This window comes from Danaus plexippus, chromosome 5, assembly GCF_018135715.1.
Source record: "Danaus plexippus chromosome 5, MEX_DaPlex, whole genome shotgun sequence".
NCBI lineage: Eukaryota > Metazoa > Arthropoda > Insecta > Lepidoptera > Nymphalidae > Danaus > Danaus plexippus.
In genome coordinates this window covers 7,870,929-7,991,676 of record NC_083539.1, presented here as the reverse complement: position 1 = coordinate 7,991,676, position 120,748 = coordinate 7,870,929, and the positions used below count along the sequence as shown (strand labels likewise).

Genomic DNA, 120,748 nt, shown 5'->3' with positions numbered 1-120,748 from the left:
AGACGATATACTTAAATTATATCCGATTTAAAGCGTGGTGGAATGTGGATATGACAGTAGTAGTTATTTTCTAGTGTAAAATTTCTATTATATGATAAATAATTAACTATTTTGCTCCGTGAATGACAAAGTTGAAAATTCTTAATAAACGCTACGTTTTAACACATTTCTCTTGTTCAAAAATCAAATTCCATGTAATAGAGGGCAGAAACACCTTGGTCCATGTGTCAGTTGTAGCATCTTAATTCTTTTTAGAGTGTATTACTACATAAAATGCTATCTAATATATGTTTAAGATAGATTAGTTTAAAACATATCTTTTGGTAATTATTCATTAAGATTTTGAACATTTTACTTATTTATATATATTTAATAAAGGTTACGTTCTATTTTATATGGTATTTGTATTTTATTGTAAGGATTTCTATTTTATATGGTAGCTAAATAATTATAAATATGAAAAAACAATCACATTGCTGAAATAAATAATGATTATGTAATATTTTTGAGACAAAAAGATTATTAGTCACGTGACAACGAACGCCAATGACGACGTGAGACGTACCTAATAGTTTTTCTAACTTGTGTTATCTTCTTCGCTCACTTGTAAATCTGAAAAATATTAAGTACTTGTTATATGTAAAAGAAACCTGGTCTTATAATTTCAAATTATAAGATTGAAATCGCCAACCCGTCTTGAGCAAGCGTGGTGATTAATGCTCTAACCTTCTCCATGTGATAAAGAGGCCTTTGCTCAGCAGTGGGCTAGTATAGGCTGATGATCATAACATCTTAATCATAACCCGCCAATAAAAGTTAACTTAAAAGATATATGGGTCTAAATTGATAAAGTTCCCATATTACAAAGGTATAAATAATCTAAATCCAATAACAATAATAATAATAATAATCGAGTCCGAAGCTTCTTTTTACGTCCCGTCTTGCAAGTTTGTGTATTTGTTCCTCTGGAGGCACATGTGCAAATGGTTTTTTTTTGTGTTTTAATTCTTGAACTTTCACACTGAGCTACTATACAATATTTAAAAAACTTATGTTCCATTTTAATGAATAATTTGTAATAACTTGTTAACCACTCCACTAAACAGCTCTTTGTTTTGCAACCTGTGACGTAACACGAATCGCCATAATAGTTTGACACGTTCTGAAGCCACAATGTCAAATAGTTCGTAAAAACAATAAAATATATTTTACTGAAATATTAATATTTTGACCAAATTAGGCCATAAGGCACACAATGATTTTTCTTTATCTGTCAACTAACCTATTAAATGAAATGATTTAAAAGAAAAGAATTGACAATGAGATTAAATCAATAAAGAAAAACGAGTTAATGAATTCGAGAAGATAAAAATATGCCTGGTCTGGACGCCGACGTGCAAATATCTTCTGAGATTTCATATTGTTTCTCATACGTATCCATCATTATGTTCCAATCCGAAGCCACTTTAATGTTAGAGTCAGGCTTGACGTCTGATCTTGTAGCCCTAGTGCCTTCTCTCACAAAACCTATTGATCGCTAGATTGTGGTTATTTCCTTTTGCGCTCTGGCTACCAAAAGACTTCACGTATCTGGCTACGAAACTGCTTCACGTAAGATTTCTAAAACCCTGTTGTGACAACGCGAACATTGACCGCTATGCATGAGTGCCCTACATCCCACCAGCAAATGCTCAGCATTTCCAACTGCCTCCACGCAGATGTAGGAAGTTTTTTCGGTACCTTTACCGCATCCTATTAAATTACTCTGATCTGGGAGAGTGATCTAGAAGGCATTGAGATAAAATTTTAGCAGTGCTGGCGACCAATCATGAATTAAAGTGCGCCATTTTAGTGCTACTGGGATGCAAAAATCAAAATGCATTTCTAAGCTCATTGCATGGATACTTTGTGCTCCTATCATAAACTGTTAATGGATCTGAAGTCTTGATTCTAGCTCTAGGGCAACTTTGTCTTTTAGGAGTGGTGTAACGGCGTCATCATGGGATTTCCCTAGTATATGTCTCTTGGAAACTTAGGTTTTTATAAAGCTCCGATGGCCTTTTTAGATTCATCCCAAAATGATTGCAAACCCTGAATAACGCTGACGAATCAGCCGACGGCGCGAGCCTGAGCCACTATTTCAACACGTTTATGACGCTTGCATCTAATTTTGGCAAAAGGGTTTTATAAAAATCATAGACTAGGAAAGGCCAATACAAACGTGATACTGGATAATTATCGTAGATCCATGCTTTTTTGACGTTACTTATCGTTTATTTACCGGCCTTGTTAAGATCGTTCAAAAAGCTATCTACTATTCGTTCTAGGGATGGAGTACGACCTATATTATCTATTTTACTACAGAGAAATTTAAAAGAAGCATTTTCCGTAGCCGCAGAAACGCATTGAGCGCCTAACGATAATCCCGCATCGTATGAGGGGTATCTTGTATTCCGCCTACCGAGAAACAGACAGTGACATTTACTTGATTTTGTCCTCAATCCATCAGTCCACTCACAGAATTTATCCTCTTCATCCAAAAGTAAGCCCTTGACAGTGTTTGGGGTTACGTGTCAGTATTGCAAGATCGTCAGCGATGGCTAAAATGATAACCCCATTTTTTCTCGTTACTTATTAGTCTATCTTAGCCTGTCCAAAAAGAAGAAATTAGAAAAGAATTTATATTGTTACATACAAGTGGCGGTCTTATTGAAAATCTTTTCCAGACAACTTGTGAAAGTAATGAAAATGATGACGTGGAATCTAAATGCTGGCTGTGGTTTTAAAATAAACATATGCATTTGAAAAGAGTGACATCAGCATAACTGACGTCACCGATGCTTATATACTTGAATGTTGTCAGGATCTCGGACTCTTGAAGGTAGCCTCGTTGACGGTTTGACGAACCCCTTACTTCGAAGACGTCCGATCCCTGCAACGGTTCGAGAGAGACTCCCTGTGATCTGTACTCTCGCCTCTATTTATACCAACTGACACTCATTGTTGTCACTTCACTTGCACAGGTGGCTATGGCATGGTGACTATGCAGGTGACACCTGTTAATTTCAACTATCCTCAATTATTAGTTATTCAAATAATAAGAATTGCGCCAATATATGCATATCTGGCTCAGATCACGAACAAGGTTGATTCTTCCTCAATAATTAATTAAAAACATTTCATCAACAAAGCTAAACTTCTGTGTTCTTTTTTTAAATCTGTAAGTGATAACGAAGGGCCAAGTTTTATGACTAAGCTCACAGCAACCTTCTAAAAACCACTGGTTTTTAAACCATATTCAAGTAATTCAAATATTCTTGTGTTTATTTACTTATTTTTACGTAATATATATTTTTTAACAATTATAATTTTTCATACACAGTACTAGTATTTGTAATGTCCACTCAAGGTAGATAGTGTTTTATTTGTTTTTTAATTTTATATATTTTTCGATTATATATAAGCGACCTTCTTTATTAGAGACAGAGCTGTTGTATTTGACATTATTTGATACGTATATAAACATGTAGGTACACTAAATGAATTTCTCGAAAGCAACATGATGTAAGATCTTAACCTGTCGAAAAGTTAGAATTGAGAAAAAAAAGAATTCCTTAAAATTTCATGCAAATATACTATATATGGGTTTGAAATGTTTTACTACATGAAATCATGAATTATTTATTGGTTTATGTTTATGTATATAGAAATTTAATTTTATATTATTATATGAATCATGAATGAGATGAAAACAGGTAGATGTATTGATTAAATCATCATTTAAGTGTTACGTAGTGCGATGTAAGCTACACGTTAACTATGGTAGTCTGTAGTGTTGTGTTATGTGTGTGTAGTACGAGTGTGTCAGTAGTGCGCATGGGTAGTGCGTAGTGTTGGCGTCCGTGAGTCGCGAGGATGCTGGGCCTCGAGCTCCGAGCTCCTTATATTGTAAACAACAAAATTTTCGATTGGCGACGAAACGCGCAGGCGCTAACACGCCACGCTTGTTAGGACGTACGATAGGAATATTAAAATATTATTTTTGTTTGTAATAATATCGTTATGGAAAAAATCTGATGAATTACAATAGATAGTTGCTTTACAAGAATATTGTATGTATATAACTGTTTCCTTATAATTTATATTACATTGACTTTTTTTATAATTTTATGAAATAAAACAATATTATTACTAATTGTAAGACACATCAATAACGTTTATGAAAATAATCACTTTCAATGTCATCTCTTCCTAAAGTCCTAAAACACAGCAATGATTATATTGATTTTAGTATTGTTGCTTTCTTTACATTTATATATAATAAGTCGTTTTAAAAAATTATTCAATATTGAAAATACGTTTATCATAGTTAATACAGTTTATTTCCGATCCTTTGTACTAATGTTAGTTTGTGTATGTGATATAAAGGAATCGATCGCCGGAATCGGGACGACAGGACAAGGTGAGCGCGTGTGCGTCTGGCCGGGGTGTGAGCGGAGCATGAGGGGGTGTGCGGGGCGCGGGGGTGCGGGCGCGTGCGCGGGGCGGGGTGGGCGCGGGCGGCAGACGCGCCGCGATGGTGGGCCGCGACAGCCGCTCGGAGAGCGCGGCGCGCCCCTGGGCGCCGCGGCATGAGTAGCGCGCCAGCCCGGCCCGGCCCGCGCGCCCGCCATGGCGCAGGCCGCGCCCGCGCCCCAACGCACCCACTCCTTCGCCAAGAAGACCTTCCACAAGCCCACTTACTGCCACCACTGCTCCGACCTGCTGTGGGGGCTCATCGGCCAGGGCTACGGCTGCGAAGGTACGCGTCGCGCATGCGCCCCGAGCGCGTCGATACCGCCCGCGCGCTCAGCGCTCAGCACGACCAGCGTTATGCAACTCACCCGGGCGTGTCCGACCCCTCCCGTCCTTGGAGCCGAAGGGCTGCTGTTCTCCATCTTCTCTTCCCGCACCGCCTTGTCCTAAGTCCTGTCGTCATCCTTCCAGCCGATGCTCGCCGGCTCCCGTCTTCTGTCCCCGACCTTCACCCTTTCCGCTCCTCTCCTCATCGTAATCCTCCGACGGTAGCAGATCCTATCTCCTACTGTTTTCATTTCGTCCAGGTGTAAGCCGAAAGGTATCTAGAGTAACATATTCTTCTAGAAGCGAGCCGTGTCGTAGTACAGTGATTGTTGTTATCGATCGAGCTGTTTTGTATGAGGTTTTTTGGTAGCTGCGCGGGGCGGGGCGGGGCGCAGCACCCCTCCCGGCGAGCTGATCTCGATCCACTAGATAGTACCGCTGTTTTGGTAAGTGACGATCCCTTTAGGGCTTCGACGTTCAATTACACGGAATACGCTTTTAGGAAAAACACCAAACATGGGCGTAGCGCCGGCGTACGAGATCCTTATAAAACTGTTATATTGGCACATGTCTTATACAAGTATATAATATAAATGTATTGCTAACGTTAAACTCGTAACACGTAATTAAGTATAAAACTATAATATTCCTCCCAAATGTTCAGGTGTTTGTTAATAATTGATAAATGTACGTAAATGTTGTAATAACTTTGCTGGACAAACTATATTAAAAGTAATGCTATTAAATAATATTCTCCTCAATAACGATTAAAATCGGATCTCATACCGCGTATTGATTACGCACTCCGAGGCGAGAGGAACGCGGCTGTTAGCCTTCCTTTCTGAACCATAGTAATCTTTAACATTTATCTTTTTGTTCATCGTATCTTAAAAGATATGACATATTAATCTAGAGTCTAGGCCGTTAACAATTCAACTTCTATAATCATATTCTTAATTAAATTATAATGTATTTTTTTCAGTGCGCATATTTTATAATGCGCGTTGCTTTTTACCAGATCATATTATGTCTCATATATTTTATACAATTTAATCTTATTTATCTCCAACCGTTAAGCAATGAGAAATTTTCCGTTAATCACAGAGTTGTGCCGTCCAGCCTTCGAACCATAGACAAGCAAACCTCGTTCTAAACATTTCATAATACTCTATGGCGACACTGGCTCGTTCAATTACAATATATTATATTTTATTTCATATACTTTATGTTACTGGCAGCCTAAAAATACGTTAACCGATAAACATTTAAAAAGAAAATTATATCAAAATAGAAGTAAGATTTAAATTTCATATACATTTAAATTTTTACTCTATATTAATTCACTTAACGAATGTCCTTAATTATTTAATTCAGATAACTAGAAAATAATTTCGTTTACAAAGTTCTTTTTTCCTATTTTAATGTTTTTATTATTTAAGAATATGTATATAAAATCTATATTTATAATTAAAGACAATCGTCGTCTTATTCAGAGTGTAGTAAAATGTAAATTTTCTGTAAAAACTCAAAACATAACATAACAGATAAAAATGTTGCCATTGGCAAAATATTCCACGGTTCCAGTGCGAATGAAGCCATAGAATAAAAAAAAAAAAACAAAATATAACTATAGATTAAACTCATAAGTGAGTTGTATCTGTGTGACTTTTGAAAATACTTCCAATGTTATGTCACATTCATACATACGACACTATAGTTACGGATTTTTTCCATGAAAATCTAGATTATTGACGGTATAATCTACATTCTCCTCTGTGAACTATTCAAATCGCTTTGTCGAGTACATTCCGAGTCTAACTCATTCTTATCTCACATTAATCAGTTGTTCAGTAACTTGGTTACTAGGGACTGTGGTAATACTGAATTCATCATTTTCACCTTAAAATTTCCACAGATTTTTGTTCTAATGTTATAGAAAATTTAAATTGATTTTATTCGTTTCTCATTTTAAACATCTTGGTAGTCTCGTTCCTAACTTATCATATTGTGCTTAAGAAGATAAATCAAAAGTACACGTAAAAGAAAGACAAAATTATACTATGTTAAATTATAACATAATTATAAAACGAAAGTGATAAATTATTTCTCTAACTCCTTATGCAAAAAGAAAGGGTGTTGTAATTTTGATATCTGTGTGTGTTTGTGTGTGACATCGTAGCTCTCAAATGGACCGACAGATTTCAATGCGATTTTTCCATTTGAAAATCAGTTTCCTTGCGGTGTTTCTTGGCTATATTTGGACATCGGTCCAGTAGTCTAAGAGTATCAGTTCTTTTCCAAAATATACTTCACTTTCTGTGTATGATAATCACTTATGTACTTCACGCGTGTCAGTATAAACTTTTAATTAATATTAAAACATAAGGGTTTTATTTAGTTATCTTTCATTAGAATGAAAAAATGACTTGAAATCCCCGACTAAGAATTTATTAATTGTAAAAACAGCGTTCAGTCTTACACAGTTAGTGTATTATTTCATAATATTCTTTTGTTATATGAATTTATGAACGGCATTTCATTTTGTATTTGGGTATAAGGCTTCTGAGACTCTATTTAAGAATTAGGCTCATGTTATTATTTATTAATAACAAAATAAAATACATTTAGAATTAGATTATTGAAATAAATCTATTCTAAAATTTTTGCTGCTTAACTATCTAAGATTTAAAAAAAACTTCCCGAGACCAATTTTTTATTAATCGATATATTCAGGAAGAAAGCATTACAATCCAAATAAGCAATATATGACCGAATTCACTGAAATTAAAAAATAAAGTCACAGCTCAATTATACTAAATACTCCATACACAGACATTGGCATAATGAGCGCCTCCTTGCTATGTGAAGGTGTTTACTGCAAAAAATTCTTTATATGCTAGGAAACTTTTTTCTCTTTGATTCAGGATTTATCTTTTATAGATTTAGAAAAAAAATATGTTATTCTGAAGCCTGTAATTGTCGGATCTCAATACCAGTGTAGTAGAATAAAAAAGTAGTACTTCCTAAAATGTGTAAGCAACGGTATATAGTCATTCAGATTGTGTCGCCTGAAATATGGCAACACTGTCGGAAATCATACCAGACAACAGACAATAATTTCTATTACCCTAACCAAATAATATCCACTTCTTAGAATTATTTTGAACGTGAAAATTTAAATAAATTCTTTTTAAAATACATCTCGATGCATCGATTAATTAATCATAAGTTTACAACAAGATAGATGACAATATATTTATATTTTTCATTATTAAGTACATATGTACAAATATTATGAAACGTAATATACTATTTTAAGACTCGTATATGCACAAAAAGTAATATAATTATCTGTGTAATTTTTATTTTATTTTAATATAATAACAATATCGATTTTAGAATTAATTTTTATATCATGTTAAAAATTATATTATTATGAACAACATCAATCAATAATTTTGACACAGATAATAAAAATATTATATAAAAAGTTTAAAATGAAAATAACTTAGTTATCCACAATGGTTGAACCGTCACCAGTTTCATCGTAGCATATCGTAGCCCGTAGACGGTCTACGCCGTTATAAACTTGTCTACACAATAGGCATTGTTTCCGTATAATGTTTTATCAAACATGTTAACAATATAAAAACTGACAAAGCCTTCACATACATCAGATGAATGGAGCTTCCTTGACAGGCGTTCAGAGCTAACAAAGACCACTGAACAATACAGACGTGGGTGAGACTTGTATACAAATGCAATTCAATGCAATTATGAATTACAATGTAATTCAAAGACAACACACAAAGAACATAGATAACTTTTTTAATCAACTTCATTTATTTAAGCATAAGTTTATACAAATGAGGTTAAGTTTTTTTATATTAGGGTTGATGGTAACAGTCGTTATTAATTATTTTATATCGGTTTACCTAAATGATGAAATTGTTTTATTAAAAAAAATTTACATACACCCGCGGGAAATTACATGCTTTTAGCTGTGCGTGTATCAATTCGCTAATGGAGGTTATATTTTGAATAAATTCTTTTCTCTTTATTGCTTGATAGTTTTACCTCATTTAATAAACATATTTCATAATTTAGAAGCCTTTTGGGAATGTTATAATAATATTAATTTCGTGTTTCACAACCGAACGAAAAAGGATCATTATTTATAACCTTTTTTATTAGTCACTTGGTGTGGATCTAACATAAAAAAAATAATAATAAAAACTTCAAACAAAATTATGATATTATACTAAGAATACCAACTTTCAGATAGGAAAACGCATTTTTACACTGCTCTAGATAACAGTAATAGTAATTATTTTTAGATTTCATAAACACTGAAAACATAAATGAATTAAAAATTAATAATTAATAATTAGTTGTTATGAAAAAAAAATAATTCAAACACTACCTGTCAATAATTGAAAAATATTTAATATGAGGAAATGTCACATTCACTTTAAAATTATAATGAATTTATTGAGATGAGGCCCTAAAAGAAATTTTTTTGCTACAACTTATGTTTCATATGCCCCCGTTTGGTCTATTTGATATTTTTCCAAAATATACTTCCAATTTACTCCGCCATATTGTAATGACAATGATTCAACAAACTTGCAATGACAGTTAAAGCTGTGTATTCTGAAAATCAGTCATAAAATTCGTCCAACAAATAAAAACGTCGATATTTGCAGATATTCCGCGATTCCAGTGTGAATGAAGCCTTAGAATTAATAAAAAAATCAATCTGAAATATATAGTACTACATATATACATAAAGTTTATTATATAACTTTGAAATATGACATGGACCCCAAGAAGCGTGTACAAAAGGCTGTGTTTCGCCAAAAAGTGTTCTCTTCGACCAACCCAATAAGAATTTAATGTTATTTTTAATATGTACAAATAGAGTTCAACTGTCTATCAAAATACAATAATACAAACATATTTTTATTTAAATTTTTATAAATAGTGATAGTTTATTCTGAATTTTATAGCGTAGTATACGTGCAAAAAAATTAAGGAAAATACACATTCGTTAAGATATAATTACTTAATATAGTGATTTTAAATTAAAATAACTGTGATAAAATACAAATTTATGACTTTATTTTATACTTATGTAGAAAAAAAACTTAATATTGACTTGTTTTACTCAGATTTTTTTTTGCATTGATACTCTAATTATAGACAGTTATAAATCAAAATTAGGGAGATAATATAATGTGGCAAAGTTAGCCATAGTCGCTATTGCTTTTGGAGCATTTAATAAAAAAATACTCTTACAAGGGAACTTGAGATGAGCTTAGACTACCACAAAAAAATAAGTTATTTTGGACACGAAACTCCTTATCAAGTGATACTTGAACATTTATTATATGAGACAGAATTTTATCAAATAAAAAAAAAAAACAAAAAAAAAATATCTTTAGATTACAAAAATGCATCGAAATAGTAATAGGGAGGGAATTTAAAGCACATCACTATAAGCCCAGTTTGGCAAAAGTAATTTCAAAATAAATATACGAGTAATAACTCTGAAAAGGAATGAGAGCAGAATTTATGTTGAATTTGAACGGAATGTCATCGCTTCTACCGAACGAGCCGACTTCCTATAATAATTGATTGGCCTCTACTGCGACTGAGATGCGAACGGTATCTGAACGAGAATACGCTACTTATCAACATTTACCTCCTGAAGTTATCTGTTTGATAATGTTGATGATATTGCAAGTAATTAGCTCGAGTATGTTAGCAAAAAAATATAATTATAAATATTAAGTTTTTTTTCTACATAAGTATAAAAATATATAAAAAAAACGGTAACAATAATAAAAGCTTCTGCAAATCGATGACTAAATTACCAGCAGTTAGAGATTTTTCATTCAATTTCTTATAAATTTAAGACGAATCATTCTATGTACAAGATATTTATATAGAGGAGAGCCGCAGATAATGAGTGCTATTAAAGGTGTGATAATCTATGGGTGCCTTTATATGTTCTGCAAGGTACGTAACAAATACATACATACATACATACATACATTATAATACATTTTGTTACTTGTAGTGACATCGTTGTGAGGTGACTTTTTCCAGAACAAATATCCTTAGTCCAAGTTAGAATACTCACACTCCATACGGATCGTTAATAAATCTTCTCGCATTATAGCATTACTTCGTTCGTCAATTAAAAAACAGGAAACCTTTATGTAGTGACGACACAAACTTGTACTAAGCATACTGATTGCAACTTACTAAGCGATACGATTATGTATATCGACAAGATTATGATGAAAAAGTGACATTGTTTAACATCTCATAAGAGTTATAAGATGATAATTAATCTGTGAAGTGGTTTTTACCTTATACCCTTAACCACTGGATCTATACAGCTGTATCTTTGCTTCTTTGTAAGTTATTGATAATATTTTATTCTTCTCTAAATCTGTTTACAAATGAAACTAACAAACGATTCTTTCTGAATTTTTTTTTCATCAAAAAAAAAATTCCAAATGTCATCTCACTTATGTTTTAATTTTCATAAAACATATAATTTGTTTGATTTATCAATAATTCTGTATTAGGAAACTATTTTAAATTTCAATCCGTGATATCTAAATAGGTTTTGGAATAAAACGTTTTAATGTCAGGGGCTCTAAGTGAGAGTAAATATATTTGGTATTATTATTTGAAAGCGCAAGACGAACACAAAATGACATCTCCACTAAACAATTTCGATCCGTGGTTCATACTTATTCTTGAACCTCTCTATTACTCGGTTATTTCGTTGGCTAGAATAACAAATAAAATTGAAGTTGTCACGAAATATTTCCATTGAAACGACTTGCTTGACAGTGTTTGGTTGTGCTTGCTGGGACCCGCCCGCGGTATGTAGGCCACTGGTGACGTCACTCGCTGACCCAGTTCCGACGCCATTGAGATACGCACGTCAATGGTATCCGCTTCCCCACACCATGGGATACGTGGATTATAAAAAATGTTCACGAATCCACCACAGAGCAGGCTATAACCTCACAGAGTTCATGAACTGCTCTGAACTGAACAAATATATTGGATTTCATTCTAACCGAAACTAAACTTAGAAATTTGTGTTAGAAAATCAAAATAATGATTAAATATATGTATAGTGACTATAAGTGTCCACGTAACAAACTCCATAGAAGCGTCTTTGGAATGGAGAGTTGTTTTTGAAATGCCTGTTACTTGTTTGCGTCTATCACAGCTCGTGAGCTGAACAGGCCGGTGTAGTGCAAGTTTCTTTTGTTTGAAGCGTTCAATGCACAGCCAACAGTGACTCACAACGACTGCATTCATAAAACTACAAAGACTAACTTGAATTACGAATGTCTCTCCGGATAATGATGCTGGCGTGTCAAATACGGCCTCATTTTACTCACCTCAACAAGTCCCAGCGGTGCGCACAATGGCTACAGATTAAACATTCCATTCATTACGAACCGTCAAAGAAGAAGTCATAATTACGTCGTATATAAATTATAAAATTGAAAATTCTAAACTAAATTGCCGTTTATATAGGTCAAAACTCACAATACATCTATTTATAACATGTAAAGCTAAAATAACATCTTATATTTCTGTACGCACGTACGGAAATAGATTACGCGTGTCCAACATTGGTTATTGCTTCTATTCTACACAAGATTATAGGATTTTATTACAGTCCAGATTGACATACATTTGACAGATGTCACGTGACTTGATCGTATCGTGTATTATTTTTTTTTTCAAATAATTGTTTTAGAGTCCTAAAAATTTGGATATTTGAATGAAAAAAAGACAAATATGTTAATTGAATATTCACATATTAATAATTATTTTGGTGATGAACTGATAATGTATTTGTTTCAAGGGATATTTATTCTTGGTCCATAGCTTTAAACTCTGCTGAAGTTAATTAAAAACAATTCAAGTTCTCTGGAGGTCTATTTGTAACCATCTGTTTTTGGACACCGGTCACTAGTAGTCCCTCTGAAACACAATTTTCAACTATTTCTTTTTATTTTCATTCAAGTACTAAAAGCAAAGATGTTTTCATTTTTTTTCTCTTAAAGTCATTTTTTACAAAGGATATCATAACAAAACTTTCATTCTAAGAAATAGCATGTTCCGATCGTAGCACGCCGTAGCGAGGTCCTCGTAGAGATTCCGTAGACCTCAGAAGAATCTTAAAAACCATCGATAAAAACCGGCATTATAGAGGGCGGTGCCTTCATATTTATCTATAGTATATAGTAAATTTATATAACTTTGTTGATTGAATTCATCGTATCTGGTTGCGCAACCGGTAACTGTGTCACCCGTGACGTCAGTAGCTGGATTTCAGTTACGGGATTACGAGCTTTAGGTAAAATATATGCTATTTAAAAAGCTGTATGTGTTATAATTCCACTGGTTTTATTAGTACAATATATAGTCGTTGTAGCAATTTGACATACATACTACTTGAATGAACACCTCACAGAGCAATTTATATTATTTAAAATCCTTATTGCATTATGTTATTGCAATTTTTCATATGAAATAGAAAGGATTTACTAAATTTTTTGTCAATTACATATAGGCTTGTGCTTTTCTAAATACCTTACATTGGAGTTCAACCCTCATAATACGGAAGAATCTCATTACTAGGTAGTAAAAAACAAACCTTTAAGCTGAAAATCCAAGCTGGTCACAGCCTTCATGGACTACTTGCTCCTAATCTATTGTTTCTACTATAATTAAAACGAGAGAATTGGTAGGACTAATCGTCTTGTGACCTCCAACAGTCCTTTTCTCTTATGAACGCCTCGTCAGTGGCCGTAAGTGTTTTATGTCGTGTGTAAGGATTTCCTATACTAACCTATTTAATTTATTATTGCATGCTCCTCGATAGATCCTCATTCTCGAGACACCTGTGTGTTTTGCTATACACAGTGCTCTGGATGTTTAAAACAGTCAGAATCCAATTCGGAAGTACATAATGAATCGGTTTCCAAAGCTTTCATTGCATTTACTTAGTTGGCGTCCATGAAGCCGAAAATCAACTATTCTTTAGGACTAGCAAATTAATTTGTTTGTATAGAAAATCTTTAATATATTTAACTATTTCAGAATGAGTTCAATCAATACTTAAAGCAGAGTTCCAACTTGTGAAGTGATTTTGGGACTATTATAACATGAAATCATTTAAATAACCATGATCTTCTTCTAGAGTTTTCAATTCTTCTCCTCACCTCTCTATAAATATTCTAAATTACATCTTTTTTTTCTTATATGATCCCCAATCCCTAATTAGACCATTGTAGGTGCTTATTAGGTATAATAACTCAGATAAACCTGAGAAAATTCTTTCCAAAGATGTCACTACATCCTATATACAATTTGGAGCATTTTTGAAAACTACTGTGACAAATGAAGCTCAAAAAACTCAAGAAAGAGACACACCCCTATCAATTTCCACCAATAAGTGTTTATGTCTTATGATGCAATGTACAGAAAAGTCCCCTATTTATTTTGCTCTATATAGTCTGTTGAATTTAACTGAATATTAAGATAGGACACACTTTCTTACTTTATTATCTGTGGCTACATATAGAACACTTTCTAATGGATTAATTACGTGTGAGATTTGACATAAATTTATGATGACAGATCAAGTTAAAAATACACTAAAAAATTATCAACATGTCGAGAATCTTCTTGACATAAAGAAATGTATAATGGTATCCTATACAAATTAATTGATAGACATAAATTCTAGTAACTAGACTGATACGTAATGATTATCCTCAAATCACTCCCGAATTATATCGAAATTATTGAACATATTTTATAATGAGGAGCGATGAAGACGAAACGGTAAATTATATTTTTACTTAAAATAACAAAAAAACATAAGAAGGTATTAAAGAACAGGGTGCCGTAAATAACATTACATACCGAAACAGAAGTAAGTCTTTGAAAATGTTTGTACTTAAAATAAAAAATTTCACGCACTCCACAAATTAAAGACGAACCGGTTTTATACTTAAAATTATATCTCAATCTACATTAAGCGTTAAGAAATATAAACAATAAACGAGAAGCATATCTTCATAATATAACTATTAATTACCATGGTGTATAAAGTTGAGCAAAGCTCCCAAATGGGGAAAGAGCATCTCGTGGTTAAGTCAAACTCCGTGCCGCCATTGGTCGGGCCCGGTGACGTCAATGCCGGCCTCCCGCCGCCGCCCGGGCCCCGCGAGCCCCCGCAGGCGCCCCCGCCAGCGCCCGGAGACCTCTGAAGGCCGCACGCCTCTGAAAAATATACGCGCCTTTCGGACGAGACTAGTTTTTGTAAGAATAAAGGGTCTTTAAGACTGTTTATATTGTTAACAATATCTCTACGCCGATACCCTAGTGAAATAACTATAACGACTTTTGACGGATTTATGATTAACACTATTTAACTATTTTTAAAATGAAACATGGTTCTGATAAAAATAGACATGCATATATTACAAAATAGATTTCGACAAAGTTTATACCCGTTCTATACAGCTTAGGGATTAATATTCAAAAATTATAAAAATTAAAAAGTAGAAACGTCGTTCAGAAACAGGCTGCAGTTAAATCCCAACGCACTCGACGTTAACATAATGACGTATTAAATTAATTAAAAAACCGTTCCTACATAATAAAACGAGGTCGAGTTTTGAAACGAACCCGAGTTTGGATACTTTAGAAAAACTAAATTATTTTTATTCTTACGCTCCGCTAATCCCCGAAGATGAATGATGATAGATCATTGCATTATTAAAAGTTTATAAAATTATCTTGATTTTGTAGGCTGTAAGATTCATGTACAAAATGGAGGATGATTTATCAAATTGTGTCTTGAAAATTGTCAGCACATATGTTATGTTGTAAATTAATATTATAACTATTTGCCTTCCATTTAATTTAAATAGTACGTAAGCACAGCTAAACACATCATAATATAATAATAGCATGTGTAGGTGTGGTATACATATTTTTTAATTTATTATTTCTGTTCTTCAATAATAAACCTCCTTGATGTAATTTTGATAGTTTAAAATATAAAGACTCCTTTATACAGTTGTGATTAGTGATCTCAAATATATATTATATTTAATTGTTTTTAAATATTCCTAACCTCCATTTAGGGCGAGAAATAACGAACCTGTTCATAAATGTTGTTCACGACAATCAAAAACCTATTTAAAACATAAATCTTTACTTTCAAAATTTATAATAGTATTGTTTATCATTGTTGTAGGTACAGGCTCCAGACGATTTCTCATATGAAATCTACAATTTTAAATTTATTCTTAATGTCTCTACACTTCAGTATCAAAAAACTATCTTAACGTTTTTGAGATTCCGTCAAAATAAAACCAACAATATTTTATTTTTAACATTTTTTAGGATTTTTAACAAATTTTAAAACGATTTTGAGGGCATATTATTATGTACATATAAAATGTAGATGAATAATTTTTGACAGTTATGTTCGTAAAGACAATTTAAATGATTTCCACCCAGCATCTTACGGTGTGAGTATTAACGGTATAGTGGGCTCGTTCCCGTGCGAGACGGGAGCGCGACTCCTGCGCAGGTGTCCCCCTCCCCTGGGAGCTGCGCCCTCCCCCCGGCGCCACTCACCCCCCACCCCTCACCCCGCACGCTGCAGTTACACAGCGTGGTTTGTTTTGAGTGCACGTGCGCGACACTCGACCGCCGGTAAAATCCCAAACAAATAGCGAACCGTCATCCTCGTAGTCATCACAGACGAGAGCTCCGCCGGCAACATTGAACTTCGGCGATAGGTTAACGCCCTGAGCTATTCCTAATTGTTGACTTTGGCTCATATACGGCTATAAAACCTTCGTGCTGTCACCGATGGTCAGAGGAAGTTTGGGAGTGTAGGGAACACGGTCGATCTGTGACGGGACGCGGGAGGTGGTGCCGCGCGGGCTGCGAGTTCTATTCCCGCTCGGCCCCGCCCCGAGGTTATTTAAATATAACCTGACGTGTTATCGTCAGAACACTAATACGTTTCCTCGACCGGCGCCCTTCCGACACGGACTATTGACAGACGCGGCGCGGTATCGCCTCTGTGGAAGTCGCCGAGATATTGGGACATGTTGAGAGAACTCTGCGACGCCGACTGCTTCGTGAACGACTGAACATGTGTGATGATATCGTTCATCACATGACCAGTATACTGAGCACGGCCTTGAGGAAGGGCGGCAGTATACTTAGTTACCCTCAAAGGAGTGAGTGTTATTACGACATTAACCTTAGGATAACATTCTAATGTCACGGAGCTTCGCCCGATACGTATCTAAGATTGAAAAGGAACAAAATATATAAAAATTCTTCCTCTATATTTAATTTAATACATATACAAAAACAAGACGACTTGTATCATTTAACCAAAATATATTCGGTAGTATTAGCGTGAATATGCAACACACAGAATATTTAACAACGGTAAAACACAAATATAAATTAATTTCAGTATTCTATAGACAATATATTATATGAAATTTAGTAAGGAAAGTTCTGAGGAAAGAAAGGAAACAGCATTATGTTATATTATAAGATTCTAAACGTTAACTCAACACTTTAAAAAGTCTAATAGCTATTTTAAAACAACAAAAGTGCTGAGTCCATAGCTTATAAATGTATTGTTTCTATTTACAGTTATTATAATCTGTGCATACAAATGACGTCGTGATTTTCATTATAAACACCGTGCCTGTGTTGTTTCGTTTTATATTTTTTGCGTACGGACATGACAATATCATTCTAAATCAAAGTTACATATATTAAATTTACTTTTATGTTTACACTTTTGTAAAATAACTAAATTAGGTTTTACTTACGAACCAGTAGACAAAGATAAATTTATTTGAAATTTCACAAACAACGTCAGGTAAATAAACAAAACACAGGATAGTCCCATTAAAACAATTTCAAAACGATTTTATTTTTAAAATATTGCTAATTAAGTTTATTTATTTATATAATTTTAATTTGCAATTTAGTTTTTATAAGTTTTAAGTGATAACAATTCTAAATAAATGTTTCAATTTAGATAAATGAAAATACAACTTACTTCTTTTTAAATTAGTATTAAGAATATAGATAATATAGAAAACAGAATATCTGTCAATAAATTAAAAAAAAATGCTCGGTAAGTCACATTCCAACATAAAAAAAAGAATACCTATAACACGTTGTTATAACTATAATTAAAAATATGGTTGTTTCTTAAGTGCTCATTTAATTATTTACATATTTTACTCATTTTCTTGGATTTTATTAATAAAGACATATTATTAAAATCGATTGTTCGCGCTGTTCAAATAAATATACATATATCTTAACACCCGATGTAATTAAAAAAAAAGCTATGTACGTAACGGTTTATCTTGTATTTGTTCCATTTTTGAATTTGTTTTTACTTTTATTATTTATATTGCCTTTTAATTAAATCAAATCGTGACCTTTTTAGATATTTGCTAACGAAAGCCACCCATTATTATGGTTGAACCGACTACAAACAAATTATATATTTCTAGCGTTATTCTAATTCAGGTTTAAAACAAACCGTAACTTATTGCTAAACGGTTAACTAAATGTTAAAATACAATGTCTTTATATATGTACATATATATATTTTCGTAAAAAAAAAACTGGTGAACATATAGTTCAATATAAATGAAAGGTTCATTAGTTCAGAGTGAGGGTTTAAATTTAAGTTAAATAATCCACTACAACGACAGAACTAGTTACTCTGAACCTGTAGTAAAATCGAGAATCCTTGAAATGCTAGTTAGAATGAAATACGTTAACCGAGTACATGACCATACATCGGCCAGCTAGGATGAGAGCATGCGCGGAGGTATCGATCGCTGGGATGCCGCCTCTCTGCACCATCATTGAAAACCGAAGATGTTTGTTTCTTTCTATTATTTATAAACGATTCTATCCAACTAAACGTATTTATATATTAAAGATGACTTGCACGAGTCATTTTAAATGTAGTCAATAAAAAATAATGATGAATCAAATTCAAATTCTCTTTTCGAATTATATAGCAAATAAATTATATTTTGGCAAACACTATATGATAGATTTGAACGATTCTTTTGGTATCAGTAATATAGTGTGGTGACGTCACCGGTGAACTTGAATGTTGTCGCGTGCTTCGTAATGATCGCCCTTAGTACACTCCGCGTAAATTGTCGTACAATATGTAACAGGGCTCCGACTAAATCAACAGGTCGCTTGAAAAATTAATTACTTGACCTATTGTTGTACAAGGCGCGCCTTTTAACTCGTAAATATATCGATAGCTCATTCTATCTTTACCTTTAAAGATAGACCAATCCGAGTATCCGACTACTTTGTTTATTATTTTGCAATAAAGATGTTTACAATCACTTTATTTCCAGCAATCAAAGCCGGATTTTTCCTCAAAACACCAAAAATTCTGGAATGTCTTCGTGGAAGTGATGCATTCCGTTTTAAGGAATTTTATAAACATCGTATTTTAATGATATAACCGACACGAGAAAAATCTTCGTATAAAACAGATTTACAATTATTTCAAATTACAATTACGTACGTCTAACAAAACTAATAAAGCATATTTTTATATTCCGATTGTAAAAAAAAAATGTTCAAAAAACTCGTCCCTTTATGACACTGCCGTTACTTTTATCAGTTTCTTATTAATATAATGTTTGATATATTCCAGTGTGCAACTTCATTGTGCACGAGCGATGCGTGGGGCAGGTGGTGACGCCGTGCTGCGGGGTGGCGCCGAGCCTTATCAAGGTAATTGTTTCTTCGACCATTACGTTACAAGATTCTAGAACTCCTAGCAGATAAATAACCTTGAAAACTAGTCAGAATCCGTAGATTGTGCGTTCAAACCCTTATCAAGCCACAAGAATGCTTCAATTCAGTAATATCATGATTATTTTGATGCTCCAGTTGTTTTTTGGAGCACAACAAAAATGCCTTTCATCGACATATAAAAAAAATAAAAATATTTTTGCCTTGTCTTTGGATCCAAAAAGTAAGTTTATACTTTCTGTCTGGTATAAATTTAAGCGATGCGTATGAAAGTCCTTTCTCACATGGAGAGAGAGCTGATAAAATATGATAAAATAAGCAGAGAAACGTCGTTTCTGAGACATAAGGGTTATCTATAGTTTGAGCTCATGGAACCATCAACCATATAAACCTTCCAACAAGAATACAACGGAACAAGCTGTAACTGCGGGCCACCGGGTCATAGTTGAGAACAATACTCCATCTGACATGGCACAGGCGACATTGAAATATTGTCTAATTTTATTTGGCACCCTCAGGTTTTTCACTGAATTAAGATTTAGTTCCCTTTATCAATCTTAAAAATTACAATGCGATCAGTTTTATATCCGATATTCTAAAATAAAGGAACTACATTAGATAGGGAACTTATTTTTGTGGTAAACATACAAGATTAATATAAGATTAATAGATCTATTAGTTACGAGGACCAGAAGAGTTCGTATTCAAAAACCAAGATTAAGTTTAGATGGCTATTTTATTAAGGAATAAACGAGAATAAACGAGTGGTAAGGACCAAACGAAAAGGTATATTTGTGAATTGCGGTATTTTTTAAGTTGTAAAAAAATATTATTCAAAAAATCCCTGTAATTGAACTCATGTGACGACACCTAAATTATAAGTGATCAAATACTATCCTAAAGAAGAGTATCATGCCTAATGAATGTAATGCCTAATATATTAGTATTTATGAACAGAATCCCGTGGCTCATTGTTGGTCGGAACCAACACACCACAAACGGAAGTTCTGCACGGTGTGCAGAAAACGGCTTGATGAACTGCCAGCTTTACATTGTATGAGTGAGTATCGCATTTGAATTACTCTTCTACTTTTAGTGTTGATGTATTAATTATGAATAATTTGAATATTGCCACAGGTTCGAGAGCGGTTTGGAAGATAATTACGTACGCATGTATTCTAAAATGTATTTTTATCGTAGGCTCTGTGTCCAGGTAGAATAAATGGCCTCTGTAAGCTACATCAGACACGTTGAAGAGTAATGCTCGTTCTGTTTACAAGTCCTTCTAGACAAACATCTCGTTTTTTAGGCTAGTTTGCATCAGAAACTACAACTGACGACATTCTTGTCACAATTTTTGGTAATGTGCACAGTATGCGAGTACTACGTCCACGGCGAGTGCGTGGACTTCGCGGCGGCAGACTGCAAGGAGAACGCAACCTATTGCGCTGGCAGCGAGCCGCGGCACGTGCATCACTGGCGGGAGGGAAACCTGCCCGCCAACAGCAAATGTGCTGCATGCCGCCGCGCTTGCTGGTCCACAGAATGCCTTACAGGCTACCGCTGCGAGTGGTGCGGCAGCACGGTTAGCGACACCTTTTTTACGAAGTTACTGGTAGATTGGGGTATTTTGTATGAGAGGAGGTGGCATTTAAAGTTACCAATTAAACGCATTAAAATATCAAGCTAATGCTACTTTGCCCCTCAACATCATTTTCATAATAAATTAGTTTAACTGAATTGGTTCTCGTGGTTGCCAGTGTCACGCCGGCTGCCGCGCTCTGATTCCGGAGGAATGTAACTTCGGGGCGCTGCAGCCGATTTTCCTGCCGCCCTCCGCAGTGTCCATTCCTCGCACGGAGGTCCCCATGGAAGCCATCATCGGCGTGCACGTGCGGCCGCCACCATCGCAGCGCGACTTCGGATGCCGTAAGTACCTCCACAGCGGGTCGGCACCGCACGTGTGCCCCGGCCGGGACTTGTCGCGGACTCGCTCGTGGCACACGTGCGGGGCCAGGGGCGGCTCGAGCTGGTGTGAGCGGTGTCTTTGGGCAGCGCGGCGGCGCGGTGGCTGGGCGCCGGCGCGGCTCGTGACGCTGGCGCGCCGTCTGCTTCCGGCCGCCTGCAGCCCGCATGGCGGCGCTTCGCCCCCCTACTCCAGAGGTACCGCTGTGGTCGAGCTTCCTTCCATCAAAATACGCCTTTCATATGTTTAAATACGTTTTAAAACAGTTCGTGTTCCATAACCAAAGCAATAATTCCGATGATGCTGTACGAGGTGTATTTTGGATGAAAGAAATGCATTAGTTTAGCAGCTTTCTTCATACTATAACTTCCTTTGACAGGAATCTACTTCTGTACACATTTTTGATTTAAAAAAATTTTTAGAGACTACACAATGGAAAAGAAAGGCTGCTTGAGTCAGAAAACCTATAACAATCCAAGTATAGTCTCTAATAATCGCATGCACTATACGATTTGACTGCTGCTTCCCCGACTCACACGTTCACTCACATATAAGCACATCTCTGAAAGTCCTCGGCGTGCAACTTTAACCAATAATCGTTTGTCTGGTTTCCTTCACATCTTACAACTTTCTTTGGACGCTTTCAAATAACTCGATTTCCATAACTTTGGACACGCAAAACAGAAATCCGCTTTCGTCTGTTCCTCCTTATATATTTCAAGAAATCACATCATTCGTTTCCTTATTTCCGGAGTCACAGCTATTCACCTTCAGTCTTTAGTAGACTATATCTTGAGCTAGTATCATTTCTCGGGCGACTCCAGGATACTCGTGGTGCAGTATTCCATCGGTACAGGTAACATGCACATGACACAGTGTTGCTATTTATGTAAATAGTCTATATATGCTCCCCTTAATAAGTTTCAATACGATTAAAAGCATCTCAACCACGCCTCGTGTGGAAAGAATGATGAAAGATACTGTGACGGCATATTCAGACTATAGACTACGGTTACCCTGAACCTGAATTGTTGATGTTTTGGGTAGATGAAATAAATGTGTGTAGAGTTTAATGTTAAATTGTATGACTTAGAAATGTGCTTCATTAAAATCGAATTAATAAATTTTAGGCCATACTAAAAACGTACTTTAATAACTATAATATAACAAACAATAAATAATCCTGTAATAATTTAAATATGCATACACGATGTCCGTTTTGGAATTCATTAATGCAACTTACAAGCGATATACCTCCGTTATGAATTTTCTCAATGACGTTGATGTATATCTAGTCGCATTTATGAACAATGTGTGTATTGTTTGGTATTTGTGAAGAAAACGAAAATTTAGACAACAATCTAATACATTGAAGTTCCGATAAACTATCGCAAGATTAAATATTTAAAAAATACTATTTTAAATTCCGCAAAACTTAACTGATTTCTAAAGCTGAAGTTATAAAATCGTGTGAATGTTAAAATAAGCGGTAGGGTATGTGTGCGACTCGGCTGTTCTGATGCAGCTCGCAGCGTGAGCGAGGAGTTCAGTTCGGGCTGCGAAGGCCGCTCGGGCTCCGGGGGCGGCTCCACCGGCGCTCCCGCCGACCAGGACCATCGCCCGGACCACAAACAGCATCGCGACCGTACACCTGACGACAGAGATGAAGGTATTATGAAGGGAACTGTATGACTTACTTGTGCAGATGAAATGTCTATGATCGTCTCTCTTCCTAACATAGATTCTCACACCGATTCAATATACATGTCTCATATCGATTCATATATCGTATCAATATAAAACAAGACAAAAAAAAATCATACCGGACGTATCTCTCCCGTCAGAGGTGGTCAAAGTGTACGACGGCGAAGCTGCGTGGTCTCGGAGATTGTACCGGCCGGTGGTAGTGGGGCGGAACTTCAGCGAACGTGAGTTAGTAGCAGCTGCTCTCCGCGCCTTCCACGTGGCTCGCGACCCCGAGCAGTTCGAACTGACGGACGCTCTCGCGGGAGACGAGCCGCCGCTCAAGGACCCGACCCCACTGGCCAGGGTCACACGTCTGCCGAACAAAAGACCCGCTCTCTTCCTGCGATTCAAGTGAGAAGTTTTTTATCATGCGGTTAAACAGATTCTAGATGCACTCGTCCAGCATTACCTGCGCTGTTTCGAATTTACACATCAAAGATTGTTTAAGTGAAAATATGACGAAGATCTCGACAGTCAATTAAACTTCATGGTATCAATTTTTTTTTTTTACAACCGCCTTCTCGTGTCAGGGAGGGTGAGTCGGGTGGAGGCACAGTGAGAGTGTACCCGGGGCGCGTAGCGGGCGCGGGAGATGCCTTCGTGACGGTGCCGTGTAACGGAGACCACGCGGTGGCTGACCTTATGGCCGCAGCGTTGGAGCGTTTCGGATTAGATCCCGGCAACGCCACGCTGGACTACCGCTGCTCAGAGATACTATTGGATCGAGGAGGTGAATATGAGAAGAAACACAATACTTCACGATAAAAGTGTCTCTTTATTAATACATATATACATTCCTTAGTTAATCTTGTAAGCCCTAAGCCTAAGTCGAGTAGTACATGGTATGATTGACATCTTCAGTATCTGAGCGTGTGTTGGACGAGTCGGAGCGTCCTTGGCGTATAGTGGTCCGCTTGGCCCGAGAGTCTGTGCGTCGTATGGAACTGGCGCGGTTCTACCTCCAGCCCCGCGCGGACCCTCACGGGCCAACGCTCGCGCTGTTCGTAGCCTCACTGCCGCCTGGCCTCTCCGAGAGGAACTACGAGAACATCTTAGTGGAGTTCCTCGGAGCCGGTGAGTCCATGGACACGGGAAATTACTTCGTTCATTTAAAAATAACGAATACCATAAATAGATTTTTGTTTCCAGAACATATACATTCAGGTATATTTTCTCATCAATCACCAAAACTAAAGCTTCGTTATGTTCGCTTTAATGTTTCCATTACTACACTTTAGTCGACTAAAATCTCAAAAAGTTCACGATATTCAAAGTTATGATACCCTTTTTAAAAATGTATGTAACAAAGATGTCTGAATCCCATAACGCCACTAACAGAGAACAAGTTCACATCAATCGGTCCCATCTACTACGAGTACGGGTCTATGGTGATCACATACGAGGACGCCAGCAAGGCGGTGCGCGCCCTGTACGCGCTGAGAGAGGCGCGTTATGAAGATAAGCATTTACTGGGTACGGATGGCGTTACGTTACATACACTTAGAGGACGATAGGACTTCAACAAGACATTTAAAATATATATACATATTTACTTGTATCTAACAAAATAAACTTCTTCAGAACACACATCGAATTACAAAAAAAAAAAAAATATAAACATGACAACATAAATCTTTTCTCGACTGGTCTTATATTTAACGAGTTTAAAAAATTATGGCTGTTTTGAAAATTACACAGGCAAAAATTTTTTTTTAAATCCTAATTATCAAAACGTTCGTATTCTATCAGTCATGTTGTTACCGAGCATCGAGCCATCAATGGTCCCGGCGGGGGTGAAGCCGCTGTTAGTTTTCGTAAACGTGAAGTCCGGAGGCTGTCAGGGCCTCGAGCTCATATCCTCCTTCCGCAAACTCCTCAACCCCTACCAGGTCTTCGATCTGGAGAACGGCGGCCCTCTTCCTGGGTGAGACTTCAATATAACTATCAAACTTTCCCTCTTTACGTATGAATCATCGTATCATTGAATCACATGAAGCTATTAGCAATCGATAAAGGATCTGGCCCCGCCCAGGTTGTACGTGTTCCGTCACATCCCCAACTATAAGATCCTGGTCTGCGGCGGCGACGGCACCATCGGCTGGGTGCTTCAGTGTCTCGACAACGTGGGCCAGGACTCGCAGTGCTCCAACCCTCCGTGTGCCATCGTACCTCTGGGCACAGGTAACTGCTCTTTCCTGATTTAACCCCAACAGATTCAAATGATATTAATTATGCAGTAAAAGTTAGTAGAAATATTTCACCCCTTTGCAATATCACGGGGATATGCCAATACGCGACTCAATAACCACTCTTGTTCTGTATAAGCTTCATCGTACAGTTTCCGTTCTCCAAAATGTGCATAATCTCGTAAATTTAAAATATGGTACCTATGATAAGTACCTTTCAAAACCTCGCTGCCCCCTTTAAAAACATATAATATGGCCGCAGGCAACGACCTGGCGCGTGTTCTGCGCTGGGGCTCAGGGTACGCGGGTTGCGAGGATCCCCAGTCGCTGCTGCGTGACGTCATCGACGCCGAGGAGATCCGCCTCGATCGCTGGACCGTGGTGTTCCACCCCGAAGACAAGCAGGACGAACCCAAAGAACTCTCCAAACAACTGCCCGGTACGATACTTTACAATAAGTCCGTTTACATATACAAGTATTTTAATATTTCAAATGAACTCGCTCTGTCTTAAGTTGGATTGCTCATTGGTACTTCTAAATCATATATTCTGAACGTCAGGCTCGCAGAGCGAAGACAACTCTCAGATCCTCGTCATGAACAACTACTTCGGCATCGGCATCGACGCCGACCTCTGTCTCGATTTCCATAACGCACGCGAGGAGAATCCTAACAAATTCAACAGCAGGTATCGTCGCTTGACGTCCGCGCATCCTGTATCGCGCATCGCCTCGACTCTCCGCTTAACAAATATAATTATAATTTAATTCCAATGTCCAGGCTCCGCAACAAGGGTGTGTACGTTAAGATGGGTCTCCGTAAGATGGTTGGCCGCAAGATGTGCAAGGACCTGCACAAGGCCGTGAAGCTGGAGGTGGACGGCAAGCCGGTCGACCTGCCCGCTGTAGAGGGCATCATAATTTTAAATATACTTAGGTCATTATTATAAGGATATCAACTTTAGCTACTTGTAATTCGCTTCCAACTTGTCGACTTATTGACCGTATCCTGTTGATTTAAAGCTGGGGTTCCGGCGCTAACCCGTGGGGTCCGGAGAAGGACGACCAGTTCAACAAGCCCAACCACTGGGACGGTATGCTGGAGGTGGTGGGCGTCACCGGCGTCGTCCACCTCGGACAGATACAGTCCGGACTGCGGGGCGCCATGCGAATAGCACAGGTCACTCACCAATGACTATTCAGAGGATCTTTAGCGACGTTGTGGGATAGTGTACTGTCGACGTGAATTAATCTAAAACCCTTCCTTGAGGAGCCATCATTAAAAATCACGAATGAGATATGATTTCTTTATGTATAAAGTTATGATGTTTGTATGTCTCAGGGGGGTCACATTAAGATTAATCTGAAAAGCGAGATTCCGGTGCAAGTAGACGGCGAGCCGTGGGTTGCAGCCCCGAGTGAGGTCGTCGTGCTCAAGTCAGCGCTCAAGGTATGTGACACTACAGGGTCGACGGGGGGCCTTATGATACATCCCAAGGGCCTTTACATCACGCATAAACTGCAGTCACCAGAAGCGGGGGGCCTCAGACTCCCGTTAAGTGTTTTGATAGTTGTGGTGTGTAAATGTGTACGTATTAGTTGCACCATCTGATATTTTTGTATAAAAGCATGTGTTGAAGCTTCTCTGCGTAGTTTGCGCGTTTTTCGGATGATGCAACATTTATTTATGTATCATATCCAGTCATAGAGCATGAATTCCAAATTACACAAAATTCACATGCTTAAAAAAACCTCGTTAGATATCCGATGATTTGAACCTCTGTGACCAGAAGGTGGGAATACCTGTCCTCGTTATGGGAAGGTGTTATAGTTAAGTTCATTTTATTTCCTTTATCGCTGACGTCGGCTACTTTCTTTTCGTTGCTATCGCTAATATGCACCCGCTACGCTCGCGTCTTCACCGCCCGAGACAGCGCCGGACCTCTGACAAGATCACCCTGTTATTTCCATTTCAATCCAATGTTACTGAACTGATATTCCACAGCCCGCACCTCTCGTACCTCAGCACTTTGTTGACGGATCCCTGTGCCTCTCTGTTCCGAGTGGATCAGTTTCAGTAACATTAACCAAAGAATACATTTAGCACACCACGGCGCAACACACGCGGCCCTTCCACCTGATGTCTTGGCCTAGTCACCGATCACTCTTCGTCCGATTCGGCCGCGAGGGTTCCCCGCCTCCTCTGTAGTCGTCAGTCGTGTGTCTGTCGGTTCGTTCGCTCGTCTACTCGGTCCAGCCGGTCACAGCCCCGGCGCTGCTCGGTCTTTTCGCTTTGTTCGTGCGTCCGTGTACTGAATTGAAAAAGCGGTGTGTGCCCGATTACTGTCAATGTCACTGGCACCGTCAATGTTCTTTAATTCAAAATCTAAAAAATGGGTTACACTATACACCGAAGCGCGGGATTTTACATTTTCCTTGGAAATTGACAAATTATGATTTGTAAATCTGATCTCATGTATTGTTGTGAAGCTGCTAAGAGTACATAGATTCCTTAAATCGGAGGAAAGGTTGCGATTAGGAAGCATTGTCTGTGTAAGGACTATGTAAGATCCCGGTGCGAGAAGCGGGCGACTGTGAGCGGGTGTTTGTGACCGGCAGGCGACCATGCTGAAGAAAACCAAGCGCGGGTCGGGCGCGGGCCCCGCGGCGGGCCCGTGATGCCGGCCCGGCTCAGTGGCGCGCTGCCCGCAGGCCACCATGCTGAAGAAACGCGGAAAGGTGAGGCGCCGCAGCACGGAGCCCTCGCTGGCGGCCCCGGGGCCCCCGGCGACTCCACTGCCGGCCCCTGCGCCGCCGCCCGCTCCCCCAGACTCCTGAATCTGGCTCAGCGAGCGCCTCATCTGACGCCTCGGGCTCAAGGCCGTACAGCGGGCGCTCGCCGGGATGAGATTCCCGATTGTAGTTGTAGATCGTTTGAAATGTACCGTGCGTATGTAAATAAATATAACAAAAAAATAATAATTATATAAATAATAATTAAAAAAAAAATAAATTTATAGTCATTAGACGTTGTTTCATTTCTAGTCGAGTACGTTTTGAGAATGTGTATAAAATAAAGAAGTAAAATGTGTATGTATGTCTTTCATTTTATTGTTGTTTTATTTATAACTAAGTGACTATTGCGAGTAGATACTATTGAAACTTATTATTAAACGTTATAATGGTATCGGTTGTTTAAATTTTCAATTCTTTAATATAATTGTAGATTAGTTACTCATAAATCCCTCACACACCCTCTCACCAAGCCTGAATGTTACAAAGAGACTTTCCAAACATGGACCATTAAAGACACGACTATGCAAACAAAAATTCCTAAGAAAATATCTTTTTCACAAGTATCGATAGTATATTTTTTTTTTTAAATAAAATTGCAGTAAAGCAGAAGAACACTTCATTAAAACATTGGCAATAATTGAAGAACATAAAAATAGAGAGGACACATTGTATGAGATATGACGAAAAATCTCAAAATTAATATTAAATTATTATGCGCCGTCAATGTGTCTGGTCCGTGTCGCTAAAGCCTCTTTATTGAATAACAACATTCTTACACAGTAACTTGTCATATTTCTAACCCTAAAGTCAGAGCAAAGCTATTTAAATTATAATTACCATAATCATTATCAAACCTCATCTATATTATAATAAGTTAAATATATATGCATTATGTAAAAATATTTAAAATCAATTACACAAAAAATATGTACACGCGTTAGAAGTTATACTTCTTTGGCGTACGGAAAAAAAATAACTAAAATGCAGTAGTGATTAACGATAAATATTAAAATTAATCAAAAAGATTTTATTTCAATAAAAAAAGTTTTGTCAACGTAAAAATATGACAACACAGTAAAAATATACAATCATTTATCATTAAGGCAATGAATCAAATATATTAATAAATAATTTAATTTGAATTAACTAATTAAATAAAACTATATTATCTCATTATTTATAATTGTAACTGTTATATTCCAATTATTTAAATTTTTACCTGTGGTAATAAAAAATAATCGAAATTGCAATAAATCAAATTTTAACAAATAGTTAAAATCAAAGATAGAATAAACACTCAGCATTCAAGGTTAATATAAACAAGTATTGAAAAATTTATTAATTTTTTTTATTTATACATAAAATTTGTTAATATATCAGAAATAAAACAAAACGAAAAAAATAATAAAAACACCAAAATAATATTTATTTATTCATAAATAAATGTCTAATTGTACTGTTATGAAACACGTGTTCTCAATATGAAAATACTAGAACATACAACTTGAACATAGTTATCAATTTTCATACCACCTAGAACTAACTTCACGATGTAGAATTTATCTGTCGGTGTGCGCGCGCATCGTAAAAATTCACTCTCATCATTTTTCTCCAACGCGCCAAAAGAAGTATAACTTCAAAAAATCTGTTTGACGTGAAGTCCGGTTAGAAATGCCATATTTATTGTAACGGCAACATTGAAACACAACGATAAATTTAAAAGTTCTTTATTTAAATCTCAATGTCTTATAATATGGACATGACGACCCGAAGGAACGAAGACACCACTTTATAAAGAACAAAGTGAATAAAAAATGGCTAAAAAATAACCGCTTATATACAATAAGTTGATAGATATTTTTACAATATAGTTCATACAAACTTTCGGCCAAGCACTGTACAGAGTGAAACGAAAGATAAAACATCACGTAGCGTCGTATAATATGTACAGATATATAGAAAAGCATTTTCTTTGATAAATATTTTCACAGTAAACATGTTTGCACGCATCGAAACAATAAAAGCATATTGAAACTTACTTTTTGTACTTTGTCATTTACCAGCTAAGTATGAAAACAATGTCACGGAAAATTTTTGAAAATCCAAATTTTACCTTTTTTGCTTCAAGGCAGAAGTCACATATAAATTAACAACCTCATTTGAGTACATCGAAAAACTATTTACCTTTGCTTAAGAATTAATATTTATTTATTTTTTTAAAAGGCATTTATAGTACAAACAAGAAACAACTCTTACATGTACGCTAACGTTAATACAAAATGTAATCAAGCATCGTTGAGACCGTCACAGAAATCTGTAAACAGAAACGATGTTTACCTTAAGTGAGATACAGTATACATGATAAGCCTTATGTTATATACGTGGGAGCGTGATACCTAGCGTGCTGTGTCTGTGTGTGTGTGGATACACTCATCAACGTGTACATGTATGCGAGTGTGTTTGATACCTAGCGTGCTGTGTCTGTGTGTGTGTGGATACACTCAACAACGTGTACATGTATGCGAGTGTGTTTGATACCTAGCGTGCTGTGTCTGTGTGTGTGTGGATACACTCAACAACGTGTACATGTATGCGAGTGTGTTTGATACCTAGCGTGCTGTGTCTGTGTGTGTGTGGATACACTCAACAACGTGTACATGTATGCGAGTGTGTTTGATACCTAGCGTGCTGTGTCTGTGTGTGTGTGGATACACTCAACAACGTGTACATGTATGCGAGTGTGTTTGATACCTAGCGTGCTGTGTCTGTGTGTGTGTGGATACACTCAACAACGTGTACATGTATGCGAGTGTGTTTGATACCTAGTGTGCTGTGTCTGTGTGTGTGTGGATACACTCAACAACGTGTACATGTATGCGAGTGTGTTTGATACCTAGCGTGCTGTGTCTGCGTGTGTGTGGATACACTCAACAACGTGTACATGTATGCGAGTGTGTTTGATACCTAGCGTGCTGTGTCTGTGTGTGTGTGGATACACTCAACAACGTGTACATGTATGCGAGTGTGTTTGATACTTAGTGTGCTGTGTCTGTGTGTGTGTGGATACACTCAACAACGTGTACATGTATGCGAGTGTGTTTGATACCTAGCGTGCTGTGTCTGTGTGTGTGTGGATACACTCAACAACGTGTACATGTATGCGAGTGTGTTTGATACCTAGTGTGCTGTGTCTGTGTGTGTGTGGATACACTCAACAACGTGTACATGTATGCGAGTGTGTTTGATACCTAGCGTGCTGTGTCTATGTGTGTGTGGATACACTCAACAACGTGTACATGTATGCGAGTGTGTTTGATAGCTAGCGTGCTGTGTCTGTGTGTGTGTGGATACACTCAACAACGTGTACATGTATGCGAGTGTGTTTGATACTTAGTGTGCTGTGTCTGTGTGTGTGTGGATACACTCAACAACGTGTACATGTATGCGAGTGTGTTTGATACCTAGCGCGCTGTGTCTGCGTGTGTGTGGATACACTCAACAACGTGTACATGTATGCGAGTGTGTTTGATACTTAGTGTGTATTATATAAGAATCATTTACATATATCGATATCAATAGATACATTTACGCGACTTTGTTTGTCTCTTGTGTGAAGTGTCTATTTGTTCATACAACTATGTATGTATGTATATGTGTACAAACATATTTGTTTCGAGTGAATATGTCTCACCTAAGTGGTCCCCATAAGCGGCGCGGCGGTATCAGCAGTGAAGGCCCTCACTCTGCTGAATGTGAAGGGCGGGAACTTGTTGGGGAGGAGGTCGAAAGAGGTCCAGTGGTCGCGTCCCGTTGTCGCTAAGTAACGACGCCAAACCAGCTTACTGTTGCGACGCGAACGGACGCTTCCCAGCTCCAGGTCCTGGGGCCGCCCGGCATGAGGGAAGCGGATGTTATACATAAAATATCATTTATTCACACTTCATCACAGCTGAAGCAAGATTTTATGAAAATGTTGACTTTTTTTATAAAAATTAAAATCAATGAATAAAATTATTGGTAAGTCTTCCGTCTTTCAACCTCCATATGAACATGAATTGTTACTAAGTCACGATACAGTTAAATGAGTGTTCGAAAATGTTTTTAATTAATACCTATACATTAAAAAAATATTACATTTTTTCAGTCTCTATTTTGATGTATTTAAGAAAACCACATTAATTTCACCTCTACAGTAAAGAATACATTTTTTTAATATCCGTATAAGTTCTGAAATAGAACCGGAATAGCTGTAAGGGATAAAAATCACTGATTCAAAAGACATTAGTGTCTAAGCAAATTATATATAAGTATGAAATACAATCAATTAATGGATGAATTGAAAGCATCATAAATCATCATCATCATCACATCATCAGGAACCAAACAGTTATATCATACCAGGTGGAAGATCTGTTCCTGTTGTTCGACCACCTCCTTCCGCCTGGACCTGTACCTGGTGGAGGCCTGCGACACTCGCTTCTCACACGCCTTCTTTATAACGATCGCCACCTGATGATAGACAAGTTACAGAAACAAAGTGACGGTCACTCCGACAGTTCCTCTGCAGATTATATATTCCAACCAAAACAAATAACCACAAACAGAATGTACATGGTTTTAAACACATATCTCAGCATCAGTAACATGTGGCAAACTAGAACTCAGTGTTATATGAATTTTATAAAGCAATATAATTTTTGTTTTAAAGTAAATATGTATATAAAATCCTTCAGCTCTGACGTCATATCAGTTCCTTATCAAAACTTAGTTATACAAAAATAATACAGTCTATATTATTTGTAATGAAAGTTACAACGTATGTACCGTGTCTCCCACCAGGCGGTAGTGTCCGGACAGTATCCCCAGACTGTTCTTGATGTCCCGGTGTCTGAGGTGTCCGACACATGAAGCCGGCTCGTCAGCTGTGGTCCACATCAGGACCAGGCCCTCGGGGAAGAACCTGGTACAAATATATTGATATTGAAAAAAGAATTAACTACATAGATTACTGTCATACATTATTAAAGAATTAATATATATTTAAATAAAAGTATCCTATATTACTCCATACTACATCACCTATCTGCCAGTTAAGGACTCTTCAAAATCGGTCCAGCCATTTCTAATATTAGGCGTAACAAACAGACTGTCAAAAATTTTAACCCAATATCTGGTATATTATCCATGTATTATAAAGAAATAGAAAACTAATTTTTATATAATATAATTTAGAATCCAATATATAATATAATATAACTGAATCACCTCAGATATCTGTAGTAGTCCACCAGGTACCAGGGTCTGTAGAACTGGTCCTGGAAGTTGTTCTCTCCGTGTCTCACGTACGTGGTCTTGCTGATGTACACTCCGTTGAGGTTCAGTCTCGCACGTTCTATGTACATCTGCCTCCACGTGGGGTACCCGTGCACACGTGGCGTCCCGCATTCTATACCCCATGTTCTAGAACATTCATTCAAGCTGACATGTACTGCATATGCATGAATATAGACATAAATAAATTCTGTACCCCATGCACGTCTTGCATGCTCTATGATAGCAAAAGTTAGGAGCTATTCACTAGGTGATCAGACAACCAACAGTACTAGCAACGGACTTAATACCAAATATGGTAATTATAAGATATGTTTAGCAGATGTTATGGCTTAAAACTATGTGCTTTTCATACACAAATACAGAAGAAGTTAGAGACAAGTTCTATACTATTACTTTCTCTTTAGAATTAAAGCTACTTTCATTCAATACTCTAATGTGTCTATACTTTGTACCCCCACCACTAGGTCCCTGTACCCCCACCACTAGGTCCTTGTACCCCCACCACTAGGTCCCTGTACCCCCACCACCAGTTCAGTCACATTGGTCATAATACATCAATGACTTTGTTAGGTACAGTCCGCGAGACTTAAGCTGAGCTTTGCATTTGTGTGAGTGAAAGTCAAAGTAGAGTTAGTCAAAAATCTTTTAGAATTAAATTTTATTATATTTCAAATACATAGCATGAGTGCGAGAGCTATTCCAGACTAAAAATAAAACAAGCAGAACTTGTAAAAGGCCAGATGTAAATATTATCAATGTTATGGAAAAAAATACTATTAATTAATAAACATTTTGAAAAAACTATAGAAATTCTTCTTCACTACGCATTGCATTATCAACATTTTCATTGTAATAATAAATTGTTCCGTTATATCACCAACAGCGGCTCGTGACCTCACACTTCTTTCCTTCTCTCTTGGCAGGGTCACACACATTATTCCGTTCTTGGATAGACATAGTAACGACTTTTTCTAAATATTGCGGTCAGTACAAAAGGTGAAGTGCGGAAGGTGCGGGGCGGATCACAAGCAGTGTAAACCGGTTTAAAACTAGAAAAGCACGCGGCACACGCAAATTTTACATCACACCTACACTATCGCAAATTTTACACGCACACACACGTGGAACATGTAAACAAGACACTAACTTGACACAGAGACACCGCCAAATGTCGGGCTCCCGGGCTGCCACGTACAGCCCCCGACAGACGGCCGCCACACGCTCCAGCGAGGCGCCGTCGAGCTCCGCCCCCACCACCCAGCGGAGCACCAACTGGATCACTTCATACGGCAACCAGGAGATGTGACCACCCTGACAAATAATACATCATTTGTTCGCTCTGTACACACTACATACATATATAGGATCATTGTTCTTAAATTTTCCACTGTCTTTGTATGTTTTACAGAAACCATTATAATGTTATAAGGTCACCGCTAGTTTAATATAAACTGAGGGAAATAGATAAATCAATACAGTGAAGGAGTTGGTGAGCATGTTAGTGAAAATATTGGTATTTTAATCTCATTACAGACAAAGTTAATTAATCATTCTAATTGATCCGTAGCTCTTGTTCGGATTCTAATCATTTTTATAATCAATAACATACCAAGAAGGTAATATATATATATATACAAGGATAAAGATCCTTTTTTCGTGTTGTAATATTTTTTTTTATTAATAATGGAAGGCCATTGCACCATAGAGATATTATAAAAAAATATATAACCTTAGCAGGGTGTGCCATTTCTACGAGGTATCCCTTCTTAGCCATGATCCTCTGTAGTCGAGACAGTAGGTCCTCTCCCTCTATGACGTCTTCATCGTCAGTGTCCTCATTGTTCTCAACACGACTCACCTCCTCCATCTCAGACTCCGCTGAAATTTAAATTACATTAAGATGCAACAAATTTAATGCTATTGTGAAATAAATAAAGTAAATGAAATGATTTTTATAGGAGTATCATTTAAAGCATGCTAAGACTTGCTCAATAGAATATTCATATAAAGAAGCCATCTATTGGCAATTTTTTTATCAATTTTATGAATTAAATGCATGTTTTATCATCTATAGTGGGCAAGAGAGTGATTTTGATACTGTAAGTGGCTTGCAGCGGGCAGGATTATAATGTCAGGGAATTAAATCAACATAATATTAATTTTGTTTCTTACTAACACCCACCTTCCGGAGGGTCAGGTCTGCCATCTGTTTCCTCATATAACCTGCTCTCAACATCGGGTAGGATCTGTATAGCTCGTTTGTAATGCTGGATGGCTTCATATAGTTTCCCGTTTCTTTCAAATTCGACACCCAGGAGAAATAATTTTTTTGCCTGAAATCATTTAAAATGTGGAAAATGAGATCTATACATATTTGTTATGCAATAATTTTGATTTAAAAGGTCGGTGAGCCACAGTTCACACAATAGTAGTAGAAAAGTAAAAGCTTGTTTACCTGTTCCTCGTCAGTGAGAGGCTCTTTGCGAATCTGTTCCGATTTCACCAAAGACTGACCTCCCTTGTACGGTGAGGACTCGAGTTCTCTCTGCCATTGCTGTCGGAATACTTCTAGCTCATCCTCAATATTATTTTTCTGGAAGAAAATTTGAAACAAGTCTTTTCAAACTTTTAAAAAGTATGAGAAAAAAACTTCAAGAAAACTTTTTAAATATGGTTCAATGGTGTAACAACAATCCTATTAAAAGAATAGGTTTGTTCATAATCACAAAATCCTTCTAATATCATTATTAGTACCCCATCATCCAGGTTCACCCGTTCCAACAGAAGTTTGGTTTCCGACACTGTCTGTTTAGATGAGGAAGGGTCTTCCTGTTCGTCTCCATCGCAGTCGCTGCCGCTGCCGCTGCCTGCGCCACCCCCCGTGTTTGATACAGATGCCTAGCAAAGTTTATTATATAAAATATATTCATTAGTAAAATATACATTCATCATTATATATTCATATTAAACAATTGACTATGTCATATATATTTCCATATGTTATTTAAATCTGAATTAAAATACTGACTATTATGAATCGAACTTCATACTAATGAATTTATGCAATTCTGTAAGGAAGTAAAAAATTAAATTAAAAAAATATGTTTTAATAACTGGTTAGGTGCAGTTAATATCACATAATTATTAATTATAAATACATTTTTTAATAACAATAATTTTTTTACCATCGTTCACAGAGAGAAGATATAATTTTAATAGCGGTAGCTATATCAGTTGTCCAGTACTGATTATGCAGCAATTTTTAGATAATATAGATTGTTTTACTTTCTATATTTATGTACTTTTAGTGTATACTGATGACAAATTTCGTATATATTTTGGAGGTCGGGTGCTAGGTTTTGCAATTGAATGTAGACTACTACGTCAAATATCAAAATATGTCAAACGAAACAGATAAAACACCGTTTTTTGATAAATGTAATATTTCAAATTAACAGAAATAATAATATATTATTCAGTTCAAGTAAAAAAAGTTTAATGATTAAAGCTAGACTTTAAAGTTTATGAAAGGTTCTTTTAATGAGATTAAAAAAATATATGTCTTTCTTTAGCTATTTATGGGCCATGTTACTTTTCAATTAAATGTATACGCTGTGATGTATGATCTGTCATTTTGTTTTATGGAGTTATAGGTCGTGGAAACATTGGTTTTATAACTGAAACCAATGTATTATTATAGATTATAAGTTCCATATAAGTAAATATTTATGTAAGCTAGAAATTTTTATAACTTATTCATTTTCAGTTTCAAAAGGTTCAAAGACTTCATTTTGTAGTTAAAAAAGTTGAAAGTACATTATAGTGATATCCAAAATGGTAGGTTTCCAAGAAATTTTCTTTTTATTGACATAAACTATATAAAGGTTATATAAACGTATTAGTAATAATATTTCTAAGTTAAAAGGTTATTCTATATTTCTGCTACATATCATTTACAGATGCAATTTATGTTGCTATTCAGCAGACAAGGCAAACTAAGACTTCAGAAATGGTATGTGGCACATCCAGACAAATTAAAAAAGAAAATAACAAGAGAGCTCATAACAACTGTCCTAGCAAGAAAACCGAAAATGTGCTCCTTCTTAGAATGGAAAGATGTCAAAGTGGTTTATAAAAGGTAAAATTAAAGACAGTCAAGGACTGGATGGAATATAACTATTAATCACACATAAATTTCATTTATAGTCTTAAATGATCCTTGAAACTATCTACCATTATATTGAGGATACAATTAAAACTATTTTATGAGATTGACATTACAATAACAATAGAATTAATGTATTAACTTTGTTCAATCATGTCAATATTTTATTTGGAACTATAAAATTTCCTATTTATTAATGACTAGCAAGTTTACTTACAAACCTTTAGTTTACTAAGTAAACTAACGGTTTGTAAGTATTCCATCCTAATTCAGATGCAAACAAACAGTTATTAATCATTACATTACCCATGTCTTTAAATAAAACTATGTTAAAATGTGTATTCTTTATATTCTAGATATGCATCCCTGTACTTCTGCTGTGCCATGGAGCAAGAGGATAACGAACTTCTAACATTGGAACTCATACACAGATATGTGGAACTGCTCGACAAATATTTTGGAAGTGTATGTGTTATACTCGATTGTTGTATTATTATACTTTATATATATGCTTTATCTCTAAACAATTTAAATTTATTTCTTAGTTTATAGCGTAACAGATAATCAAATAGTCCATCTTATACTGAGATAACAAACAATGCCTTTTGTAGCTTTTTTTTTATTTATTGCTTTTTTATTTTTTTAATAATTTTGTAGCTTTTTTATTATTTATTGCCATTTCTATTTTATATTGATTATGATATTCCAACATTTACAACACAACACCAAACATATGATATTCACACATAATTTTTTAATTATTTTAAGTGCAATTGTTGAATAAAAATGTCATTGTTTAAAATTTACTGTCATTAAAGACATTGAAGAATATATAGTAATTGACATTTTGTGTGTGTATCAAGAGTGTGATAGTTGTATTAAATTTTTTGATTATGAGATCTAAGACTTTTGCGAGTTTTATTCATTTAAATGAAACTAATATCTTTCGGATATACTACGCGTGCTTTGTTTTTTGTTAAAACTACATACTCCCGACGTTTCCGTTACTTTTCAGCAAGCATGATCACGGGCTGACGAGATGTGAATGTCTGTAGTTTTAACAAAAAAAATAAAGCATGCGTAGTATATCCGAAAAATATTAGTTTCATTTAAATTTATTATATTTCAATTATTAATAAATAGCTTTATACATCTTTTAAAACATGAAAGTAAACTTTTATGTTAAAATAATTGCAATGTTATGATCTGTTACCATCATTCCAGGTGTGCGAATTGGATATAATCTTCAACTTCGAGAAGGCTTACTTCATTCTGGACGAGTTGGTGCTGGGCGGGGAGTTGCAGGAGACAAGCAAGAAGAATGTGCTCAAAGCAATCGCCGCCCAGGACTTACTGCAGGAGGTCAGTAGCCAGGATAATGAGCTTGTGTAACATATATAAACCTTTGATAAAACATATTTAAATTCATAATTAGGAAATTTTTATGTATTTTGACTCTTTATTTTCACATTCTTACGTTCTCATCCATGTTATAAAACCTCGTTTGTGAGTATTTGTTTACATCTGAACGTTTCCGAGTCAGAAAACATAAATTTTAATTTTTCATAAATGTTCATCATAGGTTCCGATCAACTTAACTTAGGTGTTCATAAGCTAGTTTATATAGTTGTGTGTTATTCAGTCTTATACAGTTTGGGGTTTGAACTTTGCTGTGTAGATGTGTAAGTGAATTTTCAATCTATCTATTAAAATAATATAATAGATTGTATAATTTTTATAACGAGAACATTTCAATTAAATTTGAAGACAATAAAATATTACTCAACTGAACAAAACAATTGAAATATACAAAAACTATATGCTTTTTCCATGGCAATGATTTAAAAAAATATATCCTCAATATCATAAGTGCTAATAGCATGGAAATGAAATTTAATAAATCCAGGTTATATATGAAGAAAATATATATAAAAGTAATAATTTTAAAATTGCTCATATTATATCTGGTGATGGTTAGAGTAACTTATTTCTATGATTTATAGTAGGTATAATTTTATTTAATATATTATGTATTCTGTTAGAGATGACATGTAAGCTCTAGTCAATACCTACTGTCTGGACTTGCCTTTAAATGGACTTTGTATTAGGGTTTATAGTAAAGAGGACCAGTGAAGGCAGTGGCCTGTGTAGTGCCTTTGATTTGTAATGTCTATAGACATTTTTTTATTAGCACTGCCTTTTATACATATTATTAAACATGAAGCACATGTTTTGAACATATCCTTATGTTAAGTAGAATAATATTAGATAAAACTTGCCCAAAAAAAAAAAAGTCCCTAATTATATTATATACATATATGTTTAGTGATGCCTATAACTGAAACAATTCTATATAACTCACGTATAACAAAACTTACCGACATGAATCTAAGACCCTTAGCTTCCTTGTGGCACCGCACACTGCTAATATTTCCTATTTTGGTGTGAATATGCATGCTCTGGTGGCGATCAGGATTTGAACGATGGACTGTTGCACTGATGATCTACTTTACAACAGTATTGTATAAAAAAAAACTCTTTTACACATTGATTTAGTATGAGTCATGAAAATAAGACATTTATTACATAAAAATATAATCACATAGCACTGGAATTATTCATATTGGGGAATAAACTTTAACTTTTTTTTTTTTATGTACATCATGTGTAAAGGGGTTTAAAGTTATATATATATTTATACATACATTATTTGTCAGTGTAACTTTTAGTCATTGCTTATGCTTCATATAATTTTACTGCATGCATATTTATTTTTATCTGTTGTTATATCTTATTTTCATACATTATTTTGCATACAAATTCATATACCTCGAGTCACCGACACTGACACATTTTAATTAAAAAATATATATTTATATAAGCATTCCTGTACAAGTAGTTTATATATGATATTAAAAGTGATTAATTCATCAAAGTCCATTGTGTAATGTTTACATTTAAATATATAATTTTAATGATCCATTTGATATTTTATTTCAATCATATCGAATATATAAGCAGAATATCGAGCTTAATAGTGGAATCTCTTTATCATTGCTATCTGTGGCCCGTCATCCGCCGTGGCTGGTTGGGATTTATCACCTTGGTGGTTACATCATGGGAATGTTGCGAACAGCCCGTGGATAACTGACCATGGATCTTTTGTGTATTATAATATATAGTTTATATGATGTGGGCTAAAGTGATCAGATGCTTAATCTACGTAGCTTAGAATTTGACATGATTGTTAAACATACACTGCTTTATTGATGATATTTCATTGAGACTATTAATAGCAATATTAGATTAAATAAGACAGTGTCATGTGTGAGTTGGCCCGGTCGTGCGTTTATGTACTGGTATGTCTAAATACATTGATTTTTAACTAAAACATGTTTTCTTGCATGGTATAACTCCTTAACCTACACCGTAGCATGAATTTGTATATTATTGATTTTCTATCTCTCTGAAAATATAATATTTTTATAATGAAAATTCATGCTATGCTCCTTTCATATGAAATTGGTGGAAGTTTTGCAAACGGGTATGCTTTAATGTCTGGGCTGGCATACGACTAACTCTAAGCATGCATATATTCTAATTTATCGCTTGAAACAATAACTTATACAAACAACGACTTAAAATAATGCCTAATAGATTGAAATCAATTACATTGGTGGTTCTATCAGTGCCCACTGTCCACACAGACGGGATGGGTAGTTTTTGTTATATCTATGTAAAGGTGATTGTGGTCGGTTTATAACACCACTGGTGGGTATGTGCGATAGGATGAAGCGGTGGACGGAGCCCTGCGGGAGGTGGGTCTGCTCTGAAACCAGCCGGCGAGCCTTTTGATAGTGATGTGAATCATCTGCGCTCCATATATCTAAGGACGTTTAATTTAATATATTTCTAAAGAATTTACGTTGACGAATTTATACAACATATACTTTAATGTTTATTAACTTGTATTGGTTACCTCTGTATATTCTCTTCTTTAATATTTATTTTATTATTTGAAATGTAGATAAGAATGTATTAACAAATCTATAAATACAGATTCCAATAACATTTTTATTTATATATAATATTTGACGTGATAAAACGAGAAATAATTATATTATTTACTTTTATATAACATATACATGTATGATCATAAGCCGTGTTACGTACAGACATTTCACAGCAAAATAGTCAAGTTATTCGTTTATTTCGTTTTCCTGTTTAATTGTCTTGATATATTACAATAATAATTTGTATTTCGCCTTAATGTGCAATACTATAAGATTATCTCGTATATTAGATGATTTAAATTGAAAAGGACCAAATTTTTATAATAATATAAGTAACCGCAATCAAATACTAATAATTAAGTTTGTTTTACAACAGACTACTTCAGCTTCCCTAGGAATTCTCTTTCTATTAACGCTAGTCTTATTTATTTAGAGAAAAGATATATTATTTTTACTGTAAAGTTTATAAATACTTGACTGCTTGTTCTTTTATTTAAAATATTTTAAACTAAAGAATTTATTTTTATTTATTACAGATGTAGTTATTTAGTTATTAATAAGAAATAACTTCGTTGAGATTTTTGATGTCTTTATATAAATATATTTTTATTTTAATGATTACAAGTATTACAAATCTGTTCTGCCAAAAATAATATACTTAAATATATCACTGATAGGTTATAAACGCATTCCTATAACGTACTAATAAAATATTATGTCGTCTAACATTTTATGACAGATATTTTGTATTCTAACCTATATTTTATGAATTTATTGAAATCATACTCTGTATTTTTGTGGATATGAAACAATAAAACATATTAATATTAATTAGCACTTTTCACTAAAGCTTTTTTATAAACCCTTAAAAATTTTGAGTAACAAATTATTTATTATTAATCGATCAATTTTAAAATATTAAAGTTGTCTTAATTAATACCAATAAAGGCGACGAGTGTCACTGTCTAGTTGTTGGCGGTAAAACTGATTCTAACTTTTAAAGTATTGTTCGAAAAAGCGATTGCTCGGCTAACACGGCCACGAGCGACACTGGCTCAGTGATGACCCTTGTTGCAGGAGGAGACGCCGCAGGGTTTCTTCGAGGATCACGGCCTCGGTTAAGCATCAGACCCGCGGGAAACAGCAGTCGTAATAAAAGTAAATTATTTTACAGCAGTTACATCGTTCTTAGCTTTTCAAAAAACTAAATGTTGAAGTGTAATTTTGTGATAAAAAGTGATTAGTTATGAATAATGTTATCAAGCACAAGTTTTCCGTATATTCTTCAATATTGTATAAAAGTAGAGTTAGTTACTTACATATATTGAGTTCCAGATATATTATACACAAAAACATTTGCGTAATTTCTGCTCATAAAATTTGTTTATTCAAAATGACCTTTTAATGGTATGTGATTGAGGACATTTATCGGCATCTTTAAACGTCTCTATTTTCCTTGAAAGATTTCCTAAATAGATTTTTTATTGTTAATATTTCGCATTTATTAAGAAGGAATACTATAACTCTAGCTGTATATAGTTTTTTTCCAATACCCATTCCATAACTAACAAACGCCAGTACCGAGATGTACTTCATGGTTAAAAAAAAAACCTATTAACCAAGAAAATTGTATCAACTGGAAGTTTCCAGAAAATTTTAAGCATAATTATATATTAGTTTGATTAAAACTACTAGTGCAGAAAGTACTTAAATATCTTAATTCCTACTACTGTATATGAAACTATAAATAGTCCATGAAATATCTACTTTTAAGTCATGTATTTATATTACATTTCCATAAACTTTGTCAATTTAATTTCAATATGATAATGTTAAAAATGATATAAACCTAACAAAGAATAAAGGATTTTATATCTGGCCTAATACTTAATACATGTTAAATAAACTATTACAAATAAAAGGGGGCTTTTAATGAAATCACATCTAGAATAAAATTATATATTTCCAATTAAAAATACATTTCCATTAAATACTATTAAAGACATAAAAAAGACCATCAGTCTTGATTAATTACATTTAGAATATATCCACAATCATGTTTATATATAAACATGGTGGCTTCAATAATAAAAAAAATATCTTAAAATTAAAATACATAGAAAAATTTATTAAAATCACTGCGGTTCACTGCCATTGGATTTGGCTTCGGGGGTAGTTTTGACCTGGTCGGTGGTTGTGGGTGATGAAGGTGATGTAGAGACAGTGTGGGCACTGTGTCCGTTGGTAGTGGACTCTGATTTATTCTGTGGTGATATTTGTTGAGCTGCTTCTTGTTGCTGCTGTTCACTGGTGACTCGTGCCAGGTGCAGCGCCGCCAGCAGTGCTGTGACGTAACGGCGGACATCTAGTTCCATTCCTATCAAAAATATATGGTGAGTTTTTGTTTTGGCTTTAAATGTTATTTATTTGTAATGCGCAAATGATTTGTCTGTACCACTGTGCCTCAATTGGTGGAGACGCTGAGCCAAGTTGGCCCACACACGCCGGGCGGCTACTGAGCTGAGACGTCCAACCGTTTGCATTGTATGAAGAGCGGGGTCGTTTTGTACTGGTACTACCTCGGTGCTGCGAGCTGGTTTAACATAAGAAATAATATGAACGTCTGAGAAAAAGGATTATTATAATAAGAAAAAATTGTAATGTGGTCATACCGTTGATTTCTTCTTGTGTGGGCGGGAGGTAGTGGTCGAGGATCTGCATGGCGTATGTGGCCCCAGTATCAACTCCATACATAGCCTTCTGACCGTAGGCCGTTGATAGCAGAGTGTTGGCCTTAGCCCATGTCAGCTCTTTGAGTGACTTGACGCGTTGTTCTGCGACCTCTCGAGCACCGTACACCTACAAGAAAATTCAATTTTCAAACTCATCCTTAAATAAAGACAGACACTAAAGGTACAACATCAAAATTTACACGATACCAGTAACAAACGACACTGAGGTATCGACCAGTAATATAAATAATTAGGGCATGAAAATTATGTGTTGCATAATGTTTTCATATTATGTGATCTTAACTTTGATTATTCTTTAATATTTGGTTTAATTATACTTCATCAGTATCACAAATAAAGTTTTGTATAATTTTAACAAAAAAAAAAAATGCATTGTAATATCTTTTAAAAAAAAAACACATTAAAATATTGATTTTTTTTTTTGTAAAGTATATGTTAAAGGGCACTACTAAGTTAATATCAGGTAAGTTTTGGTTCAAGGTGTATGACTGTCTATTTCAAGAATGTCGTTAATAATTCCAGTTTACACAGCTTATACATTTAATAGTGCGCGAGTATCCGATTCTAGTACGTTTATTTCAATTATAACGAAATAAAAACAAGCTTCGGTCACGCAATTATAGTTCGGAACGGGTTTATCGTGTGCATAGCTCAAATGCACTTATATTATACCTACTACCACTACATTGTACAAGAAACCGTGACGTGAAACATATTATAAACATTCCTAGAGATATGTCCATGGACAAATGACCCTTTAACATCAGATAGGCAGTTTGTTCATTGTCACCTTTTTGGTATAAAAAAAAAATGTAATTAGATAATTTAATATGTCTTAAATCGTTCCGTTAGCAGTATCTAATCAACAGAATCCGGTTCAACGTCCGTCGTCCGTGGATGTTATCACACTTTATCGTAGCGGACATACTTATAAAAAAAATTATGCATTTTTTACCATCAATCTTTGAAATAATTATGAGTTTTTTAAATAAAATCGAACAAAGGAAATGAGCAATGACTGCACCGTTTAACATTTCTGCATAGCAAATGTCATCCGCCATTACAGGGAAATAAATCAAATCGAAAAAATTTTAATGTCACATTGAAACATAAAATCGAAAGTTTATAAACAGGAAATACGGACGCGAAACGACTGCGGTTTCATCGACATCTGAATGTAGACATACAATAGCTGTATGGATTGAGTAATAATGACAATGACTTGCGGGTATTCGGAGTGAACTTTGAACTCTGCCTTCCAGTTTCCACTCACGGGAAAATACTTTAAAATACCTCGAATACATCACGCCCATAGTTAATCTCAAATGATTATTCGTTTGAAATTAAATTAATGATGTCAGTAGCAAATTACAACCGGCATTGTAGAATCGCAAGTAAATATACAACCCAGCCTCAAACACCTGCCTTTGCATTTATTATTCTTGTTATGGTATTTAATATCGACTGTGAACGGAATTTAGGAATTCATGCAAGGTTTATTTTTATTACTTAGAGAGAGAGATATTGCATTTTGAATTATTAAATATAAATGTAATATTTTTTTTTGTTACCCTACAAGCTTGTTCCAATAAGGTGCTAATGAAATTTTTATTAAATTTAACTCGATATATCAGTAAGCTATGGATACAAATTTACAGTTTTATTTGGTGTAAATAACAATATATGCTTATATACTTTGTTTTTCTCTGTAAAATGAACAAAGATTCTTGAATTGTAATCAAGCTACAAGCCTGATCAGCGATTTGATCAGATTAAAAGTGATTTTACCGGCTTAATATTGTATCACAGATAAGAAACCTTGCACCATATTTATTTTATCAACGATAGATAACATTCAAGAATATTCTTAAGCAAAGCAAAGCTAAGCAAAATGAGGAAAACTATTTAAATACAGGCAGTTTTATATTTAAAGCAAAACGACAAAAAAATATAATCTATGCTAACAAAATAAATTTAATTTATAATTACCCACTTAAAAGGTACTGTATTTTATATTTTTTTTAGAATGAAATCCACTTACTTTGTTTATTTGCGGTGTTATTCTGGATAGTACAGCCTGTTTAGTAGTTTCCACAATCACTTTTGGCTGCTCGGTGACCAGTGGAACTCGGCGTTCCAATTCATCCAGGGCTGCAGCAACTTTAGCATCGCCTGCAGCCAGAGGTGCTGCTACAAATGGAGCTGCAGTATTCGCTGCCAGGGTTACACTAGCCTCAGCAGTGGATAGAGCCCATTCTAATAGAGAATGTGCCCCTGAAACAAGAGTGTTAGTTGTATGATATAGAAAAATTTACGAGATTGGTTTTTCCTTAAAAAAAAAATATAATTTGTACAATTAGAGGGTATATTAAATGAGGGTAAAAACTAAAATGAAATTTACCCTTAACTCTAGTGTACAAAGCTCCTACTTGTCCCACTGCAGCTTCTACTGTGGGAAGAGCCATCACCTTCTGGACTGATTGCAGGGATGCAATCCCTGGAGCTGAACTGACTTCAGTGGCCATCTAATAAAAAATATTCATAAAAACTTTTTGTGTCGTTAATAATAACTTTTTGAAGGTAAGAATGAAATTACTAATTACGAAAAACTTATATTGCAAAACTTTTCAAACACAATAGATAAGTACACAAAATGTAAATTAAACAATTACCTTCAAGAAAATTCTAATTGCTTCGAAACTTTCCCAAATCTACTTATTGAAGTGCAACGTTTAACACGCAATAAACTTTTAAATTCTTATGTGTTCAACAAAAACTTTAGGCTGTTACTTTTACCATATAAAACTATAAAATGAACATTAACTTGCAAGTGGTTGATATATAAATTTCACGTTCCTAGCGAATGACGATAACGGGTGATTAATGAACGAGAAATTTCCGAATGAGTGAATGAGAATGATGATGATGAATGACAAAACTCGGTATAAAAGTTAAAACTTTAATAGCAAGTTGACAACGACGGTATAAACTTTAATGTGAACATCATAGGTATAATATTGTAACAGATGAATACGTTGAAATTGTCAAAATAATATATAGGTACTGTCTTGGAATAAAATGTCTCCTAAATTACGTTCATTTTGTACTGATTATTGTAGTGTCGTTTAAAAAAGAAATAGTAGGTGTCATAAATTTTAATAGAAGTAACCCTGGTTTAACATATCAAAATTAAAAATCTAAATAATTTGGTATATAGCCTTCAGAAGTACTGATTTTCAAAATTAATATTTTTTTATTTATTGTCTATTTTATGTTTTATTTCCAAATATCTATTTCTACAACTATTACTTGTGTATATTTTTTATTTATACTATTAACTTGACTATGCACCAAGAATATGTCAAATACGAATGCATTGGTTATATGAATGGCTTAGGTTGGTCATTCGTTCATCCAGCAATTGCGTTTGACAGTGTGTGGTTGGTACGTAACGTTGGACGAAAATTTTGTTGTATGTAAGATTGTCAACAAACATTTGTGATGTCTTGGACGAATGATGTGGTTTTGGAATTTTTGGATCACTACCGCATAGAGCAAGTGTTATGGGATCCAAAACACTTATCGCACAAAAATCGAAATGAGGTTAATGATGCATGGCTTCGTATACAAAACAGTATGAGCATAAAGTGTTCGATTATGGATCTTAAAAAGAAAAAAGAATCTTTAATGACAGCATTTAGATTACACATTAAGAGAAAAAAGAAAAACCCAAGGTATCAAACGTGTTGGTTTGCATTTTCAGCCATGGAGAATTTTTTAGGGGAAAAATATGAATACGATAGTACGAATCACTCGGATCACGAGGTAAAAGGAGTTAAAATATTTGTTCAATATCTAAAAATAAACGAATCTATATATAAGACACCAAAGGTTTATGAATTGCACATAATACCATATCTTTTCACTTCTAGGGAAAAATTTAGTCTTCCAAAATAATGTTGACATATTTCTCAATATATATTACGAGGAGATTTTTTATACATTGTTATTACCTATCACCTTTATCTATGTTCAAATCTAACCAAGCAAATAGTCAAGCAATAAGCAAATAATCTGTCAACAATAATGAACCTCCTTAAATAATTTAAAAACATGTAAGTTTTTATTCAACTGCGACAATCAGTTAAAAAAGATAAAAGGATTATGATTTTAACGATGAGATTTAATTATGACATTACTTTTTTTTGTTATGCTGTGACTCACTCATACTGGAAATGTGAAATATTTTACTAATATCAGAGATTAATTTTAGCGTGACATTTGTTGTGCACAGATTATTTTTTTTAAATTCAAATCTGTAAAGTGTGAAATCGAAATATATTACTATAATACTTAAATAGGTATTAGTCATTGGGAGATATAAAACGAGAATCTATATAAATCTAAAAATATAACTGAACTGACTGGAAACAGTATGATTACTACGAGATTGCGTCTTCAAATTATACGCAGTCGCGGATGAAGGCCATATAATAAAAAAATAAAAAAAAATCTACACAGACGTTTGTCACTCATCTATTTACGTTGATAATTATCATATGCGAAAGCGACACTGGCAGAATATACTGTGCTATTCTTTGCACGGATGACGGCCATATTATTAAAAAAAAAATCATATGCGAAGACTAATTAATGAGAAAATAGATATCGTCTGTGTTAAGTTTTCATGTTCCAAACTTGTTATAATAATGGAGGGTTTTTATTTATAAATTATTTATTTAATATAATTTTTTGTTGTGTATCCATTTTTTGTAACTTTCTTTTACATGGGATCTTTCGTATAATGTACCACAAATAAAATAGTTGGCTACATGTCGTTTCATATGCGATAGCACCGAAATTAAACTTCGTTGCCTTTTTTTTTGCGAAACCATCTTAATAAAATTATAATTAAGTATGAAAAAATTCTATAAAATTAAAGGCAACGTTGAGATGATTAAAGTTCTACTACTCGTGTTGGTGAATTTTTTATTTGATTTTTAATTCTAATAGTATTTGAACAATATCGTTCCAACAAACTCCCAACGAACTTTGGACTACAATCCTAAGTTTGCAACGTCACACTACAAACGACGCGTTTCTCGTTTCTGATGCAACAATTCAATTTTATTCTCAATTCAAATTCAAAACGTTTGAACCTCTCGTTCCTGTTTCTGTTTCAACTACGTTAATACTACAATATAAAATACTTATGAATGAAAAAATATTAACGTATGCTGTTTGAGGGGACAAACATACAGATCACTAATTTTATCACGTCTATGAGCGAGGATGGGTGGTTATTTACTTAATACTAAGAATCCAGTTAGAAGTTTTATGACATTCAACAAAAAAAAATTTAGAAATGTATCAGTCACGGTTATGTAACCGATACTTTAATATCTTTTCATTGTCTAAGAGGTCAATAACCGCTTTTCTTGAAATTAGTTGATATATTGAGAATATTAATAAATATATTATGATCTGTATTACACATAGATATACTATACTAATATGTACGAAATTCGAATAAATCAAGCCATAACAAAGGTTTTCGTTGCTCAAAAGATTTTACAATTTCCACAATTTTTAAATCACAAAGAAAAAAATTCTGTTTACTTTTGTTATTTTGGATAATGTTTTTCTTTTAATTTCAGTATTTTCAAAACACATCCTACAGTACCCACATACCACTGCCAGACATAAACGACCCACAGAACCCTAGCACGCCGACGGAAAGACAATTTTCAAATAGAAGACAAATGAAACCAGCTACATCCAAAACGCAAACCAGCACAGATTATATGTTTACGAGGAAACATGAAGATGGCGTCCATTACAATAAAAACGATTCGGACTGTAAGAAGGACAATATGGACGAATACGATCTGTACGGCCAGCTGCTAGCGAAGAAACTTAGAAAACTAGACGAGCGTCAAAGAGATTACGCCATGCATGAAATAGACAATATAATGTTCAAAGCTAAGATCCAAAGCGATCCTCTACCAACGAAGAGTTACCCCTCGTCGCCGTCCCCCGTACCAAGAAAGATAAAATCACCCGTCTTCATAATAACAGCCCAAAGCAACAACGTTCAGTACGAGGATGAGAATATGTCGTATTCGGAACAACAGCTATCGTAGTAGACGTATTTTTTATATTATATCATAGGATTAATATCTACCAAGCATCCGGTGGAATGATAGTCAGTCGCTGCAGAGTTTATATAAAAAAAAACTATTGAGTGTTCATTTGTTTACAAAATTGTAAATCTATATACACTATGTACTTAATATTTTTTTTATATTTATATTAACTATAAGAAAAAAACGTTTTATATTTTATTTAATAATTAAATCAGATTATTCAGAGTGGGAAGTGAGTTATATTTTTGTTAAATAAACAATTATTATACATAGCAGTTTTACTTCGACAAATATTGAACTAAATTTCATTTGACAGTAATTGAATAGAGATTGTCTGAACGAAAAATGATAGTTTTCAATAATATCAAAGTTAACTGAATTGATCGTGAGTCATACAGCCATTATGGACTCAATACTTTGAAGTCATTAAAAAAAAAATTAAGGCCATGTTACACCATAGCACCAATTCTTAAACAGTTTTTCACCAACTTCTCTACCATATGATTGACCATCGTGATGGACAGATGATGGCCCATCGCCTAAGCCAGTGCTTCCCAAGATTTTATTGTTACCTTATCCTTAAATAATGCCTTTTTTTACGTGTACCATTTCCTAGGATGGCTCATTTGTTTAATAGTATGAACGAATTTAGTTTATTTGACCAACGTAACGTTATTAAGACTTGTTGTTTAGAGCTTATTTGTAGTATTTATTAGTTATAAGGTTCGCTTCACATTCTATTCTAAAACATAATAATAATATCAATATAATATAATATAATAATATAAGTTAAGTGATTTAACCTTTCAATACACTAGTCATTATAAAGAGAATTTTCATGTATCTATCTCCATAAGACGTAAAATACTAATATTGGAAGTTTACGTAAGCCTGGGTACAAATATATCAAGATGGGAATCATATGTTTATGCCAATTATTTAGGGTTAATGATTCTGCAGTGCTACGTACAGAAAAACATAAAAATCTATAAGATATTACACATTTAAAATTTTTCATTATTGGATTTTTTCTCATTTTTATTTTGATTTTTTCATTATTTATTTAAATATTTTTAAAGAAAGGAATATTAAACCAATATATAAAATATAGGCTAGTAATGTATTTTATTAATGTCGCTGAATATTCAGCTGATGTCAAATCGATATAAAGTTGCTCTTAAATCTACTATATATCTAGTTTTTTTGTAAATCTTTCAGCTATTTATACGGTTAAATAGGTTTTTATTGATGATTTTAGTATAATATTTAATGTTTTCATGATATAAGAAAAAAATATGGCAACATTATTCTTTGTTTAGGATATTTTCGCAGCACATACTGTTTCAGTGTCCAGCATATCGAATACAAAGACTGATACTTGTAAGTGAACTTGACCTCGTCTCCGATAGCGTTCCCGTGCCACAACATCTTCCGACACTGCTGTCTACGGAGAAATATTTTTACCCGCTATTTAAATTTATTATTAATAATCTGGAAACTTTATAATGTCTAAATAATACAAAGTGATTTACTAACTGTGACAGACAATAATGGATTTTTAGTGTATTTTGTCAAATGAACTGTCATAAATATCAAATGATAATCTGTAATGATAAGGCTTAAAAGGACTCGTATCCAGAGCCGAAAAAACATTTACAAAAAAAAAAATTGTGATATTTTCGTAACACTTGACACTTATGTCAAATTCCAGCTGATCAACAAAATAAAGGAATGAAACTGATTGTACAATAACAATAATTATCCTCGTACCAGAAAAGAACGAAAAAATTTGGTTTATATGAAAACAAAAAGGAAATTTTTAAAACTTAGGGATGGCGACGATGATAAAGGAAAAACGTAGAGATGTAAGTTGAATCATTTTAGTTATTTAAGAATTATAATTTATTTCTTATATTAAATACGCATTATGTTCGACACGGATGTTAATTGCCTAAATATTAATTATAACGTATGTTGTTATAAACATAGATGTGAAGGTGTTATTACCAGTCGATATTTATAAAAAAGTATGTATTTACATATAATGAGAATATGAATTTAAAGTATTTCATTTATTGCATTGCTTGCAAATTGAAAGTTTTTTCAGATTATATATTTATGAAATTTTAATTTAAGCTGTGTATTTCAAATATTAGTTTTCATTCATATTTCGTATCTCAATAACAGAAAAAGAAATCAAAGGGGAAGCATTCCATGACAAAAGATGTTCTAGCTAATACAAATGTTGAAGAACAAAGAGAATCTACCTCAGTTGACCTTTTAAACTTAGAAAAAGATTGTTCTTCTCAGTGTTTAAATTTAAAGAGTTGTGAGGAAAGCAAAGAATTAAACATTGTTGAGACACAGACTGTATGCGAAACATCAAAGGAATGCAACAAGGCAGAGGAAGAAGTAAGAGTAGAGTCACCAGCAACTGATGTTGAAGAATCACAAGCAAGCATTGTGGAGACAAAGTCGTCCGAAAACAATGTTATTAATAATGAAAAACTAGCACAAACTGAATTGTTACCTTCGGCTCCCATTATCCTTGAACCTGAAGCTGTTATAAGTAATAAGATCAATGAAGTTACCAAGGAAAGTATAAAACCAAAGATACTATGTGTGCCATTAGAAGAAGCAATAAAAATATTTGGAGGTAGGGAAATAGCTGAGGTTAGGGCTTTGAGTGAGAGAGAGGAGGCTGTTGTGGAGGCAGGACCAAAACAGAATCCAGATAATCCTTTGGTGGATTTACTGTCTACTTTTAGGTGAGGTTTACATAACATAACATTTTTGTATATCCACTATGTGAGTTTAATTCTATAGTAACCTGATTTCCATACAATTTCATAGGAATAATCATAAGGACTGTCAATCCAAAAGTATTTTTTTATCATATTTTTATTAAATTGATTACTTGTTAGACTATAAATTTATGCCCATGTAGAAACTACTTAAATATTTTTAGGTCATCATTAATTGCTGTGGAACGTGAACGAAATAGGATCACGTGTGGGTACATTGAGGAGGAGAAGTCGCGCTCTACGCTGTGGAAAGTAGAGAAACGCAATGTAGTTTTAACAGAGAGATGTGGCTGTGGAACCAAAGTCAGTTTACGGGCGAGTTATGATGTAGCCGAGTTGTTGAAGGAACGGTTGCCGGCCGCTAGACTGAGACTGGAATCCTTATTGCGAGAAGTCCAGGAAGCTTACTGCCATCACCAACATGCCACATTGTTGGCACATTACGATGTGAGCACTTAGCCTAATACTAACTGAAGAACACGTCATTTAAATTAAAATGTGTGATCTTTTCACCAATATGGTTATAAATTTAACTAGATATCAATATTTTTCCCCGCTTCTAGTACCAAGTGACTATATAGTTGAGTTATATAAAAAATAAGTGTCCCTTTTACAAAAAATTCCTTTCCAATATGTGTATTTTATCAGATAGAAGAGCTGTTATCGGAGGTAGTGCAGGATTCTAAGGATAAAATCCGTGAAGCGCTTGCATTAATATTCCAAGCAATGCGTCTCGCTGATGGTGTCCCCGACTCGTTCGTTCAAGCGCTGCAGCGCTGGGCCGGTATACTTGCCACTGCTTTACTAGAAACTCATGACATGGCGAACCTATTGTTCTTAATGCATTATTTGTTCAGGTAGGAATTATCTTTTATCGTGAAATGTTGGAAAAATAAAAATCTGGCTAAATGTATATCTATATATGACCTCGTGTAGACAAACTCGCTCAGTGCTTTGGGCCAGATCAGTGGTATACCTGCGGGTATGGGACGTTGGTTCCGTAGCTCAGTTACTGGCTTTGTTGGAGATCATGCTGACCAGACCCTCGCTGGAGGAGGCAGTGGAATGCATTGAAGGTAGGTTCTACAGAAAACTTTATTGTGAGTGTCTCATCGCATGTCTGTTAAAAGTAAATTGCTTAGAGAGGCTTCTAGTGTGGACTTGTATGGATGTGATCCAATCTGATTTGTGACTATATTTTCGTTAATTGTCCTTTGTGTTACAGAAGGAGAGGCGTGGGAAGAAGTGGATGAAATAGGAGAAGGGGGAGCGGTGGGGGAGGGGAGGCTGCGGGAAAGAGACTTACTCGCCTTTCTTGAAGCTTTGCCGCTGAAAGACATGATAGCTCGTCTACTTCTGTTCAAACGACAGGTGAATTTCAGGACCTTAGCAGATAGTGTGTGTAGTCTTTATTATTAATAGATTATTTACTTCTAATGTGATAATATTTTGACATATTTATTATTTTGTATTTAATTATATATTACATCCTACACACATACAAGAGCAAAATCTGGTTATACAGGATTTAAATCAGGAGACAGAGTACGCTTGGGGGGACAGGTCAGGAGGTCATGAAGTACTCAAAGCGTGTTGCGGTACACGCACACTATTGCACGTGTTCCAGCGAGCTACACACACACACAACACATACACAAGGCTTCACACACACATGCGACATCTTATCGTCGTCGTATTGAATGCTCTCGCTGGACTTCATCTACATTCTTGGTGAGTTTGACTATGTGCGAGTTACTTTATTACTAAAGATCTAAATTCCATGATTTGAAGTTGTATAGGTGGTAGAGACTAGCTGTGGTCAAGTAACTACAGCTAGAACATGGGCTGGCTCGATCGGGGAAGTACCACCTTCTCACAGAAGATCGGCGTGAAGTAGTCATTAATGACTGCGCTTCGTCCGATGAGTGAGAGAGCCGGTTGCCCTTTCCCTATTCGAATCCTTTCCTGCCATTTCCTTATTTAAGGTTGGCAACGCATCCGCAATAGAGATGTTACGGATGTCCATGGACGACGGTGACTACTGCTCATCAAGTAGGCCGCCTGCTCGTTTGCCACCTGTCACATAAAAAAAAAAACATTAATACTCATGAGCTGGCTTTCAGAGAATCGTACTGAACTATTATTAAATTTTTCCGTTTTTAAATGGTGTCAGTACATTAAACGTTTATGAGTAAGAGCATCTCAACAACTTGGGTGTATACTCTTATTCAGTCCTAATACTTGAAAAATTTAATTGCTTGTTGGCCCAATATGTATAATATTTCAAAAGCTCCTCTCGTTTCCTTTTCTACAGTTCCTCGTACATTAAGGAGTTAGAAGTAAGGATATCAGTTGAATTGGAGGCTTGCTTTGCCGCTGGGTTTGTTTTATTAGGAAACGAGGTCCATAAGTTACCAGCGACCTTATTAAGAGATCACGTTGCTGAGGAATATTGTGTCGCGTTCATGACTGGGCTACATGGTCAGTATGACAGAGGCTATCTGAACCGATTTTGGTAAAATAGTTCTTGAAATTATGGTGCTAATGAATTTTGCAGATTCCTCACCGCAGAAAGTGGAGTCGCTTTTATTAGAGATAGTAGGTTTGCCGTGCGAGGTCAACGTTAGGGTTGTGACTCAGGCAGCTGTAGAACGTGTCTTGGACAACGCCCTGGCCACTAGCGTCCTTGAGTTTCTATTCCAGGTATAGGAATCATCTAGCATACACAAAATTGAAGTTATTCATACGATTTTAATATTATACATAAATTTCTATTCGATTATAAATATATTTAATTACAGACGGGTATCAAGCCTAGACAGGTGGCATGTGGGGGAGGATGTGTCGCAACAAGTCGTCAGTTGATGCCCGAACTATTAATGGCCCACCCACGCCTGCACACTACCGCCTTCTACATGCTGGCTGATGCTTACCAAGGTTATAATACGAAAAACTCACACATGTACAAATAACTCATGGCTACACATATATACACAGAATCAATACGCACTCACACAAGCAAATAAACGCCTACCTACACGCTCATGTTATAATACGGCGCACGCACACATAAAACTAATGCTCACGCACATATATGCACATGGTTTATACACACTCACACCAGTGTAAGTGAACATATACCACACAGTAAGGTTACACACACATGTACTGAGACTTGTACACTTACTTATGATTCTGAATTCCTCAGAGGCCCCCAGCATGTCTTCCATGCACCCCCTTTCTCCCGGCAGCTGGAGGCCCTCTCCCGCTGCCCTTTCCTCGGTTCTGGAGAACTGGGAGCTGAAATGTCCATCACGAATATCGAGATTGCTTCTCAGTTTGGATTATACGCCGCACGTGTAAGTGCATATTATATAGAGTCCCCTACTTGCAAAATCATATTTTATATTGAAATAGTTTCTTGTTTTCCCGAAACTACTGCTAAATTACTCGAATGTATAGATAGTAAAATTTCCCTGAGCGAAGTATAGCTGAGTGACTAACGTTACATGTTACTTTGTCAAAATTATTTAAATGTTTATTAATGATATTATATCGTATTTATCACTACTTGAAATAGAACTATGTAGTATATATCAGTATGCCAAAAAAGTATTTTGATTGGACATCCTCCCTATGAACTGTCCTATCTCCCCTCAAATGAGTAAAAAAATCTGTTAGCCTTGGTACGAGAACGAATTGTCTCAGACGTGTTAATAATTGCAGAAAAATATCTTTAGTAGTCATTTCATCTAGAATAATCAATTGTGATAGCCGAATCTTTGAAATCTGTACATCATTCCAGCGGTCTCTCCCTGGACACACAGCTAAGTATCGGATCGTGGTTGTGTTCGAGGGGCGAAGCGCCCGAGTGGTCGTGGGAGGTTTTGCGGAAATTGAGAGTGCACCGGACACAATGGGGTCTACCGCTGGATGCACCGACCTACGAACCACACGATCTTCTGAGTAAGACTTTCGCCTTAATGGCCGGCGATTGGGGTCACTGCATACCCTTGGTAAGTTAGTATACTAAATAAAAATTTTGGTTTAAAGTCTTATTTATATATCGAACAAACAGTTAAATAAGTTTTGATATTTTTTTTAATCTTTAATACCCTATGGGATATTAACTCCAAAATATTCTTATAAACCAGAGCTCTAATAGACGCTTTTCTATTTTGAATCATAACCTCATATAATAAAAAGACAGTTACATATAAACAAAACACGTTTCCAATAAAATATTGTTAAGTATAGTTTAGATCTCAAGACCTACTTACTTCGAGGAACATTGTTTGCAGTTGATCAATCTTCCAATCAAATGACAATACCAATTTTTATCGGGCTTCCCGGAAATGTTTCAAATATCTATAAGTAACTTCACAAACTCACTGCGAGGCTTGGAGCTAAATTTAATTACAGAACTAATCTAGTAGGTTTAAACGTGTAAATGTATAAATCTCTGCCACGTGTTTCCCATAATGTTATCAGAAAATTTACTGTTATGAAGTAATATTGAAAATTAAAGCATTCATTTTTATATGTACATGTGGAGTGGCAAGCGAAGTCGACGGCCATTAGCATATCTTGGACATAATATTTTCAGATTTGTGGTCCCGGGGCCGACGCCCTATTAGAGTTGTCTCAGTCGCGACTTCTGGAAGCGGTGCACTGCTTGGGTCCCATCATGACGGTGATGACACAATCTCCTGAGTCTATCTCTCTCACTCCCAAGTACAAATTAAATATAAATATATATTTTTTATTTAATTTCCTGAAATATTGCCAAAATAAAATTGCTTCGTTAACGATTCGAACCTGTGACTTTAGTTATGTGTTTTTACAAATTGAGCTATGTCAGTACCACGTGAATTACGACTTACATAATTTTAAATTTCCCTATCCTGGTAATTAATATCCGGTCATAATCATTTTTCCAAGAAATGCTTTGAAAAACATATCCGTGTAAATCCTTTTTTTTTGTCTTTTCAGATTCTCCGAAATATTCTCAGTCATCTTAAACTCTGGAAGGCATTTTCTTCAGTTTTTGTCTCGTCGTCCGTCTCCAGGGGTAGAGGCTTTACAGACTCTAGTTATGGAACAAATGGGGAATGCGTAAGTTGTCATAGAATGCTTTAGGAATTCCAAATATCACAAGAAGAAAATTGTTTATTCATGATGAAAACAGTTTTTATTCAAATAAAATCGATATTTTTCGGATAGACGAGATGATAATCATGTCAGGTCGGGAGTATGAGTTAAAATAATTAAAAACGCGCCTCAAATACGAGAAATACTAGTTTTATTTCAATGGATACTCGCAGAAGTCTTAGATCTCATTACACTTTTCATTCTTTCGAGATACCGGGAAGTAAAACTTTCTAATTAGTGACATGAAAATGAGCGCTGTTGTTTTTTTGTCACTTTACAAACTGTCCTTAAATTTTCAAACGAAACCAGCCAATGTTATAACGATGCTCTCTTCGATGGGGAAGAAATTTATGGAGACATGATTTAAACTATTGTTTTTGATCAATAATAAATAGAGGCGCCGGCTGGCCGATGGTGTCGTGTTGGCTGTACGCGTTGTGGTCCCCAAGTCTACCGGGACAAAGTCGTCAGATCCTCGACCGAGGCCTGATTCTGTCCCGGGCCTGGACCGTGCTCGATGAACTCGTGCGTGGACGTTTGCAGGTAAAGACTACTATTTTGATTGAAAGCAGTTTTTATTATTAGTTGTTGGTTAATTCAGATTATATCTTAAAAACAAAAAACAGTTGCAAAACGCCAAAGATTATATTTCGGATGCTGTGAAACACGCTGCGGAAGCGCCGGTACTTTGTGAGAGCGTGCTTCGTAATCTGCATGCTATGGAACTGGCTAAGCCTGCGCACGGCAGGCTGATGGAGGAACTCGAGCGACAGAGAACGGCTGGAGAGAAGATACATGTAGATAACGCTATGAAGGTAAGAGATTATTATTTAGTCCCTAGAGCCGAAACCAGAGGATCCTATTTAGTTGGACAGTACGGAATAATGACAATACATCACCAACGATTTAGTGATAATTATATTGTTCTAAATAAAATCTGAGTGTATATTTTAGACGGTGGGCTGGTGTTTGCCGTCCCAGGAGCTGAGCACATACCGCTGCTGTCACGCCGTATTGGCCAGCGGTCCTCAGCACCCCGCTCACCTTTTGCTAGCTCGACTTATGATGCATATATACTTACAGCGGTACAGGTGAGGAATAACAATATTGAATTCTTTAATACTTTATTCGCAAATATATTATATAAGCATTCAAATAACAGTATTAAGTGGTTCGATGCGAGAAGGAATATCGTCAATGTGAACGACATTGCACATTTTTAGGTGTTTTTGTTTTTCTGTCCGTCTAAGTCAAGTGATTTATCAAACAGGCCAAATTCTCCACCCATTGGGACACTATACTTCAGCGGATTAGTTCAAACAAGATTGTATCTCTTACAAATCAAGGGTAAACTTCAGGAATTTGCGACTTATCATAAAAATCAAGCGAACTTATTGAACCCGCCCGACGACACAGCTGTACAAAATGAGCAGACAACATCTCAGAAGCCCACATCAGTTGTGGATAACAGTTTATTTCCGGCACTCAAAATAAAAGATCTGGTGGGTAGTCAGAGTAGTTTTGAAGAGACACATGAAAATAGTGAGCCAACAGATGATACAAGCGAAGCAGTTGTGAAAGGAAATCAAGATACTATCAATCTCATAAATTATCACATGGCTGCGGAAAAGTGAGTGAATTAAATTTATTGAATATATACAACTTGCTTATTAAATAGCGTAGTTTTGATGTAAATATTTTTTGTACAGATTGTTCCGTCAGTATGTCCTCTGGCTGAACGAGGGCGACAAGGTCCGCGCCGGTCCACACCACGCGGACATCGCGACAGTACTTAGCGAACAGGTAGCACTCTATCTTATTAAAATGAACTCATAGAAAATGTTAGAGCATCTATAATAATGCAAAGATATAATTACTATTCGATTTTCAAATTTCAAAGAAATTAATGTACAGTCTTAAAGTTACTCTTTAATTTCAGAACATTTATTTACTGAAATAAATGTTCTGAAATTAAAGAGTAACTTTAAAACTAATTCTGTTATAAATATACTTTACAACTGCTTCAAAAAAATCTTAATTGTAATAATATTGATTATATTATTCAAATTAAGAAAAAATGTCATATTCTTTGACAATTTCAACAGAGTCATGAAGAGTTGTTAAAAAATTAAATATATTTTCTTGCCGAAGAAGAATAATTAATAATTAGTATTAGTGTTATTTCTTGTACTTACTGATATTAAAACTGAAAATAAATTATGAAGGCTTTAGACGCCGCATGGAGGTCGTTTCTCAAAAGCACACCGGTACCTCCTCCCCTCAGCCCTACAACAGAGACGATTTCCACGGAACACCTGACGCACTTCGAGAGAGCTGTCAGAGCGTTACAGACTGTTAAAAACGGAATCAAAGACAGGTGACAAAGTTTACTTTAAAAAACATAAATATTCAATGATGACGATGTTGTAGTCAATTCCTTTATGTTGTGTTATTTGTGGGAAATAAAATAATGCTAGTTGCCACCGAACAAACATATATTTAAAAAGAAAATGAAAGATACAATTATATTAAAAGATTTTTGTTTGTCATTAGTTTATCATCTGTTCACAATGTTAAACTGAAATTTTTCCCTTTTTGGTTGGTTACTTTAAAATTCTCAATATGCAAGGCTCGAGTTTAGTTTTACAATTGACGTATAATTATTTATGTTTGTGTTTCGTTAACTATAACTTTCACAGATCTCGCAAATCCTCTTTGCCGGCCGCTTTAAATGAGTCCTACTTCAAGAACAGCCACATGCTTTATGAATTACTTGATAACAACATCAATGCTTTGAAGAATGTTACCGAGTTAGTATATTTTTTTAATGTACTGTACTTGTGATATGATTGTCAAAATCATTTTTACCCACGCAGCCTCACATATAAATAGCCTTTGCATTTATTTAATTTTGTAGGTATCAAGAATAAGTTATTTTTATTCCTAGAATTCACAAAAATTAAATCTATTGTACTTTCAGTATATATATACATAGTTTTCCTTAATTCATTGATGTAGTCAAGGCATTCGACCAAATTCCATAGGCAGTGGTGTAATGATGTAACCCGCGTATCTTCCCTGGACGGTCAACTGTGGGAGTTGGTGAAGGTACTCCGAGTGCCCCGGACCCTGCCTCCCATCCGTCAGAGCTGCTCACACTGCCACAATAACATCGTTGTAACAATATCAGTGAGTATAATATCATCTAAATATATATTCTGTGTTTCTTACTGGCCGCACCCTGTCAGCTGTATCCATGAATATTAATAACAGTTAGTTTTCTTGTGAGTTCAAAATATTACCGTCCTTGTATTAAAAAATATATATATTTAATTTATATGAGAATTTCTATACATGCTTTTTAAAGCCTTAAATTAAATTTCCTAAAATATATTTTTTTCAGTATTATATCGTTATATCTTATTTTTATTTGCGTTTCCGATTTATAATAAATAATTAACAAGTCAGGGTTAACTTGAATTGTTAGCTACAGTAGAATGTTAGCATATTTAATTTTTTTACAGGAAGACGAATGGTGCGTATCGTGTGGTGCAGCTCAGGGGATCATAGAGAACAGGTTACTATTAACACTCCACTATTATTAATATATAATGTATATATAATTATGATGTAAGAGTTATGTATGTTAGATAGTTGTATAAATATCGGTTTCTATATAGACGTAGCTTTCGTTCGTCGCTGAGAGGACTGGCTCGCCCGCGACCGCCCACCGCTAAGGCGGCTGCGATACTGCGCTCTATGGCCAGGTAATAAAATGGCGTTCTAATAAAAACTATTACATATCCAACTAATATATTAAATCAAATTATCTGTAATGACCTGAAAAAAATATATTGTTAACAATATTTTTTTATGGAATCATTAATCCTATATGATGAAGCTAAAATGTCATTTCCTGTACTAGACGCGTCCAGAGCCCGCCGCTCGCGCTGGGCGTGTGTTCCCGCGCGTGGGCCGCCGTGCCCAGTGTGGAGCGATGTGGACCGGCAGTGGACGCACTCGCGTCCTTGGTAGAGAGCCTCGTGACGGTTAAGTTTCATATTATAATATAAAAGCGATAAGCCATGGGTTCCGCACGGGATTTCTTTTTTCTTTTCTTTTATTTTAGCTAACACAGAATTCTATTCAGTAGCAAGTCAGCTTTTTTAAATTTTATAGGGGATGTTTGTTATCTGTGGAGATGATTTTCTGTCGAATTTTTTTATTTCTAGTAACGATGTAACTGGGGGATTGTTTTTGGTATATTTTTTTTACATATTTCTTTAAATCCCAATAACATATTATGAATATATAAGTGTAAATGATTAGATCTTGTTACTTGATAGAAATTCCTAAGTCGCGACATCGACACGTGTCTCCGCTTGTTGTCGTCGTGGTGTGAGGGCAGTTCGGTGCAGCAGCGTCTGTGCGGCTCGTTGCTCAGCAGCGCCCGGCAGCAGCACTGCGCGCGACTGTACGAGGCGGTGCTGGACCTGCCGCTACCGCCGCATGTCGCTTTCAGCTTTTTGTCCAAGGTACTGTTGCAATCACAAGTGCTCTAAATACACATTCAGTACGAGGTATCATTGCGATCAAAAGTGCTCTATTTCGTGTTTAAATATTACATTTCTTAGTTGGTTTTTCATATTTTTTGTTTCTTTTATTTTCTTTCTTACATACTTAAAGACCTGGCTAGATCCTACCAGTATGAGTTATTCATCAATACGATGAATGCAAGATTGTCATTATTATATAAGAAATGTTCACGAATACAAAGAAATATATTCTTAAGGCATCATAATTGTTATTTCATAGAATATATATCGAATTAATAGTTTTCAAACGTCGTGTTCAGTTTGACCTCCAGAGCTGGGCGGAGACAGTCGACTCCTCACGACGGAGTGAACTCTTAGAGGCTATAGTGAAAGCGGCTGAAAAATGTGGTCCCGCGCCCGACACTGAACACCTGGTGCTATTGGAGGTAGGAAGGTTTTATTTTATTTTTGTATACAAGTTTTTTTAAAATTAGAATGCATTTTTTTTTAACAACTCATTCTAATCAGCCATGTTAAAACGTTCATTGATGACTTTTTATATTTTTTACTGCTGATTACTTTTCTTTCTCAAAGTGGTGTTTATTTTTATGTTAATAAGGTTGATAATACAGTAAATGAAGCAATGTTCTAATGATTTTGCCCAAACAACTCTTTTTCTCGTCTGTAGCAACTGTGTGTACATTCGCTGTCAGTGGTCCGTTCGTCGGAGGTGTGTCGTCACGTGTCCCGCGTGATGCTCGCGACCGTACACGGCCGACTGTCGCCACATGTGTGCGCGACGATACCCGCCGCGGTACAGCGGTGTACTAACGTTGATTTTGATCAGGTACAGACGTGACACTTAATTCGTATCCGAGAACTTGAACTTCCAACATTATATACTGAACTTTCAAAAAGATATAAGCATGTACTGTAGTTTTAAACTTTTTTATGTTTATTGCTTATAGTTTTTTACATTGAAGAAGTACGTAGTAGTGTACGGAAGCTCACTTTTCCAACTTTAAACACACTAATAAATGATAAGTTAAATGTACATGTTTAGTGCAAAGAATATTTTTAATATTAAAATCCATTAAATCCTAATATTTTAAATATTTTACCAGCTAGGTAACCTCCTTCGTGATATCGGCTCCATGTGGTGGACCGCGCGCTCGTCCCGTGTCCTCCGTGACTCGGAGCGCGTTCAGTACGCGTCGTACTCGGTCCACGTGGCCGACATCCTGTACGAACTGATGCATGCCTTCGTGGAATCCGCCATTAGATGCAGCTATACGCCGGAGAGAGGTATCGGGATATTATCACTAAAGTTACACGTCACGAATGAACTTGGACACAACAAAAGGATATGGGACTTTGACAAATTTCTGTTTTAAAACTTTCAAAGCTCAGATAACATGGAACATGTGTTGATTTATTATGTTGTGTCGATGAAATCTCCAGCTAATCAGTAACAAAATGGCTGCAAAAAAAGACTTCAGTAATATCATGATTTAATACTTTACAAATGGACATAGAAGTGGCTGATTGAATGATGGCTTTAAAAAAATATTTTTAAAGCTTATTGTTATGGAAAATTAATATAACGTTGGGACATTTATTTATTTTCTTACTAATAAAATATAAAACACTTTGACGTATCAATCTACTTTAAGATGTGGTCCCTAATGAAGGTAGTACAGGAAATATATTCATTACTATCAAAAAATTCCTCTTACTTGGACTTAGGCCTATTTTCGTTATTGCACCGTCCTTAAATGCTTATGCACCGCGTGTTCAGTGTCTCGGTACGCGTGGTGTGCCACGGTGGAGTCGTGGTCGCCGTGGCTGTCGCCCCACCCCTCCCGACCTCTTCTGCCGCAACAGACCACAGATCACAGCAACATGCTCACCAGGTTCACCGACAGCCTCGTTATGATCATGCACCTGTGTCCAGGTAATGTATACGCGTAGCAATTTAAATTACTTATAATTGCTCTGGTTTGAAATTATCGTCAAATTTAATAATGAATATATTTTTCATAAAATAATTTTATCATATTTTTTTTTTATTTTGTTTATATATTCGTTGTTTTTTTTTTTATTAAGTGAAACTTCGTATGCGATTTCCAACAAGGTTGCGTTAAACGGTAAATGTAGAAAGTAGGAGAGAGAAGGAGAGTGAGTCGGTAGATTCCAAGCACACGCGCATAGTATTCTTTCTATGCAGCGAAGTAAACAGCGAGCGTCGTGAGACTGGCTGAAAGACGTTCTTGTTGTCCTATATTCATTTATTTATAACATTCATTATTTTTGTAGTCTGATTTGACACACACATAATTTAATAGGGCAGTATTTTATTTTCATATTCTGCGGATAAGAATCGTTCACAATTACGAAGCTTCACTTCTTCCGCACTGTTTTTTTTATTTATTTATTATTTCCGAATACATATATCGGATGGATTATTATACGTACCTTCAGGTTGTGAGGAGCATCTCCTGCGGCACGCCTGGGAGTGGACGGCCCACACGTACCTGGTCGCGGAGCCCCATTGGCCGGACGAGTGTCGCCTGTTGATGACGTCACTGCTGACGTCACTCGCTGACCTGCCGTGGACGCTGCAGTGGTTCCACGTAGACAGCCTGCCTTTAGCTTTACAGGTACGAAGAAAGGATCTCTAGGAAATTATAGTGAACTGCCAGAAAAGCACTTGTTTTTTTGGTTATAGTAACTTAATAGAAAATTGTATGACTGCAGTATGATGATAATGAAATATGGATAATGGAATGTTTGTCTGCTGTTCCTAGGACTGCATGTATTTTTATTACAGTTTTGGAACAATTATTTAAATGAATCGTCTCCTCGCTAGATCTGTTCCAATCCACGCGAGGACATCCTGAGCTGGTTGTGTCACACGCTGCAGGCGACATCTGGAGAGTGTTGGCTGCGAGGAGTCCAGCAACATCACCAACAACAGCTGGAAGAAGCGCTGGATCGTCTGCTGTCTTTGTTTACTGCGAGGGACCTGCTGTTGCCGACCGAGGTATAGACCTCCACTATTATGCAACTCATATTATATTTTTTTTGCCGAGGAGGTTTTAGTTAGTGAGTCATATTGAATAAATCATGAATTAAGACCTGAAAACTTGCAAAAAAATACCGGTGCCTGCGATCTTTCCTTCTATTCTTTTCTGTACTCTCCATCTCGTCATATTTTCCTACGATGTGTGTGTGTGTGTGTTTTCCTGTCACAGTATTCTCAGTTCAACGAACTGCTATGATAAAGATTCTTAAGATGAAAATATCCATTTTATTTTTTAAGTTTTTCTTTTGTTTTAAAAAGTCTTCATCCCTTGAAACCTTATTAAGCCAATAATTCTATCCGTGTCCATCATGTCGTATGATCTAGTGTTACAAAAGCGTTTCCATCCTTCCCTGGTGGGAACTCCCTCAAGCCTCGCTGGAGTCAGCTCTGAGGAGGTTCTTCGAAGAGCATCATTCACCACACACCCCCTACCATGAGACGCCGCACTTCAAGTATGTATAACATATATAAAAATTTAAGAACTTAAAAATAATTGGCTTGTAAATGTTTTGTTTGAGGGAAATACAATTGAAGGCTGTAAATTTTTCTTTATCACTGTATAACCGATTATTATACTGAATCACAGAACATGTGAAAAGTACGACACAGTAAGAAGTCGAACTTAAAGATTAGTCTATGAATTTTATTCACTTCCATATAAATATAATAAAAGCAATGATTACTATTTGCTAATTAAATTTGGATAATGGAGATAATACGTCAATTGATCATTTTCTTGCAAGACCAGTGTAAGATGAGATGAGAGTGAATTAAAACTATATGACTTTTGTTTCGAAAAAAATATAACTAAATGAAAGACCAATTTCAACTGGAACAGAATTTAAAATGAAATTACTTACCCAAGAGACAAATTTATTCGTCGCGGCTGTTTCCGTAAATTGGGCTCGGATAAAGGCGTCATGTAAGGCAGTGCTTTAACTTAAAATACCAATGGAGAATAGACACCAGCGAGGGTCGAACCAGCGACCTGCGGAACATCCTGCTATTTGCTTTACCATGAACCTGTTGTGAGTTTACTGGTGTCGGCGAATAAATCTGTTTATATACAAAACCGACATCTCGGGATTCATCTTGCTCCGATTGATATATTTCTTATATTGTTCTAACGTTTAAAACACTATAATGCTATATGTCTTATAGTCTGTTTTGCTACCGTACATAGTCATACATATCATTTCATCCCCCCCTCCCCCCTCCCCCCAACCCTGTCCTTAGTGCGTTGTTATCCGCGTGTTTCCTGACCTCCGTCGAACCCTCTGACCGGAGCCTCCAATGTCCGTCCACGGTCGCCCACGTCCGTCGAGGCCTCTTAGTATCTGAGTGGACTCGCGCCGCCTGCTCGCCCACACTGAACGACCACGTGAGCGGATACTGTGACCACGTGCTCAATGTCATCACAAAAATTGGTGAGGATTTATATTTAGACATTGTATAGTTAAATGTAAACTATTTTTTTTATTATGGTAAATTTTAAAGCATGCAATTAATAAACTAATTCGATTATATTAGTGATCGTTAGCGATATCCCAAGTTATTTTTTCTGAAACATCGTTAAATACTTCAATATATTTTCTCCGTGCCAGCTCCTCATATAGAACACTGCGAAGGTGAGGTCGAGGAGTTGTTGAGTCGCGCGATCGTCGTCATGTGCGTGGAGCCCGCAGCGGCTACTGCGCTATCGGTGAGACATAAATATTATGTATTTAGGGAACACACATTTAATTTGCACCGAACCTTTAAAATCCCGATTGCACCCGAGCTGACGTTAGCGATGACATTTGCTTTGTTCACTTTTTGCGCGGGAAAGTATTTGTCAACGGAGTTTGTGAGGGTATTTTTTTTATTGAATTTAAATTTTTAAAGTTGTTTTGGTCTAAGATAATAATTAGCTTGTTCTAGTCAAGGTTTGATTTGTTATTTAAAAGTTCTGGCTTCATAAGACAATTATATTTTTTAATAGTTTTGTTAGGATCATATATATATGTGTATCTGTCATTATTGGTCTTATCTTCACAATATCCATTTGATCCTCATATTCCTCATATAAAAAAAAAAATATATAACACCTAGTTTCTTATGCAGCATGAAGACATGTCAACGACAAAGTAACCTGTCCATAGTGATTGTAAGGTCGACATAAAGATACAAAGTACTTACTGCTCCTGTACTATATGTAAATCGGCCAAACCAAAGAAAGTGAATCCCAGTGTGGGACATGCAAAAGATCATTTCATTATTATATAGGTTTTTGGTTACTTCTATTACTCATTAAGGCGATATTGACATACCTGAAAAAGCAAGGATAAGGATAAAAGGAATTCATTTTATAGCTTTACCAGTAATAAAACCAAGTGTTTTGTCCTCTCGTGCCCTTATACAGGATGCTCTAAAATGAGACGATACTCCTTATTCAGTCGCATTTCATGGATTCACCGTGTAGGTGCCGGGACCATCGCGTTACAGGGAGAGGAGTACCGACAGTGCCTGGGACTTGCGACCCGGGTGTAGTTTTAAGGGGCCCCTATCTAACGCGCGTTAAACGCTCACCTCCACCGTCCAAGCTCCTCTCTCTACTAGAGTACTAGTGCAAGTTGTTTCAGGTATGGAACTCCCGGGTTCGGTCCTGGCCGGTTCCTCTCGTCCTGTGCTGCGCCTCCGCGACCCGCTCCCTCATCACACCGGAGTACTTCTCATCACTAGCCGACACTGTGGCCAAGACAGTCATGGAACACGGTGAGCTGGTCACACATATCATATAAAAATTTCGAAGTAAATTGTTTCTTTTTGTATCAGAACACTTTAATTATATTCCGGTGCATTGTCCATTCCATCGGTCAGGAAGTAACAGATTTCTGAACGAGTTAATCCAAGCCCGGCGTCCAGGTCCAAACTTTTTAAGGGTATAGAATTTTAAAAATCGTTGACTTGAGAAGGATTCGACATGGCCTTAATTCACTCGTGTTCGTGAATTGATCCAGAGACTACTGAATGAATGCTGGAATGTCTCATCGTGTACAATTTATTTGGTTGCGGGACACAAATTTTAAATTTGATATTCTTACAAGGTCATTAACTGGTGTATAAGTTGTTTTTCAAAATCTTTCCCCGTGTCTTTATACTAAGGGGAGGTGATCTACTTTATGTAACCTATCATATCATTCTCAGCGTCTAATGGTTGGTCGTTGTTGGTGGAGCGCTGGTCGGCCTGCGCTTGGTGGGGGCTGGGTGCTCTCATGCAGCGGGGGGCGGCGCACCTCGGGTACGCGTTACATCTAGCAGGGGCGCCAGGCCTTTCGGACGCTCTCGACACACTCGCGGGCGGAGCTCTACACTTGTAAGTATAGGAAAATGATCTCCCAGAGTATTTTAATAAGAATTACAATTACACTATCATTCTATTATCACTGTACTCAATTTGCCGAGATGTAAAGTTATCTATTAAGCGACCCACGAGTGTGTATATAAGAGCAGGTGCATTTAATAGTCACAAAATTTTATCACCATACTCGTTATCGTGTAAGTGCTTGTTAGTATAGACATGAATATCTGGACTGAGTTCACTTCGATCTGGCGAAGGTGTTTGACCAGATCCGGCGCGAAGGCTTGATGTATAAGCTGTTCCAACTAAAAGTGTCCCAAGTCAGGCGCGCACGCATAGTTAGTTGGTCGTGCCCGTGATCACGGTGGCTGTGAAGGCACCGACCTCGGGATCACGAACATATAAAAAAATAAGAAAAGGCATAGCAGCAGGAAAATAAGCTCTATTTGATGTTTAACTATTCAGATCAGAAAACGAAGAGATAGCGGCTGTGTGGATATGTGCGGCGTTCAGGGTGGCGATGAGGGAGAGTCTGGCGGGGGAGGCGGAGGAGAGGTGCGGAGACGCCGCGAGGAGGCTGCTGGGGAAGTGGAGCGAACGGAGGCGGACCCTACTGCAGCTGGTGACGAGACATGTGGACCACGACTCGCCCACGGACAGGTTACAGCTATATACACTGTTCTTAATCACCGCGGATATACCATGTCGAGGCGAAAGGACCCCGGCTCAGGATATAAGAATAAAATTCAGTTGAATTGAATATTTTTTACGTAATTGTTAATGATTGCCAGGGTTTAGACGGTGTTAGCCTCTGTTTGAACGCCCTGAACAAAAATACCAATAGCGAATATAAAGCGGACGCTTCTTAGGCGCCGGCGGGAACCGAATCCGCGACCTGCGGCATATCTGATTACAGTTGCCTCACCAGCTCCGTGTCGTGAACAAAGAATGCCAGATAGTTAGCCGTCGTATAGGGACTGGTTTTTTTGCGAAAATCCTAATCTATGATTTCTGCGTTTGTTCGGTGAAAAATCCGAAAATGTTACACGAGTTAATACACGTCACTGGGATCCTGAAAGATAGGAAGCGCGTAAAGTGACATTGGGATATTGTATTTTGATTTTGCGATTTTTATTTCTTGACATAAATTGTGAATAGTCCCTTCATTCATCGCCGCTATGTTAGTATTCAATGAAAAAATATCCGTCGAGCTGCGTTTTAAGGCGACACTTAACGTATCACATAACGCGATGAGGTTCAAGAATTCCGCGAGTGTTCATTGAAATTCCCGGGGTCATGCTCGGGCAAATCCCAAAATATTACTTTTATTTATATTTCAATATCATTTGTTTATTGTCCGCAGACTGCAGCTCCTCAGTCGCCTGGCGTTATACATAGTATCTCCGTCCGAAGAATCCTTGTCATCTTACGTGAGCGTCCATACGTCCGTTTCCGCGGCGGGGGTGCCCGCGGTCCCGGACAGAAGCCCTACGAGCGTTCCCCTCGCAGCCGCTGCACTCTACCCTCTGAAGAAAGCTTACTTCAGCGATGAACTAGACATGGCGAAGCGTTTGATTTGAAATGTAATTCGAAAAAAAATAAATAGTCACGACCACAGATAACATAATATATTACACGTAACATATCTGGGTAAATTAATTGTTGATGTAAATAGTTTTATATAGAAAATAATATCTTTGACATTGTTTTTTTTAACTCTTATAAAATTCAAAGAAAAATAACACTATGTAGTGGTATCTTTTATTAATCCACATCTGAGTCCATTTTTTGTTTCGCCAATTCGACAAAATATCTGTGATTTATATTTAAAAAAAAAAATTGTATTAAATATCCGTATTTTATAATTAATTTAAGTCTATCATAAAATACGTTACAATTGTATAAAAAAACAAAAATAGAAGAAAAAAAAAAGAAAAAGATCAAACAAAATAGTTTCAATGGAACACTATTATATTTTTATCAATAAACAAGGACTTTGGTGTAGATAAAAAAAATATATATGTGCATTATTTTATTGTATTCCACCTACTAAACAACATGACTAGATAAATATCTGTACAGTGAACATCGTTCATGTTGATGTGTTAAATAATAGTAAATACTTTAAAAGCAGATAATTCTAATATTTAAAATCAAGATAAGTTCCCGCAATCGTCGGATTATGTCTTGAGTCTTACATTGAATAACAATACTGATAATCATGAACTAGTGTTGCCAGCATAACGTTGCTAGATAAAGGATTTTATTGAGCGCAAACAAACGTATTGATAACCCTATAATACTATAGTGAAATCTATAGTCAATTAGGAAAGATATCACAGACACGGAAATTACTGCCAGTGTACTATTTCGATCTCGAATAACATGAGCTGTACTAAGAATTCCGTTGCATTAACCGTTTGCCGCGATAGTGTATCAGCAAACCGAGTACTCCCGACAGTGTGGCGACACCCGCTGTATGCTTATTCTCTAGCACTCCGCCCCACAGGTAGCCTGGTGGAAGCCAGTTCACCACGTGGATGATGTCCAGCAAGTATTTGGTGGTCACGAGCGACGCCTGCACGAAGCGGGCCGGTGCACATTTTGGACGGTCATGATCCCTCAAATTTTGGGCCGTAATATGCAACGCTCGTATTGATCTGAAGAATTTGTGTCCATTAAAATCTAATTAAGTTTTTGAAAGTAACGCCATAAAAAACAAAATATAATGAGATAACTCAATTTTTTTCTCTTATTTTTTCTATTTTATAAATATGTTGTTAATTTTTAGTAACAGTGGTCATAAAATAAAGATATATAATATTGATATCGAATATAATATTGATTCGTAAGATGTACATGTGTTCACATGTCTAATAAGTCTTCAAGATAGTAGTAATCCATTCCTGTCATACGTCACTTTACGTCAGTATGTTATAAAATACAAATGACTTATCGAATATTATTTTTTTTGACAAATCTTAAAATAAGCAAGAATAAACACCGTCACTCTTATGAGGGCGTTATTTGCTCTTATTTCCCTTATGAGCAGTTATTTTTTAAATACGACATAAACTCACCTTACAAATCCTATAACTGTAAACAGAGTCCAAAATGTTTTATGAGCGGTTCTAATTTGGTAATCCAAATTTGCATTTAAAGAGAGAATTCCAGTGTCCATGAGAAAAATAAGTTTTTCAGCTTGCAGATATGAAAGTGTGAAAATATTACTTGCAACCCCTAGAGTGCCCCAACATGGACCGTCCTTGAAAAGTTATAACATTACAAACCAGCCATAATAGAAATATTAATGCATTTAATCATTAGATTAGGCAATTTTGAATGGTTTTTTTTATAATTTAACAAATCTAATGATTAAAATATATTGGAGTACATTAGCCTTAAAAACTGGAAAATTAATGTGACTCCTTTCGGTTTTTTAAAGTAATAAACAATTAGAAGTGTCTGTTGTAGTTACTTGCGTGCCCAATCCATAACTAAGAGCTGCTTTGAGAACGGCGGCGTCATCAAAAATCCGTAAGGTTGCTCGAGCGCTTGTGAGTCGAGCGCTCGCGTTCAAAAGATTTTTTCGATTTGAGGTCGAGCCCCATAATTTTAGCGTGTAACTTGCTAAAGCCACTACCTGTTACGCATTCAAAATACATTTGTTATACATTAGGTTCTAAAAGTGTTTATGATGTAGAAGAGCAAGAAGATTTGTGCTTTGATTGGTTATGTTTATTTAAAGTAGATTCTTATGAAATTAACATTAGATGAATGTTGTAATATTACGGGAAGAATTGGCGCCAGGCAAAAAAGCATAATCAATAAACAAGTTCATTAAATGTCAGGAGTAGTTTAAAGGGACAGGGGAAATAACTATTATTCATTTAAATCTCTATTCAATAATATGTGTTTAATGTGATAAGAAAAAATGAGTAAAAAGCTGAAGCAAGAATAATCTATATTTGAACTCAGTGAGGGTTGCCACTATACAGCAATATTAAAATTATTAATGATAACTAACATGATGTTTTTTTATTCATGCACGATGCTAGTGAAACTACCTTTCGTATCGTATTCATTAAAATAAAAGTTAGTAGAAATTTAAAATATTTAGGAAACTGAAATCTTGTTTTGTTAGTTCCAATTAAGATGACATTAAAGTTTATTACTGACATTGACCTGGTAACATTATTGTTTAATAAAACCTCATCGGTGAAATATTATTAGCATTGAATCTTTATAAGACTTATGATTACTAAAACTGTTTATATACATATTTCACAGAGGGCATACTTTTAAAATAACGGCTACGTGAATTACCTTATCTCGATTAGCGTGAGTCTGCAGTAAATCGCACAGTTCATTAACTACCTCCATATTCGAAAACTACTTTTTATTTCTATTTATTTCTAATAGAAAACACGTCACTCGGCCCGAACCGTGGTCTCATACACTAACTAATATTGAGGTACATTTATCATATATTTCCAGATTAGATAAGTCTATATGGGAAATATTTGTTTTTTTTTTTTTTTAAATTGACATGATCTGTATTGTTTGCTTTATCTATTTAAGATATTGAGAAGTGATTATCTTTGTAGCTTGATACAAATTTTAAACTTATTAATTTCCATAGGACGAATTTTATAACTTCTAGTACTTGCAATTTCTTGATTTTTGATTATTAAGTACCACACCATTTCATGATATTGCTGAACAGGTAAAGTATGCGAATAAAATAAAGTTTTAATGGGCAAATGATTTTTTAATTTTTTCAAGTATCTATTGCTATGCATGCAGAATGAGCTGTGCCTTCGGGTCTGTTATTATGGTCAAGACTCAAGGATTATATATATTAAATTATGGAATCTTAGGTGTTAGATAATTGACAGGCATTTATATTAAGATGTTTTTATCTTCACGAGCCAGGATTTGTTGATTAAAATAAATTTAAAATCTTTTTCAAAAAATGACACAAAACACGAAGAGAGACACATCTCTTCTGACAGTGGTCACGATTACTCCATGGTAATTGAAACGGCGGGTTAAAAAAGTATACTGAAATAGGCTAAGTAAAACTGAAAAATATAGTTTTATTTTAAAGTATACTCGCAAAAGTCTTGTGCACGTGCAGTTTAAATTTTATTCGTCTCATATTACGATACATGCTTTGTTTGTATTTAATGAAATATTTATATAATATATATTTATATAATATATTTTTGGATTAGGTACTACGCGTCTTTTATTATTTTTAAAAACTTCATACGTGATCACGGTTGCTGCAAAGTGATCGAAACGGTTGGAGTATGTAGTTGTTAAAAATAATAAAATACGCGTAGTAGTCTAAAAATATTAGTTTCATTTTAATTCATCAAATAACAAAAGTATATTATAACCAAGTATATCTATCACTAGAAACATCATTTATATTCTTACTAGATAAATCAATAGTAAAATTATATTTTATACACTGTTGATTTATTAGCGGTATTTTAAACTTACATCTTATGGGTAAGTACAATCATAAAGCTTTGTAATACTAGAAAAGTTGAACTGTGAATTGGTGTAAATACTTTGATTCGTAACTTAGTCCTGATTAAAGTTTAATACTAAACTAAAATACTAATATTCGGGATGATAGTATATTAGAGTTCCGTCCTAGCGTATAATTTTTCACGATTTTAACAAGTGGTTTTGTTTCAGGAATCGCTTAACTACATCGAGGCTCGATAATTAACTCTCGCCAATAGGTCACAAACAAGAATAAATAGCAACACACAGTTACTATAAACGTATACTAGGTATACATTAGTCATCAACGGTCGGGACATTGCTTTGCTGTAAATAAGGAAAAATTGATACAACGTAAAAATGGTTCATGATGCGAAAGATTTCGGGATCAACGGAAAGAGTCAGGCTTTAGCACTAAAACGGCTTGTAAACTCTCGAACAGTTCAAAGAGGATGAAAACAGATCAAAGAACTATCGATTGGTAATGAGCCTCAGGCAGAATGTGTAATGCACTTGCGAAGATTGTTGGGAAGTTGATGAGGAAACGCGCACAAGGATTGTGTGTCATTGGTTGATGTACACAGATCCGGAAAACTTAATCGGATATCTGAAAGAAAACTATATTGCTGATAAAGATAATAGGATTAAGTTAATGTACGTCGTCAAGGACGGCACGATTGATAAAGAAAGCGTAAAAAACGAGCGGTTTTCAATGCATTTAATGAAGACCCTTTGAAAAGTTGACCTTTCAGTAGCTGCGCGCTTTCTCAAGGGAAGTAGTTTAGTTTATCGAAATAACGACTCTTGTTACAGCGCTGATATTTCAAAAGAGTTTAATAGAGTTATACAGCAATTTAGTAGAAGAATTAGTCCCGATAAGATGCTGATAGTTTACCTTAATGACTATGGTCACCTCCTGCACTTTGTAGATGCTTTGGTTGACTTCAAAGCTGGAAAAGGCATGAACGAAATTTGTGAATAAGGATTACATACAGTGATCTAGAGTGTTGACGTAAAATGATGTAGCATCTTGAAATTTTCATAAAGATGAGTCAGTGTGTTTTCTTTAAGATTAAAAAGTTTTATGTACGAGAAAAAGCATATGTGTAACTTTGAACGAAATCAAAGAGCATTCACCCTACCATATGTATTAATCGGCATTAAGGTAACGACTCTTTACTGGTGGCTCAAGAGTTAAGTGTGAAATCGTGTCATATTCACCCAATGTTGCCTTGTGGCTCGCATTGAATGACAAATTCAAAAATGCGTTCTACGTTCAGGATAAATTACTGTTATCGCAATAATGGTGAAGTCTGTGACGACACGATAGGAGAATTTAATCTATTTTGCTAAATAAAAAATGAGTGACCTGACTGATTGTATGGTTCATGGATCATTTTTTTATACTATCGGTCTAATCTTACTGAGAGTAGCTACGTCAAAACACTTATGTCGTTGGGCCGCGTCATTTGAGTTTACTCACGCCCACTCGCTTCGACATGTTTTTAAATGCCGTCAAAATACTGCCAGCAACTATTTTATCTATCCAGTTTGGAACCGAGCGTTGAACGCTCGGGAAGTTCACGAAAACTGGTCCTCATTGAAAATGGTTGATTACTATATTTACGCAAAAGATTGTTCGGATTCGATAAATAAAGCCGAGTATTACTACAGCAACCACTCGAAGACTCTTGAACAATTCAAATATGACGTCGAAAGGATCAAAGAACAATCGAATGATCAACTGCCGACAAGACAATTTAAAATCCTATATTTGCACTGGAGCGACGTCTGTTGGGAGGTCAATGAAAATAAGGTTGAACTGAAGAATCATACAAGTGATAACGTGTCTGGATTATCAAACGTCTGTGTTAATGAACGGCGAGATCCAGGATGTCTCATACGGCACCTTCGAAAAAACTATACTATTTTTGAAAATGATCGAATCAAATTACTACACATCGTCACAAACGGCATGATTAGCCGGGAAAGAATAGACGAATGTTTAGAATTGAATAAAGACATAGATTATGAAACGGTTGTTCTCCACGAAAAAATCGACCTTTCAGTAGCAGCACCTTTCTTCAAGGGCCGTTGCTTCGTTTATTACAATAATGAACTTTGCGACAGCACTGATATTTCCAAGGAGTTTGATTACGACAAAATTAACAGTGACAACTTTGCAGTTGAAATGCAACAGCTCGGGTCTTATATTAAGTTGAAATTCATCAATAAATTCAAACGAGACGCTGATGTCTGGCGAGAAATTGAAAAACTGGTTAACCTAAGAAATCGAATGCTTAGAGAGTTATCAGAAAATACGCCAAAATGTCCATTCTTTGAACGAATGGAAGAAAAGGAGAGAAAAATATTGATGCGTACATTTGACGTAAATAAGTATAAAAATTATATTTCTATGGCATATGTGATGAAGACTGATGCTGAAAAATATGTTGCAGCTATGGTTGACTACATCAAGAGCAACAGAAAATCCTGTTCGCTTGACGTCTTGAAGTTCGACTCGAAAGTCAGCGAGTCTGTTGAAGAAAGGCAGATCTATGACGCTGATTCCACAGACGATGAAGAATGTGATTTAGTCCTGATGGATGATGAAGACAGTTGTCTTGACAACTTGTCTTTATCCGACGACAGCTCAAAACGTTTGACAACAAAATCTCAGAAGCATGAAGACTGAAACTTGCGTATGAGAATAAATGTCATTTTAAATTTAACAAAGTTTTACTTTAAATCCTCACTCCTAAACTTAACGACGAAATGATGCAGTTAGTTGCTTATCGTATATACACATGAAAATTAAATTATATATAACTAACATGTAACCTCGTATCAATATATATTTTCATGAAAGAATGAAATAAAGACATTTACGAGACCTCTATCGTTTTCTACAACGATCATTTTCAGAATATTTATCTTTAATGAGATCTAAGATTTTCGCGAGTATTCATTTAAATGAAACTAGTATTATTCGGATTTACTACGCGGATTTTATTATTAAATAGTAGTAGTAAATCCGCATAATACTAGTTTCATCTTTATCTTTATCTTTATAATAATTTTCAAGAAATATCTTTAGTGTTAGTTATCGGGGATAACACTTTATATATACCGGATAATACCAATATCAAGCTGAAAGTTATTCAGTGCATGGATACCAGGTAGGTCAATTTAAGGACTCGACATGTATATAAAAATATATATACACATATTGCGACATAATTACAATTGGTATGTGTAATTTGCATTAGTGAATAAAGTCATCATCATCGTCGTCGCAAGTCTTAGCAGACTCGTCGTGGTCATCACGTTACAGAGATCCGTAAACATGATGACTTTCTTGGGAAGATAGTTGCAATGTTTCCCCTTGCCTTCTGCACCAACACTTTTTTGGGTTATTTGGATCCCAAGGCTTGCTGTAGCCAGCCAGTTTCCCGGCTGAGCTTGTGTTTATCCCGCCACTGCTTGGTTAGGAAATAAAATAATTCATCATATAACAAAAGTATATTGTAACCAAGTATATCTATTACTAGAAACATCATTTATATTCGTAGTATATAAATCAATCGTAAATTATATTTTGTACACTTAGTGATATATTTGCGGAAATTTAAACTCACAAGTTATAAGTAATACATAATCAAGATTTTTAAAATAGGACACAGTCAATTAATTAAACTAAAAATTATACTAAATATATATATTTTTAATTACATTGTATAGGATAATTTTTGAGAATCGGACATATAATTTTCTGGAAAAAAAAATGAACAAATATTTTGTGTAATCCAAATTATTCAACCATAAAAAAAAATTGTAAGTTCCGGTTTCCGGAAGCCTTCATGTTTGCATAATAATAAAATTATCATCACACAGAAATAAGCAATAAACTCAAATAAAAATATTTTTATTTCTGTATATATAAACAAAATGTGCCAAGCATCATATTTTTGGTACATAAAATGGAGTTGTTTGTTAAAATGTGAATAAACAAAAATCCTTCAAAATAGAACCTGCTTCCGATTTTGTATAATAAATTTGACTGTCGCACAGCCTGACCCATAAATATTTTTCCACACCATTCCTTTAAAATTATTTCGTATTTAATCTTATCACACTTTAAGACTTAAGAGAATGTACATCGCAAATAATTTATTTTTTTAATTTTCATTTCAATAATCGTTTACGCGCGAAATACAACGCTATGCCGATGACAGATGACGTTGTAGCAATGGCGGCGACTTTGGTCGCGCCTATTTTCTCTCCCCACAAACATCCAGAGGGCAAACAGCTGACCGCGTGAGTGATATCCAAACACAATTTTGCCGCGGTTACACTAGACAATAACAGTCTCATGTCCAGATTCTTTCGCGCCACGGACGCGTCCTCTGAACTAAGACAATCACGACTCCACCATATGTGACGCATCGAGCGGAAAGTCCTGGAAAAGAAGTGCATTTAAATGTACGTTAATCAAAAATGGATAAACTTATACTTAGGTGGATGTGAGCTCGAAGAAAAACGGTTTTTTTTTATAATTTTGATTAGAGACACGTCAGAATAGATCTAGTATTAGATAATCTAATAGTATTCCTAAGATTATCTACAAAGTATACATACTCTATATTTTTTATGAAATAAATAAATTGAACTCCAGTTGGTTTAGGAGTAAAACACTTTAATTTTAAGCACGATACCAAATCGATTAAAAATTATCTAACAATCTTGTTTTGTTACAGAAAACTATTTAAACAATTTCATTTAAATTAAACTAATATTTTCGAATTACTACGCCTTATTTTATTATTTTTAAAACTACGACGATCTCGTCTGTTCGCGATCACGTTTACTGCGAAGTAACGGAAACATCGGAATATGTTGTTTTAAAAATATTAAAAAAACGGGTAGTAATTCGAAAATATTAGTTCCATTTAAACAACATAATACTTGTAGAAATTCCAAGGGAATGAAAATAATATTTTCAAAAAAGTAAAATGGGATGTCATAGTTTAGGTAAAAATTATATTGTCACAGGTAACAATAATAAAAACAAAAATATTATACATGTTGTTATAAAAGAAGATGAATTCTGAACAGAAGTTACTTAAAAAATAAGCTAAATATTCTAGAATTTAGCATGCAGTATATTAATTTCAAAATTGATCATTTTTAACATTAGTGTGTGTTACTGTGTTAAAAAAAAAAAACAAAATGTTTTACAAATATGAATATTTCCACATCACAATCTAGATTATTATTATAATTGTTTACTTACTGTATTAATGAAATATATAAACTGATAGCCCATAGTGCTGTACTGACGATTTCAAGTCTGTCCGCGGTCTTAGCAGACAGTTGCAGGATGCCTAAATCATTCAGCCAACATGCCTTCTCCACCGGTAGAAATATTTGATCCACTATATTTGCTAAAACACCCAATAGGGCAGCTATTTTCGTTGACTCCTATAAAATTTGTATAAACAATTATTTTATTGCATTTTTTTTAAACACTGATTAGATAACATATTAAAAGTAATTAAAGTTGATTATGTAATATTGTAATTATGTTATTCGTGGCTGAAATACAAGAATGCATCCAATTTTGATGATTTGTATTTATAAATTAAATTTCATAATTAAAAATAAAATACAATATTTATCAGATTTGAATAATAAAAATCATAGTCTCCGTCGATTGTGAACTCTCATTAAGTTTGTGAATGTATTAGACCAAAATAATGATTGTAAATCATTACTCACATGTCTACCGAGTCCATAATTATAAGTGTGTCTGATCATAGGAATGTCATCGAAGAGCCTTAACATAAGTCTCGCTCCAGAGAGCTTGGATCCAGCGGTCTGCCATGGCTTGTTACCTTGGATACATCCATATAGCTTGCAAGTATAGCACGCTAGACGGACCACCTGTAAAATTTAATCAATATTATAGCAAAATCTAGTTAATTATTAATCATGTTGTTTTTCTTTAAGAATAATATTTATAAAAGTGGTAAGACAAAAATATAAGTTAATAGAGGAAGTGATCTATTTGACATAGTATAAAAAGTTACTGACCGGTATATCTAGTATTGCCTAACAAATATTGAGTTAATATTTCCGCATAGTTTACCTTGTCTCGACCATTGTAGCTTTCCAGTAATTCACAAATATCGTCTACTATAGAAGACATTGTCATGTATTGTCAAATTTGTATCGCCAAATTCAAAGATAGCTTATCGTGTTCGGTATTTTATTCAGTGTGCGCGCGCTCCGGGTGCAGGTTTTTGTTTGATAAATGTTTGAATTACTTTTCCCCATTCTCTCTCAAACTCGCGGACCTTGATTTCGAAAGGTTAGCCAACACGCAGCTGAGCAGTTTTCAATGTCAATTGTCAGTTGTCATAAAATTATAAGAAAGGCTGACAGCAAGAAATATTCTGAATGTATTTCCAATAAACTATCTAATATTTTGTATTACTAGCAGTCCCTACGGGCTTCTCACGTGTTTACATAAGATTTTCGTTATATTTTGACCCTTGATATATATATGGTTTTTTTTAAACGTAATGAATTTACCCTTTGTCACATTTACTACAGATAAAGCTACATTTTACCAAGTAAATGTAGCTTTAAAATTTAGTAAATGATCCAAGGGTGAAGAATTTTTGAAATCGTCTCACTGGTTTTGAGTTTATTCACTACAAACAAGTACTCACACAAACAAAAAAAAACTGTTTTATAATATTAATGAAGATATAGCTATCAAACGGTCACTTTAAAACAATTGAAGTAATATATAATTAATATGATGTTAAAAATTATAAGAAATTAATTTTTAACACACATACTAATTGTCAGTGTCAAAAACTTGTCATTGCTCTTAAAAGTCATAACAATAAAAATTATAACCAATATTTATATTTTAGTTTGGCAATTGGATATATTATGATTAAACTTGTAATTATATACAATGACTACGGTATTCTCAATTAAAGATATTCCAGAATTTTCACAAAAGGAAAAGATTGTAGTAGTAGGCATTATTGGAAAATCGCCGTTTCGATATCCAAATAAGACATCACCACTGCTTTCTTCAGTACAATTTAAAGAAGTAGGTAATATATTTGAAAGTTTGGAAGATTAATATATAAACAATAAAAAATCACTAACCATTTTCAGAATGACATAGAATGCCATTGGGATGAAAGACGGAGTATTTTATATCTTCATGCAGTCACTTACTTCGACACTGCGAGATTGGCAGCATTGGCAGCAGATTTGAATGAGGAATCTCAGAGCACGGTCAAAGATGCTGATGCTGCTCACTGGCTCGTTGCTTCTGGAGAGTTGGCGATAGATGCATGCAGGGCTATGGCATTGATATTTCATTTGTGCCATATTGTGATTCTTTCATTACCAACCCCTGTATTTGATCTCGGATATTTACAGCTTTTTAAAGCTATTGATGCTTACAGGTTATTTAAATTTAAATTAATAATTAAAACTATTTTGTACTAAATGAGATAAAAATTCCTTTATTAAATTTACAATATTTTTGTTTAACAATAAGAACTCTTTCGTATAATTTTTAAATAAAATTACTATTAGTATATACATTTTTTGATGTAATTTTTTTTTAAATGCAAGTAGTTAGGATCAATTATGGGACAACATAAATTTTTTTGCACTAAGATTACTTATTGCTACACTTAAAATAAAAAACACAATTCTTTAATGGTTCTTACACAGCTGTTAATTAATTACCCTTAATGAGAAATGATTGTTCAAATTAAAAAAAATATTTTTTTATCAGAACAGAGGTATCAGCACAAATTACAAGCGCTTTACACCAATCATGGGCAGCTGCTTGGCAGCATGGTCGGTTATGCTGTCCTCGGCTGCTATTTCACTTCAAACGAGCCCCCACTCCACTTAGAGCTGATCCCGCTGGCCTGAAGAGATTGGAACATGCTGTGGAGGATCAGATATACTTCATACTCCGGAAATCCCGACTTATAACTAATGTCTGGTAAGAATTTGCTTTTAGCAAAATAATTGTAAACCAACCAAGCAAGAAAATGTGTTTGCCATTATTTAATTTTAGCTCATGAATGTTAATTTATTTTATTTTGATATATGATTATACATAATTGTTCAGATTATTTCTATCAAGGTTTAATTCCTACCAAGTATTTGAAACTCACTTTTTTTATATTTCATAATTCCAGTGCCAAATCTCTATTTGCTATACCTAAGAATGAGGAGTTTGTGTATATAAGCGCTGAGGAGGTGGGATCGGCTCGCGACACTAGTTCGTTACTCCGTGGCTTAGTGCAGATGTGTTCCGGTTCAGGCGCCCCGACCTCATCAGACCGACCCAGCTTCAGACGTTTCCTTCAAGGTCACCTGAATTTAGCTTTCGGCGAAGGCTTTGACGACAATGTTGGCAAGTACGCCATGAGCACGTCATATTTTGAGGTGGGTTGAGATCAAAAGAGTAATAATGTTTTTAATACTATAGTAATTTATATGTAGCATTAAAATTTGTCACTTATGTGCAAACACATATGCTTTCATAATTAAAATTATCTGTTTAACTTAGAAGTCATGTTTATATAGACACGGCTTAAACTAAATCAAAATTAATTTACCTCAGTAATGTAATTATAGTACATAGTTAAGTTAACGAGCATTCATTCCGTTATATATTCCGCAAAGTACCCTCTTGCAAGTTATAATTAAGTTTTGTTGGAAATTCCAAGAAGGAAATGCTTCAGTTGCTCTATTAATAGCAAATAGCAGCTGATGGAAGTAATTTTATACATTTTGACCTATATGAAAGTCATGATCTTGTTTCATTAAGTAACACTTTAGTGCTGAACCAACATGATGATGGGTCTTTTGTGCTAAAGCAAGGCAGAAAGTTGATTCTTATGTCATGGCAAAGCAAACAAGGGTTTTTTTAACGAAAAACCCAGGCGAAGAATTTGATTGAGACCATCACATGAGCAGTTCATTATCTCTTGAACCTATTAACGTGAGAATCTTCTCCGTCACCTCCAGCTACCCTCAGCATCATGTTGGCGGGGCGCGGCACGTGTCTTACACCGTCAATACTCCCAGCAGTCGACCGTCCTCTTCGACGCCCTGGCCACAGACGTGAGGTTCTCTCAGGCCAGATGCGCGAAGGTAGTTTGGTTATTACCGTTAAAACCGACATTTATATGAGAATGATTTACATCATTTTATACTATGTCAAATATGTACACTGCATTTTATACAACTTTACAAAGTCCGACGATGAAATAAGTAAACCTCAGTCATCAGTGTCACTTATAGTTATTATAATGTCTCCAGGTGTTACCCATAGCACAGGCCTCCTACGCGGAGGGACTGCCTCCTCACTACTCCAGCCAGCACCACGCGCATAAGGTCAGCTTTATTTATTTTTATAACTGAATATATTATTTTGGAAATTATCCAAAACAAACGGTTTAGAAGTTTTGGGTCTGATCATGGGTATAAAAAAATGGCATTGTGGAATGTAGGAAACTCCAAGAAGAAACTCCTTGCTTTCCCAGCTTTTCTTTATATATTCAGGAGAATGAGGAATAAGGAGGACCTATCCTCCAATGTTTGTAAGGCGATAACACTTCAAGATACTTCTAATAGGAGTACTTACACAATCAAGCTGCTTATTCTGAGAAGGACCCTTCGTTTGCTTCTCTATTATGAAAATGATAGTTAATTGAGAAAAAGGACAGAAGATTTTTTCAGTCACAACCTATATAACTTTCTCACTCACTAATGCTATCTTCCTTCTCTCTTTAACAACAATGTTTAGCTGGTGGTAGCGCTCGGTGTAGTTGAGGCGATGGCCCGAGGTCCCCTCGCTGGTGGTGCCCGAGCTCGACTTCGGGCCGCCTGCGACACCATCAGACGAGCTAGGGAACTGTGCGAGGAACCCAGCCTCACACACCACCCTTGTATACATCCCAAACAGTAAGCCATGACTCAAATTCTATTTACTGACCAAATTCTTCAGTGTTATTCCACTTGAAGGCAGATAAGAAGTAATAAATTTTTTGGTCCTTTGTTAAACTCAAGTGAGTGATGATGATATATTATTTCCATTAACTCTGTTCTGTTGACTTTGCACGAAACGCGTTCGCAGAAAGGAGATAGTGTTTGTTAATAAATCACCACCACCGGTCACCACCAACGTATATGATGCTTTTTTCAGCGACAGTTCCAAAGAGCATTCATCGGGAGTGCGTTATGTGAGTGCGTGCAACTGCGGCCGCACGCGTGTGTCACGCGAGGACCCGTACTGTGCGCGATCAGCCAACTACACCTTCTACACCCTGGCCGCTGAGCAGTGCAACTGTGACACCTTACAAGCGATCAGCTTCCCCGTCTTTCAACCTTCAACCCCTACATTCAGGTCAGTGTAAACGCATTTTCCTCTACATAACTTCGCCTAAATGTATTCATCCTATTTTTTCCCATTTACTTTGGTCCGGCGCAGTACTGAGTCCAGACTGTATAATGTTTTAGCTTAAAATCCCGCTTGCACTTCTTATATTATTAATATTTTAGGGCAGCGTCAGTTAAAGGTGCTACTGTTAAAACTCAAGAGTTGTCCGAAGTACGACAGCAGTTAGAGGTCACGGAGGCCGAGTCACCCCAAGGGGAAGGCTCGCAACGAGGCTCCTGGTCACCCCCAGACGTGCTGTCACCTGGATCAGCGAGAGACGAAGATGAAGAGGATCCTGAGGATTCCAGCGATGAAGGAATAGAGGTCGTCACAGTACAGGATAACGGCACTACAGGCACGTGTTGAATTGATTCAAATACAGAGTATAGAATAAACACGACACGAGCAGGTTTCCTACCTGCTGCCTCCTGAATTTCCTTTGCCTTACCAATTTGTCTCTAGTGGCCTGTCTGGTATCTTTGTATTAGGTCTGCAAAATATTTTACCGCCGTATCTAGACAGAGGCGCCATCTATTAGGTTTTATTCCGATGAGCCAAATGAACGTTGTCTAGCTTTGCACGCCAGGAATAACATTGGCAAGGTACCACATGGATGTTAAATTCCTGTAAATATTAATTTATGGCTTACATCATTTGATATCAAGACGACAATCACAGATATTTCATTATGAATTACGATCCAACGTCGGGGCTGGTGACGTCTGGTGTTGATTCCCCCGAACTGGGCTTGTTAAAGTCTCTTTAAAATGTCTTATTTATAATATTCTTCTGATTCTCAGAGAAATCGATAAGTCGTCAACCGTCGACGACGGAGTATCTCCCGGGTATGCTACACACGGGCAGCCCGGCCGCCCTGCTCCCCGCCTTCCCGAGCTGGTCGCTCGTGTGTCTCGGCGCTTCATCGCTGTACTCACACAGCGCAGGTAATACATAGTACCAATAGAATATATTTAATAAGTCTTAAATCATGTTTTTTATATCAGACTTTTTACATTTCATTCATCAGGACTACCGGAGCATCTTCAGCCTGGTTTCCTGCCTCACACCAACTACCTCTTGCCGTGGGATTGTGCCGTGCGCCTGGAGCGTCCCGAGCGAGGGGACCTGGGGGTGTGGAGGGGCAGGGGCAGGGGGAAGGCCCCCTCGCAGAGCCTTACAGTCAAGATATTCATAGGATACGAATATGAGTGTCCAAGAGGGCACAGGTGAGGTCGTCTACATGATATATGTATCAGTTGTAGGTAGTTTTTGCCACCGAGTTCCTCCGCATGGGCTTAGAGTAATCAATATACAGCGACTTTTATAAACTGGGTCAGGAGACTTCAAAAAAATTAACTACATTGAGTTCCGGATATATTTCAACCTATATATTAATAATTCAGTTATATTTCTGTAAAGTAATATCCGGTTTATGAATAAGTCTCTTTTGCTTTTTTTTGGATTTGTGTTATACAAAATAATATTTAATCATGGCTATATTTGTTTTGTTTCGCGCTCGCAGGTTCATGATGTCGTCACCCGACACGGTGGTGTCAGGAGGCTCAGGGTGGTCCCGGGAGGCGGGCGAGGCCGGGGCCGGAGCCCTACTCGCCTCGAGTTCCATGCCAGTGCTGTCCTCGTGTTTATGTCGAGCGGCCCAGCCCGCACACCTCGCACGACTGCACGTCGTCACACCGAAGGCTTCTATACACGTCACGCTCGACCCTAAGGTTAGCTTAAAGGCAACCTTCATCACTGTTAAAGTTATGACGCATAAAAAAGTTCTTAATACATTTAAACGAACAGAATAAATGATGTTCTCTGAGACTGTAGTTATCACATACTGGAATAAAAAGTATGTCTTTCGAAATTACTTTGAGTTGTTAGAGGCCGGATAATAGATAAGCAGATTCATTGTGTTATTAAGAGGCAACTAGAAAAATGACTTTTGTTTAGAGCAGTCTATGAATTCTTCGTGAGATCTCATAGCTCCATATTAATATATGTTCAGGTGCAGCCAGTCCCAGGCGGTCCAGTGTTTATTCCTCAGCCGGTCGGATCGCCGCCCATCAAGCTGAGCTCCTCAGCCTACTGGGTGCTTCGGTTCCCGTACGTGTATGCCCACGAGCACGGCGCTCTGCCCCGAGCGAGACTCCCGCCCGCCGGAAATGTTCTTCAACCAATGTTCGGACTACAGGAATAAGGCTGTGATGGATTCACTTTAGTCTGCAGATTTGGGCTCAACTGAATGTAGGCCTTTCAGGGTTAGGGCAGGTTAAATGTGGACTCTTCGCAGTGTGCAGGAAGAAGGTTCTGGTTCTCCAAGAACAACTCTTGGATTTGATGAGAAGTTCTTGTCTGCGGAAGTAAGTCCAAAAGTGACCTCAACAACTCATCGCTGCTGGTATTACGAGCTTGCTGAAGCAATGTAATAATGAACTCCACGCTTACCTTTGTCATTATATACAGTGAATATTGTGTTTATATAGTGCATAAGAAAAAATGAGACGACACTATAAGTCTATTATTTTTATTTATTCAAGAAAAGTACTTGTGATAAGTCCAGAGATAACATTAGTACAGGCAATTCTGTTCAAAATATTACACTTGTATTTTGTTGATATTTTCGATTAAAGACTCCTTTCATTGATTACACTCATTAAAATTATTACCTGTGGCTTGAAAGAAAAGTTACATGAGCCTTTATTTCAACAAAAATCATGATGCGCATAAATAAAATAATGGCAGTTTCACCAACGGCTAGTGTCCCAACAACATCTTATTAAATAAAAAAAATATCACATTAATTGTCACGGTTCACGTTTCTTCTGGCACGAAAAAAAAAGTCATTGGGCCAAAGTGCCGTACATCATTTTTGGGAAAGGGGTGGTAATTTTGCACTGCTGGATCGATATTATACAAAATAGCGAAAAACGAATATCACAAGGAAATAACTTTACGTAAAATCCCTTAATTTTGTTTAAGTTCCTGCTGCGGGCTATGCATTGCATTATTTGTGATATTTAGAAGTTTGTTAATAATTGTATGAAAACACGCTGTCTGTAATTTTTGCGACACTCGTCGGACCTTTAAGGGCTCTGAGACGAAGTATCATAAGAAATATATTGCCCCGTTTTAGCAGCCAATGAAAAAAACCCGCTACTTGACCGCTTTGGCAGAGTAACAGACTGGAGACCAACCCAGCTTACAAGCACGAGTCGCCCAAGTCGGCGACACACAAAGGTTACTTTTCAGTCCAGATCTACGCAATAATATTTATCAGAATGGTGACAGACTCATCAGTTACTCTCCAAGATGTTGTAGTACCTACAAAAACTAAAACTAATGGCTGTCAGGAAAATAAACATAAAGGTGGGCGTCGTCGTTCCTGACGGAGACCCAAACATCACATTCTGAAGAAATATCTTGCCTACATTGCCGTGGATACAGGCTTGAGTTAGACTTGAGACTTAGTATATCTGCAACGGACGGAGATATTCTTATATGTTAAGATATTGCTTGTCAACCCCTAAAGAATCTAGAACAAAGAGACGTGTCAATTCTTTGGACGCGTGTAGATCTAATTTTTTGGACGCGTGTGAAAAAAATAATTCTACCTGTAAGTCTTAAAAAAATTGCCAGAGTCAAGCAGACCTACATCCTAAAAATTATCAAGTTTTTTGTAACTTGCAAAAGTAAGTTTAGAAGGAAACTACCTTTCTTCACGACTTTTGCACATACCTGACAGGTTTGCTGGCGCATTCTGCAATAGGGTAAGCTGAACTCTTTCCGTTGTATTCAACTTTTGACGACGAGGGTGACCTACTGACAAACAACCTGCGTTACATACACACAAAGCGCCTTGTGCAGTGATTTACCCTCTGTTCCCTTTGTGTTATGAGGAATTTTGTGCAGGATTGTTTGACCAAGTGCTTGCGTCACAATTCTATCACAACCAAATTATCTAGGTTCCTATCTTTACAAGACTACAAGCGTCGCGAAAATTCTTTATGCACGTGTAATTTTTTTGACCACCGTCCTTTTTTTCTCAAAGAGAAAAACGTATTTGAACCATTTGTGTATCGAATATTCATGGGCAGCGCTGACAACTTACTATAAGGTGGATCGTGTGCCGTCTAGGACATGTAAAAAAAATGTCTACTTCAGACTCTAATTATAGTAAACTTATTAACATTAGAATATTACAAGTTTGTATCGGCACTTTACCTCCGCAGCATTTGCCGTTTCTTATTCTTCACTGCCCACTTGACTATAGTTGTGCGGAGATTTATGGATGGAAAACTAAAAATGTACTATATGCAAAAACGAGGCAAAACTTGTGGTTAGACTACAGGAGACTATAAAATGATTTTTTTAGTATATTAATTTTCTAATGCTGTCTGAAATCAAACAGTGTGAACTTTTGTTTTAAAAAAAATAAAGTAATAATAAAATATATAAACTATTTAACGAAACTCATTTTGTTCATTATAATTCGTTGGTCTTCAAATGCTCAAACATGTAAGAAAAATGTATAGGTACTACTACGTAATGTGTATACGTCTCTTGTTTTGTAAATATCTATATTACGTTTTGCAAAAAGGGCAAGGGAAGTAAGAATTTCATTTTATCCTTCTATTCCTACTAATATTATAAATGAGAAAGTTTGGTTTGATGGATTTGTGGACGTTTGCTGCTCATTGTAGAAAGGAAATTAAAACCAGATTCAGGCCATACTTTGTTTTTTCAAAATTCCATGTACTTCCCGCGGAATCACTTCAAAAACAGATGAATTCTTACGAAGAAAGGTGACACAGACTATAGACGTCGATGTCGGTTCCTCTCTGGTCTCTGCCTAATTCTGATCTCCACGAAGACAAGCTTCCCAAACCTAGTGAAGTAATGATAAAGAGCTTGTTTTGCACGATGGCTCTTTATAGAAAATAATAATGCATATATGTTAGAGAAAAATGTGTATACATACTATTTTTTAACTTTTGCTTGCGTTATTTTGACATTAATAGACATTTATATGAAAAAAATTGTAAAATTAATTGGGTTCTAGGAATTAGAACCTCGTTTTTAAACATTTAGAAAAGGAAATTGTTATGTGAAATTCACTGCAGACGATTTAGTCTCTGGATTAGATAGAATGAATTCTTTACATAAAAGTCGCAAGTGACGAAACTGATCACAAGATCGAACTAGACAATAAAAATGAGATGATGTTATTGAAAATAATTGTTATTTAGGCTGTTTTATCCTAGTGAATTCTCTCATTAATAGCGGTTCCGCTCGTTTTTGTAACTTGTGTTTTAACATTATTAAAAAAAACAATTGGTATGATTTAAATAAATTTTCAAGTTGTTTGGATTAATAAACTGAGTAATATTGCCAACGAGATTTTTTTTCGTGTAACACTTTTCCAATGTCAACGTTTTTATTTGTTGGTCCAATTATAATCTTGAGTACTGTGGAGGAAAATTTAAAGTGTTTTTCGAATGGTATAAAAGCGTTTATTTATATGTAAATTCGAAGTAAATTCTTATTATCATTATGATTAAATTTTCATTTTTATTTTAAAGAAGACTTTAATTATAAATGAAACTAGTGTTATTCGGATTTACTACGCGGATTTTATTATTTAAAAACTACATAATCCCGACGTTTCGGTTACTTTGCAGCAACCGTGATCACGGACAGACGAGGTGACACAGTTTTTAAATAATAAAATCCGCGTAGTTAATCCGAATAATACTAGTTTCATTTAAATGAACACTCGCGAAAATCTTAGATATCATAGACTTTAATTATATTTTCACCAGCACCTTGACATTGCCAACGATATTGAAACTCTGTATTTCAAATATACATGACAGCTAAGTATGTGTTTGAATCTGAAGTTATTATCTGTCAGACAGAGGCCAATTAAAAACGTCATACAAATTACTGGGTGACGTTTATTTAAACGTTATGATTTTAAACTATTCATCCCGAATAAAGACGGGCAGGGAAAAAACTAAACCTATAAAATTTTATTATAACATGACTTAAATGCTTAAAGCATTCCTGATAGCATATTGATTATTATATACATAAGGAGTTTTTAAAACGTATAATCAAAGGGAAAATATTATTCGAACTTAAAATAAACTACTACTACTCAATAAGAATATAATTTAATATAGTAATATTATATTTTGTTGACTCCCACTTATTAAAGCAGCAATCGGAAGTAGTTTCGTTAAAAATGAACCAATAATATCTCGATTCTGTTAAAACTTAATTACCAAAATTATCGTTAAAGACATTTAATACATAGTTGCAATAAAATCTATATGGAAATATTAAGAAAACTTTAAAATTATATTTTATTTAAAGAAATAACAAATTAACACAATATTTGAATTAAAATAATAGACCAAAGTTGTAGCTCAAAATGTTTTCTTTTAAGTCGTATTTTTTCTTACAGTTTATCTTTAATGTTTTTGATCAACGTATACGTAAGAAAAAATATTTCCCGCGACTTATTGTATTCTTTATTTTTGTTAATGTAGGTTTATAAGTTTAGTGTTATACTCGTAAGTCTTAATATAAATTTCTCTGTCGAGAAAGATGTTCTGACAAAACGTCTTACAAAACGCAAAGTATTTTTTAATACGTTTGACCATTTTGGATTTGTTTTTTTTAAACAATTAATACTCACATATTCGTTTTTTAAAAATAAAAGAGAATCTAAACGATTAAACCTTTTATATTTATAAAATATGTTAGGAATATGAAGAATATAAATTTCGTGACTTACAGACTAAAAAACCTTATTTTAATTTGTATCATTCTGTTGCTGAAAAAAAAATCTATCCCAATAACTTCATAAAAACCTGACAAGTTCAACTGTTTTATAATACTCAACGTTTGAGATATACATTGTTGAACAGATTTTATACTGCTAAACATTTTATTTTGTAAAAGGCGTTATATTTATAACGCCACATACCTATCGGGTTATCACTAACGACCTAAGAACAGTTACGTCTATACTAAAATATTACATAACAATGATTATACCCTAAACTTTATGAAAAATTACGAAAGCCATTCATATTTATAAGTAGAAGTAGTTTTTTTTTTAAACAAATTCTCTAGCATTTCCGGCATGGATATAAATAACATGGTTGTATCCGACATCTTCTACGTAAAACGAGCAAAATATTTTACCGGATTTAATTCCATTGTTACTTTTTTTTTAAATATCAGAAATCAACTCAGTCTTTATTTTCACTACTCTTCCTTATTACTCATTATAAATCTGGCAGGTTGTAAGAAGCAGGAAGTGTTTTTTTAATTTATAATTAAATAATTTGTACCCAGTTTTAATAAAATATCCGTCCACCGCAAACTAACCAATCAGAACAATCGGCGGGAAAATATCATCAGACAATTTGATACCTCTTTTACAAATAACATAATTTATGTCATAATTTTCTTTCCGTAATTACTTAAAATTATCAATAAAAATTTCATTACGTTTAAAATAAATTTTAGGTACTTTTTGGACAAATTTAATAATAAGAGACGATAAATATGGGCGTGTCTAAAAGATGTGACAGACGGGGGTAGGGGTGGTGGAAGGGTGAGTTTGGCTTCGTGCTTCACAGCGTTCGTAGTCGGGTGTAGTGTGCGGTGTGCTGCCGAGGAGGCAACAAGTCCTAACTAATACACGACCAGTCTAGCGACACAACTTTGGAAAACTTTTGCGGCACTCATGCCGCTTTTGCATCAGGTTAGTGAATTTTTTTTATTTAATTAATATTCTACCTACGTTTTCATTTAAAAAAATCGACTACCCGCAAGTTTTTTAGGATATACCTACATTGTTTAATATAATTTTTGTGAAACTACCCGTGAACTAATAATTTTGAAGTCTAATTTCAGTTGATTAATGATGTTACTAATATTTTACTTTTCCCTCGTTACTATTTTAAATTTTGTGGGTCCATTTATTTTGAATGTCTCAGGATAACAACCGCGGGGGCGGCGGCTCGAGGGAGAACCGCCGCTCGCTAGCAGAGTTCTTAGGGCTGGATACCTCGCAACTTGCGGAGGCTGCGACTCCAACCACAAACAGAGTAAGTACATTCGAAAAGAGGCTACTGTTTAAAATTCATAATAAATGCTCAAAATATATATAAGGCACAGCTAAAATATTTAAGTAACTACCCTCCAGATGAACGTACCGATACGCGAATTCTAAATCCATTAGATCGGTAATAATACAGTCTGGTCGTTTATAGATAGCGATCTGAAATAGCTCTACATTTGTAACGGGCATATTTTTATAAGAGCAAGTTGGAGTTTGCGATATAGATTTTAGAGGAGGTAGTTTCAAAATTAAATAATATTTTAGATTTTTACCGTCAGTATCTATCGAACGCAGTCCCATGTTGGGCGCCAATGTTGTAATAGTTATTCGCGATGAATAGGAATTCTAATGATGTTGCTCCACATATAGCTGTTAGTTTAATGTAAATTTTTATATTAGAGAATCTCGAGCGAGAGGATAACGTAGCCCCGAGCCAATGTATCATAAAAACGTCCCGCTTAATGCATCTTAAGGCTCGATATTTGAGTACAAAGCACTCGACAGTTTTATTGTCCGTTCATAATGTCCGTACGACATCCGTTTTGATGCCAGTTAATGTTGGGGAGAGTGCTGCCAGCTCCCCTATTAATGGCTGCGTTGTGCCAAGTAATGCACCCGCGGCCAACCGCCTGCTTGCATTAGCTCGGATTTAGACATATTCATATTTTATTTGAAACATTTAAGCTAAATTAGCGAATAACCGAAGCGACTGCAGTATCTCAATACGATTTGAATGTTCAATTACTCAAACCTACTACATATCACCGTGGACCGTCATTACGTCGCGTCACAGAAATCTAAGCCGGATTTTGGATACTCTTAATACACTACATAAAATAATAGCGAGCTAATCACTCTCCGGTGCAATAAAATAGGCACTTAAGTCAAATAGATATAATTTATTATATGGTTTTATTGTAGGGGAATGTCGAGTTAGTTTTTAAAGTGGGGTCGCATGTCGCGGGCGGAGATTTAAAAATGTATTTTTGGAGAATCGTTAATATTTGATAATGAAACTGTCGCTGAATTATCCATTGGGTTGTTTCCATCGCAATTATCGATCGTTTAAAAATAGTTCTGGAGGCGTGGATGATCTCTATATAAATAAGTTTCGATAACGTCCTACGTGGCTGTAATCGTTTCGTACATCCGCAGCTAATCGTCGGCAGGACGAAGGTAGCGACTAATTACGGCTGCGACCTAATTTAGTCTCGTCACCCGCGCTATTTCTATCTCCTGCAATTGATTTTCATTTCCCGCATCTTAATTTCCATTTAGCTCCATTAATACTGAAGCAGTCGCGATCTCGGATGCCGTCTCGGTAATGTTCCTTGCAGTGTTTATCCGCAATGCCCTCCGATGTGTTTATGGGTCTTTTGAACTTGGAGACAAAATTGTATTACTGAATTGTCTAGGATTGTAATTTATAACGTTGAGGACCTGTCGAGGGGTTGGGAAACATGTATATTTTTTATTCATTGTCGACTTTCGACTTGAAGGTTTTACATTCCGAACACTTCAGCGATGTATTGACGCTAGTTGGAAACGCGTAATCCGAATCTCCTTGTAAAACTTTAGTTTTGTCTCTTATTTGGCAAGTCTCGCGGGCGGGCTATTGGCAGGAACGGACTATTCTATATTATTTATGTAGGCAGATGCCACTCCGGCAGTCGGCACTCGGAAATAGGATCCCAAAGATGTATTGGATCTTAACGCATTTTCTTTTAATCTTAAATTTTATTAAATTTATTCCTGTAATGTAATAATTTTCTCAGGAGGGTGAGAACGAATGGCGCTGGGAAAATCCGAGCAGTCCGGAGGCGACACAAACTGTTGCGTTTCACGGATACGGGTATTGATGAATATCAATATTGTATTGGATATTATGAACAAAAATTTAATGACGCGAATCTTGCAGGGATGGAATGCGTTCAGGCGGTTGGGGAGACGAGGACAAGAGGCAGCAAAATGCGGCGTCCTTAGTAAGTAGCTTGTTCGGTTAGTCTTCTCTTTCAACTGTACGCGGAAGACTTCACAAGCATCTTACTTCCTGTTTACGTATTTTTTTAACGAAATCGATGATTTTAATGTTGAAATCGGTATAATATGCATGCATGAATACACACTCCACTTGCTAATTCAGACTTTTAGCAATATTTAAATTTATTGTTTGTGATAATAACACTGCCCCAGGAGCCCCTCCAGGCCGGTTGTCTAGGCGGCTCTAAGGGTCGTATCTTGGAGCCCCGGAGCCCAGCGGCGGCGCAGTCTCCTTGCACACTCGTGCCTCCCGCTTGCTTCCCTCCCCGACATCCTATAGCCTACGCCAGCTACAGGTAAGGGACTAACAACCGGTCACTCGTTACGTATGCATTTCACTACATGAACTGTCCTCTCACCAGTGAAAGCGCTCGTCCCGGCGGTTGGGGCGAAGACCAGAATGACCATGGGATTACAGATCTCGTGACTTCCTTAGTAAGACGTTGTAATGATAAATAAGTCAGTTTCGATGAACTGGAGGAATACAATAGGAGTTTGTTTCAGAAGGCAATGGCGATGCCTCCCACAGCGACCAGGAGTAAATCTTTTCACCTCAAGCGGCTCAGCTGCGACGCGCTCGAGACGGTTGGTCCTCGTTGTTTGGGCGTTGTTCTGTTGGTTCTTTGTTAATCCATGTGTCCGCAGGTGGAGTCTCCCTGGCCGCCTGAGGGGGCGCACGCTCAGCCACAGGAGGAGTCTCGCATCGCGCGGCGGGCGTCGTTTTGTAAGTAGTTTTAGAAGTTTTCTCACTTCGGACATACTACGAATATTTTTAATGAGATCTAAGATTTCCGCAAGTATTCATTTAAATGAAACTAGTGTTATTCGGATTTACTACGCGGATTTTATTATTTAAAAACTACATAATCCCGACGTTTCGGTTACTTTGCAGCAACCGTGATCACGGGCAGACGAGGTGTGAATGTCTGTCAGTTGGCCTTGTTATTTATCATCTACCGCCATCGATTTCTTAATTTTCTGGCGTACCGCTCTGGATGCCTGTAGAATGCGCTCACGGTGTCTTGAGGTCCTGCGGTGTGGTTTCGGACATGGGATTTTATATTTTTAAGAAGGGGGTCCCAGGTGTTTGATAGATTCCACCCATCTTCTCTATTGAAATTGGGATGTTTTTTAATTTCAATAGCCTCGCGAATTAATCTCGGTATATACTTGTCTTCCCGAGCGAGGATTTGAGGTTTATCAAAACGAATGTAGTGGCCTGGTTTGTCCATTGTGTGTTCACACACTGCTGACTTCGACGCGCGCCTGTTTTTGATGTCTGAGATGTGTTCTTTAACCCTAGTACCGATGCTCCTCTTCGTCTGTCCAATGTATGACAAGCCAGTCACAATCGAGTTTGTATACACCCGCTAGTTGCAAAGGAATGTTACTCTTGATTGGTCCCAAGAATTGGCTCACTTTCTTATGTGGTTTGTAAATAGTTTTAATGGAAACCTTCTTCAAGATGTTGCCTATTCTGTCAGTAACAGGGATTATGTAGTTTTTAAATAATAAAATCCGCGTAGTAAATCCGAATAACACTAGTTTCATTTAAATGAATATTTTTAATTTGAAATAAGTTTCGAATATTCTAAGTAATCTTAATTCTCGCTCTAACCGAAGTTATAATATTGCGTCACTAGGCGGCGTGGTGTCTAACGTCCGCACTGAGGGTAGTGTGAGGTGGCACGGCGCCCTGCCGGCCCGGGGCGGAGGCTCTGACGCGGGCTACTCGCCCAAACTGTTCCTGGGCGGACTGCCCTACGACATCACGGAGCAAGCGCTCATGCATGCGCTGAGACACTTCCAACCAGTGCGGTGAGTAGTGTTGCTTAGTCTGGAACAGGTTCTTGGATGTTGTGGCTCTGATAAAAGAAAACAATAGGTTTGTCAAAGATTTTAAGGGGTTTGAGGTTGCCATCTGTGGTTCTCAAGTTGATGTCGCTAAAAGCAGGATCTTCAAAGTTTCTCGTATAGATCCCGTGCATCATTCGCTATTCTCACTGAGTATGTCGTCAGCGTGGAGTGGCCGGGGCGCGGGGCGGGCGCGGCTCGCGGCTGCGCGTACGTGACGCTGGAGGGCGAGCGGCGCGTGCGGGCGCTGCTGGCGGCGTGCCGGCGGGACGGACCCGACTGGTACTACCGCCTCGCCACCAGGAACATGCGCACCAAGGAGGTAACACTCGTAACTACTAGGAATAATTCAAGCAACTATTTGCCGATTATCAGTCTATGAATGTAGAGCTAATTTAAGTTCGGCTCGGGTTATTTACAATAGAACTGTTGCAAGTGGCGCCATCCGTGCCGTACTGATAGTAATATACTATAATCCTAAGAAAAATATTATTATGGCTGAATACTGAGCCATCGCTACTGGTAGCGGCATCGGCCCTTTGTAGGACCTTACCGGAAGTAACGCTGAACATTAAAAAAACAAATCTGAAACTACCTCGGACGATATAGTATAGAGAAACGGTGATCAGCGTGAAGTATCGTTGGGTTCCTGTGCCGTCTCCAGGTGCAAGTGATCCCGTGGGCGGTGAGCGACTCCAACTGGGTGTGTGCGGGCGGCGCGGCGGGCTCGGTGCGCCTGGAGCCGGCGCGCACGGTATTCGTGGGCGCGCTGCACGGCATGCTGTCCGCCGCCGGGCTCGCCACCATCATGAACGACCTGTTCTCGGGAGTCATCTACGCAGGTCGCTGCTTCACTACATTTTTTGTCCAAATTATACCTGATGAAATGTTGAGCGAGACGTTACAGTATTTTCGCTATTTTTGTTCAACTAAAATCTGATAAATTTTGGTAGTATTTGTCATCATTGGATATATATTGTTCGGTGTGAGACTTGTATTGATGGGATAAATCGTTTGCAGGCATCGACACCGACAAAAACAAGTACCCCATCGGCTCCGGACGCGTCACGTTCAACAACGTACGTTCCTACGTGAGAGCGATCTCCGCCGCCTACGTGGAGATCTGCACCGACAAGTTCACCAAGAAGGTAAAACACCCGGAGGCGGGCGGGGCGAGCTGTCGAGTGACTTAACCTACCCTCGTTGTGTCGTTCCAGGTGCAAGTGGACCCTTACCTCGAGGACTCCATGTGTTCCGTGTGTAACCTCCAGCAGGGGCCGTACTTCTGCCGCGAGCCAGTTTGCTTCAGGTGAGTTGTGATAACCAACACCGATTACGAATATAGAATCGGTCCTGACGAACATCTGACGCTAGATACTTCTGCCGCTCGTGCTGGGCGGCGGCGCACGCGGCCGAGCAGCACAAGCCGTTGATGCGGAACTGCAAGAGCGCCACGCTGCCCACCGCGCTCTCGCACCACTCGCCCGCTAGCAGCACGCACCTCTCCGGCGCCAGGGCCGCCGACGGTGGCTTTAACGGCTTCGGGAACGTGTCTAACGACGGTAACGACGGCTCCTATTAAAGTGAACCGCGCCTTACGATATATATTTGTCTGAACTCCTCGCCCGCAGCGGCTCCGTCGCCCGCCACCAGCGGCAGCGGCTCGGCGTGCGCGGAGGACGCCCCCCACGACTGGATGGCTCGTTAGTACTCGTCACGTGCGACGGAACACGAACGTAATCCCCGGCTTCTGGCAACCCTGAGCGTCAGCTGACAACCCTGACGTCGCCTGTCACCGTGACAGGTGGACGCCATCTTGTTCCTCACCTACACTACCGTTGTCGAGCCGCTATTAAGTTGGGCGCTTCGTCAGCCATGTCCACTTTATTATTTTCGTTGATTCTTATTAAGTCCCTGTGATTGTATTGTTTTGATCGTATCCAGATTTTGCTTGTCGTCTAAATCGCTTCAGTTTCGGCGACCGTTGATTGTTTTTTTATTCTGTTGTGTATTTAATGAGACGTTACGTATTAGATTTTAGTGAACTGTGCCTGAATAGAAGATTTTAAAAAATCAGAGGTGCCTAAGATACATGTTGAACTTTTTAACATTTTAAAAATAAAAAGGCTTTTAATTGTAATCTTGTGATTTTATAGGATTTTAGTGTCGTACTATATATAGTATGGAGTATGAAATGCTGATTTTTAACTAGCTTAATTGATTTTAGAACGTATAGCGAATAAAAAAAACTGAAATTTAATAAATTATATAAAAAAATTACCGTCTTTGTTTATTTCCTTTACGAGAAGTTAAATAGTCCTTAAAATCTCAGCTCGTGAATATTTTTCATGCTCATAACCATGCTTTGGTTATGAGCATGAAAAATATACATCCTAACAAACTTCAGACATAAGCAATTTTTCTGTAAACCAAAAATTATGGCACCGAGGAAGAAAGACCATCGTGTTTCCATATTTTTGAAGTCCCATGCTGATGGGTCTAATTATTTTTAAATGTTTTCATTTCGTTTGTGGCCGCAACAAAATCAGTAGTATTTACATCCTAAAAGGAATAGGTTATAGACATGAATATTTTAAAGTAAGCCAGAGACAGCCGTATTGCGTTATCCGTAAAATTTCATATAAGATTGTCTGTGCAGTCGACGAGCAGTCGTCTAATCTCCTCACTGTTCATTATTATTGTCTCTGATAGGCTATTCCAATCCATGGCAGCGACTAGCGACTAGCGACTCTACTACTGACCCGTCTGCCTGTATTTGCAGTAGAGGCATCTATTGATTATATTAACTAAGGGACAGTAATTTTGTGTATCGGTCACATCTCATAGTAGTGAAATGTTTACTTTAGCGACATCTATTGATTGTGCACTACATTAGGTACAATTATTATTTCTGTAATGTTATGACATTAGCGACATCTATTGACTGGGTATAACATAAGCAATATCTATTGGTCATGTGTTTACATTAGCGACATCTATTGACTGGGTATAACATTAGCAATATCTGTTGGTCGTGCATTTACATTAGCGACATCTATTCACTGGGTTTAACATTAGCAATATCTATTGGTCGTGCATTAGCGACATCTATTGATTGTGCACTACATTAGGTACAATTATTATTTCTGTAATGTTATGACATTAGCGACATCTATTGACTGGGTATAACATAAGCAATATCTATTGGTCATGTGTTTACATTAGCGACATCTATTGACTGGGTATAACATTAGCAATATCTGTTGGTCGTGCATTTACATTAGCGACATCTATTCACTGGGTTTAACATTAGCAATATCTATTGGTCGTGCATTAGCGACATCTATTGGGTAACATAGTACTGAAAATCAAACAAACGAATCATCAATAATCTTTTATTTACATAAAGATTATAAACACATTTGTTAACAAAACAATGTTTGACATTTAATTCTTTTAGTCTGTGTCTATTTCTTTAACACAACTTAGCATCGTCGTTTCGCGTTATAATAGACTGTATCTTATAAACCTGCTCATATTAATTTAACGTAGGAACGTGACACCGGCCGTGTTCGGTTTGTGATGGCAGCCATTTGTTAGTTGTAAGGATACTGACGTGTCTTCGTCTAATCGAAGCTCATGCTCATGTCGGAGGTGTTGGTGGCGTCGGTCCTGCCGGCGGGCGCCGCGGGTGAGGGGGCGAAGTCTCCACTCGCGGCGGGGGGCGCGGGGGGAGAAGATAGACTCACAGCGGGGAAAGCGAACTGAGGGATCTCCTCCTCTGTGGATGAGATGCAAGCATATTGTGATATGAACGATCAAACGAAGTTTTTGTGATAAAAATACAAGAGATTTTCAATACACTACCAGATCACAATCAACATTGAGTGAACATTAGTGAGATGGTTGATTTCTAGCGGGAATTCTTTTGGTACATATTTTTATTATTTGTTTTCCTCAAGAAGATCCGGTTCCCATCGCGTAAACTATAATAGGGCTTTAGTTGGAGAGTTTTGTTACATATTCGCCTTCTAAGCATTTATACTAAGTCCTTGCAATACATGCAGAGGCGTGTACTTTACAGAGACAAGTATACGCTGTGTACCCTACATTATAATTTACATTGGTATATATTTAGTAAAATACTCGAAGTCAAGATTATTATGAGTATTTTAAGAGATATAGACTTCCATTCAATATCTGCTTTAGTAACTATCATCTTTCAAAATCAAACAGAAACATTTTTCTATCTGACTACTACTAGCGCCGCCTTCTGGACATTCTGATCGTAACTCGTACTATCCTCTGTTTGATCTCCATACAAGCACGTCCCGTCAAACCTCGTGTTGTATAAAGGAGATATGTGTATGTGTGTGTAAATCCTACACATGTGTTAGTGTTCAAGCGCCTCCTGAGTTTTAGAAGTCCTCAACCGTTGTTTATAAGGGGACTATTCATTTTGGCCGGTTAAGTTAAAAGAATTTAATCACATAATAAGTGATTTCATTAACAAATTGTGATAATAATAGTTGGGAGCACTGCGCTGTGTCCTAAGCTGTTGATGTTTGTTGAAATAAATTAAATAATCACACTTTCTGCCCGCCCTACCTGTGCACGCCCTGGAAATCAGTGGAGGTCTTATAGAGAGACTGACAACTACTACTCAAGATAAGGAAACACTAGACGTGTTCCAGGTGCTTTATATAAGAAATAAAGGTTTTTATTAGAGGACCGTCAAAGAAAAAGATAAATTTCTAAACAGACACACGAGAACATATTAAAAATTTATTTTTTAATGAAGGTTTATTAATTTACACACTTAAACAATTTAGTTAGTAAACTAATGGCCCTATCGGTTCAGGTCATTGTGACCAGGAAGTGACGTCACCAGGAGGTTACTCTACACTTACAGTTCTACTATCTTCTGTGAAGATTATAAATTACAAACTGGACATTCACCGCGATTAGTGAGGTAAAGCAAGCACTTGCTAGAGGAACAAACAAACTAATGCATTGTTTTATATATACATATATATAATTTGTAACCTTCCAACCTTTTCAAATTTGGATAGGTAAAGATAGGAGATTGGACGGTGGAGGCGTTTAACGCTCGTTAGATAGGGCCCCTTAAACCTACACCTGGGTCGCAAGTCCCAGGCACTGTTGAAGCTCCACTCCCTGCAACGATGGACCCGCCACCCGCACGGTGAATCCATGGAATGCTGAGAGGATTCGTCTCAGTATTTCTACTAACCTGTGAGTTGTGCGTCCAGCCTATCAATGATGGCGTCGAGGAGCGCTATGGCGACCACGTGGTCGGGGTCTCTGGCCAGCGCCGCGTGGAGCGTGTCCGCGGCCTCGGGCTCCCGGCCCAGTAGCGCGAGGCAGAGCCCCTTGGCGGCGAGGGTGGACGCCCGCGCGGGGCGAAGCGCTAGCGCTCGCTCGTGCCATTGCAAAGCCTCCGACGGATTACCCAGCACACGGTTCACGTGACCCAGCGCGTCCAGAGTGGTCGCCCAGCACGGGTTTAACTGGAATATTCGTAATACGTATCAAAGTATTCAAAAACAAAGGGAGATAAGTACGACTATACAAAATACGTGTGTCAGCGAAAATATAGCATGAATGAAGCTGTCACCTGGTCGGGGGGCCCGGCGTAGTGGAGGGCCCTAGTGAAGAGCACCCTCGCGTGTTCCGGATGTCCCGCGGCCAGAGCGGCGGCGGCGGCCTCGTGCGCTACGTGCGGGGACCTCACCACACGACACACTCTCTCCCACCCACCCCGCTGCTCTATGTCCGTCTCTATGCCGACACTGTCCGTCTGAAAACACCTTTATAGTTTATATAAAATATACCCTGACTCATGACTGTCTCGTACGGATAATGGTCTCTGAGCACACGTAGTGTTCTTATGTGAAATTCACATCTTCTTGAGTCACGGTGAGACAGAACTTGTCGTTCGCTGTAATGAATGTTTTGTAAGCGAGCTACTGAAACTTATAACATTTTTATTAATATTCGACATTCATCGACCGTTCTTGAGGTTTTATATTTGTACAAAAAATACCAGAACGATAAAAATTATGTTATTGACAAAGTACTGACGACGTCAAGGTTGTCAAGGCTAGCGTTGACTTGCCGTGTGATCTGCCATTATCACAAGAACCTTTAAATTGACCATATAACATTTTTTTTGGCATTATAACATAGGATACTAAATAAAATGAAGCAAATAGAAGTGACCAACCAAACTCCTTTAATAAATAATTGATTTTTTTATTATTAAAATAACATATATATGTCACCTCAGCATTGCTGTGCAATGAAGCAGCTCTCGACATGAACCTCTCGCACATGCTGACGTTGTTCAACAAGGAGCACTCCACGCCCACGTACAGCGAGGGCAGGTAGCAGCCGGGCATTAACTGGCTGGCCTGGCGTACAGATAATGACCACTGACATATTAAAGAGTTTTTATTTAAATAAAAAAAAATTTGTCTGTATTACTTTGCATGTGGTATTTTTATGGTACTGGTAACGCCATCTGTTAGAAGTGTAACGAACTAGATCACATCAACAATCCTTTACATAAAACAATAAAAGCCTGATATAAAAATAATGACAAGTAAGAGGTCAAAGTTTCGCTGTAATGAACCTTGAAGTAAGCGGCCATGGCCTGGTCGTGCTCGTTGTCGGCGGCGAAGCTGTGTCCGTAGGCGAGCCACACGCAGCCCGCGCCCGCCTCCAGCGAGCACGCCTTGCTCAGGTAGCGACGGGCGAACTCACTCTTACCTACACACACATTGATAGGACGTGACAACGAAAATCACAAGAATTTCAGATACACACACACGCACACACACGCATACACACACACACTGAAATATACACAGTAGATTACTTATATTATATACAAGCTATTCGCGGCACAAGCACCTTTATCCGATCTCAATATGTACTGTACTCTTAGTAGTGACTAGTTGAATTACTGTTTCACATTTGAATTTGAACTTTATGTCATACAGAATTATTTCTAAAATCAACCGAAGGGCAAACTTTTCAAGTGACATTACTTCTATTGGAATAATTAACAGATATTAGATTTTTTGAGGATAAAACCTATTCACTTTTTATAACAGTCACCTATTAGGTAATAGTAGCAGCCGACGGCGTACCAAGCCGTCCAGGCTTGAGGGTAGGAGTCCACTAGAGCGTGTGCGAATGCGAACAGTTCGGAGCTCCTCTTGAGTTCGACGAGACAGGCGGCGCGGACCTCGGCGCAGCTCCAGGGCCCGGCCTCGTCCAGCGCTCGTAGGGCTTCGCCCCAGCGTCCGCCCGCCGCCAGCCGCCGCCCCCGGGACTCCGCCGCCTCCGCGCTGCGCGACCTCGCTAGCTCCACCGCTGTTTTGATTTGCTGCAAATATATAAACGCAATACAAACTGTAATGTGTGTTTGTATGTCGGAAATTTTATCGAGAACTAAATATATTTGTGAAGGAGATTAAATAACTTAGGTATTAGTGATGATGATAATTCCTTCAATAACTAACGTTTTGATATCAATTAATTTAATAAAAAATAGACACTTGCACGAGTGTGATGGAATAGTAGTTACTATATACGAGTGTGTGCGTGTGTGTGTGTGTTGTTAATTAACTATGTACATATCGTTAAGTATATCATACATTATTATAGGAGTCGGGCGATGCCGTCTGTAGAGGCGTGTATCTCAGTAACCTCTCTCTATAAGCGACTCTAACCAAGGTCGCCTCTGAGGCACTCATCTGATTGTTAACAGGCAGCGACTCTATCAACTCTATCTCTGAAACAAAATATTTTACATTGTATTATTGTTATAACAGCTGATTAAAACGATAATATAATATAAATGTGTGATTTGTTATTCCTTATTACTATTAATATCAAATTAAATTAATAAGATTTTCTAAAATAAATGTCTCCTATGGAACTCTTTAATATCATCTACCTACCAGTGAAAAACCCATGAAAATCGGTCAAGCTCTTTCAGTCATAAGTTGAAGCAAACAGACAGACAGATAGAAATAAAAAGACATGTTGTTTCGATACATCTACAACAGATATGTATGCATTCAGTAACAAGGGACTATTTTTATGTTACCCTGTCCGGGTGTGAGAGCGTGTTGGTCTAAGAGAAGGTCTAGGGCTTCGTAGCAGGCCGCGTCAGCCCTAAGGGCAGCTGTGAGGGCCTCCGCCGCGGCCTCCCGGCGCTCCAACAGGCACAGAGCACGAGCCTGCCATACTAGCACACCGGCTAAGGCTCGCTGAGAACATTAGTAGATACAAATATTATATTGCTATATAAACATGAAAACCGATTATACATAGTGATGTGTTATGTAGTGTTCATAAACAAAGATTGTTTCAATGAATTCTCATGTCAAAGGATAAACAAGTCACTCTTCATTGTATTTGTAAAATTAACTGTTTGAAAATTAAACATCAGTTCAACATATCGTTACACAAACATTCTAATCCAGTGTTATTATTTGTTTTTAGTAATGTGTTTATCTTTTGATTACAGTTAATGCACAAAATATCTTTATTTCGATTACTATTTTCACAAAGTACTTTTTTTTTTATTGAAATCCCTGTTTTTGTATGACAAATCTGATATTTTGAAGGCTTTGATTTTTTTGATAGACAACATTTGACTATTTATGTGGTTGCTTATATTTTAAAAGCTACGACGTAATAAATGTAAAAAAAAAAACACAGACAAATTGAGGACATCCTTTGGAGGTGGTTAAAAAGTTACTGTTTGTTGTGCTTATTAATAAATAAAGTTTAAAATCTCCATACATTATGGGTCTGGTCCATGCTCCTCGGCTCTAATAGATTTGGATCACATTCTTCGAGTATACTGAGAGTGGTTTGAGGCTCTTTAACTGATATGTATGCTCGCATCGCTACTCCGAGACAGAGGAGATGTCTCCTGAAATATGGTAATTACCAACAAAGTATGAAAATCCATAAAAAAAATATTAATATAAAGAAAATTAATTGAATTTAACCATTTAAAAGTATATTTATGCTTAAAAAAAAAAAATCCCCTATATCATTCTAATAAGTTATTTCTTAGCAATCACAGTTATTTCTTGTCCTGTTAAATGTTTGCCGTTACCATTAATAACAATCGGTTAAGCTAATATCAATATATTGGTTAAACTAAAATAATATTATGTTGTATTAAGAAATTTGAACTTATTGTGTAATATATAACTTTACTAACTAACTATATATTTTTTCTAAAATGAATTATTGAATAAAAATTAACTTTTTCGCAATAGTTAATTATTATAACATCTAAAGAGTTTTTACTTTCATTTTAATCATACCTGTGTAAGTTTCTAGAAGTGATTGCGTGTGCTGCTCTATGTAGCTCACCTCTGGCGAGCATTGCACTAGCTAGTAACCAGACGTCATCGCCACTAGCTACTGCAGCCCCACTAGAAGCAGCCGCTGCATCCGCCCAGAAGAACGCGCTCGTCCATTGTCCCTTGAAAATTAAATGATTGTAGTAATGAACATGACAACATGAGAATAAAAAGTAATAAAGAGTTTGATATCTCATTTAAGAGGATATATATTTATGTATGTGTCTCTACATTCTTCCGTAAATACGGATCCATACTGAATAATAAATAAGAGACACACAACCATTGATTTTTAGTGTAACCTTTGTACATAAAATAGCTATAAATACTTTGCTATTATTTCTCGAGTATAAACTAAAATATGTCTGCATGACTGGCATAAACTATACAGTATAACATCATAACAATGTTTACTTACTAATTCAGTGTATTGCTTAACTAAAGATCGCATAAAATCTACGTTAAGGCAATCCAAGTTATTTCTGACAGTTGATTCCGCTTTTGCCATCTTTACTAAATGTTTTAAACACTACTTATATGATTAAGTTTTGTTTCATTATATTATATAGTTTAAAGTTATTTTATGTCCACTAAATCTGTCATTCACATTTAAATTTTAAGTCCGACCTTAGCATTCGGGGCCAGCGGCCGTTTTCTGTTTATTTATTCGAATGTCAATGTGACTTTATAAGTATATGTTCAATAAATTTGTAACTTTTAAATCGTATTGCATGCGAATTTATGCAAAAATTATTTATTTTAAAAAAAGTGATATTAATTTAATACCAACTTTTATATTTAATTTATTAGATTTTTTAAAATTATATTTACTTAATTTTCTTGTGAAATAAAAGAAATAAACTCGGCCTATTTATCAATCCCATGCTGTCACTTGACAGTTTGAATTTTGATGACGGAAAGAAAAAGGTTATACACAGAAAAAGAGGGAATAGGCTGATTATGATTAAATTTTTGTAAATATAAATCGAATATAATTAAGGTGTTCGTAATATAGTAATTCGTAAGAATTAATATAAGAAAAACTTGCACTTTGTGTTTAGTCTGATAGATAAAAAGCAACGTGTCCTAGGTTAGGCCGTTGGAGAATCATGTTAGTATTGGCGTAACATGACTGAAAGAAAAATGTGCAAGTTCTATAACTTGAATGTGCCTGAACGCCGATCCGGTGAACCTGGTAATCAAAACCATATAAACAATGACGAGGACGATCGCAACCCCGACGACCCTCTACAACCGTACGTGCCTCCACACGAACATAAGTTGGAATACAGTTATTGGATGTGGTTTTCAAGAAGACCCCCCGCCAGAGAACTCTCCTCGACCACCACTGGCTATGGGCAGGTGGGCTCTATTTAAAATTACCCCATTAATTAAAAATATATCCCATAATCATAAACCACTTTTAAACTACTGTCAGTTTGTTTATCACATATTTTTCTGTATGATGTTATTGTAATTGGCGTATTAGCAAAAAAAAACAGTAATATCTATTAATATTTTAAAATATTTATATCCATTAAATTGTATATCTTATTCTGTATGTAATGTTTCAGGCGCTTCGCTTGGTGGGTCGCGTGGCTTCAGTCGAACAGTGGTGGGGGTTGTACACGCACCTAGCGCGTCCGGCGGAGCTCCCCCCACTGTCAGACTTGCATCTATTCAAACTAGGCATTAAGCCCATGTGGGAAGATCCTGCCAATGTTCATGGTGGGAAATGGGTGGGTAAACCGTATTAGACAGTATAATATCATATTACTAAAATTCACGAATTTGTATTAGAATCTAGTTCAGCACTCCTGTGTTTTGTCCCGTAATGATAAAGACAAATAAATTAGGTTAGGCTGTTCAAAGCTATATATGTATATGTAGGTAGCTAAGATATCCAGTCAACATTTATGTAAGTTGTTCACTAAATTTACATTACAATGGTTGCAATGTTTTTTAAAACTGTTTAATTCCACTATACATAGTAGCTTCGATCGGTAGCTGAAGTGAAGTGTTAAATTCAGTTTCATTCGCTGGAAATGTACTTATGATTAAACATATTAATATAGATACTGACATATATTGTAGGTGTCATATTTTTCATGAATATTCCAAATAGTACCTAAAAAAATATCCTTCTTTCTTAATATTAAGAAGCAATGTTTACAATCAATGTACAGGTGGTTCGACTACGCAAAGCTCAAACGGGTCGAGCGTGGGAGGACTTATGTATGGCCATGCTCGGGGAGCAGTTCATGGTAGGAGCTGAGCTCTGTGGAGTTGTACTGTCGGTTCGGTTTCAGGTATGTCTGGAATTATAGCAAGCATATATTCACTATAAATATTATAATTAATACAATTGCTAACAAATAAAAGCTGTTTTTTTTTGTGTAATGTAGAATATTTTTACACCTTAAGTTAATAATGAAGCTGTTTATGTATTAAAGTATGCTTGTCTAGCATTGCTAGTGATATGATTTCAAATAATCGTAATATAAGAAAGTAGAGTATATTTTTACCTAAATCTTATTTTATATTAAATCAAATTGTTTAGTAACCTGTGTTAACATACAGCTTACAAAATATCATATATATATTTGTTCCGTTCTGTCCTTCCAGGAGGATCACCTGGCCGTGTGGCATCGAACTGCTGCGGACACGGCGGCGGCGGCGCGTGTGCGGGACGCGCTCCGTCGCATTCTCCAACTACCCGCATCGGTGCCTATAGAGTACAAGGCCCACGGGGACTGCCTGCGAGCAGCGGGCCCCGCGCCCCCGACCCAGGCCTCGGCCCCGGCGCCCCCCGACGACCGCTCCTAGCGCCGCGCCCATCCCGGACTGTGCTATATTTTTGACGAATTTTCACTTAGTACAAATAGTAAAGTGTCCGACAACGCGAGAGGATCCCGGTTCCACTCTCGTCTGATGCAGATGATCACCCTCCTAACATTTTTATATGTATAACACTGTAGTGTATGGATTTTTTTAATCTCGTGTCCAATAAACACTGTACAGTAACACCGTCTCTTGTATGTGATTGCGCAATTAAAAAATGATAGCCAATTCTATATACTTTCTATGGAGAGCTAAGTCATTATTTATTTTGTTATAGTATTAAAGACAATAAAGCAATAAAGTACCTTCCATTGATGTACAGCGCGTTTTAGATATGATTAATAAAATATGCACAAGTGTTGGTTTGTATGGAAACAGTTTTATTAACGAACGTGTCCCGGCGTTGTGTTCCTCTGTTACCGGGACGCAGTCCGCGACGTGTTGAACAGTTCGAGTAACGTGTAACTGAATAAATTATCAGACTTTTCATATTATGATTTTTTTCTTTCTTCATCTATAGCCACTGATATGATTCTTACTATAAAGTATGAACGTATGTGTTGGCTAGTATCTATTCACGTCGTGTAGTAGGCAGTATGCTTTCTTAACCTGACTCCAGTGTTAAGGACGTTCTGTGCCAATATGGGAACAATATTGGGAGCAGTCTAGTAAAAACATTAATAAACATACCTTTAGGTTCTGGAAACCAATTCCATGGACTAGGACTGTCTGACACGTGGATATGCTTGTGTTTAACCGAGTCATTACCTCCGCATCATTCCTAAGACAATCTCCGCCCTCACGATCCGCTTGGCGTAACAAACATTACAAAGGAACCTAATTTGTTTTTAACTGAGATTCTGTTTTAAATATTTGAAAGCATTAATAGACACGACTTTTACCGACTTTGCTCGTCTAGATCATTACTACTATGGAGATTGAAGTCATCTTTAGCTCGTTCTTACTTTTTACAAATTTTGAAACTTGTTTAATAAGCAAAATTATCTCTTTTGAGAGTTACAATATGGATATTTGCAAATTTATTCTAAATATATAAGGCCAGGAACACATTCGCAATTCGAGTATAATTGAAACTTAGTCATCTCAGTATAAAATAAAGATGAAGCTATCCCGACGTATGACAAGCATCAGCTTTAAAGATTATTACATGGAATATAAAATAGAGAAAAGAAGGTGAAAATAAAAAATAATGATTCTAAATATGTCTAGAAAATATATTTTAGTACATCAAGTTCCAACAGACATTTATATTTGTTAATGTATAATAAAAAATAAGAATGACAATCGTCGACTGCTATCCGAGAATCTAGATCATCTAACTGGCTTGCTACTACCTCTTAATATAACTATAATAAAGCTGTGGACACAACTGGGCAGAACAAACGTTTACATCGTACGAGCTATTTAATATTAACTAAGACGTTAAGACACTCGAACACCTAATAAAACCTAAGTTATTTGCTGTGTTGCCATACACAAAATATTTCAACATACAATTTTAACAATAACATCAACGAAATTGACATAATAGTTAGCTTTCTACTAATTCACATTATTGAATAATATTTAGTAAATATTCTGAAGCTCTCATGATTGCTTTAAGCTAAAACAATAATATACATAAACCCTACAAATGTCCTTCAATAAAAAGGAAGGACGACGAAAATTAAGTCAAAAAATATCTCATTACGCAATATTAAAAATCAACAATTAGGCCATCCGCGTGTGCCCACAGCTTAATGCCAATGTCGGATCCAGCGGTTCATGACGCGTGAAGTTTTGCGTTTAATTTAATCTCACCTGTTTAATGAACATTAAATCTTTATATGACAAATAATTTTGACTCACAGACACCGCAATGGTGATAGTTTTTTTTTTTAAATTTCCGTTCTAATTACAAACAAATCGGAGGTCGGTCTGACTAGATCAAAACTGTTTAACCTCTTTGGCTCGTGAGCCGGATCCGCCATCGTCTAGCCCTATCTAACCTATACAAGAACCGTCTATAACTAATCTATTTACATTTGGCAACCCTTAGTCTATGCGTGGTGATATGCTGATTAGGAAAACAAACCGTATTTCCTATTGATATTTTTTTTTCACAATATGCATATAAAATCACATTTTATGATACTCTATATCAGATATTGATTTTTTTTTAACCTAAATTTTACTTAAACTGTGACTCGGAGAAGACTTAAAAAAATACATTTAACACGTGGACATTTCTTATCATAATCACCTTTCACACAATATATTATATACACGGTGGCAACCCTAGCTCCGATATCGACGCGTTCTCTAACAGACTGACAGCCAACACAGAAATAAGGCAAGAATCCAACGAACACCAACCAGTCTCAACTAAGGATGGACAAAAATTATAACTCCATTAATTCTAAGCGACGAATAAACTAGACAATATTTTAAACAAAATTTACATAAAAAATACACATAATATGATAACAAAAGCTTTGTACATATAGTCTAGTACTAACTATAACAGAAATTCACTTTCCACGCTCGTTATCCATACTTGTCTATGAGATAAGACTGATACGATTTAATGTATTACAATTTCACTAGCAACCTTATATAAACCCCTTAACACCGACCATACCTCTAATAATATGCTAACAATCTGTACTTGTCTATATTAAAACATAATTAATTATGTATTTGTTTCGTGTCCACGTAAATGCGAGATAAAACTACGACAGTCATATTTACAATAAATAAATTGGCAATTAATTATTACTTGTATGCTATCAATACTTTCTTTTTATTAACTGTACTAAAGATCACAATTCAGGCTAATTTCAACGAAACGAACGTTTGTTGTGAGGTTTGAAGGGCACTGGTGTACATATAAATTTTATCGTAATAGTTAAAATTTCTCACACGGACCGATTAGGCCGAAATATGTTGAACTCGCACAAATGATTAAATGTTCAGAAGTTCCTTCTTCTTCGTAGAATCACCAAATCGACTATAGTCCAATATAAATTGGCGAGTAGAATCGAAACGCGTACGCCTGGTAGAATATTCTTTATGCATGTTAGAGTCCAGATTGTTCTGGTCCCGCTCATTATCAAAACTGTATGAGCGGCAGGTCCTCGGTGGCTGGTCAGCAGGTCAGCTCGTGTATCAATAGCGGGGTTGTGTCTGGTGTCTGAGGTGTCGGTTGTGCCGGTTGCTGGGCCGCGATCCTTTCCAGCACGCAGGAAGCTGATAGACGAGCTTCAGCATCATGATCCCAGCATTCTTCCATCGTATCACACAGCACTGACAGACCCTGGATGACGTCATGAATTAGTGATGGCGTTAGAACAATCCTCTGTTTGCAGAGCCAAAGATATCATATATACAAAACCTGCTCACAATCTGTATACATACATATATTTTTAAAATATTTAGGCGAAAATTTTTAAATGTCTAGCCATATAAATAAATTAATTTGTATTTACCGGGTGGTCTCTCCACTGAGGTTGAATATGTGGTCGTAATTTACGTTGGACTACAGCCTCTTGCATTTCTTCCAGTCCGGGATGCGAACCCACTTCCTCCTCCAGTGGTAGACGGTACTGGGCTGTCGGTTCTACGCCGCTGTCGCTACAACTGTCAACAAAACGAACATTCTTATTATAATTATCATTGCATGTAGCCTATGTATGAGACCGATGTTTCCAGCTCACCGTGACGCGATCTCCCACAGGACAAGCGCACACGCATACATATCTATCCTAAGGAAGGCGTCCTTTGTGAAATTGATCGCCCCATCAAGCACTTCCGGCGCCATGTAACGTCTCGTACCGACTTGGCCGTGCGCGTCACCGCAACCATGCCCAGCTACAAACACCAAAGCTAAGCCGAAGTCAGCGATGCAGGCACTTAAATCGTTCTTCAGTAAGACATTTTTGGATTTGAAGTCACGATGTGCTATGGCGGGTTTCCCTCCCTCTTCCTCGTGTAAGTGTGCCAACCCTCGCGCCACACATGCGGCGACGCGCCACGCCTCATTCCATGATAATGTGTGGCTTTTGAGGTAGTCGCAAAGAGAACCCTGACACCAAAAACAAAACAGTATTCATAAACAAATATACGCATATTACAAACTTCTGTTTCGATAGACATAAAAGAAATAAAAATGATTTCTTAGCTGAAAATAAGTTTTCAAAAAAGATAAATTAAATATCTCAGGTTCTTTTGCAAGAGTCATTATATTATTATAACAATACTATAAAGATTATATTATAAGGTCTGTCAGGTAAAAGTCTTTCTAAAACCAGTACACTAATCTTTGTACATCTAACTTTGCGAGAAATCGTTTTATAAACGGAGATGCCATTCATCTTTTAATGCCTCACTGGGACGCGATAGAAAATAACACAAATATAATATTTACAACACACATTCCTTACATCTGAATGAGAATTGAGATTTGAATTATAATCAATTAAAAATATTGTTAGGAATATACTTTATTAAGGGATAAATTATAAAACAAGGGATCCAGAACGTAATGACTACCTACCTTTTCATGATAGGCCGTTATAAGCCAATATTCAGCTTGCAGATTATCTCCCTTCTTGTCGACTCCGATATAATGTAATATGTCTTGATGGTCCATACGTGGGAGTCTGTATATTTCTTGTTCCGCCAGCCAGGATTGCTTGTCCTGGAGCGGGAATACCTTCACCGCTACATCACGCTGGCCAAGTTTTGCTCTCCAAACCGCCCCGAACCTACCCCTCGCCCGCACCTCACATAGCGTTATCTGACCCAGAAGTATACCCGTCTCGTTCTCCATCCCCGCTGATGCGGATGGCGGTCTTGATAACGACGCCTCACCGTTCCCGAGCTCAGCGAACGAGCTGCCTTTACGTTTCCTATACAATAGATAACATGCCACCAGCACAGCGAATAGCAGAAATAAGGGCGTTAGTGTGTATGCTATGACAGCTCTTGTATCATCGTCTGCTGTTGGCAAAGGAGACGCCGGTACTCTCTCTGGCGGTAGTTCTGTTTGCGATGACATTCCAGCTTCTAGTCCTGGAAAGGTTGCGTTTTCATTGCACATGTCACCCTCGCAGCAGCAGTGGAGAAGGGGAAGCTTCTGATTGTGGATTCTGCAGTTTGAAGCCCTATCATTGCAGGCCACGGTGTCAAGGAAGCAACCTTTGACCTTGACCGTGACCGTATTTGTTGTGTTGTCGTAGTACCATAAAACGAAGCAGTGATTGCTTTTATCCGCCTCTATAGGCTGGCATTCCTCTCTTATAACCGGTGCTGGGGGACATGTCTTATTTTGTGAACCACAATTTTGTGGTAGCGAGTTATTATAGAATTCGCAATATCTCGTTTCAACCCCACCCTCCTTGGGGCGAGGTGGTAGGTTATCATCCGATGGTGGTGCAGCATAGGTCTTTACCGTCGTCCCATGAATACCTGAAACAATGGTCACTTATAGTTTTCTTTTGGTATAGTAACTCATAGATTTTACGAAAAAAATAAAAACGATTAAAAATTATATGGATATAACAATTTTATATTTTATTTTAATGAATAGCCAGCTAATAAATATAGACTTTCAATATAAACGTCCGCATTAACCTTTCAATAGTGTCCAATATTAAAATAGATATGTTCTACATTTCACAAAATCTCTATTGATTATGACACAAATAGAGACACTGACATGATATTTTAGGTGTGACCCAGCTCCAAATGTCTATTCAATACAAACGTATCGATGTTGTGTATTGTGTTTATCGCTATATATCTTTAATTGATCAATGTACAACACTAACGTTTATCTCAATTTCGATTTTTGTACAAATTGAACAAAACCGCCGAGTTCAATGACATAAATTTTTATCTTAACGTAAATTTCAGCCTTCGTATATTTAGTTATATTTTTCAATATATAATCGAGGGTTTATTTCTTATGAGCCTTTGTTTATCAAGAAATTAAAAAAAAGTGAAGAACATTCTCGAAAGGCGTAAGAAATAAAATGCAAATGTCGCTTTGCCAAAAAAAAAAAAAAAACATGATGAAGACCAAAAGCTGAAAGTAAAAATAATATAAAAAAAAATGGTTGCTCACATAATATACAGTGCCGCAGCTGTGTAAGATCAAAAACTTGATCTGCTGTAGTTATATGCAGCTAAATTTGTAACAGCCTGTATATATATATTATATGAAGCTCTCTCATCTTAATATAGAAAATTCTTCGAGTTTAACCCCTACTAAAGTACGTAATACCTGATTACACAGAATAAATTAATGTATTTAAGCGATCTATACTCGTATAGATCTCGATCTAACTTAATGTGAAGCAACAGGTGCTGCTGGTGAAATTAAATATACTTGTAAAGCAGCCTAGCTTATTGGTGCTTTATAACACTCAAATAACATATTATAACAATATTTACAGCACCTACATATTAGTTATTTTAATTTAAAAAAATATTCTTAATGATATTCGGAAACCACGAAGCGATTTTATTAAAAATTATATTATAAGTCTTTGAAACGTAATTTATATCTATGAATGGTTTATTAGAAAAGTGATAAAAATGTAAGGTCCTAAAGTCTTGCTTCTTTTATCATAAGAAAATATATGAAGCGCTTTAAAAAATCAAAATGTCTATAACGAAATAACTAGATAATGTAAGATATTCAGAGATCGCAGGTACCAGTGAAGTTGTTATTAATTGTGGCGAAAAATCCATCGAAGTGTGGCTTTAGTTCATAGTGTCTTATTTTAATTCTCATTATGAAAATAATTTAAATTTATTTTTAAATTTTAAATTTCTTTTGCTTACAAAGCTGTACACTTATATTCATCTTTGAACTACACAGCATTCCTTTGTACACAATAGTTTAGGTGGCACAGACGCCGAATTTTATAAAAGGTCATAGGTTCTCGTCAATTACATTAATATTTTCGATTATTTTTTTTCGTCACACTTTAAAGTATAGTGACAGTAGTATAAGATTTGATAATTCAGATTTGCCTTCACATATGAGTAAAAAAAAATACAGACGAATTGAGTAGTAAGTTAAAAAGGTACTATTCCGTTAAAAAAAAACATTACGATTCTGTTAGAAAAATCAAAATACAAACCGATTTCAAGGATTTGTATAGAAATTTTCGGTATTGACTTAATCCCGCGACTATTCTACCGATTATAGTGTTTTACGATTTCCCATTCCAGTTTTCCACTTTGAATAAAACACTGGGATTTCGATTCTTCTTCCCTGATTCTTTGGTTATAATATTTTGTTTCATATATTTATTATGTATATCGAATTCGTGATAGTGAATGTTTTAGAGCTGAGTAAAATTACCATTTTAGCGAAAAAGGAAACCATATTTGGATTAAAGAAGGCTGCTTTACCTTAAAAAAAATACACAAAATTTAGCATAACTTTATTTCTGTTTTAGATTGTAGGTTTAAGAAACCGCGTAGTGTAGTTAAGGACCCCGCCTTAATGGAAATTGCCCCGCTTTTAAAGTACGCGGCGTTTTTGTTCATACAAAAGTAAATAATAAAAAAAAAATTACAAAAGAATCATAAATTTTAACTATAATATATTAAAGGATAATGTTATTTTTAAATTAATGTGTTCATTTTAAAATTTAAATCATAACAATGCAAGTTCTAAAGATGTTCAAATTAAAATATTTATATATACATAGTATTAATTTTTATATACCATTCACATCATCATATTCATAGAAACAGTTCTTAGAAAACGAAAATATTTTAAGATAACAATATATCTTTATCTAATAGAATAATAAAGTTGTGTGAGACATGCGTGAGGTCGGAGATAGTATGGAATAAATATATTGGTATAAGCATACATAATAAAAGACGACCAATATATTTTCAAACACGGTAAAAGGTAAGGTAACACAAAATTATGGTAAAAATTATTTTTTTTTTTAAATAACCTTTACCTGTAAACCTGCAAGCCAGTTCTAACTTCATTTGACGACAGATCAAGTTACTGAGCTCTAAAGAGTCGGCTAACACAGTCTAATGATATAACACTTGTCTTGATAAGACATGACATTACTACATAGGATAATAGAAGCGACACAGCCAAAGATGATTACTATAGCCGTAGAACTAGACGAAAATTAAATCCGACCAATAATTTTACCTTATAATGATGAAACATTAAACTGGCCTTCACTATCAACAGTAAGACGTCTAAAACTTTACTATGTTCGAAGAGTTTAGTACAGTAACCTGGTGTGTACTTCGAGCATTTACAAGGATACAATGTTGGATTGAATGTCTCCATGTAATATGTGTACATACACTTGGATTTTTCTGATATCACAGAACACTGTTCTAAATCTCTTGATATGAGATTATGTCAATTTTGTTTATATTTAGGTATATACTTGTACAGTTGTTGTTGTTGAATCTACAGATAATGAATTATTTAAATGAAACTAGTATTTTTCGGATAAACTACGCGTGATTTATTTTTTACAAAAATTTCATTTAAATGAATAAAACTCGCGAAAATCTTAGGTATCATTAGATAATGAATTAAAAAATAAAGTATCATTTTATTTCAATGACGGTTAATAAGTTGTTAGTTTAAAAAAAAATATCATATAATTAAAGTTTATGAATAGCATTATTTTAACTCGAGCTCATCTCAGAATTGTTTAATTTTTAAGACATATATATAATGTTAAAAATTTCATACTCCTGTACTGTTTATTAAATTAAGCAGATCGATAGTTTAAAACAATTTTAAATTTAAAAATGTCATGTTATCAAGTATATATATTTTTTATAATTTTAACTCTTTTATGAAAAATTTAACTGATCTAAATCAAGCATATTAATATATAAAATAGTTATTATAACAAGCAAACTATGTGTTTTGTGTAAAATTATAATTATTTAATAACATATATGCTTATTTATTATTCTTTATGTTACAACAACAATAACATCACTACAAAAAAAGCAAGCCCGTAAATTATATATAAAATGTGGACCATATTTATTAAGCATTAAAAAAAATTGTAAGCAGTGTAACAAAAGACAACTATATACAAACAAAAACATCTACACATACAGAGACAATAAATCTGTTTGTCACAAAGTAAATGGAATGTCATCAAAATTGCATGCAATATAAGCTGATTTAGATGTAAATTGAATAAACGGTTCTCAAGTCGTGATCGTGATGCATTGCTTACCCAGTAGCACTAGAGACATATACAATATAATCTTCCGAGCCATTGCTGGAAGGAAGCAGGTCGGATTAGACTCAACCACCCGTCTGCTTGCGACAATCCAATGTTATTTTTACACTCGGCCCCGACATCAAAGGTCTATTTAGGAATCTTCCAACATAAGTACATGTCAAATTTCATACAAACATCTCACATTCCAACATTTTTCACACAGCACTAACACTTAGTTAGGAGTTAATGCCAAATAACCAATTCCACTTAATCGAAGCAATTGACTCAATTACTTTGATTTGATTAGAATTTGATTCAAAATAATAGAACAAACGCTATCAAGCATTCAAGCTTAGATATTTTTCTGACGTTTATCAAGGTTTGGGTTGCCATTGTGAAGATATTTAAACCAGTGTTGCTATCCAAAATTTTGTTATTTGCTATTTATTAAGAGCTATCAGAAATTAAGCTAAACAATATGTAGGTATAATATTTTTTTATAATTTTATTCCACACATTAGGTAAAAATATTAATAATTTCACCAACCAACCAACGATTTTAAAACATTATCCAAGATCTTGGCCTGTTTCTAAGGACAATTAAAGAAAAGGAATCGAACTTAATGATCGACTTATGCATAAGACCTGCAAAGATTCGCGAGCAAAATTTAAAACTATATTTACTTCAATAAAACTACTTAATGACTAATGTTACTTTAAAAGTATAAAATCAATAGCCAGTTATAAATTAAAAGATAATAATTACGAGGCATGTATAAATTATATTTTATTATAAACAGTTATAATAATCCTACACTATTTTGGCTAAAATAATTTTCTTGCATTCAATTTAATTAGCCTTCAGAAAAACCATGGCTTTAAAATATCAAAGTTTTGTCACTATCTGTGAAAAATTGCTCTTTAATATAATAAACTTAGATTTCATTTAATTTCATTAGGATACCATATTGCAAATGTCAAATAACATTTCAAATTGAAATGAAAATTAGCTCATTAACTTTTCAATTGTTAAAAAATAAATTTTTAAATTGGTAATATGATAGTTTAAATTATCATATTTTGATAAGATTTTTTTTTTATATTATTGCACACCTTAGTCTATTGTTTGGGGAATTTTTTTATATGTTGACATTATAACTGTTCAATTTGTCTCAGGCATGTTAAAAATTTGTGTTTAAGGTTTTTACCTACCTGCCTTTTTTAGCAACTATACCATGTGGTTGCTGGCTTTTTTTTCCACTAACCACATGGGTTAGTCGCTTTGCCATTATTAAGATCTACATCTGGTTTAACGATAAGTTTGAGACAGTGTATGAAATTTACTTTTATATAATCTTTGGAGCACTTATACAACAAAGTGGTATGTGTTGAGTGATTCTTTAATATTTATAATATGTTGC

General features: G+C 36.1%; 13 protein-coding genes and 1 long non-coding RNA gene across 21 annotated transcripts; 7 read left to right on the top strand and 7 right to left on the bottom strand.

Moving 5' to 3' along the window:
- The first annotated feature begins 4,567 nt into the window (after positions 1 to 4,567).
- LOC116769114 (diacylglycerol kinase theta) lies at positions 4,568 to 28,674 on the top strand. Of its 4 annotated transcripts, none has more exons than XM_032660127.2 (19): positions 4,568 to 4,801; positions 19,652 to 19,731; positions 20,710 to 20,812; positions 21,126 to 21,337; positions 21,513 to 21,681; positions 21,808 to 21,915; positions 23,244 to 23,387; positions 23,563 to 23,815; positions 23,995 to 24,194; positions 24,326 to 24,538; positions 24,803 to 24,937; positions 25,214 to 25,388; positions 25,497 to 25,645; positions 25,913 to 26,089; positions 26,211 to 26,337; positions 26,430 to 26,585; positions 26,672 to 26,828; positions 26,991 to 27,098; positions 28,361 to 28,674. In XM_032660127.2, exons 1-19 carry the CDS (start codon positions 4,672 to 4,674, stop codon positions 28,484 to 28,486), a joined length of 2,922 nt encoding a protein of 973 aa, XP_032516018.1. In that variant the 5' UTR covers positions 4,568 to 4,671; the 3' UTR covers positions 28,487 to 28,674. The 4 variants fall into 4 exon arrangements, with proteins under 4 accessions (XP_032516018.1, XP_032516021.1, XP_032516022.1 ...); XM_032660130.2 differs by having other exon boundaries at positions 4,574 to 4,801; positions 28,268 to 28,674; XM_032660129.2 differs by lacking the exon at positions 4,568 to 4,801 and adding an exon at positions 16,577 to 17,159.
- Positions 22,051 to 23,681, bottom strand: LOC133320245 (uncharacterized). The gene is made up of 2 exons (XR_009753678.1): positions 23,542 to 23,681; positions 22,051 to 23,369 (listed from the first exon to the last, which is right to left on the bottom strand). It is a non-coding gene; the product is annotated as an uncharacterized LOC133320245 (long non-coding RNA).
- A 1,481-nt stretch (positions 28,675 to 30,155) lies between the features above and the next one.
- Positions 30,156 to 37,165, bottom strand: LOC116768969 (F-box only protein 9). Of its 2 annotated transcripts, none has more exons than XM_061528967.1 (11): positions 36,964 to 37,165; positions 36,533 to 36,676; positions 36,234 to 36,371; positions 35,955 to 36,111; positions 35,508 to 35,656; positions 34,926 to 35,089; positions 33,710 to 33,904; positions 33,269 to 33,404; positions 32,843 to 32,953; positions 32,136 to 32,324; positions 30,156 to 30,758 (listed from the first exon to the last, which is right to left on the bottom strand). In XM_061528967.1, the coding sequence occupies exons 1-10, from the start codon at positions 36,964 to 36,966 to the stop codon at positions 32,136 to 32,138; spliced, it is 1,386 nt and encodes a 461-aa protein (XP_061384951.1). In that variant the 5' UTR covers positions 36,967 to 37,165; the 3' UTR covers positions 30,156 to 30,758. The 2 variants fall into 2 exon arrangements, with proteins under 2 accessions (XP_061384951.1, XP_061384957.1); XM_061528973.1 differs by having other exon boundaries at positions 35,961 to 36,111.
- Positions 37,166 to 37,408: 243 nt separating this feature from the next.
- LOC116768997 (AP-1 complex subunit sigma-2) lies at positions 37,409 to 43,877 on the top strand. 2 transcript variants are annotated; one of them, XM_032659958.2, is made up of 5 exons: positions 37,409 to 37,615; positions 37,738 to 37,916; positions 38,300 to 38,408; positions 39,168 to 39,305; positions 43,034 to 43,877. In XM_032659958.2, exons 1-5 carry the CDS (start codon positions 37,613 to 37,615, stop codon positions 43,076 to 43,078), a joined length of 474 nt encoding a protein of 157 aa, XP_032515849.1. In that variant the 5' UTR covers positions 37,409 to 37,612; the 3' UTR covers positions 43,079 to 43,877. The 2 variants fall into 2 exon arrangements, with proteins under 2 accessions (XP_032515849.1, XP_032515848.1); XM_032659957.2 differs by lacking the exon at positions 43,034 to 43,877 and adding an exon at positions 41,732 to 42,787.
- Positions 43,878 to 43,901: 24 nt separating this feature from the next.
- On the bottom strand, positions 43,902 to 47,658 carry LOC116769085 (lipid storage droplets surface-binding protein 2). Its single transcript, XM_032660066.2, has 6 exons — positions 47,382 to 47,658; positions 47,111 to 47,234; positions 46,751 to 46,983; positions 44,629 to 44,815; positions 44,412 to 44,549; positions 43,902 to 44,333 (listed from the first exon to the last, which is right to left on the bottom strand). Exons 2-6 carry the CDS (start codon positions 47,232 to 47,234, stop codon positions 44,092 to 44,094), a joined length of 924 nt encoding a protein of 307 aa, XP_032515957.1. The 5' UTR covers positions 47,382 to 47,658; the 3' UTR covers positions 43,902 to 44,091.
- Positions 47,659 to 48,116: 458 nt separating this feature from the next.
- LOC116768972 (uncharacterized) lies at positions 48,117 to 51,123 on the top strand. Its single transcript, XM_061527470.1, has 2 exons — positions 48,117 to 48,534; positions 50,367 to 51,123. Exons 1-2 carry the CDS (start codon positions 48,211 to 48,213, stop codon positions 50,850 to 50,852), a joined length of 810 nt encoding a protein of 269 aa, XP_061383454.1. The 5' UTR covers positions 48,117 to 48,210; the 3' UTR covers positions 50,853 to 51,123.
- A 1,212-nt stretch (positions 51,124 to 52,335) lies between these two features.
- On the top strand, positions 52,336 to 71,471 carry LOC116769278 (uncharacterized). The gene is made up of 39 exons (XM_061528140.1): positions 52,336 to 52,720; positions 53,043 to 53,623; positions 53,824 to 54,106; positions 54,308 to 54,516; positions 54,596 to 54,735; positions 54,885 to 55,030; positions 55,185 to 55,390; positions 55,974 to 56,140; positions 56,217 to 56,362; positions 56,461 to 56,596; positions 56,868 to 57,018; positions 57,465 to 57,675; positions 58,266 to 58,393; positions 58,652 to 58,774; positions 59,206 to 59,353; positions 59,437 to 59,625; positions 59,765 to 59,901; positions 60,081 to 60,440; positions 60,520 to 60,613; positions 61,036 to 61,187; positions 61,510 to 61,620; positions 61,855 to 61,999; positions 62,335 to 62,387; positions 62,491 to 62,577; positions 62,736 to 62,859; positions 63,157 to 63,345; positions 63,666 to 63,791; positions 64,034 to 64,192; positions 64,470 to 64,650; positions 65,144 to 65,299; positions 65,827 to 66,005; positions 66,215 to 66,388; positions 66,755 to 66,882; positions 67,667 to 67,857; positions 68,035 to 68,132; positions 69,052 to 69,184; positions 69,617 to 69,785; positions 70,236 to 70,430; positions 71,134 to 71,471. The coding sequence occupies exons 1-39, from the start codon at positions 52,688 to 52,690 to the stop codon at positions 71,348 to 71,350; spliced, it is 6,555 nt and encodes a 2,184-aa protein (XP_061384124.1). The 5' UTR covers positions 52,336 to 52,687; the 3' UTR covers positions 71,351 to 71,471.
- Positions 71,472 to 71,789: 318 nt separating this feature from the next.
- LOC116769018 (peroxisomal membrane protein 11C-like) lies at positions 71,790 to 74,240 on the bottom strand. The gene is made up of 4 exons (XM_032659989.2): positions 74,097 to 74,240; positions 73,249 to 73,413; positions 72,851 to 73,035; positions 71,790 to 72,430 (listed from the first exon to the last, which is right to left on the bottom strand). The coding sequence occupies exons 1-4, from the start codon at positions 74,151 to 74,153 to the stop codon at positions 72,166 to 72,168; spliced, it is 672 nt and encodes a 223-aa protein (XP_032515880.2). The 5' UTR covers positions 74,154 to 74,240; the 3' UTR covers positions 71,790 to 72,165.
- Positions 74,241 to 78,797: 4,557 nt separating this feature from the next.
- Positions 78,798 to 81,792, bottom strand: LOC116769013 (peroxisomal membrane protein 11C-like). Its single transcript, XM_032659986.2, has 4 exons — positions 81,439 to 81,792; positions 81,069 to 81,233; positions 80,584 to 80,771; positions 78,798 to 79,749 (listed from the first exon to the last, which is right to left on the bottom strand). The coding sequence occupies exons 1-4, from the start codon at positions 81,502 to 81,504 to the stop codon at positions 79,476 to 79,478; spliced, it is 693 nt and encodes a 230-aa protein (XP_032515877.2). The 5' UTR covers positions 81,505 to 81,792; the 3' UTR covers positions 78,798 to 79,475.
- Positions 81,793 to 82,163: 371 nt separating this feature from the next.
- Positions 82,164 to 88,304, top strand: LOC116769276 (nonsense-mediated mRNA decay factor SMG8). Of its 2 annotated transcripts, XM_061528277.1 has the most exons (13): positions 82,164 to 82,419; positions 82,488 to 82,783; positions 83,122 to 83,337; positions 83,537 to 83,786; positions 84,372 to 84,497; positions 84,666 to 84,740; positions 85,153 to 85,310; positions 85,552 to 85,752; positions 85,908 to 86,140; positions 86,586 to 86,729; positions 86,813 to 87,011; positions 87,308 to 87,515; positions 87,797 to 88,304. In XM_061528277.1, exons 1-13 carry the CDS (start codon positions 82,279 to 82,281, stop codon positions 87,986 to 87,988), a joined length of 2,439 nt encoding a protein of 812 aa, XP_061384261.1. In that variant the 5' UTR covers positions 82,164 to 82,278; the 3' UTR covers positions 87,989 to 88,304. The 2 variants fall into 2 exon arrangements, with proteins under 2 accessions (XP_061384261.1, XP_061384264.1); XM_061528280.1 differs by lacking the exon at positions 82,164 to 82,419 and having other exon boundaries at positions 82,641 to 82,783; positions 83,127 to 83,337.
- Positions 88,305 to 96,214: 7,910 nt separating this feature from the next.
- LOC116769275 (cytoplasmic polyadenylation element-binding protein 1-A) lies at positions 96,215 to 100,063 on the top strand. 2 transcript variants are annotated; one of them, XM_061528266.1, is made up of 11 exons: positions 96,221 to 96,264; positions 96,331 to 96,403; positions 96,476 to 96,553; positions 96,614 to 96,692; positions 97,612 to 97,786; positions 97,988 to 98,144; positions 98,487 to 98,664; positions 98,843 to 98,970; positions 99,040 to 99,131; positions 99,197 to 99,384; positions 99,454 to 100,063. In XM_061528266.1, the coding sequence occupies exons 3-11, from the start codon at positions 96,479 to 96,481 to the stop codon at positions 99,528 to 99,530; spliced, it is 1,149 nt and encodes a 382-aa protein (XP_061384250.1). In that variant the 5' UTR covers positions 96,221 to 96,264; positions 96,331 to 96,403; positions 96,476 to 96,478; the 3' UTR covers positions 99,531 to 100,063. The 2 variants fall into 2 exon arrangements, with proteins under 2 accessions (XP_061384253.1, XP_061384250.1); XM_061528269.1 differs by having other exon boundaries at positions 96,215 to 96,264; positions 96,473 to 96,553; positions 99,197 to 100,063.
- Positions 100,064 to 101,203: 1,140 nt separating this feature from the next.
- On the bottom strand, positions 101,204 to 107,904 carry LOC116769301 (cell division cycle protein 16 homolog). Its single transcript, XM_032660350.2, has 11 exons — positions 107,657 to 107,904; positions 107,200 to 107,360; positions 106,664 to 106,796; positions 105,963 to 106,125; positions 105,508 to 105,644; positions 104,966 to 105,236; positions 104,478 to 104,614; positions 104,128 to 104,256; positions 103,461 to 103,643; positions 103,077 to 103,353; positions 101,204 to 101,603 (listed from the first exon to the last, which is right to left on the bottom strand). Exons 1-11 carry the CDS (start codon positions 107,744 to 107,746, stop codon positions 101,449 to 101,451), a joined length of 1,836 nt encoding a protein of 611 aa, XP_032516241.2. The 5' UTR covers positions 107,747 to 107,904; the 3' UTR covers positions 101,204 to 101,448.
- A 226-nt stretch (positions 107,905 to 108,130) lies between these two features.
- LOC116769131 (eukaryotic translation initiation factor 4E type 2) lies at positions 108,131 to 110,568 on the top strand. The gene is made up of 4 exons (XM_032660158.2): positions 108,131 to 108,600; positions 108,813 to 108,977; positions 109,425 to 109,547; positions 109,864 to 110,568. The coding sequence occupies exons 1-4, from the start codon at positions 108,367 to 108,369 to the stop codon at positions 110,062 to 110,064; spliced, it is 723 nt and encodes a 240-aa protein (XP_032516049.1). The 5' UTR covers positions 108,131 to 108,366; the 3' UTR covers positions 110,065 to 110,568.
- A 725-nt stretch (positions 110,569 to 111,293) lies between these two features.
- LOC116768935 (activin receptor type-2A-like) lies at positions 111,294 to 119,707 on the bottom strand. The gene is made up of 5 exons (XM_032659845.2): positions 119,340 to 119,707; positions 114,635 to 115,548; positions 113,796 to 114,163; positions 113,568 to 113,718; positions 111,294 to 113,395 (listed from the first exon to the last, which is right to left on the bottom strand). The coding sequence occupies exons 1-5, from the start codon at positions 119,380 to 119,382 to the stop codon at positions 113,228 to 113,230; spliced, it is 1,644 nt and encodes a 547-aa protein (XP_032515736.2). The 5' UTR covers positions 119,383 to 119,707; the 3' UTR covers positions 111,294 to 113,227.
- Between the last annotated feature and the right edge of the window lie 1,041 nt (positions 119,708 to 120,748).

Bases quoted from the DNA above. Each gene is read 5' to 3' on its own strand.
- LOC116769114 (XM_032660127.2), top strand. From the start codon at position 4,672: ATGGCGCAGGCCGCGCCCGCGCCCCAACGCACCCACTCCTTCGCCAAG. The intron at 24,195-24,325 runs GTGAATATGAGA...TGACATCTTCAG, and splicing joins GATACTATTGGATCGAGGAG to TATCTGAGCGTGTGTTGGAC. The intron at 24,938-25,213 runs GTACGGATGGCG...GTATTCTATCAG, and splicing joins TGAAGATAAGCATTTACTGG to TCATGTTGTTACCGAGCATC.
- LOC116768969 (XM_061528967.1), bottom strand. The intron at 35,657-35,954 runs GTTAGTAAGAAA...TTTAAATTTCAG, and splicing joins TGACCCTCCGGAAGGTGGGT to CGGAGTCTGAGATGGAGGAG. The intron at 32,325-32,842 runs GTATGATATAAC...GGGCGGCCCCAG, and splicing joins AGGAACAGATCTTCCACCTG to GACCTGGAGCTGGGAAGCGT.
- LOC116768997 (XM_032659958.2), top strand. The intron at 38,409-39,167 runs GTATGTGTTATA...CCATCATTCCAG, and splicing joins TCGACAAATATTTTGGAAGT to GTGTGCGAATTGGATATAAT. The intron at 39,306-43,033 runs GTCAGTAGCCAG...CCCTTGTTGCAG, and splicing joins CCCAGGACTTACTGCAGGAG to GAGGAGACGCCGCAGGGTTT.
- LOC116769085 (XM_032660066.2), bottom strand. From the start codon at position 47,234: ATGGCCACTGAAGTCAGTTCAGCTCCAGGGATTGCATCCCTGCAATCA. The intron at 46,984-47,110 runs GTAAATTTCATT...CTCTTGTTTCAG, and splicing joins TTTGTACACTAGAGTTAAGG to GGGCACATTCTCTATTAGAA. The intron at 44,550-44,628 runs GTATGACCACAT...ATGTTAAACCAG, and splicing joins CACACAAGAAGAAATCAACG to CTCGCAGCACCGAGGTAGTA.
- LOC116768972 (XM_061527470.1), top strand. From the start codon at position 48,211: ATGTCTTGGACGAATGATGTGGTTTTGGAATTTTTGGATCACTACCGC. The intron at 48,535-50,366 runs GTAAAAGGAGTT...TTTTAATTTCAG, and splicing joins CGAATCACTCGGATCACGAG to TATTTTCAAAACACATCCTA.
- LOC116769278 (XM_061528140.1), top strand. From the start codon at position 52,688: ATGGCGACGATGATAAAGGAAAAACGTAGAGAT. The intron at 54,736-54,884 runs GTAGGTTCTACA...TTTGTGTTACAG, and splicing joins GGCAGTGGAATGCATTGAAG to AAGGAGAGGCGTGGGAAGAA. The intron at 59,902-60,080 runs GTGAGGAATAAC...TTTATCAAACAG, and splicing joins ATATACTTACAGCGGTACAG to GCCAAATTCTCCACCCATTG.
- LOC116769018 (XM_032659989.2), bottom strand. From the start codon at position 74,153: ATGGAGGTAGTTAATGAACTGTGCGATTTACTGCAGACTCACGCTAAT. The intron at 73,414-74,096 runs GTAATTCACGTA...AATGCGTAACAG, and splicing joins CTCACGCTAATCGAGATAAG to GTAGTGGCTTTAGCAAGTTA. The intron at 72,431-72,850 runs GTGAGTTTATGT...CAAATTCTTCAG, and splicing joins ACAGTTATAGGATTTGTAAG to ATCAATACGAGCGTTGCATA.
- LOC116769013 (XM_032659986.2), bottom strand. From the start codon at position 81,504: ATGACAATGTCTTCTATAGTAGACGATATTTGTGAATTACTGGAAAGC. The intron at 81,234-81,438 runs GTAAACTATGCG...TAAATTTTACAG, and splicing joins GCTACAATGGTCGAGACAAG to GTGGTCCGTCTAGCGTGCTA. The intron at 79,750-80,583 runs GTAAGTAAACAA...CTTCTTTTCCAG, and splicing joins TTATATATTTCATTAATACA to GACTTTCCGCTCGATGCGTC.
- LOC116769276 (XM_061528277.1), top strand. From the start codon at position 82,279: ATGACTACGGTATTCTCAATTAAAGATATTCCAGAATTTTCACAAAAG. The intron at 82,784-83,121 runs GTTATTTAAATT...TTTTTTTATCAG, and splicing joins AAAGCTATTGATGCTTACAG to AACAGAGGTATCAGCACAAA. The intron at 87,516-87,796 runs GTTAGCTTAAAG...ATATATGTTCAG, and splicing joins ACGTCACGCTCGACCCTAAG to GTGCAGCCAGTCCCAGGCGG.
- LOC116769275 (XM_061528266.1), top strand. From the start codon at position 96,479: ATGGCGATGCCTCCCACAGCGACCAGGAGTAAATCTTTTCACCTCAAG. The intron at 98,145-98,486 runs GTAACACTCGTA...TGCCGTCTCCAG, and splicing joins GGAACATGCGCACCAAGGAG to GTGCAAGTGATCCCGTGGGC. The intron at 99,385-99,453 runs GTAACGACGGCT...CCTCGCCCGCAG, and splicing joins CGGGAACGTGTCTAACGACG to CGGCTCCGTCGCCCGCCACC.
- LOC116769301 (XM_032660350.2), bottom strand. From the start codon at position 107,746: ATGGCAAAAGCGGAATCAACTGTCAGAAATAACTTGGATTGCCTTAAC. The intron at 107,361-107,656 runs GTAAGTAAACAT...TTAATTTTCAAG, and splicing joins TTAAGCAATACACTGAATTA to GGACAATGGACGAGCGCGTT. The intron at 105,645-105,962 runs GTAACATAAAAA...ATTTTGTTTCAG, and splicing joins CGCTCTCACACCCGGACAGG to AGATAGAGTTGATAGAGTCG.
- LOC116769131 (XM_032660158.2), top strand. From the start codon at position 108,367: ATGACTGAAAGAAAAATGTGCAAGTTCTATAACTTGAATGTGCCTGAA. The intron at 108,978-109,424 runs GTGGGTAAACCG...ATCAATGTACAG, and splicing joins ATGTTCATGGTGGGAAATGG to GTGGTTCGACTACGCAAAGC. The intron at 109,548-109,863 runs GTATGTCTGGAA...CTGTCCTTCCAG, and splicing joins TACTGTCGGTTCGGTTTCAG to GAGGATCACCTGGCCGTGTG.
- LOC116768935 (XM_032659845.2), bottom strand. From the start codon at position 119,382: ATGGCTCGGAAGATTATATTGTATATGTCTCTAGTGCTACTGG. The intron at 115,549-119,339 runs GTAAGCAATGCA...CCATTGTTTCAG, and splicing joins TATGTCTCTAGTGCTACTGG to GTATTCATGGGACGACGGTA. The intron at 114,164-114,634 runs GTAGGTAGTCAT...TTTTGGTGTCAG, and splicing joins TAACGGCCTATCATGAAAAG to GGTTCTCTTTGCGACTACCT.